The 144,179-nt window shown below is 43.2% G+C and overlaps 1 protein-coding gene across 1 annotated transcript; it reads right to left on the bottom strand.

Moving 5' to 3' along the window:
- Window positions 1-32,373: 32,373 nt before the first annotated feature.
- On the bottom strand, window positions 32,374-118,036 carry CCDC170 (coiled-coil domain containing 170). The gene is made up of 13 exons (XM_044292390.1): window positions 117,884-118,036; window positions 113,036-113,112; window positions 106,763-106,790; window positions 94,294-94,428; window positions 81,644-81,900; window positions 79,202-79,346; window positions 77,878-78,063; window positions 74,142-74,459; window positions 62,243-62,443; window positions 61,497-61,670; window positions 60,082-60,324; window positions 50,526-50,762; window positions 32,374-32,511 (listed from the first exon to the last, which is right to left on the bottom strand). Exons 1-13 carry the CDS (start codon window positions 118,034-118,036, stop codon window positions 32,374-32,376), a joined length of 2,292 nt encoding a protein of 763 aa, XP_044148325.1.
- Between the last annotated feature and the right edge of the window lie 26,143 nt (window positions 118,037-144,179).

The raw sequence follows: 144,179 nt of genomic DNA, 5'->3' as shown, positions 1-144,179 counted from the left end.
AATAGTGACCCTTGAATTCTTCTGAAGGAGGGACTTGTACTATTGCGCCCAAACTCAGAAGTTTTTGGATGTCCGCCAGAAGTTGATTCTGCAGGGAGGTCGACTGAAATATTGTGGCCTGAAAAAGATGAGGAGGGGGAAGGCGAAACTCTATCTTGAACCCTTTCTGGATGGATTCCAGGATGTATTGGTTCTTGGTTATCCGGGTCCATTCTTCCCAAAAGAACTGAAGTCTGCCCCCTACTGGTCTGGCGTCATTGTTTCTCAGGCTTGGAGTTGGGATTAAAAAGGAAACCCCGACCTTTTCCTCCTTTGGGGTAGCTCCACCTTCCTGTCTTCCCTTTACCTCTGGGAGTGCCCTGGAAGCTGCTGGTCGTCTTACGAAAGGGCAAGGGTTTCTTGCCTTTTTCCTCCGGAAACCCTTTCTTTCTGTCCGCTGTTTTCTCCAGGATCTCGTCCAGTACCGGACCAAAGAGGTGAGAACCTTTAAGAGGTAAGGCGCATAATTTATTCTTGGAGGCTATATCCCCAGACCAGGATTTTAGCCACAGGGCTCTCCTTGCCGTATTTGTTAGGGAGTCTGTTTTTGCTGCGAACCTTATGGACTCTGCCGAGGCGTCTGCTACAAAGGATGCGGCCATCTTAAAGAGAGGCAGGGATGCCAGAATTTCTTCCTTAGGGGTGTCCCGCTTGAGATGTTCCTCCAGCTGGTTCACCCATAAACACAGAGATCTGGCCACGGAGGTAGCAGCAATGTTGGTATTTATGCTGTTGGCCGACACTTCCCATGCTCTTTTGAGCAAACCGTCGATCTTCCGATCCATTGGTTCCTTTAGCTGGGCTGAGTCTTCAAAGGGGAGAGTGGTTCTCTTTACCACCTTTGCCACTTGAATGTCAACTTTAGGAACTATATCCCACAGTTTTGTGTCCTCTGAGTTGAACAATAGTCTGTTCTTAAACTCCCGTGGGATGTACAATTTTCTATCGGCATCTGCCCACTCGTCTATGACTAGGTCCTTTAAGGTCTCGTTTACCGGGAACAACTTTTTCTTCTTAGCTTTTAAGCCGCCGAACATCTCGTCCTGTATCGAGCGAGTCTGTTCTTCCTCCTCTATATCCATTGTCTGCCTTACAGCCGACAGGAGGGGATCTAGATCTTCTTGCGAGAAGAGATATCTTCTCTGGTCGTCGGCCATATAAGACGAGCCCTGATCATCATCCCCCTTTGAGGTTTCCCCTTCTGACAGATATAAACCTTCTTCCTCAGAATCTGACTCCCTAAGAACACGGGGTCTCTTGGGGGGAGGGGAGACGGCACAGGGTCTCTGTGCTATACTAGAGCTGGCCGCTTGGATCTCCTCCTTCACAATCACCCTCAGATCAGCCAAAAGGGAGGATTGTTCGTCTCTGAGGATCTTTGCCAGGCAGTCGCTACACAGGGCTTCTACATGTGCGTCCCCCAGTCTCTTTGAGCACAGAGCACATCTTCTGGGTTTCTTTTTGGGTTCTCCCAGCGTTTTAACCGTGGTGTCTTTCTCTCCCTGGTATGGAAGAGAGAGAGACCATTAGTCCAGTGCCAAGAAGAGAGAGAGGGACCGGAATACAAGCCTCACTACTTACATGACTCGGGTTAGGGATGTCTGCGCTAGAATCCATAGCTGACATCTGGACCTCCATACCACGCTTGGACAATCAAACTGACACACAATTTATGTCCTACCTGGTCCACCCGTTGCCGCGCGGCTCCGCCTCCTTAAATCCAGGTGGGGGGGGACTCATTCAAACGAAGAGTCGACCCCCCTTTGCGTGCATTCCGCCGGGCTCAGCGTTCCCTGGGCGCCGCCATCTTGCTTCCGCCCATGTGACCTCACTTCCGGTCACATGGGCCTGCACGTCAACGGGAGGAGCGCCGAGCGCAGGAGCCGCAGCCGATCCCAGAGCTCCCCAACCCGGAAGAAGCGGCTTCGGCTCCCCGATACCGCGGCTACGCACAGCGGAAAGGAAAAACAGGTATCGGGGGAAGCTAGGGGACCCCTACCCAGAGAGGTGCTAGCCCCAGGGCCCTCCAGAGCCTGAAGAGGAGAGGGAGACCCCCCCGACCAGGCTCGGCCCTGAAATAGATTCCCAGAGTCGGGAAAGATTCTCTCTGCTCCGATCCCTGTAGGGACAGGAAGAACACTGGAGAGTGGGAGGGGAGGGGGCCTTTTAATCTCTCTCGCTTCCTGTCCCTACAGAGACCAATAGGACAACCTCCATGGGTGCTGTCATGGAGGGACGTCCTGGAAAAATATATTCCCCATATGGCAAAACGGAAAAAGTGATTCACCGTTTTTGGTCTCTTCATTTTCTACATTTTTTTTTTTTTTTAAGTGATCAAAGAGTGATACACACCCCAGAATGGTATCAATGAAAAGTTCAAATCGCCCCACAAAAAATGAGCTCCATACAGCTCCATACATATAATTACAAAAAAGTTATAGGGGTCAAAATATGGCGACAAAAAAATAAAACTGATTTTTCCCCACTAATTTATTTATCACTATGAAAATGCATGAAAAAATATACATATAAGGTATCGCCGGATTCATACTGACCTGTAGAATAAAAGTAACTTGTCAGTTTTATCGCACGTCGAACGTCGTAAATAAAAAACCTGTAAAACTGTGGTGGAATTGCTTTTTTTTTGCAATTTCACCCCATTTGGAATTTTTTCCCCGCTTCCCACTACATCATATGCAATATTAAATGGTGGCGTTGGAAAGTACAACTTGTCCTGCATAAAAAAAAACCTCATATGGCTATGTGAACAGACAAATAAAAAAGTTATGGCTCTGGGAAGGCAGGGAGCGCAAAACAAAAAGGCAAAAAAACCTCTGGGCCTGAAAGGAATAAACATAATTGTTCTCAGAAAAGCAGATACATATGAACATGGGACGAATACAGGTGGCTTCAGCTGCCAAGCACACATGCAACAGGTCAGCCAGTTTTATAGGTACAAACTGATGACAGATGCCCTTTAAAAGTATATTAATTAAAGGGGGTTTTGAGAGTTTAATATTAATGGTCTATCCTCAGGATAGGTTATCAATATCTGACCAGTGAAGGTCCAACATCTGGCACTCCAGCTAGTTGGCTGTTTGAAGAGGCTGCAGTATTTAGGTGAATGCTGTGGCCTCCTGACAGCTTACTAAGCACATCGCCATACACTGTATAGTGGCTGCACTTGGTATTGCAGCCCATGACAATTCGCTTGAATGGGACTGCGCTGCGCCTAGGCTATGTAACTGATGAACATGACGTCCATGGCTTAGGAAGAGGATGCATCACTCAATGGAGAACCGTGTCCTTTTCAAAAAATTGATCAACGGAGGTGCCGTGTATCATGCCCTAACCAATCAGATATTGATAACCTATCCTGAAAATAGGCCATTAGTATTAAACTCTGGTAAAACCCCTTTAAAGCTGGTGTTTCATTTACCAGTTTTAAAGAGAATTACTGAGTTTTGGTGAACAAACTGCAGGAAGGCAGTTAAAATAATTTTAAAAAAAACTTAAACACCTTCTGAAGCACCCTCTCACCCAGCACTGCTGCTTATTCAGCCAGATTGGAAGGGGCTCCCCAGTACTATAACCTGAATAAACCCTTTAAATTGAAGTGCACTGAAATAAAATGCACCAAAATTATTTAGAGACTAACATCTTGGGCTCTCTTTAAGCCACCAAATAAAATCTACTATATTCACTTATATATCACATCCATGATTTCAATGAGTACCATGTCATTTTTCATCTCTCCTGTGATGGCACTGCATGCAAATTAAAGACTTTCCAGGTTTCTCTTAGGCTGGTTTCACACGGGCGTTGCAGGAAAAGATGCAGGTGCGTTGCGGGAACATGCACGATTTTTCCGTACGAGTGCAAAACATTGTAATGCATTTTGCACGCGCGTGAGAAAAATTGGCATGTTTGGTTTGGGGTAGGTGTTCTGTAGATTGTATTATTTTCCCTTATAGCATGGTTATAAGGGAAAATAAAAGCATTCTTAAAACAGAATGCATAGTACAATAGGGCTGGAGGGGTTAAAAAAAATATATATAATTTAACTTACCTCATCCACAGAGCGGCTTCTTTTCTGTCTTCTTTCTTCAGTACCTGGGTAAAGGACCTGTGGTGACGTCACTGCGCTCATAAAATGGTCCATCACATGATCCATCACCATGGTGATGGATCATGTGATGAGCGCAGTGACGTCACCACAGGTCCTTTTCCTCACAGATGAAGGCAGAAGAGAAGCCGGGCTGCGCGAACAAGTGGATTAAAGGGTTTCTACCACTTCGTTTTGACAAATTTAGCTGTCAGACACTAGCGATCCGCTAGTGTCTGCTCTACCAAACAATGCTATTATAATAGCTTTTCGTGCAGCCGTTCCCATAAAAAACTAACTTTTATTGATATGCTAATGAGCCTCTAGGTGCTATGCAGGCGTCTTTTCAGCACCTAGAGGCTCGGTCTACCTTCACAAAATGCCGCCCAGCGCGTCCCTCCAGCCTGCCCATCTCCTCTGGAATGCGATCCTACCTCTGAGTCAGCGGACAAATTCTCGCGCCAGCGCCATGCGCGTCTGTCTTCGGCGCAGGCGCAGTGAATGTCTGACCGCTGCCTGCACAGACATCTCGGTCATCGGCGCAGGCGCAGTGGAGATGTCTGCGCAGGGAGCGGTCAGACATTCACTGCGCCTGCGCCGATGACTGAGATGTCTGTGCAGCAGCAGTCAGACATTCACTGCACCTGCGCCGAAGACAGACGCGCACGGAGCAGGCACAAGAATTCGTCCGCTGACTCAGAGGTAGGATCGCATTCCAGAGGAGATGGGCGGGCTGGAGGGACGCGCTGGGCGGCATTTTGTGAAGGTAGACCGAGCCTCTAGGTGCTGAAAAGATGCCCCCATAGTACCTAATGGCTCATTAGCATATCAATAGTTCGTTTTTTATGGAAACGACTGCACAAAAAGCTATTATAATAGCATTGTTTGGTAGAGCAGACACTAGCGGATCGCTAGTGTCTGACAGCTAAATTTGTCAAAACGATGTGGTAGAAACCCTATAAGGCGAGTTAAATTATTTATATATTTTTTTAACCCCTCCAGCCCTATTGTACTATGCATTCTGTTTTAAGAATGCTATTATTTTCCCTTATAACCATGTTATAAGGGAAAATAATAATGATCGGGTCCCCATCCAGATCGTCTCCTAGCAACCGTGCGTGAAAATCGCACAGCATACGCACTTGCTTGCGGATGCTTGCGATTTTCACGCAGCCCCATTCACTTCTATGGGGCATGCGTTGCGTGAAAAACGCACAATATAGAACATGCTGAGATTTTCACGCAATGCACAAGTGATGCGTAAAAATCACCGCTCATGTGAACAGCCCGATAAAAATGAATGGGTCGGGATTCAGTGCGGGTGCAATGCGTTCACCTCACACATTGCACCCGCGCGGAGACCTTAGGGTCCTAGGATCAGGACACACTGTTATCAGCTTATTTTCAGGAACCATTCTATCAATATGAGGTTGCCCACAGCAAACAACGTCACTTTTAATTATAGACTTTGAATTTATGTCCTAGGTAGTGCATACAGGTGCCCATTTTACATTTTTATAAGAATATCTAATGCTTCCCTTAGGTTCCTTACAGCAGCACATGTGGAGGTGTAGCAAGCAGAATTACTTTGCGAAGGAACTCTTCTACAAATCTCAAAACAGAATGCCAAAAGAAGACTGTTCTGTAGATGTTTCACAAAGTTACAAAGTATTATACTGAGTAATGAAAACCAGTAGGAGAGTCCAAAGGGCATCTTACAAATTTCCTCCACTAACACTGGGAGAGACGAGAGAGAGCAATTCTTGTGAACAATGCTCCAATTCTTAAATACCAAAAGCAAAGAAGGGGCACACTCAAAAGTGGCACACTTGAAGGATCAATGATGTACAATTTAGTCAACCTAAAAACATATCCCCTGGTTACTTAGGAGACCGGGTAAAGCTGAGATGAAGTCACTAGTAGGCGACCGCTTCCTCAGACTTCGGACCAAGATGATTCTCCTTTCTTTTTCTTATTGCTGATTTCCATGTAACATAAGTAATTTTCCTTTCTTTTCTTGTTACAGGTTTCAATGCAACGCACATTCCTTACGCCAGACTTGTTTCGAGGTGCTATACCTCTTCCTCAGTGGCCAACTGAGTGATCGTATCCTCACTCTTTATATATGGGACACCTGCTCCCATAATTCTTCACACTCTCATGCATTTACTAATCTCCGGAGTGGACTAGGATCTTATTACTTCCTCTTATCGTACTCCCTAACCACCTAGTATAGCGATCGTCTTATACACAGAGTCACAATATATCCATAAATAAAACATATATAAAACATAAATAATCCCACATATATAAAATCATGTGCATGATTGCATATCAAACATACAATGCTAATTGCATCCATAAAAAACAGGATATGGAGAAAACCGCAAGGTCATGCAGTCACCTATCGAAAAAACGCACCAAAAACGCATAGATGTGAACTTGCGTTTCCTGTGCGATTTGTTCCTTTATCTAACGGGATGCCATGTATGAATAGATGCAGGCTTCCCCCTAAACGTGGATACCCTATAAGTAGTGTAGGCTCCTCAATATTCGACCCTCATGTCTGAATAGGGGCCCCAGAGTGGACTTTGATCCCAAGAATATGTTGTCAAATATATGTTATTTATCAGGGACCCTCTGAACATGGAGACCCCGGGTCCCCAAAAATGGGAATGTTATAAAAAAGGTGAGTGACGTATAAGGCAGAGCTGTCCGACGGGGAGGGGAGATCTGAGTGTCGATAAACGACCAGACTACGATGTCCCATCCCCACCAGGCAATCCCCCCACTCCTCACAGAAATGCAAAGACCTCCATTTCAGCATTCAAGCCCCTCGGAATAATCGTGTCATATTCAAAAATCCTTCATAAAATAGAAATAGGCCATTTGAGTAGACAGGTAAAGTTAGAGGAAAAGGAGACGGAAAAAATGAAAACAGAATAAGAGGTATCAATTCTCCCAATTATTGTACCATATAACGGTCAGGCCAATAAGATAATGGGTTGCATCAAAAGGGGCATAGATGCCTGTGATGAGAACACAGTCCTACCACTTTACAAATCACTAGTCAGACCACACATGGAGCACAATTCTGGGCTCCTGTCAACAAGGCAGACATAGCAGAGCTGGAGAGGGTTCAGATAAGGGCAACTAAAGTAATAACTGGAATAGGTGGACTACAGTACCCAGAAAGATTATCAAAATTTGGATTATTAACTTTAAAAAAGACGACTAAAGTGAAATCTAATAACTATGTATAAATATATCAGGGGTCAGTACAGAGATCTCTCCCATCATCTATTTATCCCCAGGACTGTGACGAGGGGACATCATCTGCGTCTGGAGGAAAGAAGGTTTGTACACAAACATAGAAGAGAATTCTTAACTGTAATAGCAGTGAGACTACAGATCTCTGCCTGAGGAGGTGATGATGGTGAATTCACTAAAAGAGTTCAATAGGGGTCTGGATGTAATTCTGGAGTGTAATTATATTACAGGCTATAGTTAATAGAGATGGATTGTTGATCCAGGGAGTCAGTCTGATTGCCTGATTGGATTCAGAAAGGATTTTTTTTCCCCTAAAGTGAAGAAAATTGTCTTCTACTTTACAGTATTTTTCTTTTTTTTTGTTCTTTCTCTGGATCAACTTGCACGATAACAGGCTGAACTAGACGGACAGATGTCTTTTTTAAGCCTTATAAACTATGTATATAAACTATGTTACTGTGTGTCTGAGAGGTTTCTTGCTTGAACCTGATTGATCATGTTACATGATCAGACTTAGGCTACTTTCACACTTGAGTTCAGAGCGGATCCGTCTCAGACGGATCCGCTCATACAGGGAGTGCAGAATTATTAGGCAAGTTGTATTTTTGAGGATTAATTTTATTATTGAACAACAACCATGTTCTCAATGAACCCAAAAAACTCATTAATATCAAAGCTGAATATTTTTGGAAGTAGTTTTTAGTTTGTTTTTAGTTTTAGCTATTTTAGGGGGATATCTGTGTGTGCAGGTGACTATTACTGTGCATAATTATTAGGCAACTTAACAAAAAACAAATATATACCCATTTCAATTATTTATTTTTACCAGTGAAACCAATATAACATCTCAACATTCACAAATATACATTTCTGACATTCAAAAACAAAACAAAAACAAATCAGTGACCAATATAGCCACCTTTCTTTGCAAGGACACTCAAAAGCCTGCCATCCATGGATTCTGTCAGTGTCTTGATCTGTTCACCATCAACATTGCGTGCAGCAGCAACCACAGCCTCCCAGACACTGTTCAGAGAGGTGTACTGTTTTCCCTCCTTGTAAATCTCACATTTGATGATGGACCACAGGTTCTCAATGGGGTTCAGATCAGGTGAACAAGGAGGCCATGTCATTAGATTTTCTTCTTTTATACTCTTTCTTGCCAGCCACGCTGTGGAGTACTTGGACGCGTGTGATGGAGCATTGTCCTGCATGAAAATCATGTTTTTCTTGAAGGATGCAGACTTCTTCCTGTACCACTGCTTGAAGAAGGTGTCTTCCAGAAACTGGCAGTAGGACTGGGAGTTGAGCTTGACTCCATCCTCAACCCGAAAAGGCCCCACAAGCTCATCTTTGATGATACCAGCCCAAACCAGTACTCCACCTCCACCTTGCTGGCGTCTGAGTCGGACTGGAGCTCTCTGCCCTTTACCAATCCAGCCACGGGCCCATCCATCTGGCCCATCAAGACTCACTCTCATTTCATCAGTCCATAAAACCTTTGAAAAATCAGTCTTGAGATATTTCTTGGCCCAGTCTTGACGTTTCAGCTTGTATGTCTTGTTCAGTGGTGGTCGTCTTTCAGCCTTTCTTACCTTGGCCATGTCTCTGAGTATTGCACACCTTGTGCTTTTGGGCACTCCAGTGATGTTGCAGCTCTGAAATATGGCCAAACTGGTGGCAAGTGGCATCTTGGCAGCTGCACGCTTGACTTTTCTCAGTTCATGGGCAGTTATTTTGCGCCTTGGTTTTTCCACACGCTTCTTGCGACCCTGTTGACTATTTTGAATGAAACGCTTGATTGTTCGAAGATCACGCTTCAGAAGCTTTGCAATTTTAAGAGTGCTGCATCCCTCTGCAAGATATCTCACTATTTTTGACTTTTCTGAGCCTGTCAAGTCCTTCTTTTGACCCATTTTGCCAAAGGAAAGGAAGTTGCCTAATAATTATGCACACCTTATATAGGGTGTTGATGTCATTAGACCACACCCCTTCTCATTACAGAGATGCACATCACCTAATATGCTTAATTGGTAGTAGGTTTTCGAGCCTATACAGCTTGGAGTAAGACAACATGCATAAAGAGGATGATGTGGTCAAAATACTCATTTGCCTAATAATTCTGCACTCCCTGTATAATGCAGATGGTGGCTCCGTTCAGTACGGATCCGTCTGCATTATATTGGTAAAATATTTCTAAGTGTGAAAATAGCCTCAGACGGATCCGTCCAGACTTTCCATGTAAAGTCAATGGGGGACGGATCCGTTTGAAGATTGAGCCATAGTGTGTCATCTTCAAACGGATCCGTCCCCATTGACTTACATTGTAAGTCTGGACGGATCTGCAGCGTTCAAGTGTCCGCCTGCTGAGCGGAGCGGAGGCTGAACGCTGCCAGACTGATGCATTCTGAGCGGATCCGCGTCCACTCAGAATGCATTAGTGCTGGACGGAAGCGTTCGGGTCCGCTTGTGAGCCCCTTCAAACGGAGCTCACAAGCGGACACCCGAACGCTAGTGTGAAAGTAGCCTTACCTCCTTCATCAGTGGCCACAATCTTGCACAACATCAATGGGAGACGTAACTGAAAATGTAATAAACCTCAATTCCTTGAGGTTGGAACTTGGAAGACATTGCCTCATGTTGGGTGGCTTTTTCCGCCAGGCTGAGGACCTTCTCATCTAGGCCCTTAGTAGAAGTGTGGCACTTGGTCAACTCTGTTCCATGTCAAAGGTACTATATTTAGCACCCACATCATAGCTGAACAGGTATCACAGTTGTTGGAGAGGAGCAACTGTGTTGTCCCAGACATCACTATGTACCGGCTGGTAATGTCCCAGTTGAAAAAAGAAAAACCCTGTAATCCAGCATACTGTAGTTATTAAACATCAGAGCTAAAAGGGTATCATCCACAGGAGTGCAACATTAGGACCATCCTCTGATACAATGGTCCTACCTCTGGTACAGTGATCTGAACACACAATTCTCTATGGCCACTTCCCCCCTGGGTGCAACCATAAGTGAATTCTGTTCCATGCCCAGGGTACTGTACTTAGTAGCCATCATAGTTAAACAGGTATCATCTACTTTGAAGACCATGGGTCCCATAAAGTTGCCATTTCTATTTACCCTCTATGATGTCTTTCAGTCCTCTGACTGAATTGAGTAGGCATCTGAGCCGAGAGGATGTGCTCATGTGCTCTGAAAGCCCTTGGCTGCCTAAAAGGTGGTTTCTTGGTTCACCCTCTGGGCTGTCTCCAAGTACTTTAGCTGGATTAAGCAGACATTAGAACTAAGAGGGTATCATTTACTTTGAGGGCTCTTGCTCACCTAAAGGTGGTTTCTCTGCTCATGTGCTCTGAAAGCCCTTGGCTGCCTAAAAAGTGGCTTCTTGGTTTACACTCTGGGCTGTCTCCAAGTCCGTTGTCTGGAATAAGTAGACATTACAGCTGAGAGGGCATCCATGTTTTGTGCCTGGATTAAGTTGAAATCAGGGCTGAGAGGGCATAGTCACTTTGCCGATCCTATATCATCTAAAGGTGGTGTCTCTCTTCACCCTGTGGGGTGTCTCCAAGTCCTCTGATTGGATTAAGTAGACATAAGAGGCTGAGAGGGAATTATCTATTTGAAGGCCCTTGGACCCCTAGCGGCGCTGTGTATTGGGTTCTCTGGGTTTTCTGTGTATTGGTATCTCTGGGTTCTCTGACCAGATTACTAGGAATCTGAGCTTAGTGAAAATGATCCACTGAGGAGGCCCTTGGCCCCATAGAGATGGTGTCTCTATTCTCCTTCTGGGCAGTTACCCGTTACCCAGTACTCTCACTGGATTGCCTGAACAGCTTTCATTTACTGCATTTAAGAGATTTAGCTTTGACCATTCTTTTCTAGAGTTGTTTTCTGTTGTCTTTGGTGAACAGAATGCGAGCAGAGAGGTTATGAGGTAGACAGTCACTCCAGAAGAGGGACATCCTTGCATGTTCCTTCAGTTCCTCTCCAGGTGGTTAACTTATTTGCAGTGGGGCTTAAAAGGAATGTGGCTGAGGGGGTAGAAAAAGAGGACAGGACACAGATAGGAGGTTAATTTAATCTTCCATCAGCCTGAGTTGGTGGAAGAAGTTGCAGGGGGAAGCCACTGCTATTAATTAGCAGCTCCCCTTCCACCCACACTCTTACCTGAGCACTGGCAAAACTGTAATGTCCAGCTGGATATACACATTAGATTAAACTCCACCAAACATACCACGCATGGGAGTAAACTGACCTTGACTTCGACATTCAAGATCATTCAAGATCATGCATAATATCTGCATTCTTTTTTTTTTTTTTTTTTTTTATTCAAATTTCCAAAAAGGAGCATTTTTTGTCGATTGCACACTGACTTATTTATTTCTATGGGACCATGCACACATCCATATTTTTTGCAGATCCATTTCCCAAACTATAGAACATGTCCTATTCTACTCCATATTGTGGACAAGAATAGTATTTTCTATTCATCAGATTGAGGAAAATGTGGAATGCACACAAAAGGTATCTGTATTTAGCGAATGGAAATACGGACACGGCCATGTGCAGGGGCGTAGCTATAGGGGAAGCAGGGGAATCGGCTGCTTTGGGGCCCTGACCCAGAAGGGGACCCATCCAGGAGGAGGAGGACTAAAAGATTTTGTCAGGGCCCCCTCAACAGTATTACACAATGAAATTATATACATTGACAGGAACAGCTGCCGGGTCTGAGAGAGCGATCTTTACTAGCCACATGAATGGGGGTGGCATGAGAGGAAGGGGTTTGCGAAAAAATTACTGGGGGAGGGGGGCCCCATTCAAAAATTTGCTGTGGGGCCCAGTCATTTCTAGCTATGCCAATGACCATGTGCATAGGGAAACTCGCTGCCTAGCACAATCTCTAGGTTTCAGGTGGCTTAAGTAAGTCTTTCCATTTTCTTCATACCTGATTTTTATATCTCATTCAAACATCATTGATATGGTTAGTGACTTCCATCAATGATTGAAAGCCAAAACCAGTAGTGAAGCCTACACAGACATAGTCCCCTTGAAGCGAGCGAGTTCCACGCTCCGGACTCGCTGTGTGAGTATGCAGTAGCTCCCGTCCTGACGGGGTCGTATAGCATTATATTGTTTATGATGCTATGTATTAGATAACACAGACATAATGCTGTCAGTGTTATACAACACATTCCAAAACTCTAAGGCCTCTTTCACATGGGCGTCGCGGGTGAGGGGCAGATGCGTTCAGGGTGCATTGAGGGAAACCCTCGCGAGTAGGCACGCAATTTTAGTCAGTTTTGGCTGCGATTGCGTTCTGTTGCTCAGTTTTCCGCGTGAGTGCAGTGCGTTTTGCATGCGCGTGAGAAAAAACTGAATGTGATACCCAGACCCTAACCCGTACTTCTTCACTGAAGTTTGGGTTTGGTGTTCTGTAGATTTTATTATTTTCCATTATAACATGGTTATAATGGAAAATAATAGCATTCTTTGAAAAAGAATGCAAAGTCCAATGTCAATTGAGAGTTAAAAAATAATAAAAACATTACTCACCCCATACACTTGATCGCACAGCCGGGATCCTCTTCTTTGTTCTTCTTGCAGGACCTGCAAAGGGACCTTCACTGACGTCATCGCGCTCACAATGTGACATTGGACTTTGCATTTTGTATTAAAGAATGCTATTATTTTCCATTATAACTATGTTATAATGGAAAATAATAAAGTAAATGGGGTCCCGGGTCGCTCATCCCTCGTCTCCTTAGCAACCATGCGTGAAAATTGCACCGCATCCGCACTTGCTATGCAGTTTTCACCCAGCCCCATTCATTTCTATGGGGCCTCCGTTGCGTGAAAAAAACGCAGAATATAGAATATAGAACATGCTGCGATATTCACGCAACACACAAGTGATGCGTGAAAAACATCACTCATGTACACAGCCCCATTGAAATGAATGGGTCAGGATTCAGCGTGGGTGCAATGCGTTCACCTCACGCATTTCACCCGTGCGGAATACTCGCCCGTGTGAAAGTGGCCTAAAGGTTACATAGCATCATAAATCAATATAATGCTATGCGACCCTGTCAGTGCTGGGAGGTTAGGACGAGCTGCTGCATACTCACACTGCGGGTATAGAGTGTGGAACTCACTTGTCTGAAAGTGGCCACAAGGTATAATGTTCTGTGTTTAGAGCTGCACCTGGTTTTGGCTCAAAATCATTGATGGAAATTACTGACCGAACACTGATGTGTGAATAAGGCCTCATGCACACGACCGTTGTTTTGGTCGGCTCGGATGCGGACCCATTCACTTTAATGGGGCCGCAAAAGATGCGGACAGCACTCCGTGTGCTGTCCGCATCCGTTGCTCCACAAAAAAAATATAACCTGTCCTATTCTTGTCTGTTTTGTGGACAAGAATAGGCAGTTATATCAATGGCTGTCCGTGCCGTTCCTCAATTTGCAGAACACACAAGGACGCCATCCATGTTTTGCAGATCTGCAATTTGCGGACCGCAAAACACACAATGGTCGTGGGCATGAGGCCTTAGGCATAAATTCTTCCCCCTCTCCTCTCTACTTACTAGCAGGCTGTTCATCTTATTTACATTTGGCAATAAAACCAAGTAAAATATTTGTACTAAAGCCTCTGAAGTAATAAATCTGACATGCTTGAAGAAATTATTTATCAGGTAAGGGGCTTTCAGGAGGAGTTGAATCTTTCTCATGAATAGAGGCTAGTCATGTTTAGTAATGGAAAAATTTGAGCCTGTTCAGTGTTTTGGACTCGAACTTGGTTTTGGCTCACAATCACCGATAGAAATCACTGAAATGTGAACTAGACCTAATGATGATAGCTCCAATTCTATCAAGTGAAACACACGTGATAGAATTATATGACCAGGATACATTGTTACTACTTCAGGGAACGGCAACAAACAGACTAAATCTTGAAATCACATGAAACTGTCTGAGAGAGAAAAACATTTCATTATACAAAAATGAACAACTATTTGCTGAAACCAAAGTACCCCTTAGGCTAGGTCTACACAACAACATTTGTCGCGCGACATTTTGTTGCACTAATGTCACGCGACAATTTTTATAATGGCAGTCTATGGTGTCGCACTGCAACATGCGACATGCTGCGACTGCGACACAACAGTCGCAGAAAATCCATTCGAGATGGATTTTTCTGCGACTGTTGCGTCGCAGTCGCAGCATGTTGCAGTGCGACACCATAGACTGCCATTATAAAAATTGTTGCGTGACATTGGTGCAACAAAATGTTGCACTACAAATGTTGCAGTGTAGTTGTGCACTATCTGTCGCGCGACAAATGTCGTTGTGTAGACCTAGCCTTAACTGACATTCAGCAGGTCAATAGCATTCAGCCACATTGAACATAAGGGGCATATCATAATCTAAGGTGTATTTTATATTTGGTAATAATGTGTGGACCAAGAGTGCAGCTATAGGTATATGACAGCTATAGGTATATGACTTTCTCATGCACATTGTTTGTCATTGGCATGTTGTAAACACCAGCGAGAGGTTAATTAGGGGATCCAAAGTCAACTTAAAGGGATTCTGTCACCTCCCCTAACCCAAAAAACGATTTTAAAGCAGCCATGAAGCACAGCTTACCTTGATTAGGCTGTGCTCTTTGATCTTGTAATCCGTCCAGCAGTTTCTGCAAAAAACAACTTTTATTGATATGTAAATGAGTCCTGAATGTGCCCAGAGGGGCGTTTTGTTCCTCTTAGAGAGCCCAGTACCGCCCCTCTTACAGTGCCCAGCCCGCCTTCCTTGCACTGTCTATCCGCCCCCAGCCTGCCACAGCCTCTCCTCCCCCTCCCTCACGCCGAACGAACTCTCGCACAGGTGCAGTACCCACTGAGGGCTGCGCCTGTGCGATCAGCAGGAGACTTAGGGCAGGAGCTTCATCCTCGTCACTGGGCATGCGCCGAGCCCAGTGACGTCCGATGCTCGCTCTTCCCTCAGTCAGCAGGGAAGAGCGAGCATCGGACGTCACTGGGCTCGGCGCATGCCCAGTGACGAGGATGAAGCTCCTGCCCTCAGTCTCCTGCAGATTGCACAGGCGCAGCCCTCAGTGGGTACTGCGCCTGTGCGAGAGTTCGTTCGGCGTGAGGGAGGGGGAGGAGAGGGAGGAGAGGCTGTGGCAGGCTGGGGGCGGATAGACAGTGCAAGGAAGGCGGGCTGGGCACTGTAAGAGGGGCGGTACTGGGCTCTCTAAGAAGAACAAAACGCCCCTCTGGGCACCTTCAGGACTCATTTACATATCAATCAAAGTCGTTTTTTGCAGAAACTGCTGGACGGATTACAAGATCAAAGAGCACAGCCTAATCAAGGTAAGCTGTGCTTCATGGCTGCTTTAAAATCGTTTTTTGGGTTAGGGGAGGTGACAGAATCCCTTTAAGGTGAGTTCACATCACTTCTATTATTCCTATTTGAAGTTTACAAATGAATTGCAAACAGTCTGCAATCAAGGTCCAACTGGGTGTTACTAGTAGAGTGTGTGTCTGTGCACAGACTTGACACTATCCAATCAATGCTGTCACTACCAAACTGCAGGGACACATCCCAAGCTGGTAACACCCAGGGGGACCTTTATTGCACACAGTTGACAACTCATTCATAAACTTCTAGTGCGAATAACAAAGAAATTGCAGATAATTACATCAAAAGATGCTTCAGAATAGTTTTTTTACAAAAGAAAATGCAAGTAGTTACTAAAACAGACATGTCAAGAAAGGTGACAGGTCTACTTTGAAGAAAATGGATACTTGCGTAAAACTGGTCTATTTTGCTGGCATCATAGTAACATAGTACATAAGGCCGAAAAAAGACATTTGTCCATCCAGTTCGGCCTGTCATCCTGTAAGTTGATCCAGAGGAAGGCAAACAAAAAAAACAAAAAAAAACCCTGTGAGGTAGAAGCCAATTTTCTCCACTTTAGGGGACTATAAACTTCCTTCCCGACTCCAATCAGGCCATCAGAATAACTCCCTGGATCAACGACCCCCCTCTAGTAGCTATAGCCTGTAATATTATTAAGCTCCAGAAATACATCCAGGCCCCTCTTGAATTCCTTTATTGTACTCACCATCACCACCTCCTCAGGCAGAGAGTTCCATAGTCTCACTGCTCTTACCGTAAAGAATCCTTTTCTATGTTTGTGTACAAACCTTCTTTCCTCCAGACGCAGAGGATGTCCCCTCGTCACAGTCACAGTCCTGGGGATAAATAGCTGATGGGATAGATCTCTGTACTGACCCCTGATATATTTATACATATTAATTAGATCTCACCTCAGTCGTCTTTTTTCTAAAGTGAATAACCCTAATTTTGATAATCTTTCAGGGTACTGTAGTTGCCCCATTCCAGTTATTGCTTTAGTTGCCTTCCGCTGGACCTTCTCCAGCTCTGCTATGTCTGCCTTGTTTACAGGAGCCCAGAACTGTACACAGTACTCCATGTGTGGTCTGACTAGCGATTTGTAAAGTGGTAGGACTATGTTCTTATCACGGGAATGTATGCCCCTTCTGATGCAACCCATTATCTTGTTGGCCTTGGCAGCAGCTGCCTGACACTGGTTTTTGCAGCTTAGTTTGCTGTTTATTAAAATTCCTAGATCCTTTTCCATGTCAGTGTTACCCAGTGTTTTACCATTTAGTATGTACGGGTGACTTTCATTTTTCCTTCCCATGTGCATAACTTTACATTTATCAGTGTTAAACCCCATCTGCCACTTATCTGCCCAAGCCTCCAATCTATCCAGATCCCTCTGTAGTAGTATACTGTCCTCATCAGTGTAAATTACTTTACACAGTTTAATGTCATCTGCGAAAATTGATACTTTACTATGCAAGCCTTCTACAAGATCATTAATAAATTTATTGAAGAGAATAGGGCCCAATACTGACCCCTGAGGTACCCCACTAGTGACAGTGACCCAATCTGAGTGTGTACCGTTAATAACCACCCTCTGTTTTCTATCACTGAGCCAGTTACTTACCCACATACAGATGTTTTCTCCCAGTCCGAGCATTCTCATTTTATATACTAACCTTTTATGTATCATGTTGTAAATAATCTATTTTATGTATTTATTTATCATGATTGATTTTCATTTCTCTTGCCATCTAAACCAATATTACATGGAATTCCTATATTATACCTTATGGTCTGATTTAGACAAACATAAGGGCTCCATACCCTTGTTTCAGACCGCAAGTTGTGCTCTACAATCTATGTGCACCAGCCATGTGCACTCTGTGGTGCGGATGAGGACCCACTGACTTGAATGGGTCCACAATCCGCAAGATATGGCAAAAGATAGAACATGTTCTATCTTTTGCGGTGTGGCGGCACGGATCCAAAAGCCCACGGAAGCGGATTCGTAGTGCTTCCGTGGGCTTCCGATCCATGCCTCCATTCCACAAAAGATAGGGCAGGTCCTGTCTATTTCAGTATCTTGGAGATTGCAGACCCATTCATGTCGCAATACGAGCAGGGAGCCATTACAGTCATGTGAATGGGCCCTATCTCTGTTTAGCCAGAAACTGTATATAAGGTGAGTCAGGGCCCCTTGTGTGCTTAGAAGAGGAGACTCTGCCAGACTACTTGAGTGACCAGAAGAAGATGCTGAGATGGGGGATACTCTGCCACATACCGCGGGCCTCCAGCCTTTGTCCAGGGTACCCGCCTTCTTAGAGACAGAGGGACAGCTAGCTAAGGCCTTTCCTCAACATCAAACCCATCTTCTGCCAAGGAAGGAGACTCGAGAAGCCAGCCCTATTCCTTGCCTGTATTGTATTGCACCTGAATTCCTGATGACTGCCTTATAGTGGAAATATTATGACAAATTTCTTAAAAGACAATAGAGACATTTAACGTGAACAAACCATAATGACTTATTAGTTCTGATGAATCACATATGCTGAATAGCTGGTGACAAGTCAAGCAGACCTCAGGTCATAAAGGCTAATAATAACACATATGAAACATCAATAGAAATTCGGGCAATACCTATCTTTTAGGTTTCCTCCTAAAAAACGGAAAGGGATGACTTGCCTTGATGTATTATGCTACTGACAAAATATACCCTGCTGTAAGACACTCTCCTGTTTCGCAGTCCACTGGACCCCTAGGAATTCTCATGGGGCTTGGCTTGCGGGGGACCCCATTGGAGTAGTGGGACAGGTGACGCGTTTGCCTGAGGAATCTTCGGTTCCGAATCCGTGCAGACGCGATCGCATATCCATGCTGGGCCGCTTGAGCGTCCGCGTGCACACTTCAGAGGAGGTTCGCAAAGGGTTACGCGGCCGAACGCATCTTATCCGCTGACGGGGAATATACCTGTACATTAACTCTAGTAGATTAGAGGGCAGGCATGGGTTATGTGGTCAATGACCAGCCAAGGCCGCACAAGTGTCAGGGATTAGGATAATCATATGGCCTATCAGGAATAGACACATAGCACTCTGTGATTGGCTAGCAGGTGTTTAAGAGGTGATCTCCCTGGCTGGTCAGTGCCCACTGTTGTTTGGATAACCCGGGTGTATGTTGCTGTTCACATTCTTCCAGACTACCTGTGCATGACCTCTGACTTCCTCAATTCATCTCTAGAGACTGCCTGTGGGAAACTTCAATGTGGAACAGTTTATCTCGTGTTGGACCTCGGATCGACCCTGGAAATATCTCGTCCCTAGGGCCCTAGCCTGGTCTGGCTGTCCCTTGTGCGTTTTCCTGCACAAGTTATTTGGATGAATTACCTGCATATGATTTCTGGTCTGGACTGTACTGCCGCCATTTAATAAATCCACCATTGTTTAAACTGTCTGGTTGTTTGGGGTTCTGCACAGTTATAATTGAGTAGTATCATATAATTTTATTGTAAAAATAACATCATTTTATTCATTTATATTATAAAACATCAAATTATCTTACACGAGACAAAAAATCATAAAGAAATCATTTTAATTTCTACACAAAAAAAGCAAAAAAAAACTTGTGTCACACTTAGGGGGAGATTTATGAGGAGTAGTCAGTTTTGCAGGAGCCTGTATTTTCTTGAAAGGCATCTGTCAGCAGATTTGTACCTATGAAACTGGCTGACCTGTTAAATGTGTGCTTGGAAGCTGAAGGCATCTGTGCTGTACAGTGTTCATTTTAGGACATGGTCAGATATCATTGTCAAGTATCAGAATAATGCCAGTGTGACACCTGACCCTGACACCGATATTTGACTCTGACATTTGTAGGTCAGGGTCAAGAAAATCCTATTGTTGGCTGGCTGAAGCTATAGCTCAGTGGTTTAGATGCTTTCCTTCCATGCAGTGTTCTTGAGTTCAAAACCCCTTTCAAACTTTAAAAAAAATGTACATTTTATTGAGCCATAGAAAAGAGACAAATTCAAGTGATGTGTGACCCTGATGTCTGACTTTTCTCTTCTCACTAATCAGCATCGCATTTACTTTTAGCCTAAGGGTCCATTCACACGTCCGCATCCATTCCAGTTTAGAGGAACAAGTGCGGACCCATTCATTTCCCCCCCCCCCAAAAAAATCCTATTTTTGTCTGTAATTGCAGATAAGAAAAGGTATTTTCTATGGGAGTGCCAGCGATGTGCGGTCCTCATAATGCGGAACGCACATTGCCGGTGTCCGTGTTTTGTGGATCCACAAAACACATATGGATGTGTGAATGGACCCTTATTGTACTTTTAATATTCTCCATCACATAGATAAAGAAAATGCTTCCATTTTCTGTCTGAAGGTATAGCTCAGTGGTTTAGATGCTTGCCTTGCATGCAGTGTTTTGGGGTTCAAAACCCCTATCAGTCTTTAAGGAAAATTGACATTTTATTGAGCCCTAAAAAAGAGACTTTTAGGTTTCCTGTGTATTTGTTTTTTGAATCACATAGCTAGAGAAAATCACTACCAAACAATAGGTAGACCTGTAGCTTACTGGTGGGTTGTCTGACTCTCATGCACCTACTAATAAACAAGAGAAAATAAGCTTGGATTTTATTTTATTTTTTACATAAAACAATTGACAAAGAGTACTAGAAGTAGCCTTTTATTTTATTAGAGTACATGGGCACCACTATAGTAAGGGGGGGCATTAATTTACTGTATCTTCATCTAATTATAGGTGACTGTAGGCTATTTTATTTTCTGTTGTCTTGAAAGAGTCACTGTACAATTCAATAGTGTATTTTTATTTCTTAGGAAGGGGTCTAATTATCAGATCTGTAAATCACTATTGAAATTATTTGTTGGCATCCAACCAAGCATAAGCTGCAAAGATATGACCACTAGGGAACTCACTAGTCCACTGTGGTTAGGCATGGTCCAGCTATCCTAGCAAATACAAGCAGGAGGAAGTGTGGGAGTGTTCTGGAGTAGCTGATGGGGAGACTTGCCAGATTCACTACCTCTTCACAGATCTGCAAACCAACTTATCTTACTGTAAGTCTGCTCTCCCTCCACTATCTTACATGGCTTATACATTGATGCCCTTTGTAATGCCACCATATATAGTTGCATAAATCTTGGTGGAAAGCAGGAAAATAAATGGGGTGGAATTCTATATATAATAAAAAAATAATAATACATTCCACCAGTTTTATGTTATTTTTTTTTCCTTGTGGAAAAATGTTGCTGTAAGTTTCATTTGCTAGGTCAGTACGATTATGGCGATACCACATATGTATATTTTTTCTTGCACTTTTATTCTGAAAAAAATAAACCCTGAAAAAAAAATTCTCTTAGGTTGCCATATTCTGACTCCTATAACTTTTTTGTAGTTATGTATGCATACAGAGCTGTGTGAGGGCTCATGTTTTGTGGGGGCAATCTATACTTTTCATTGATACCATTTTGTGGTGTGTACGACTTTTTGATTCATCTTTATTTGTTTGTGGTAGGCAGAGCGACCAAAAATCGTGGAAATGGCCAATTTTACTTTTTTCTGTATAACCATTTTCCATATTGGAGAAATATTTTTATTTACATGATGTGTAATTATTATTATTTTTATTACATTTTGGGAAATGGATGTTTATTATTATTTTTTTATAACATTTTGGGAAATGGATGTTTATTATTTTTTTTTATAACATTTATTTGTTTTTACACAGTTATATTTTTTTTTTATACAAAAACTCCAGTTAGATCGTATTGGATACAACTTGTTTATTAGGTATTTAAAGTCGGTTGCTGCGGCGAGGTAACGTTTTGGCAACTCTGTTCTGTAACACCCCCTGTGCTCTGCACACACACCCCTTCCCCACTGACTGACAGGGCTAGACAGCAGGCTGACGGCAGAGCTGTGTCCTGGCTTATACATCTACTGCATATATGTGTATTATACACACTATGTACTATAGCTTCACCCCACTCAGAAAGCTAATCTACATATTACTGCTTCATTCACAGCATAATATATGATTATAAAGTCACTGGTACTATGTGTTAACTTATAAGTATAGAAAAAACATATCTCCATGTGGTAATGCTATAGCTTAGAGCTTAAACTATTAGTTTTGCATGTAGAGATCCAAGATTTGACTCTCAAGAGAAACTTTGAAGTTTTTTATTTCAGATATTTTTTTTCTTCCTTCACATTTATCCCATAAGAGAAGTCTATGGGGGGAAATTATCAAGAAGTTTAATTGGAAGCCAGTTTTGATAGTCAGCGATGTTGTACTTCATGCCACATTTACCAAATGTCACAGGCTGTTTGATAAATTTGGCTTGTCCTTAAACCTAACACTTCTGTCTAGAGAAGCTCCTCCAGTTTTCCTACTCCATCGTCCTCCTGGAGTGAGATTGGGACTTTAAAAAAAGTCTGTGATAAATCTGGAGTAAAACTCATTAACATAGCTAACCACAACCACTTTTCCACCCATATTACAAAACTGGAGTGAGTGGTGTAAAAATGCAAATAGTAGCAAAATTTAGCGCTAGCGTAAAGTCACAAATTTTTGCGCAGGTGATAAATTTGGCAAAAAAGTGGCAAAAGATGTATTTTGCTACTTTTTGATGACAGAATTCTGGAGTGAAGGTATGATAAATCAGGGCCTATTTCCTCATTATATTGAGAATGTTTTTTAGAAAGCTAATATCACCAGTTTCTTTATGTTCATATTTTGTGGCTTATACATTGATGCACTTTGTAATGCCACCATATATAGTTGCATAAATCTTGGTGGAAAGCAGGAAAATAAATGGGGTGGAATTCTATATATAATTAAAAAAAAATAATACATTCCACCAGTTTTATGTTATTTTTTTTTCCTTGTGGAAAAATGTTGCTGTAAGTTTCATTTGCTAGGTCAGTACGATTATGGCGATACCACATATGTATATTTTTTCTTGCACTTTTATTCTGAAAAAAAATAAACCCTGAAAAAAAATTTATCTTAGGTTGCCATATTCTGACTCCTATAACTTTTTTGTAGTTATGTATGCATACAGAGCTGTGTGAGGGCTCATGTTTTGTGGGGGCAATCTATACTTTTCATTGATACCATTTTGTGGTGTGTACGACTTTTTGATTCATCTTTATTTGTTTGTGGTAGGCAGAGCGACCAAAAATCGTGGAAATGGCCAATTTTACTTTTTTCTGTATAACCATTTTCCATATTGGAGAAATATTTTTATTTACATGATGTGTAATTATTATTATTTTTATTACATTTTGGGAAATGGATGTTTATTATTATTTTTTTATAACATTTTGGGAAATGGATGTTTATTTTTTTTTATAACATTTATTTGTTTTTACACAGTTATATTTTTTTTTTATACAAAAACTCCAGTTAGATCGTATTGGATACAACTTGTTTATTAGGTATTTAAAGTCGGTTGCTGCGGCGAGGTAACGTTTTGGCAACTCTGTTCTGTAACACCCCCTGTGCTCTGCACACACACCCCTTCCCCACTGACTGACAGGGCTAGACAGCAGGCTGACGGCAGAGCTGTGTCCTGGCTTATACATCTACTGCATATATGTGTATTATACACACTATGTACTATAGCTTCACCCCACTCAGAAAGCTAATCTACATATTACTGCTTCATTCACAGCATAATATATGATTATAAAGTCACTGGTACTATGTGTTAACTTATAAGTATAGAAAAAACATATCTCCATGTGGTAATGCTATAGCTTAGAGCTTAAACTATTAGTTTTGCATGTAGAGATCCAAGATTTGACTCTCAAGAGAAACTTTGAAGTTTTTTATTTCAGATATTTTTTTTCTTCCTTCACATTTATCCCATAAGAAAAGTCTATGGGGGGAAATTATCAAGAAGTTTAATTGGAAGCCAGTTTTGATAGTCGGCGATGTTGTACTTCATGCCACATTTACCAAATGTCACAGGCTGTTTGATAAATTTGGCTTGTCCTTAAACCTAACACTTCTGTCTAGAGAAGCTCCTCCAGTTTTCCTACTCCATCGTCCTCCTGGAGTGAGATTGGGACTTTAAAAAAAGGTCTGTGATAAATCTGGAGTAAAACTCATTAACATAGCTAACCACAACCACTTTTCCACCCATATTACAAAACTGGAGTGAGTGGTGTAAAAATGCAAATAGTTGCAAAATTTAGTGCGAGCGTAAAGTCACAAATTTTTGCGCAGGTGATAAATTTGGCAAAAAAGTGGCAAAAGATGTATTTTGCTACTTTTTGATGACAGAATTCTGGAGTGAAGGTATGATAAATCAGGGCCTATTTCCTCATTATATTGAGAATGTTTTTTAGAAAGCTAATATCACCAGTTTCTTTATGATCATATTTTGTGTCTGCGAATAAACCAGTAATAGGTCTTAGCAAAAAAAAACCCTATTCTTAATATAATAATGCCTTATTATTAACCCCTTCAGTACCAAACCACCAAACCATTTTTGAAAATCTGTCACTTTATGTGGTAATAACTTTGGAACGATTTTACTTTGTACTTCATGACAGTCATAAATTTGAGTCAATATATTTCACCTTTATTTATGAAAAATTCCAAATTTAACACATTTTGAAAAATTAGCAATTTTCTAAATTTCTATTTCTCTGCTTTTAAAAAAGAAAGTGATACCTCATAAAATATTTATACTTAACATTTCCCATATGTCTACTTTATGTTGGCATCATTTTGTAAATGTCATTTTTTTTTATTAGGACATTAGAAGGCTTAGAATTTTAGAAAACATTTTTTTAAATTTCCAAAACCCATTTTTTTTTTTGTTGTAACAATTCAGTTGTAAAGTGATTTAGTGGGGCTTACATAATGGAAACCACCCATAAATGACCCCATTTTAGAAACTACACATTTTTTCTTGCAACACAGCAAGGGTTAACAGCAAAATAAACCTCAATATATATATATTACTCTGATTCAGCAGTTTACAGAAATATATATATATATGTGGCAGTAAACTGCTCTATGGGCAGGTGGCATCGGTCAGAAGGAACGGAGTGCCATATGGATTTTGGAGGCAGATTTTGCTAGAATGTTTTTTAGGCACCATTTTATAATTTAAGAGACCCTGACGTGCCCCTACAGTGGAAACCCCCAAAAGTGACCCCATTTTGGAAACTACAACCCTTAAAGAATATATTTACGGGGGTAATGACCACTTTGACCCGTGAAGTGTTTTATGGAATTTGAAAACACTTGGTTGTTATAATGAAAAGTTTAATTTCTTCCAATAAAATGTTGCTTTAGCCCCAAATTTTTCATTTTCACAGGGGTAGCAGGAGAAAAAGCCCCCTATAATGTGTTAGCCATTTTCTCATGAATACTGCAACACCCCATATGTGGTGGTAAACTGCTGTGGGGGCACATGGCAGGACTCAGAAGGGAAGGAGCGTCATATATATCTTTTTTAGCAGAGATTGTGATGGATTGATTTACGGGTGCCATTGGATTTCATTTTTTAAGTGAATGTCTTATGTGGGAGCTCATTTTTTGTCAGATGAGGTGAATTTTTCATTGGTACCATTTTGGAGTACATAAGACTTTTTGATTGCTTGATATTACACTTTTTATAAGACAAGGTGAAAAAAAAATCGCTGTTTTGGCATAGGTTTTTTTTTTTTTCTTTTACAGCATTCACCTGAGGGGGCATATAGTGTGATATTTTTATAGAGCAGGTTGCTACAGACGTGGCGATACCTAATATGTTGTATCAGGCCTCCTGCATACGACCGTTTTTTTTTACGGTCCATGATCGTTTTTTTGTCCGTGGGTCTTCCTTGATTTTTGGAGGATCCACGGACATGAAAAAAAAGTTGTTTTGGTGTCCGCCAGGCCGTGCGGAGCCAAACGGATCCGTCCTGAATTACAATGCAAGTCAATGGGGACGGATCCGTTTGATGTTGACACAATATGGTGCAATTGCAAACGGATCCGTCCCCCATTGACTTTCAATGTAAAGTCAGGAGTCCCTTTTATATCATCGGATCTGAGTTTTCTCCAATCCGATGGTATATTTTAACTTGAAGCGTCCCCATCACCATGGGAAAGCCTCTATGTTAGAATATACTGTCGGATATGAGTTAGATCGTGAAACTCAAATCCGACAGTATATTCTAACACAGAGGCGTTCCCATGGTGATGGGGACGCTTCATGTTAGGATATGAGTTAGATCGTGAAACTCAAATCCGACAGTATATTCTAACACAGAGGCTTTCCCATGGTGATGGGGACGCTTCATGTTAGAATATACTGTCGGATATGAGTTAGATCGTGAAACTCAAATCCGACAGTATATTCTAACACAGAGGCATTCCCATGGTGATGGGGACGCTTCAGGTTAGAATATACTAAAAGAACTGTGTACATGACTGCCCCCTGCTGCCTGGCAGGTGCTGCCAGGCAGCAGGAGGCAGACCCACCCCCCCTGTTTTTAACTCATTGGTGGCCAGTGCGGCCGCCCCCCCCTGTAGTTAACTCGTTGGTGGCCAGTGGGCCCCCCCCTCCCTCCCTCCCCTGTAGTTAACTCTTTGTTGTCCAGTGCGGCTGGCCCCCCCTCCCTCCCCTGTAGTTAACTCGTTGGTGGCAGTAGCGTCCTGGTTGCCATGGTTACCGATCGAAGCCCCAGCGATTAAACTGGGACTCCGATCGGTACTCTCCGCTGCTACCAATGATGGGGGGGGATTTTAATTAGATGGGGAGGGAGGGGAGAGGGCCCACTGGCCACCAACGAGTTAACTACAGGGGAGGGAGGGGGGGCCAGCCGCACTGGACAACAAAGTGTTAACTACAGGGGAGGGAGGGGGGCCCACTGGCCACCAACGAGTTAACTACAGGGGAGGGGGGGGGCGGCTGCACTGGCCACCAATGTGTTAACTACAGGGGGGGCCTGGCAGCAGGGGGCAGTCATGTACACAGTTATTTTAGTATATTCTAACTAGAAGCATCCCCATCACTATAGGAACGCCTCTGTGTTAGAATACACTGTGTCGGATCTGAGTTTTCACGAAGTGAAAACTCAGCTCTGAAAAAGCTTTTATGCAGACGGATCTTCGGATCCGTCTGTATAAAAGTAACCTACGGCCACGGATCACGGACAAGGATGCCAATCTTGTGTGCATCCGTGTTCTTTCACAATCCATTGACTTGAATGGGTCCGTGAACCGTTGTCCGTCAAATAAATAGGACAGGTCATATTTTTTTGACGGACAGGATACACGGATCACGGTCTCGGCTGCAAAACGGTGCATTTTCCGATTTTTCCAGGGACCCATTGAAAGTCAATGGGTCCGCGAAAAAAAACGGAAAACGACACAACGGCCACGGGTGCACACAACGGTCGTGTGCAGGAGGCCTCATTTTTATTTTTGCTAAGTTTTACACAATGAAACCCTTTTTGAACAGAATAAAATCTTGTTTTTGTGTTGCCATTTTCTGAGAGCCATATTTTTATGTTTTGGCCGATTGTCTTAAGTAGGGTCTAATTTTTTGTGTGATGAGAGGACGGTCTAATTGGTACCATTTTGGGTTTCACTTTTTGTGAGGCAAGGTGACTAGAATATGGCTTTTTGACACTGGTTTTATATTATATTTTTACGGCGTTCACCTGGTGGGGTGGATCATGAGATGGAGCCGGTCTATACAGACGCGGCGAAACCTAATATGTCTACTTTTCTCTTTTTCCCTATTTTAGGAAAAGGACGCTTTTTTTTTCTTGAAGCGTTTAATTTTTTTTGTAAAACTTTCTTTTTATTACTTTTTTAATTAAACATTTTGTCCCAATTTGGGACTTCAACTTCTGGGGGTCTGATCCCCTGTACAATGCAATGCATTCCAATACTTTTGTATTGTAATGCATTGGCTCTAAGTGTATTACCAGTGCAATACACTTACAGCTTCCTGCCTATGAGATCCAGGGGGCTGTGTCTCACAGGTTCACAGGGATGGCAGCCACAATGCCTAAATAAGGCATCGGGCCCCCATCACAGCAGCATGGGGACCAGATGGACACCCCACACCCGGCAGGATACCGCACGTGCCGTGGTCAGCGCTGACCGCAGCAGTGAAAGGGTTAATGCGCCGGCATCACTGTTTTCACCGGTGCATACAGCAGGGTTCCAACTATCAGTGACTGCCGGACCCCTGCAGCTGATCGGGAGGGAGTAGCTCCTATGGCCGCCCGATCAGAGTGCTGTAGCTGTACGGCGCTGGTATTTGTGACAGTGTTTCCAGCGACGTACATGTACAGCGCTGGTATCCTACGGGTTAATGACATATATTATTTATTATATTATTCTATTAATATGGTCTTTAATAAAAAAGACAAAAAATAATAGAAAACATATGTCTTTCTGGGGACTTCAACCTGGGATATCTACATGCAAAGCCATTAGTGCAGGGATGGCCATTTTGCAGCTCTCCAGCTGTTGCAAAACTACAACTCACAGCATGCCCAGCCTGCCTACAGCTATCAACCTACAGCAGGGCATGGTGGGAGTTGTAGTTTTACAACAGCTGGAGAGCCATAGGTTGGCCAGCCCTGCATTAGTGTAACCTCTAAGCCAGGGATGTCAAACTCGTGGCCCTCCAGCTGTTGCAAAACTACAACTCCCATCATGCCTGGGCATACTACAGCTATCAGGGAATGATGGGAGTTGTAGTTTTCCGACATCTGGAGGGCCATGAGTTTGACATCCATGCTCTAAGCTATAACATTAGCACATAGGGATGCTAGCACATGGTTTTTCTATACTTAGAAGCTATCACATAGTACTGCTATCTGTATGATCATATATTGAGTCTATGGATAAAGCAGTATGTAATATGTATATCAGCTTTCTGAGCAAATCTCAGTGTTGTGAAGCTATAGCACTCTGTGGGTATAATACACATATATACAGTAGATATGTATAATCTAGGACACAGCTCTGTATATAGTGACTAATCATCTTTTTCAGGGGTCCCAGAAAAATAGTGATTCTTACTATAATGCTGCCCATAAGATAAAAAAAGGACTACTTATAGTACTTTTTGTCATTTGTTTTATGAAAAATAAAAAAATCCAAGCTTTTTTATTCTTGTGCATGAGTCAGATAACCCACTAGTAAGCTACAGGTCTACGTATTGTTTGGTAGTGATTTTCTCTAGCTATGACAAATGCACAGTAAACGTAAAAGTCTCTTTTTTAGGGGTCAATAAAATGTAAATTCTCTTTAAAGACTGATAGGGGTTTTGAAACCAAAAACACATCATGCCAGGCAAGCATCTAAACCACTGAGCTATAGCTTCAGACAGCAAACTGAAGCATTTTCTTTATCTATGTGATGGAGAATATTAAAAGTACAATGAAGCTAAATGTGACACTGACTAGTGAGAAGAGTAAAGTCAGGCATCAGGGTCACACATCACTTGAATTTGTCTCTTTTCTAGGGCTCAATAAAATGTCAATTTTTTTTTAAAGACTGAAAGGGATTTTGAACTCAAGAACACTGCATGCAAGGCAAGTATCTAAACCACTGAGGTATAGCTTCAGACAGCAAAATGAAGGATTTTCTTCATATAACTCATTCTCACTTTGACCCTGAACTATGAAGACGCTAAGTCAAACTCAGATGTCAGAGTCAAATATCATTCAGTCAGGTGTCACACTAGCTTTAAGGTACCACTTGGAACTGAAACCGAGTTTGGTAGAAAGGCAATAACTTCGGCTCATAGGAGTCAATAAATTTTAACACTTTACGGAGCGCTTGCTCAGTACAGTGTTCTAACAAAGTTTTATGCAAATCAATTTTGGATGTTTCTGAAGTCAATTCGCTCATCCCTACAAACAAGCCGAAAAAGTCACACATTCATATTTGGCAACAAGGTTTTTTTCATTAAAAAAGTTATTTTTACAAAAACTAAAAACACTAAAAAGCTTAGAAATGCAGCATAGCATCGTTATTACCACCAAGATAAACACCACACCCAAATCGCAAAGCGAATAAACACCCAGTATTGTTGCTATCCAGACTAGCGTTTTTCTTTTCCGGCACTAAGTTTCGTCACAGGGGCTCAATACCGGAAAAGAACTGATCAGTTTTATCTCCATGCATTCTGAATGAAGAGCAATCCGTTCAGGATGCATCAGGATGTCATCAGTTCAGACACTGAACAGCGTTTTGGACAGGGAAATACCGCAGCATGCTGGAGTATTATCTCCGTCCCAAATTCCAGATCAGTTGCCGGAATGCCAGATCCGGCATTCATTTACATTGAAATGTATTCGTGCCGGATCCGCAATTAAAAATACCACAATGCTGGATCCGGTAAAAATGTGAAAAAAAATAATAATGTAACGGATCCGTTTCGCCGGATGACATCTGAAGAGACGGATCCATTCTTGCAAAGCATTTGTAACGCATTTGCAACGCATCCGGATCCATCTACAAATGCTGTCCGTTTGCATGCAGATTGCCTGATCCGGCAGACAGTTCTGGCGACGGAACTGCTTGCCGGATCACACTGCCAGAAATATGAAAGTAGCCTTAGGCCTCTTTCAGATGGGAGTTGCGGGAAAAGGTGCGGGTTCATTGCGGGAACATGCGCGATTTTTCCATGAGTGCAAAACATTGTAATGCATTGTAAGTTCGGGCTTGGGATCGGTGTTCTGTAGATTGTATTATTTTCCCTTATAACATGGTTATAAGGGAAAATAATAGCATTCTGAATACATAATGCATAGTACAATAGCGCTGGAGGGCTTAAAAAAAAATAATAATAATTTTAACTCACCTTAATCCACTTGATCGCGCAGCCGGCATCTCTGCTGGCTTCTTTCTTTGTGCAGGAACAGGACCTGTGGTGACGTCACTCCGGTCATCACATGGTCCATCACATGATCCATCACCATGGTAAAAGATCATGTGATGGATCATGTGATGACCGGAGTGACATCACCACAGGTCCTGTTCCTGCACAAAGCAAGACAGGAGAGATGCCGGCTGCGCGATCAAGTGGATTAAGGTGAGTTAAACTTTTTTTTAAAATAACCCCTCCAGCGCTATTTTACTATGCATTCTGTATGCAGAATGCTATTATTTTCCCTTATAACCATGTTATAAGGGAAAATAATAATGATCGGGTCTCCATCCCGATCGTCTCCTATCACTTGCTTGCGGATGCTTGCGATTTTCACACAACCCCATTAATTTCTATGGGGCCTGCGTTATGTGAAAAATGCACAAAATAGAGCATTCTGCGATTTTCACGCACCGGTCATGTGACAGCCCCATAGAAATGAAGGAGTCTGGATTCAGTGCGGGTGCAATGCGTTCAACTCACGCATCGCATCCGCGCGGAATACTCGCCCGTGTGAAAGGGGCTTTAGGCGTATTTCTTGAGCAGATTGCGACGCAAAGGTCCTTTGCGCTGCAATAAGTGTCTTTTCACGGCAACTCTAAAAAAGTGGTTGTAGTCTAAATATAAGACAGCTAGGAAGCAGTGGTAGATCTGCCAAAGTTATGCAGAGGCCTTCGCCAGGTCTTAATAAATGTGCCCTAAATCTACACTTGCTCATAAGTTTGCTCCACTTTTTAACCATTTGATGTCTTCAAAACTGATAATTTTGTCAGAACAATTATAGCCACAACTCCTAATGCTTAAAGGGGTTGTGCAGTGGTGATATCAATGACCTATCCTTAGGATTAGTCATCAATATCAGATCAGGGGGATCCAACTCCCAGCAGCTACGCCAATCAGTTGTTTGAAGATGTAGCGGCGCACTGTGTCCTCTTTGAAATTCCTCTGCGTCACCTCTTTTGCACTTCAATGGGACAAGCAGTTGTTATTACACTGCGTCGTCCCTACAAAGGAGACGGGTAATCTTTAAGAGGATGCAGCGCTCGCCCTTCAAACAGCTGATCAGCAGGGGTGTTGGGAGTTGGACCCCAACTGATCTATATAGGTCATCAGTATCTAAGCACTGTACAACCTCTTTATCCCCAAACACTATTCTCAACAATTTCAAAAAGTGTCAAGAAGGAGAAAAGTGACACATTTTTCAATTAGTCTTTCAATTAGTGCAGTTCTCCTTTAAATTAAGTGGATGGAATTATATTAGATTTCTGTGGTGGACGTACATAGGTAACATATCACACAAGATTATACATCTTATACATATGGGACAGTTCTGGATTATGCTAAGTCTGTTTTTTTTTATGAATCTGTCATTTAACTTACAAGCATGCAAATTAATATATGAGAATGAACTGAACAAATAAGGCACTGTGTAATATTATATTACATTATTTCTAAGCACATGGAATGATTCCGGTAATTTACCTCATCATAAAAGGTATACTCATGTAAATACATAATTTGAAAAAAAGAAATAGGTATAGCAAAAATATGGGAAGTTCCTAGTTTCAAATTTCTTATTTTGTATCATATGATGATGTTTAATCATCTTTTATGCACAGGATACTACATGGTGATGGTGGGTATGGAGGAGTCCTTCAAGTCGTTTGATTATTTCATAATCAGGCAATGCCAAGGCGTTGACGTTTAGTCCCAGCATACGTGATATCACCTCTCGAAAGTCTACCAGCTGTAAAAACATAAACACATTTTAATATGATCATTTCTGCAAAAGTTTACAATAGTATAATCATCTTGATAAGGACCTTGACTTGGGGTCACTGTAAAAATACAGTTCCTAAACCTTAGAGGCCCGCTACATTGTAGCATGTCTATCAATGCTGTCAAATGAAGGACACTTTACAAGGGGATAGTGAAACATTTAACTTGCCAAAAAACAGTTCCAACTTTTTCAAGACATGCTCTATAATACATCTCACAGGATCAAACTCAATAATAATTTCAGCTCATCCATTTAGGCCTCTATTGGCCATGTCAGTAGAGTGCGGTTCTTTCCATGCCCTTTTGCCTTACCAAGCTCTTAGTACAAATAATACAAGTATTCAACATATGTTTTTTTTTAAATCAATATATGAAAATATAGCAAAAAGTTAGCACACTATAAATAATAGATTAGATAAACAAATTTGCCATGGTCTTGACATTTTACTAGCCAAAATAGCACAGCATGATTTGTCCACGATCTTTAGCAGAATTTGAGATGGAGGCTCCTAAGAGAAACTATTAGGTATGTGGCTTTAGAAGAAACTAAGAAAAAATATATCTGCCCATGAAGATCAACTAGCCTAGCATCATCCGCAAAAATAGTCTATTTCAATAAGTAACCTTTCACAAAATAATTTCAAGTAACCATACTGAGGAGATGAATCTTCCATGTCTCTTATTATGTTATTGCAGTTGCCACCTTGAGCCAGAACTGACCGAACTCTTCTCTTTTTTTGCAGATGGGTACATTTTGTTTAACTAGTTTTTGTGCATCCTCCATGTTCTCTCAGTATTGTTCAACAGGTTCTGTGGCCCTCAAGATGAGGAAGACCTAAATAGAGTTGCCAGGACAACACAGGCTAACTGTACTGCATTTCTTCATTGCCTACCAGCCATTGATATATGATATGATATATATAACTTCATTACAATTTTGAAAATGTTTTCAGAAGTAACAGCCAGGAACACAACTTAACACAAGTAAAGCATTTGACAATCTTGTTTGAGGACAGATTTAAGGGGTCATTTATCAAAGACCGGCATTTGACACCAGGCTTTGATTCCTCCTGCACTGCTTTCTGAGCTATTATCTACCGTATTTTTCACCCTATAAGACACACTGGCCCATAAGATGCACCTAGGTTTTTGAGGAGGAAAATAAGAAAAAAATAATTTTTTAACCAAAAGGTGTGCTTTTGGTGGGTTTTGAACTAATGGTGGTCTGTGCATGACACTGTTATGGGGGGATCTGTGGGTGGCACTGTTATGGGGGGGATCTGTGGGTGGTACTGTTATGGGGGATCTGAGGGGGGCATTGTTATGGGGGATATCTGAGGGGGGCACTGTTATGGGGGGATCTGTGGATGGCACTGTTATGGGGGGATGATCTGTGGATGGCACTGTTATGGGGGGGATCTGTGGATGGCACTGTTATGGGGGGTGGATCTGTGGATGGCACTGCTATATATTTGTCACCCACAGATCCCACACCCCATAACAGTGCCATTCACAGATCTCCCCCCCATAACAGTGCCATCCACATATCCCCCGCCCCATAATAGTGGCATCCACAGATGCCCTAATATACAGGAGCTAAACCTGTGGGAGGGGCCAGTGTCATGCAAATGCGGCGGGGCCAGTGCGGTCACTGTACTCCGGCCCCACCGCTCACTCACTGCTTTATTGCTTAAAATTTTTATAATAATAGCTTTCATTGAAGCTCCGATCCCCAGCCCTATCTGTACTACTTATTAAATGTCCTGTAGCAGGCAGAGCAGGGCGAGCGGCCGGCCGTAACTCACTGACGTCACGTGCCTGTGCCATTTTCTTTATAAATGAAGTAGGCAGCGCAGGCACGTGACGTCAGTGAGTTACGGCCCACCGCCCGCCCTGCTCTGCCTGCTACAGGACATTTAGTAAGTAGTACAGATGGGGCTGGGGATCGGAAACGTCACTGAAAGCTATTATTATAAAAAATTTAAGCAATAAAGCAGTGAGTGAGCGGTGGGGCCGGAGTACAGTGACCGCACCGGCCCCGCCGCATTTGCATGACACCGGCCCCTCCTCCCTCCCCCGGCCAGCTGATACATCGCAGTCTGCGATGCTGCAGCATTGCAGACTGTGATGTAAAATGGCAGCATTCGCCCCATAAGACGCAGGGGCATTTTCTCCCACTTTTGGGGGAAAAAGTGTGTCTTATGGGGCGAAAAATACGGTATATGTTGTGTTAGGGATTATGGACAGGGTTATGTTGGGGGTTAGAGATGCCAGACTTCAGCTGATTGCAACACTGAAAAGAAATTTTCATCTTTCCCTTACTTTCCCTACAGCAGTTTTTATAATATTTGCAAAGGGTTGGTCTCTGCCTATCTGATAATGTAACACAACCGTCTGGGGTGGAAGGCATTCTACCTATGTGATATGTTGGATACAGTATATACCTAGTTAGCATAAATATGTTTTAAATGGGTTGTCCAGTTTAGAAAACCCACTGTCATACATTCTAGTAGTGAATTTTGATTTAATGGAGACATGAACCCCTCACCCTCGTCATTTCTGTTCAAGAAGAGCTGTTACAAAGATTGTCTTGCGCTCTGGTGGTCATGGCCTGCCATGCATTGCACAGATAGCCCATTGATTAAATGGGCCCTATATAATACTTACTCCCACAGTTTTTTAATGGCAGGTGTTGCAGGTCGCTGCCTAGAGAAATGCTGTAGTAGAGAGTGATTAAAGGGACACTGACAGGCCCAATAACCATAATTAGCTGTACATATCCATGCACAGGTCTTCTAATGTGCATTAAAAACATATAAGTATCCCCCCTGTCCACATTATGAATACAGTTAACTCACGTTTTATAACCTGAACTAATCGCTTTTCTTTCTGCCCAAGGGGCGGGGTTTCAGCTTCTCTTGCGTTCAGGCAGCATCAGCCCAACCGCAGTTTTTGAAGCGCCGCCCAGCTCATCAATATTCACTTAGCTGGGCGGCTTCTGCAGTCCCCGACCTTCCGAGATCCGGCGCATGCCCAATAGAAAGCTATGGGCATCAGACTCGCTTTCAGCTTCTGCGCATGCGCCCGGCACCCATAGCTTTCTATTGGGCATGCGGCGGATCTCGGAAGGTCGGGGACTGCAGAAGCCGCCCAGCTAAGTGAATATTGATGAGCTGGGCGGCGCTTCAAAAACAGCGGTTGGGCCGATGCTGGCTGGGCGCAAGAGAAGCTGAAACCCCGCCCCTTGGGCAGAAAGAACAGCGATTAGTTCCGGTTATAAAACGTAACTGTATTCATAATGTGGACAGGGGGGATACTTATATGTTTTTAATGCACATTAGAAGACCTGTGCATGGATATGTACAGCTAATTATGGTTATTGGGCCTGTCAGTGTCCATTTAAATTCTCCCAGAACATGTCTGCTCTAAGAATGAGCTCCAGTTCTTAGCACAACCTCATTCTCCATAGTGGGGATTGCAGTCAGCTCTGATCGTGGCTGTTAATCATTTGATCATGTGGTCTGTGACCACGGCACAATCAAAGGGGATTTCTACACCACCCTGAACATTGTAGGCTTAGATCAAGGCCAGGAGAGGCAGTTCTGTTAGTGTTAGGGACCCATCTGCAGAAGCCACCTTGACGCTTGGTAGATTGGTCTGAAACACATTTTAACAAAAATGTACGCAAAGGAGCTTCTATTTTTTTATTTTATTTATAGTAGGTTTAATACCACTTTAATTTAGTATAATCCCCATTTCCCACTTTTATTGTTTGTATGTGATATGTTGTGCTGCCATACCTGTTTTTGTAGCATTAGAATTAGTACATTTTCTATAGTGCGTATGGGACAACAGTATTTAATTATTTGTGTTTGCAGAGTGCTGTTGCATTGTTTGTTTTTGCTTTAGCATTTACGGTGCATTTTCTTCCACCAAACAGAAAACACACAGTAAAACTAAATGACATTAAATACAAACTAGAGTTAGGGCTCATGTACACAAAAATATATTTTGTCCGTGTCATACAGTTTATTTTCCAGCCCATATGTGGAACCATTCACTTCAATGGGGCCGCAAAAAAAGGAAATGATTCTGTGTGTTTTCCGTGTCTGTATGCCTGCATGTCCATTCAGAAAAAATAAAACACGTCCTATTATCGCCCGCATTACAGACAAGGATAGGACTATTATGAGCCAGCCATTCTCTTCCACAAAATGCGGAATGCACACAGTCGTTATCAGTGTTTTGTAGATCCACAATTTGAAGATCGCAAAACAACGGTTGTGTGCATGAGCCCTTACATTGAGGTAATTTAAAGGCGTTAGCCAACGCCTAAAATGCCTTCCCATACACCCGGGCCGCTGACAGAGGATGTACTAACCTGGCTCCCCGACAGCTGCGATGTCAAGAAGCAACACGGGTGCAGGGAGCCAGATAAGTGCAACCTCTGTGAGGGGCCCGGGCATATGGAGAGGCATAACCCCGTCAAGTCTGCTTTCTGTTTTCCTTTTGCATGGAAGAAAATACATCATAAACATGGGTAAGTTGTTTCGAAAACTACGTGGTTTTTTTGCAGCAGTGTGTGACAACACCTTAAGGACAGAAACTATCTCACCAAATTTTTTTATCCACTCCTGATTTTGGCTCCAAAAACTGCAAAAGCAAACCTGAACATAGGAACCAAGCCTAAATCAACACACCAAACTGCAGTCACAAAGCAAATAAAAAGGAAAAAAACAAATGTTTGGGTGTTTTTAATTATGTTCAATTTTACAGGTACACTGTATTACTGATAACCATACATTGCTTTGTTTGAGCAGAAAAGTTTACAAAGGCAAACTTTCCATGCTGGAATTTCAATTTTATGGTTACATATAGTTGCAAGAAAAAGTATGTGAACCCTTTGGAATGATATGTATTTCTGCACAAATTGGTCATAAAATGTGATCTGATCATCATCTAAGTCACAACAATAGACAATCACAGTCTGCTTAAACTAATAACACACAAATAGTTAAATGTTACCATGTTTTTATTGAACACACCATGTAAACATTCACAGTGCAGGTGGAAAAAGTATGTAAACCCCTAGACTAATGACATATCCAAGAGCTAATTGGAGTGAGGTGTCAGCCAACTGGAGTCCAATCAATGAGATGAGATTGGAGATGTTGGTTACAGCTGCCCTGCCCTATTAAAAACACACACCAGTTCTGGGTTTGCTTTTCACAAGAAGCACTGCCTGATGTGAATGATGCCTCGCACAAAAGAGCTCTCAGAAGACCTATGATTAAGAATTGTTGACTTGCATAAATCTGGAAAGGGTTATAAAAGTATCTCCAAAAGCCTTGCTGTTCATCAGTCCACGGTAAGACAAATTGTCTATAAATGGAGAAAGTTCAGCACTGCTGCTACTCTCCCTAGGAGTGGCCGTCCTGTAAAGATGACTGCAAGAGCACAGCGCAGACTGCTCAATGAGGTGAAGAAGAATCCTAGAGTGTCAGTAAAGACTTACAAAAGTCTCTAGCATATTCTAACATCCCTGTTAGCGAATCTATAATACGTAAAACAGTAAAGAATGGATTTCATGGGAGGATACCACAGCGGAGGCCACTGCTGTCAAAAAAAATAAAAACATTGCTGCACGTTTACAGTTTGCACAAGAGCACCTGGATGTTCCACAGCAGTACTGGCAAAATATTCTGTACACAGATGAAACCAAAGTTGAGTTGTTTGGAAGAAACCCACAACACTATGTGTGGAGAAAAAGAGGCAAAGCACACTAACATCAAAACCTCATCCCAACTGTGAAGTATGGTGGTGGGGGTATCATAGTTGGGGGCTGTTTTGCTGTGTCAGGGCCTAGACGGATTGCTATCATCGAAGGAAAAATGAATTCCCAAGTTTATCAAGCCATTTTGCAGGAAATCTTAAGGCCATCTGTCCACCAGCTGAAGCTTAACAGAAAATGGGTGTTGCAACAGGACAATGACCCAAAGCATCGAAGTAAATCAACAACAGAATGGCTTAAACAGAAGAAAAGACGCCTTCTGGAGTGGCCCAGTCAGAGTCCTGACCTCAACCTGATTGAGATGCTGTGGCATGACCTCAAGAAAGCGATGCACACCAGACATCCCAAGAATATTGCTGAACTGAAACAGTTCTGCAAAGAGGAATGGTCAAGAATTACTCCTGACCGTTGTGCACGTCTGATCTGCAACTACAGGACACTTTTGGTTGAAGTTATTGCTGCCAAAGGAGGTTCAACCAGTTATTAAATACAAGGGTTCACATACTTTTTCCACCTGCACTGTGAATGTTTACATGGTGTGTTCAATGAAAACATGGTAACATTTAATTCTTTCTGTGTTATTAGTTTAAGCAGACTGTGATTGTCTATTGTTGTGACTTAGATGAAGATCAGATCACATTTTATGACCAATTTGTGCAGAAATTCATATAATTCCAAAGGGTTCACATACTTTTTCTTGCAACTGTATTTTTAGGATCTGGGATGGATGGAATGGATGTCAACATTTAAAGTTTCCTTTCTGCTGTGGTGGGCTAAAGGAGAATAACACATTAGCAACCAGGTTCCCTTCACATGGATTCCCATGAACAGGAAACCCTGTGACCAGCTTATTTTATAGGGGAAGCTCTGTGCAAAGAGATTACAGCTTCCATTACAGACAATGGTAACGGTATAAACTCTTATGCACTGAGCTTCCCCTAGTGGTAGCTGCAGGCAGACAGCTTTGTAAACTGTGAAGTGAAGCAGGAGATTTTTCAGTGTATTTATGCGAGTTTTCAGGTGTAAAAACATTGAACATCATATTTTTGAATCAACAATTCCACTTTTTCCAACATAGAAGATAGTGAGAGATACAGAGTACAACATTTTCATTAAAATTCTTTAAAATTTAAATTTCTTCTGCTTAATGAAAAAGATCGTAAATTCTGCAGAAATCTGGGGCCTTTCACTTTTTCGTTCTGCATTGTCTGGGAGTGTTTGACACACATACAGTCAGGTCCATAAATATTGGGACATTGAAAAAAAATCTATTTTTTTTGCCTCTATACACCACCACAATGCATTTGAAATGAAACGAACAAGATGTGCTTTAACTGCAGACTGTCAGCTTTAATTTGTGGGTATTTACATCCAACGGTGAATGGTGTCGGGATTACAACAGTTTGCATATGTGCCTCCTACTTGTTAAGGAACCAAAAGTAATGGGACAGAATAATTTGGTTGCTTTTGCAGTATGCTTTGGGTCATTGTCCATCTGCACTGTGAAGCGCTGTCCAATGAGTTCTGAAGCATTTGGCTGATTATGAGCAGATAATATTGCCCGAAACACTTCAGAATACATCCTGCTGCTTTTGTCAGCAGTCACATCATCAATAAATACAAGAGGGGGCTTCCGGTTCCGGACCACGCTACCCGAACCCATAGGAGTCGCCGACAATCTAGGGGAAAATAACCCCCACAGATGTACCTGCTAAGCCCTCTAGAGCTCTATGGAGTAATTCCTGCAATAAAGGCGGCTCCCGGCAGACGACATCGCCGCTCCAGCAAGAAACGCCGAGACAGAGCAGCAAGATGGCGGCGGCAGCAGCAGGTAAACAGCAGAGGCAGACGAGATCAGCCTCCTAGCCCCCACAGCCCAGAATCTACAGAGGCGCAGACTAATGGGGGAGAAGCACAAACGAGTCAGAGCCCGGACTTTACAGCCTCATGCCAGGAAATGGCTGTTGCAGTGGCAAAACTGCTGGCCCCAGATATAAAATCCACATTGGAGGCTACTGTTTCCATGACACTGCTGTAGATTCAGCAGGTGGTCTCCCAGCACACGATTCAAATAACAGAGCTGGGACATAGAATCTTACTAGTGGAGGAAGAGCTGGAGAAAACCCAGATGCAAACTAAAGAAGTACTCCGCAGCAACCAAGCTCTGAAAGAAAAGCTGGACGACTTGGAAAACCGCTCTAGGCGAAATAATTTGCGGATTGTAGAGCTCCCAGAGTCAATCCCTCCGAATCAATTGATACAGATCTGCACGACTGAAATTCCACAAACCCTGGGCTTGCAAGGAGCGTTCACGGTAGAGAGGGCCCACAGGTTAGGCCCAAAAAGACCTCAAGGCCAGGAGTTGGGCACAGATAGGCCCAGAAACACCATCGTTAAATATTTGAACTACGCTGCAAAAGATTCGATACTTACCAGTTATCGGCGGAATCCGCAGAGCCTCATTGTACGGGGTAATAAGCTTTTACTCTTCAGCGACTATTCGGCAGAGGTGGTGAGACGAAGGAGAGCCTTCTCGGACATATGTTCAGCCCTGGTGCGGGAAAAACTGAAGTTTGCCCTTCAATACCCAGCAACGCTGAGGGTGTTCCAAACGGATGGATCTGTATCCACCTTTTTTATGCCGAAGGAAGCGCGAGATAGCCTAGGAGTGGACTCTCCCATTCCTCACAGCGACTCACCTCCGAGGAATGGGTTCCCTGGCAGAGGAAGAAGAGGGCACCGATATCAAGGCCCAAGATTCCGCAAAGAATCGACGGAAACTGAAGGTCACCAGACGGTGTTTTCTTCAAGCCAAGAGTCCGTGTGGGGATGAAGAAGACGCAGAGAGACTCATGTGAGATAGATGTTTTTTTCTTTTTTTTTTGTTGGTTCTACAGTTCCAAGAGCTTACTGATGCCTCCTTGGATTTGCCCAAGTGCCTGGAGACATTTGAGACATTTGGTATAAAATTGATTATCTTTCCTGTTTGCTTAAAAAAGGGTTAGCGGTAGGGAAGCTAGCAGTTATAGAGTTAGGGCGAGAGAGTGATGGATAGCTACAACGGCTATACGTTACCATGCGCAAAAAAAGTGAAGTCAAAATGTTGGATGATAACGTTGTTGTGTGGGGAAATTTTCAGGGTAGGGAATGTTGGGGAAAGGGTGGGGGGGTAAGGTGATTCTGTCATGCAGGGAAACAAATGGTAATGAGCCTAGGTCTGATGTAAAGATAACACGAGATGTACTGGGGGGTCCGGATAGGGTTCGCCCAGGTGTGCCTCTTGAGCTCTACCTCATGATATATACACTATGCGTCTGGTGACTTGGAATGTGAAAGGCCTAAGATCACAAATCAAGCATACAGCTGTTTTGAGGCATCTTAAAAAATTAGATGTAGATGTTGCTTTGCTACAGGAGACACACCTGGGGGATTCGGACTTTTGGAGACTCCGGAAAATGTGGGTGGACCAGGTTGTGGGTTCCCCATCCCTGGGGGGAAAAGCAGGAGTTATTATTCTGCTTCATAAGCGATTACAATATACTGTCAAGATGGTCAAGTCAATAGTAGAGGGGAGAATCAAGAAAATGGTTCTGGAGTCCCTGGCTGGCTCGATCACTATATATAACATATATGCGCCAAATTCTTCCCAGCAGCCTTTCTATAGGACACTGGAAATAAATATTTTACGAGAGGGGGTAGGTCACCTGGTAGTTGCGGGCGACTTTAATAGAGTACATGACAATGAAGAAGACAGACACCTCAGCAGCAACGCACAAATGAGATCCAAGATAAGTAAAACAGGCACTCTCTCTCCATTGTTGTAAGCCACGGGTCTGGTGGATGTGTGGAGACATTGGCACCCTATGGAAAGAGTACACACATTTTTCCCACTCGCATATGTCATGGTCGTGGCTAGACCTTTTTTGTTGTCCCCGCAATTGCTGGGAAGAACAAAATTAGCAAAAATCTCAGACATGGTCTTGTCGGATCATTCTCCAGTGACGCTGCAGTTGCTGGATGATGTTCCACATGGGTCGGATTTCATCTGGAGGTTTCCCCACCACCTCCTGATAGACGAAGATTTCATACGGTAGATAGACTCAGAGGTGGTGGTGGGAGTTCTCCCAGGATAATAAGGAACATAGCTCTAATCACGCCCTATTTTGGGATACGGCAAAGGTGGTATTACGGGGACAGGTCATGGTGTATACGGCGGGGGAAAAAAGGGAGTCTAGAAAAAAATTCGATGAGGCCACTAAAAAACTTAGATCTATGTACACTGCTTTTCTAAATTGCCCGACGGAATCCAATAAACTGCAGTGGGTAACAGCCAAACATGCATATGATTATGAACTAGAACGGACAACAAAGTGGTTTGGAGATCGTAAAAAAGCTGACCTTTTTCGACATGGCAACAAGGCTCGGAGGCTACTCTCCAACCTCACTAAGCCTTATGCTGCACGACCGCCTACTCATCCCCTAAAAGATGAGAGTGGCGGCCTCTTTACCAGGCCAGAAGACATAGTTAAAATAATGGGAAGGTATTACCAATCCCTTTACACCCGGGACCCCTTTGTGAGAGACAGGGCAGATGAGCTTTTTAATAAGGTATCCTTATCATTGGTGTCAGAAGAAACCAGAGCGGCTCTGAATTCAGAAATAACTAAAGAAGAGCTGAAAACAACAATTAAATCTCTCGCGAATGGTAAGGCCCCAAGACCTGGCGGCTTTCCAGCCGAGTTTTACAAAGCTCTGGTTGGAGAGATAGCCCCCAGACTAACCTCATTATACAATGATATTCTGAAAGGCAATGGGTTGCCGCCATCGGGGCATCTGGCGTACATAACATTACCAGACATCATAGGTGATCACCAAGTAAGTTTTATGAAGGGGAGGTCGGGGATATCTAATATTCATAAAGGTCCTTACGGTACAAGACTAATATTTGCAGATCAAGATTGGACGTTCTGCAACAGCTCTATACAAACTATACAAACTAAATTACCCTCCCCTCTTTCAGAAAATATTCCATGACCTAAATAAGTGGAAAGATTTGCCACTTTCTTTAAGTGGAAGGGCACACCTGATTAAGATGGCAACTGGGGGCGTTATTACACACCAAGCTCAGAGATGTCCCTTCTCACATTGACCAAGATGTGGTGATGCGAGATACTATAATGTCTTGGAAAGCCATTAGAAAAATATATAGATTGCCGATTTATATATTGCTCCAGTTGCCATTGTGGTCTCTGCCTTCCTTTTCTCAGGGAAGAGAAAACAAGATGTTTCAGACATGGAGAGAGAAAGGTATTAAAAGGTTACACCACTTGTTGGACGGTCCTGGCCAGGCGCTCCTGACATGGGAAGAGCTTAGAGGCAAATACCAACTCACAGAGGCACACTTCCTTCCCTACCAACAAGTGAAAGCCTATTGCAAGGGGCAAGCAGAGAGAATGGGAGAGGCTGAGAGATTGGTGTGGTTTGATGCTCTTTTAGGCACAGGAACTTCATTTAGCTCTCTTTCTGAACTATATCGCAGGATTCATAGCACTCAAACGCTAGGCCTAGTGAATGGCACTTTCAAATCAAGGAAAGGGGAATTGGAAGATCTAGATGTACCCACAAAAATGAGAGAAGGTTTTGAAGCCATTATAGTCACGAACGGTACAATATATACATGAGGTATGGGAGATAAAAGTGAAACTTAACCCGATGCAATGTATTTTTCCACTATATCCCAAACGATCAATCAGACCCACAAGGTCGGGCAGTAGCAGAAAGTGGGATACATGTGTTACTCATGTATGTCAAAAATCAATTTTGAGGAAATGGTTACAACCGTCGATACCAGAATGGGAGGAAGTCATGGGAACAATGAAGCACGTACTATATTTGGAGCGACTGGAGATTGAAAGACACAAAGAAAAGACCATAGGCAAGTTTATTAAAAAATGGGGAAAATGTATTTCAGACGTCTTTTCTGACGATGAAATCCAAGAATTAATTAAGCCGTTCAGACAGACAAAATGGTATTTAATGTCTCAGCTGAAGGGAACCCTGGGAAGGTTGGGGTTATGATGTCTACATAAAGAGAGATGGATGAGGACGTCTCATAGGACCTAGTGACACAGGAAGGATGTGATTAAATCCGCTTTTAAGCAGACAGAATCACCACTAAGTTAATAAAGTTACAGGGAATTTGCAATTTGGGGATGTTCTCTAGGGGGGGGGGAGGAGGGAATTGCTCGAAGTTCTAGTTTCAAACCTGAATAAACCTGAATAAAAAAATAAAAAAAGATCAGGATATCATAATATATAGCTGTAATGCATGATGTGATGTATCACTTCCCTGCATAATGTCGTTAGTCATACCATGTCGGCAATTGAAGTGACTATCTTTTTGTAACATGCATCCTGATGAATAAAAAATACAAGAGAACCAGTTCCATTAGCAGCCATACATGCCCACGCCATGACACTACCACCACCATGCTTCACTGATAAGGTGGTATGCTTAGGATCATGAGCAGTTCCTTTCCTTCTCCATACTCTTCTCTTCCAATCACTCTGGTACAAGTTGATCTTGGTCTCATCTGTCCATAGGATGTTGTTCCAGAACTGTTAAGGCTTTTAAGATGTTGTTTGGCAAACTCTAATCTGGCCTTCCTGTTTTTGAGGCTCACGAATGGTTTACATCTTGTGGTGAACCCCCTGTATTCACTCTGGTGAAGTCTTCTCTTGAATGTTGACTTTGACACACATATACCTACCTCCTGGAGAGTGTTCTTTATCTGGCCAACTGTTGTGAAGGGTATTTTCTTCACTAGGGAAATAATTCTTTGGTCATCCACCACAGTTGTTTTCTGTGGTCTTCCTGGTCTTTTGGTGTTGCTGAACTCACCAGTGCATTCCTTCTTGTTAAGAATGCTCCAAACAGTTGTTTTGGCCACACCTAATGTTTTTGCTATCTCTCTGATGGGTTTGTTTTGGTTTTTCAGCCTAATGATAGCTTGCTTCACTGATAGTGACAGCGCTTTGGATGTCATCTTGAGAGGTGACAGCAACAGATTCCAAATGCAAATAGAACACTTGAAATTAACTCTGGACCTTTTATCTGCTCATTGTAATTGGGATAATGAGGGAATAACACACACCTGGCCATGGAACAGCTGAGAAGCCAATTGTCCCATTACTTTGGGACCCTTTACAAGTGGGAGGCACATATGCAAACTGTTGTAATTCCTACACCGTTCCCCTGATTTGGATGTAAATACCCTCAAATTAAAGCTGACAGGCTGCAGTTAAAGCACATCTTATTTGTTTAATTTCAAATACATTGTCGTGGTATATAGAGCCACAAATGTTACAATTGTGTCGATGTCCCAATATTTATGGACCTGACTGTATACTAGTAAATTGATGGTGCAGGGGGACACATACTAAGCTTTGCTTATGCCCAGAGTGGGGCCCTTTGAGATCTGTGTATGCACCTGTATTAACCATACAGATCAGAATTCTTAGTGCGTTTTTGGGAAGTATAATGAACCCCCCAAAAATGCAGGTGTACTTTTGTCTGCTTATTTCCTGTAGGGGGGTGGCACATTTAGTCTAGGAAGGGTAAAGTGGGGGCAGATTTCAACTTTCTGCTCCTAGTGACACAGATCATATAACTTAAAAAGTAAAGTACATTGCTTGAATTTATTCAAATATATGATTAGAAATGAGCAAATTTTAAAAAAAATTCGATTCGCCGGTTCGCCAAATTTTTCGGGAAAAAATGGTTTCGCTCCGAAAATATTCACAGTGAATTACGTTAAAAAAAACTGCTATTTCCTGGCTGCTGAGAGCCTTTATAGTGGTGTAGAACACAGTGCCTTGTAGAAACACGCATAGGGAGTCTGCTTTGGTAGTGAAATAATACTGTGAGTCTGTATGACATGCAGATGACAGTCGTCGCTCTTAGAATCACTGCACACTTCCCTTATTAGGGCAGTCACAGGACCAAATAACTCAAGTATGAACTTAGCCTTACAGGTCGATGTTAGCGCCAAGAAGAAGCGCACTCTTTTTACACAGTTGTCAGCTGATTCCACATAGATGTCTACAGCACCTGTTCTATTAAACGCTCATACAAATAGAGCCCCCCGACAGAGTGGAGAGGGTGTCAGCAGTAAGTTTGTGTTGACCTCACTGATTACTTTGCCCTTCCTCTGATCCGTCAGAACAATAACCCCCAAAAATGGATCCTGTCTGTTAAGCATCTGCCTTCACTCAGTCAGCATTTGGTCAGTAATCCATCAGTATTGCTAATGCGAAAAAAAACTGGAGTGGATCCAAAACAGAGATGACACGTGAATGGAATATTTGCATCTCTTCAGTGTTTTGTACCCACTCCTGCTTTTGGCTAACAAATCATAAGCTAATTCTGATGGGACCATACAGGTCTTACAGCTGCTACACAGGCAGGATCTATTGAGCGTCTCATTTTTCCTTCCTTCTGACAGATCAGAAGAAAGGTCAAATAAATGATGATGTCAGCCAGGTCAAAAGGCAAAATAGTGGCCCAGTCATGAAGTGAGGAGGGTGGTAACAGCTTGAGAAGTCCACAGAGTGGACCTATGACATAGTGGTGAGGTGGAAGCAGCATGAGGAGACCATAGAGTGGCCCAATGACAGAGTCTGGAGGTGGTGGCAGCATCAGAGTGACACGACGACGAAAGATTGTGGAGGTGGCAGCAGCATGAGGAGGCCACAGAGTAGCATGACGATGAGAGATTGTAGAGGTGGTGGCAGCATCAGGAGGCCACAGAGTGGCCCACTGACAGAGTCTGGAGTTGGCAGCAGTATGGGGAGGCCACCGAGTGGTACAATGACCAAGTCTGGAATTAGCAGCAGTATGAGGAGGCTACTGAGTGGCACAATGACAGAGTCTGGAGTTGGCAGCAGCATGAGGAGACCACAGAATGGCCCAATGACAGAGTCTGGAATTGGCATAAGCAACAGCATCAGGAGGAGGCCACTGAGTGGCGCAATGATCGAGTCTGGAGGTGGCAGTAGTATGAGGAGGCCACCAAGTGGAACAATGACCGAGTCTGGAGGTGGCGGCAGCATCAGATGGCCACACAGTATCACGATGATGAGAGATTGTGGAGGTGGCAGTAGCATGAGGAGGCCACAGAGTGGCACGAAGACAAAGTGTGGAGGTGTCAGCAGCGGTAAAATGACCGTGTCTGAAGGTGGCACACTGACAGAGTCTGGAGTTGGCAGCATTATGAGGAGGCCACTGAGTGGTACAATGACCAAGTCTGGACTTGGCAGCAGAATGAGGAGGTTACTGAGCGGCACAATGACAGAGTCTGGAGTTGTCACCAGCATTATCAGACCACAGAGTGGCCCAATGGCAGAGTCTGGAGGTGGCGGGAGCAGCAGCATCAGGAGGAGGCCACCGAGTGGCACAATGATCGAGTCTGGAGGTGGCAGCAGTATGAGGAGGCCACCGAGTGGAACAATGACCGAGTCTGGAGCTGGCGGAAGCATCAGGAGGCCACACAGTAGCACGACAATAAGAGATTGTGGAGTTGGCAGCAGTATGAGGAGGCCTCTGAATGGCACAATGACCAAGTCTGGAGTTGGCAGCATTATGAGGAGGCCACCAAGTGGTACAATGACCAAGTCTGGAGTTGGCAGCAGTATGAAGAGGCTACTGATTGGCACAATGACAGAGTCTGAAGTTGGCAGCAGCATGAGGAGACCACAAAGTGGCCCAATGACAGAGTCTGGAGGTGGTGGCAGCAGCATCAGGAGGAGGCCACCCAGTGGCACAATGACTCAGTCTGGAGGTGGCATTGTGCCACTCGGTATGAGGAGGCCACAGAGTGGCACGAATAAAAAGTGTGGAGGTGTCAGCAGCATGAGGAGGCCAGAGTAGCATGATGACGAGATATTGTGGAGGTGGCAGCAGCATGAAGAGGCCACAAAGTGGCACCATGACAAAGTGTGGTGGTTTCAACAGTATGAGGAGGCACACTGATAAAGTCTGGAGTTGGCAGCAGTATGAGGAGGCCACAGAGTGGCCCAACAACAGGGCATGGAGGTGGTGGCAGCAGCAGCATCAAGAGGAGACCACAGAGTGGCACAATGACTGAGTCTGGAGGTGGCGACAGCAGCAGCATCAGGAGGATACCACAGAGTGGCAAGGTGACATAGTGTGGAGATGGCAGTAGCAGAAGCAGCATCAGGACACCACAGAGTGGCAAGGTGTCATAGTGTGGAGATGGTAGTAGCAGCTGCAAGATACCACATATGCTGCATATGTTGACGCAGGGTTGTGGTGCCAACATTGGCACCCTGCCCACGCTTCACCTTCTGCCTACATATGGCCATGTTAACCTCCTCCGGCGGCTTAACAAAAAACTGCCACACCGCTGAGTAGGTGATTTTCCCCCCAACAGTCCGCACTGACTGACTGCTACCGCCGCTGCTTCCGTGAACCCCTGCACCACTACTTCCTGGGAAGGTAGGCTGCTGCAAAGCAGGTGGTCTACCCAGGCACGTTTGGCTCCCGACCTCCAACTGCTGCCACCCTGCTGACTCCCAGCCATGCTTTTAACACATATAACCTCCAACGTGAACTGAGAATATATTTTTCTTTTTGCAGTGAAAAAAGCCACTAAACACTTTCAACACACATAACCGCCGACATGAACTGAGAATATATTTTTCTTTTTGTAATAAAATAGGCCACTAAACGCTTTAAACACATATAACCGCCAAAGTGAGCTGAGAATATATTTTTCTTTCTGTACTGAAATAGGCCACTAAAGTATTTCACCACAAATAAATGCAACAGTGAAGTGCATATATTTTTTCCTTTGGCTAATAAAATAGGACACTGAACGCTTTCACCACATATAACTGCAGAAGTGAAATGTGTATATATTTTTCATTTTGTACAGAAATAGGCCACTAAAATCTCACCACAAATAAATGCAACAGTGAAGTGCGTATATATTTTTTATTTTTTGTACTGAAATAAGACACTGAACGCTTTCACCATATATAACTGCAGAAGTGAAATGAGTATATATTATTCCTTTTTGTACTGAAATATGCCACTAAAGTCTTTCAGCATAAATAAATGCAACAGTGAAGTGCGTATATTTTTTTCCTTTTTTGTACTGAAATAAGACACTGAACGCTTTCACCACATATAACTGCAGAAGTGAAATGCGTATATATTTTTCCTTTTTGTACTGAAATAGGCCACTAAAGTCTTTCACCACAAATAAATGCAACAATGAAGTGCGTATAATTTTTTCCTTTTTGTACTGAAATAGGACAATGAACGCTTTCACCACATATCACTGCAAAAGTGATATGCGTATATATTTTTTCCTTTTTGTACTGAAATAGGCCACTAAACTCTTTCAACACAAATAACTGCAGAAGTGAAATGTGTATATATTTTTCTTTTTCCACACATATAAGCCACTAAAGGGTTTTCAACAAAGCACTTGCACCTCAATAACAAGAACAAATTGCTGGAATGCCAGATCTGTATAATGGCTTTGGATGCCCAAATAATGTTTCCCTGCACTTGTAAATCGCTTTTTTTTTTTTTACAATGATTTTTTTTTTTAGCACTGTCCCTAGCAACTTCAGACATCTCTCCCTGCACTAAGATGCTGTGAAATGATTCTTCCCTATCCTTTCTCTACACTTGTAAATCTCTTTTCTGGCACTGTCTCTAGCGCCTTCTGACGTCTCTCCCTGCACTAAGATGCTGTGAAATGATTCCTCCGTATCCTTTCCCTGCACTTATAAATATTTTTTTCCATTTTTTTTTTTCACAATGAGGTTTTTCCTATTGCTGTCTCTAGTGCCTTCTCACGTCTTTCCCTGCAGTGAGAACACTGGAAAATGTCTGACTATAAGATGGCCGCCGTATTTATAGGTCTGTGACATTACAGGGCTGGATGGCTGCATATTGGCTGCATGCATAGCATTATGGGTCAGCCCGCCTTCCCAGAGTTCCTTGCCCCATGTTCTAACAAGTGTAGCTGCCATTGTAGCCGCCATTTTAGGAAAAATTCGATACCATGAAGCGCAAGGAAATTCGGATCGAATTCTTCTGATTCGATTCGCTCATCTCTATATATGATACACATAAGAACACATATACTGTATATCACCTGTTTTTCCCTTTTAGAAACCTCTTCTAAGGTTGTTTTAAGAGTTCTCAGTTCGCTGGTAATCACTTCAATGTAATTGGTTGCTTTCTCTTTCTCCTCTTTTGCTTCCCGTTCTGTATAGTCTAATTCTGATTTAATAGAAATTAGTTTCTTATGAGTTTTGCTTTTAACCAGGTCCAGGTCATTCAGAGATTTGCTCAGTTGTTCAATAGTTTTCTGCTGTTCCAGTGTCCTGATCTGAAAATATAGACTACATATAAATAACGCCACATAAAAAGGTAAATTACTTTAAAACAGATACTGTTGTCAGAATCATTTCTTTTTTCTTAAAGGAATGTTTATTCAAAGAAACAAAATATGGAAGATATACAGTAGAAAAGATATCCAGTGTCAATAGACAGTTACAAAGAGCATGCTAGAATAAACATAACTATTGTTTCTTCAACTTTTTTCTTTAGCTCAAACATGAAAAAAATAACCAAGCAATCCGTATGCGGGCATCAAAGCAGTGTCCGGTATATAAGGTTACTTACATATAATCTGCATCAACAGACCGACCACTATCAAAAGTCATACAAAAATAAAACCTAAACAATTAAAAATATAATAATAATAGGAAAACAAGAAAGGAAAGAAATTAGAGTGGGGGGAGTACAACATTCTATAAGAGAATTTATCAAGGAGTCATAGGTCCCAGGACAGTGGGGGAGGACCATAACCAAGGTCTCCAAACTTTATCAAATTTATCTGGGCAACCTCTGGATAAGTAGGTAAGTTTATACAGTTGAAAAACCACATTCACCTTCTTAAGCCAGGCATTTCTGGTTGGTCTCTTTGGATGTTTCCAATTATACAGAGTAACTTTTTTAGCATAATACAGTAGTAACTTAAAAAAGCGTGCAGTGCCACAGTAATGGGAAGATCAAGGCAAAATTTAGGGTCTAATATGTTTGGCATATTCAAATAAGTCTCCATATACTGCAAAACATCTCTCCAATACACCTCCAAAACTCTACAGTCCCAGAACATGTGCAATATCGTACCCTGTGCTAGACGACATCTGGGGCAATCAGCTGAGGGCAATGTACCCATAATATAAAGCCTATGGGGGGTAAAGTAGAGCCTATGTGTGAACTTAACTTGTACTAGCTTATCCCTAGCACTAATCAGTGGGAGGCTTGAGACGGTCAGAAGCGTTTTAAGGTCAGAAGAGCTTTACAATCATCCTCATCTAATGGTTCCTTTACTCGGGACGACAATCTACCAGTTGTCCAGACGGAAGCATTCCTTGCAAACAATCTGCAGATCGCTAGCGTAGGAGACCGATGCATTTACATGTACCAATCTCATTCCAGCTCGTTCAGAGTATGGGGATCACTAATGCTATACCTCTTCCCTATACTGTCTTGATTGTGTACGATCTGCCACTGGGAAACGATGATCTTTTGCGGTGCACAAAAGATACAATTACACGAACTAGCGTTTTGCTCGTTCATTGGATAATCAGCAGTGCATTTACGCCTCCACATCATCACTAACGATCGTTACTAGTAATGCTGGTTAGTGATGAGCTGCTCAATTGTCGGCCCGTGTAAAGGGCCCTTTATTTCAGGGATATCTCTTTTCCAATTCTGTATATCCATCAAAAGCAGATAGAGACTTCCATAAGTCTTATTATGTATCATGCCCTCTATGAGTGGAGCCGTGAGAAAGAGGACAAGACCTCCAAATTGCACTCAGAAAACATGTTTCAATTGATTCCAAATATACAAGCATACAATTATTGTGAAGAGCTCACTGGAATACAGCACAGCCTGCTATAACCACCTAGCTATAAATACTATAATGTTCAATCAATGGCCGGCTCTATATATCATGCATACCATTTTATTTTTTTAAATAATTCACATAAAAATACCAATTGTACAATCTAAAAAAGGAAATAAAAAAATACCATATTTTTCGCCCCATAAGACTATACAGGCCCATAAGACGCACCTAGGTTTTAAAGGAGAATAATAAGAAAAAAAATGTTTTTCATTATACCTCAGGTCAGACCAGCAGTCAGAATCCCAATGTTAGGCCTCTTTCACACTACAGTATGTTGAATTCAGTGTTTTGCGTTCCGTTTTTCACGGATCCGTTGTTCCGTTTTTTGCTTCCGTTGTGGTTCCGTTTCCGTTCCGTTGTTCCGTTCCGTTTTTCCGTATGGCAAATACAATATACAGTAATTTCATATAAAAAATTGGGCTGGGCATAACATTTTCAATAGATGGTTCCGCAAAAAACGGAACGGAAACGGAAGACATACGGATGCATTTCCGTATGTGTTCCGTTTTTTTTGCGGACCCATTGACTTGAATGGAGCCACGAACTGTGATTTGCGGCCAAATATAGGACATGTTCTATCTTTTCAACGGAACGGAAAAACGGAAATACGGAAACGGAATGCATACGGAACACATTCCGTTTTTTTGCGGAACCATTGAAATGAATGGTTCCGTATACGGACCGTATACGGAACGCAAAAAACGGACCGTATACGGAACGCAAAATACTGTAGTGTGAAAGAGGCCTTAATCAGACCTCAGCTCACAGCCCCTATCAGACCCCCAATGTTAATAAGACCTCAGATCAGACCCCAATAAGACCTCAGATAAGAGCCCCATGCCTCTCATCAGCACCCATTGCCTCATATCAGACCCAATATGCCTCTTATCAGCCCCCATATGCCTCATATCAGCCCCCATATGCCTCATATCAGCCCCCATATGCCTCATATCAGCCCCCATTGCCTGTCATCAGCCCCCATTGCCTGTCATCAGCCCCCATATGTGCCTGTCATCAGCCCCCATATGTGCCTGTCATCAGCACCCATATGTGCCTGTCATCAGCCCCCGTATGTGCCTGTCATCAGCCCCCGTATGTGCCTGTCATCAGCCCCCGTATGTGCCTGTCATCAGCCCCCGTATGTGCCTGTCATCAGCCCCCGTATGTGCCTGTCATCAGCCCCCGTATGTGCCCGTCATCAGCCCCCATATGTCCCCGTCATCAGCCCCCATATGTCCCCGTCATCAGCCCCCATATATCCCCGTCATCAGCCCTCATATGTGCCCGTCATCAGCCCCCATATTGTGCCCGTCATCAGCCCCCATATATGCCCCCATTGCCTGATAGCATCCCCCATGCCACAGAAAACTTAAAATAAAATAAACACTTACCTCTCCTGCTCCTGGACGCCGCCACTCCTCACCGCCCGCACTCGGTCTTCCTCCTCCTCCGTCTGCTGTGCTGTGAACTGGCGCGCACAGCGTGAGGTCACAGCGCGCCAGTTCACACTATGCGCAGCCTTCACAGCCGACAGCTGAGGACCAGGAAGCGGTGAGTACAGAGCCTTCACCGCTTCCCGGGCCTCCGGTGCTCATTAGTATTCACCCTATAAGAAGCAGGGGCAAAGTGCGTCTTATGGGGCGAAAAATATGGCACATAAACAATATATATCTCTTAACAGTGTGTAAATTATCAATTGTAATCACGGTCTCTCTTTTGGTTCCTATTGAGGAGCTCACGCTACTTTTGGAACCTTTGTTAATATGTAGCGGTCTTATAAAGATAAATTGTCACCAAGTATCATATTCCTCTATCATGTATCGTTTTGTATTGATGCAATATAATCTTGTTGCCACTTTGTTTTACTTTTCCATATGTAGCATACTTCCTACACACTTGGGCCAGATACAATATTTATCTTGCTTAGGCTACTTTCACACCTGCGTTTAGGTGCGGATCCGTCTGGTATCTGCACAGACGGATCCGCACCTATAATGCAAACGCTTGTATCTGTTCAGAACGGATCCGTTTTGTTAGTTTTTTGCTCATGATAATGCAAACGGATCCGTTTTGACTTACATTGAAAGTCAATGGGAGGCGGATCCGTTTTCAATTGCACATATTGTGTCAGTAAAAACGGATCTGTCCCCATTGACTTACATTGTAAGTAAGGACGGATCCGTTTGGCTCAGTTTCCTCAGACGGACATCAAAACTCTGCAAAGATGGAAATTATAAGTGGTCCGCAGGTACTGAAAGGAACATAAGGACCCACTGTCTAGAATAGGTGCTAAAGCATTTACCGGTGTCACTGATGACATGCAAGCTGGCTGCATGCTCTTTGTGTACTGGCTGTGGGTGTTCCCATGTATGCTGGTTCTGCAATGCGTGATGGCTGCGGCCTTGTGTGTGAACATGGCCTGAGTATGGATGCATTTGTGTTGATATCACTGTTCAGTTCTGTCACTCCTTGTTTTTGTGTAGGCTGCCTGCCTGTAACTTCGTACTGACTACAGTTATCCTGTGTATGCTGGTTGTCGTTTGGGGCGTGCTGGCAGCAGCATTCTGTGACTGTTGTGAACTGACACTTGTGATTGTATGTTTTATGCTTCTTGTTACTCCTGGTTCTGGTGGGGTTAACTTTCCCTGGTTTGGGCCTGGGTTTGGCTTATCAGGTGATCTTAATTGCAGCTATTTTTATCTGTGAACTTTGGGGCTTGTGGTCAGTCTGTCTTGTGCCTTGCTGGGTGTAGCCCCTTGCTGCTGTCCCAGGGGGTTTAGCCATCTGCCTTTCTGTGTGGTGTTGTCTGGTAAAGCATTGTTGTTGCTGTATCCTTGTCTATGCCTTGCCTGATCTTCTGTACCTATTCTGTGTCTTGATCCTGTCTGTTTCATGTATTGCCTGTGTGGGGACTGGCTCTGGTAGACAGGATTAGCGGACGCAGTATAGAGCCAACAAAAAGTTCTTTGGATCAAACAGTTCAGTGTTTTATTCACACTTTAGGCAAGTGACAAAACAAGCAGTCATATTCAAACAAAAAGTCACATTCCGGTGTTGGTGGTTATTCACACCATGCGGCAATTCTGCCTCAAAGAATCCTTGCTGATAGCAGCACCAACCTGTTTTCACGCCAAACAGGTAGCAAGCCTTCATCTAGACACAAGGCTCCCAGATCCCAACACAGAGACATGGCTTCTGAGCCCAGCTGCCTATTTAACCTCATAAGGACAAAGGGCGTACAGGTATGCCCTTATGTCCTGGTACTTAAGGACACAGGGCATACCTGTACGCCCTGTGTATTTCCGATCACAGACACGCAGTAGGCGGTGACCGGAAGAAGGTGCTTGCTGACCCCTCTGTATCGGCAATCACAGCGTATTAACTCCTTATTTGCCGCTACCGCGGCATAGAAGGGGTTTGTGTTTGAGGGAGCGCATCAAGTCCCCACGCTGCTGTGGCGGGGACTCGATGTCTCAGAAGGCAGCTCAATGCCGTGCAGAGGCTGCCCACTGCCTTGCACGGCATCGGGACCTGCTTTTTATGGGAGCCGAGGAGATCCAGCCTCAGGCTGGGTCTCCTAGGCAACCTGTTGGTGTACTACTCACTGTAGTACACGAACAGGCAATGCATTACAATAGAAATGTATTGTAATGCATTGCAGAGGGGATCAGACCCCCAAAAGTGAACATCAGTAATAAAATGATAGAAAAAAAGTTAAAAAATTTTTTTTTTTAAATAAAATTTATAAAGTAATAAAATTTATAAAGTAAAAAAAGAAATAAAAAGCGCCCCTTTCCCCGTATTTTATAATAAAAAACTAAAAAACAAACAAAAAAAACACACATATTAGGTATCGCCACGTCCTTAATGACCGGCTCTATAAATATATCACATGATCCACCCTGTCCGATAAATACCATTAAAAAATAAAAACGGTGTAAAAAAAAGCAATTTTTGTGACCTTACATTTATAATGTAAAAACGCAGTGGCAGTATTGCTATTTTCCCCCATCTCCCTCCCAGAAAGAGTTAATAAAAGTTAATCAGAAAGTTATGTGTACCCCAAAATGCTGCCATTAAAAACTACAACTTGTCCCGTAAAAAACAAGCCCTCATAAAGCTATATAGACGAAAAAATAAAAAAGTTATAGCTCTTATAACGAGACCATGAAAAAAGGAAGAAAAACGCTTGGTCATAAAGGCCCAAACAGGCTTGGTCACTAAGGGGTTAAAGTTATTCACACGTAAAGTGACACTGGTCAGATTAGCAAAAAATTGCCTGGTCCTTAAGGTGAAATATGGCCGTGTCCTTAAGGGGTTAAAGATAGCCAAGTGCTGCCAAAACCTGGACCGGCACTTAAACTCCAGTCCGGTATTAGACCTCAACAGGCTGTATATCAGCCCAGCAGCACATGCTGGGAGGAAAATACCTGTTTTCCTAGACGAAACCTCTCACTGTGTCACACCTGGCAGTGCTCCACTGCTACTGATCCTGCATGTTTCATGTACAGTCAGGTCCATAAATATTGGGACATCGACGCAATCCTCACATTTTTGGCTCTATACATCACCACAATGGATTTGAAATGAAATGAACTAGATGTTCTTTAACTGCAGACTGACAGCTTTAATTTGAGGGTACGTACATCCAAATCAGGTGAACGGTGTAGGAATTACAACAGTTTGCATATGTGCCTCCCGCTTGTTAAGGGATCAAAAGTAATGGGACATAATAATAATAATAGATCAAACTTTCAATTTTTAATACTTGGTTGCAAATCCTTTGCAGTCAATTACAGCCTGAAGTCTGTAACGCATAGACATCACCAGACGCTGGGTTTCATCCCTGGTGATGCTCTGCCAGGCCTCTACTGCAACTGTCTTCAGTTCCTGCTTGTTCTTGGGGTATTTTCCCTTCAGTTTTGTCTTCAGCAAGTGAAATGCATGCTCAATCGGATTCAGGCCAGGTGATTGACTTGGCCATTGCATAACATTTCACTTCTTTCCCTTAAAAAACTCTTTGGTTGCTTTTGCAGTATGTTTTGGGTCATTGTCCATCTGCACTGGGAAGCGCCGTCCAATGAGTTCTGAAGCATTTGGCTGAATATGAGCAGATAATATTGCCCGAAACACTTCAGAATTCATCCTGCTGCTTTTGTCAGCAGTCACATCATCAATAAATACAAGAGAACCAGTTCCATTAGCAGCCATACATGTCCACGCCACAACACTACCACCACCATGCTTCACTGATGAGGTGGTATGCTTAGGATCATGAGCAGTTTCTTTCCTTCTCCATACTCTTCTCTTCCCATCACTCTGGTACAAGTTGATCCTGGTCTCACCTGTCCATAGGATATTGTTCCAGAACTGTGAAGGCTTTTTTTAGATGTCATTTGGCAAACTCTTATCTGGCCTTCCTGTTTTTGAGGGTCACCAATGCTTTACATCTTGTGGTGAACCCTCTATATTCACTCTGGTGAAGTCTTCTCTTGATTGTTGACTTTGACACACATACACCTACCTCCTGGTAGATTCTTGATCTGGCCAACTGCTGTGAATGGTGTTTTCTTCACCAGGGAAAGAATTCTTCAGTCATCCACCACAGTTGTTTTCCGTGGTCTTCCGGGTCTTTTGGTGTTGCTGAGCTCACCGGTGCATTCCTTCTTTTAAAAAATGTTCCAAACAGTTGTTTTGTCCACGCCTAATATTTTTGCTATCTCTCTGATGGGTATGTTGTGTTTTTTCAGCCTAATGATGGCTTGCTTCACTGATAGTGACAGCTCTTTGGATCTCATCTTGATAGTTGACAGCAACAGATTCCAAATGCAAATAGCACACTTGAAATGAACTCTGGACCTTTTATCTGCTCATTGTAATTGGGATAATGACGGAATAACACACACCTGGCCATGGAACACCTGAGAAGCCAATTGTCCCATTACTTTTGGCCCCTCAACAAGTGGGAGGCACATATGCAAACTGTTGTAATTCCTACACCGTTCACCTGATTTGGATGTACATACCCTCAAATTAAAGCTGACAGTCTGCAGTTAAAGCACATCGTGTTCATTTAATTTCAAATCCATTGTGGTGGTGTACAGAGCCAAAAATGTTAGAATTTTGTCGATGTCCCAATATTTATGGACCTGACTGTATAGTCTGGCAGTGCTCAACTGCTTCTGATCCTGTTTGTTTCATGTATAGTCTGGCAGTGCTCAACTGCTTCTGTTCCTGTCTGTTTCATGTATAGTCTGGCAGTGCTCCATTGCTTCTGATCCTGTCTGTTTCATGTACAGCCTGGCAGTGCTCAACTGCTTCTGAGCCGGTCTGCTTCATGTATAGCCTGGCAGTGCTCCACTGCTTCTGGTCCTGTCTGTTTCATGTATAGCTCGGCAGTGCTCCACTGCTTCTGATCCTGTCTGTTTCATGTATAGCCTGGCTGTGCTTTCTGCTTCTGTTCCTGTCCTGTGCTTGTCCTGCCTTCACGAGAGGGCTCCTGGATTCTCTAGAGGAAGTACATCTAATCTGTGTGCAGCTCTGCCTGTGACCGCCATGCTTCCATTCTGCATGGGGTCCAGGCATCTGCTTGTGTGCTGGTTGCCATTTGTCTTATCTGATCCATATCCCAAGTTTGTTTAGGTTCCAGTCCTTCTTTTATTTGTGTGTACCGCTGGTGATTTTACCAGTGTGGTTCTTTTCTGGTAGCAGCCAAGTGTTTCTGAAGGTGCGACCAGTGAGCCCTCGCCAAGTTCATCCCTACCACTAGGGGCTCTGTGAAAAACGGGTCTCACTGGCTCTTTGCATCTTCGTTTGCTTCTAGTCTACCGGTGTACTTGGTTCAGTGGTAGTGCTACCACTATTGCTTAACTTGCTTGTCCTGCACTACTGTTGTGTTCCTATATTACATGTGTAATAAAGTATTCCGTAGGCTTCCTGGTCTGTAACCTGCATGTGCCATGTTTGTGAGGCGTTCCTGTGGTCTGCCTAGTCCTCTGGAACTTGACAAACTGTTACAGTATGTAATGTGATATTTCAGGTTTTGTTTGCAGCACTATTTTTTCATACTTGTGTGAATTACAACTCACAAATTGGGGAGACTAATAAAAATGCACAGAATTCTATTTTTGACACTTTTTTGACTTGTCCAACAAAGGGTGTGGTTTCCTAGGAAAGGCATCTGGCTTAAGATAACAATATGTTAAAATAATTAGACACAATTTTGGCGCAAAATTCTAGTGTAACTAAGTAATCTAATTGGTAGTTTATACTTACACTAGATAGTCTAAAGGTGTACTATCTATGTTTGCTCTGTCTACAAGTTAATACAAACAGAAAGGCATGTTGTACAAAACAGGAAGCATTATCTTACTGTGTGCCCCAGTGGCCAGATGGACAAAGTTTAGAATTTATGAGGATGGCAGACTTCTATGACAGATTCCCTTAAAGGGCTACTTTTGATATGTCATAGACACATATGAAAAGTTTTAATAGATGGAGGTCTGATTGCTGATACATAGAACGAGGCGAGAGAAGCGCTCACACAGTGTGCTCTCTCTCTCTGAGCTGCAGGAGATAGAAGCGAGGAGAGAGAGCACATTATGAGATTGATTCTCTCTCCTCATTCTAGTGAAATATCAATAAACCCTTAAAATCTATGCTATTTAAAAAAAAAATGAGGAAGAGCCCTGGTTTGAATAATTTCTAAATGGTATGTTACACTTGCCTTAAACTCATTGGCATCTGAAAGTCTGGATTTCAGCTCTGTGACAGATTCTTGAGCTGCACTTAGTTCCTTCTGCAGTCTCTCCACCTTCTTCTGCAGCCTCCTCACAGTCAGGTTAGCCTCATCTCTCTCCACTGCCAGAGCTGTGCGCACTTGTTTTTCCTCTTCAAGCTGGGCGATTTTTTTCCTCAAAAGCTCCATATGTAGCTCTTTGCTATCAAACTTTTCTTTTTGTGCTTTTAACTATATTCAAATATAATAAAACTTATTTATTATCTACAAGAAAAAAAATTATGATTCCCAAAAAGAGTGCTTCATGCTACATTTATAAATACACAAATAAACCTGTCAACAGTTCTATTCTCATAAGACTGTCTTGCAAAGTGGAGAACAGAAGAAACTTTCAAGTATAAATGGAATGTTCATTGTTTAGGTGAGCTTAAAGGGGTTATCCAAGAATAACAGACCTTCCACAGTGGAGATCATATTTACCTGGTCCCCGCCGCCAGGTTCGGTGTTTGACGCTCTCGTGTTTGATGCCCGGGGGGCGACCACCAAACCACGCCATCTATGATGGGTTGGCTACTATGGGAGGACTGTCTTACTCTAGGATAACCCCTTTAAACATTCCATTTGGGAATCTGATGTTGGGAGCTTCAGTAGGGAGGTGAGTTTGGTTTGGGAAGATATAAAATTTCCAGTAGTGTTACAGAACTTGAACCCACCCACCTAGTCGTATTTGAAATGTGAAACCATTCTTCCATTTTTAGTTGAGTTTACCCGTTCAGTGGGTATATGGTTACACATTCTAACCATAGTAAATAGTGTCTGTATGCCAGCAAATAAAGGGGTTGTCTCACAATCGCTATTTATTTTCAAAATTTTCAAAGTGGACAAATCAACATATAATACAAATTTACAACACTTGAATGAGTTTTCTTTTTTGAAGAATTACTCACTCTGACCTATTTGCTTCCAAATTCCCAGGACTTAGTCCAACTGAGCATCTCTGAGGTGTGCTAGGAAAATAAGTCCAATCTATAAAGGTCCCAACTTGCAAATTACAGGGGTTTTCTGAGGCCAACATACTGATGACCTATCCATAGTATAGGTCGTCAATATGAGATCAGTGTGGTCCGACACCCAGAACCCCCACTGACCAGCTGTTAGCGGCATCCACAGGTTATGGAAGTAAACAGTATATAGAGCTGAAGCACCACTGCTTCATACACTGAGTAGTGGTCATTCTCAAGTACTGCATCTGAAGCGCCTATTCAAATAAATAGGTGCTGAAAACATTCCTAATAGGTGTGTGTCACCGATAAATCTATCAATCTATAATGTACTGATATAATTAACCTAAGTACATCATTCACATAATACTCCCTTGTAAAGAAAACTATGCTGAATTGTACCTTTCTTTGCAAACTGTGTGCAAGAGTCTTATTCCCAATGACAGCTTCGGATTCTAATTTGACCAACTGATCTGCCCGGGCAAGTATGGCATCTAGACGCATGTCAAAGCCTACATCAGCAGTTATTCTTTCCAACTTCATCTTATCAGACAGCTGTTCCAGGAACTTCATGTACTGCAGGAGGTAGAAAAGTGAAAAATGTCAAAATGATCTAGTGATAACTTATTTTATGAATATGAAAACCAGTAGACGGCCATCATATTATACACCATTGATTCAAATATATTTGATGAAAGAAATTGTCAGCACATGATATAATAATAAAGGAAAGATATTACATAATCTACACCAATGGCAATCTAACAACTCAAGTAAAATGTGACACACAACGGTCTTCGTGTAGCCCTGGGCCTTGGAGCCTCTAACTCTTCCCACAATACCCCTGCAAAAAAGATAGGTACATGGCACCACTGACTGCAGCCTCTGTTAGTGGGTCTGTAGTTTTTTGGGGGTTTATATGACTTACAATATTTGGGAACCACTGGTAAACAGTATGGCAAATGATATTGTTTAGGCTCACTCATATGATCCTGTGATATGATTTTCCACCAACCTCTCTGTGAAAGACTGGCTACACTTTGTTGATGGATCCAGGCAAAGCTGTGGGTTATTTGTTATGTCTGAGGCTGCCCTTTGTTAGCTTCCAATTCTTTTTTTTAACAGTGTCAATTTTAATATCATCTTACCTTCTGTTTCTCATAACTTAGATTGTCCCGCATGACATCTCCAGAAACGAGTTCCCCTTCAGCAAATTTCAGCCGAGCCCACAGGTCTTCAAGTTGCTGCTCAGCTTTCCTAGCTCTAAGCAGTGCTTCCTGGTGCAGATCTGACTGGTTCTGTAGCTGCTCATTCAGTTGGCACACTTTTTTTTCCAGTTGAGTTACCATCTACAAGATAAATGGAAAAAATGCCAACCATTAATACACGTTACACCGTTTATGCACAGTGTAAAACTAGTAGAAGATGTCAATGCTGAGGGGGGCAAAAGCTTTGAGCACCCATCATAAATACTACTAAATATCCCTAATAGCACCTGAGTTTGGCTAGTAAATAAATCAGGAACTTGGAATTAGGCACATTAGCCACATTAGCCCAGATTTACTAATCCTAAAGATGGCATAAGCTTAATGCCCTAATAGAACGTATTATTTCTGAGCCAATTATCGGGAACGAGGGGGTCATATGAATTGGCCTGTATAATCAAGCAGCCGATGATTGAGCACTTCTTTGTTGGCTGGTGGCCATCTTTCATCTGGATGCATTCAGTTTTATTGTCCAGTGTAATCAGGCCTGTCAAACGAGTACTGATGGATGTGTTATTATTCATTGGCACTCGGACTGCTAAACATCGGGCAGTGTAATAGGGCCCTTAGACAGGCTGCCTACATCAAATTTATCACAGTGGCCTAGGCTGGATGATAAATCTGGTGCAGGGATAGACACTTTTCTCTGATTCTGTACCAACTATTGGTTGGCTTACTTTAAGACAGATTTTTAAGCCAGAATTGTGTTGCCCCTTACCCAAGAAGCTCCACCCACATTCCACTAAATGTGCCCCCTTATTGAGCATATCAGAAAAAGCACAGAAACCCTAGATGCACCAAATTGCGCGACTACAACAGAGTTTTGGTGCAGAAATATTAGTAAATCTGGCCCAATATACTTGTTGCCAACATTGCCAATTTGCTGGATCTCTCATAATCTCTCGTTATAAACAACTACTATATTCGAATGTGGCTTCCAAGCATAAACAGGCTGGAGACCTCTGCCTTGTCAACAAGACCTATACCATACACACATATGCTGCTGTAGAGTTGACTGGGTGAGGCGACATTAGCAAATTAAATCCCCAGTTTTAAGGCTCTATTCACATCTCATTTGTGCCTAGCATACATCATATTTCTCAATGCAGATCTCCAACAGAAGGTTTAAAGCAACTCGATGCACTGCGCAATCATATACAGTGAGAAAAAAGATGCCGTCTAATACTGACCTGGTGTACACCAAAGGGACACTCAATTGAATCCTATCAATGTGTTTGACACATGCACCGCATGCTTTCCTAGCACAAGTAGTGTTAGAACTACAAGTAGTGTTCCAACTCAATGCCAATGCTCCCTGACGGTCACTTCCTATGATGTTTTATGACCATGTAGTTACTTACCTGCCTCCAGTACTGTTAGAGCATTCTTATGATCCAGTACTACAGCTATGATCCTACTTTGCCAATGTTGCATAAATAATTTAATCTCACCTTCGAACGACCAGGCTTGTTTTGGCCTTAAACCTTTCATGGCTTGTTTTGGGCCTTCATGACCAGAGCAGAATGTCACCTTTTGGAATGATTACGGTAATTCTATAGTTGATTTTGTTTCTTTGTTTTTTAACTGCCGGACACACTGGGCTTTCTTAGTATATAAAACTGGAGTAGAACTTATTTAATTTAGATATTATTCAGGAACTAATAGTTTTATGCTATTTTTTAACATAAGTTGTTCTATAAATAATATTTACCCAAACACCGATCCTATAATTCTCTCATGCATAATACAAGTCAAATATTTGTATTTAGTGTAGCTTCTGTACATGGACGATAATCATCTATGTACAGAAATGTTTTGTAAAAGGGACATACGTCGCACTTGTGTTTTGTTTGTTTTTGGGGGGGTGCTTTTTTATTTTTACTTTTATTTTTTTCACATCTCTTTTTTTTATCATTTTATGACATTTTACTGTATTAAGTAATTAATGATAATTTTTTTATACTATAAGGGCCACCAGTGATCTGTATACATATACATGCAGGAAAGACACAGATCGCGTGTTCACTACATGCCTCCAAACCCCTTCTGAAAAGGGAATCCCTGTGATGGCATCAAAGAGTTAGGCCTCCTGCACACAACCTATGTGTTTTGCAGTCTGCAAATCCGCAAAATATTGATTCGGCCTGTGTGCACCCCATAATTGGGACCCACTGTAAAAAAGCCTATTCCTGGGACAGCCTGATGTTTCCGATCTGCATGTGGGAACACACGGTAGTGCCATTAAACACATATTGGGACATTTATCAAAACTGGTGCTAAGGAAAGTTGTCTTGGCTACCCATAGTAAATAATCAGATTAATGCTTTCATTTTCATTTTCAAATGAAGCCCTGAAAAATGAAAGGTGAACTATGATTGGTTGCTATGGGCAACTAAGCCAGTTTACCTCAGTACTGGTTTTAATAAATGTCTCCCATTATGTAAATGACCAAACTGCCAACAAAGGGACCATACAAATAGTCATTTTGAGGTACATACTTTTTATTTATTTTTTATTTTTATTTCATTTTGTGGGAATTGAGGTAGGTGGCAAAAATTGCAATTCTGTCCTCCGCAGCACTAGAGGACTAGAAGTTGCAACAGAACAATCTGATCGCTGGCACTATGCAATGCAATAGTTACACTGACAACTCACCTATCAAATTCTAATAGGCTTCTGAATGCAACAGACCCGGAGGCTTTTGACAGGGTTCTGGCTGCCATGGCAACCATGGGGACCCTGCAACTGTGTCATGGGGGGCCCGAAGGAGAAGAGAGGGAGCTCGCTATAGACTGCAGCATCTAAGGGGTAAAACTGCTGGGATTAGGGGCTAGCTCCAATCTTGGCCATTGCAGCAGGTGTCAGCTGTATGTTATACTGTAGCTGACAATCGCTGCTGATGGCAGCAGCTCAATTCCTGAGCTGGCACCCTTTTTATGCCAAAAATGTACAGAATAGTGTGGAACCAAGCCACTTGCCATGCCATACATTTACCACACGGTGTGGGAAGGGATTAATGGAAAATAAAAGGGTTTGTGTTTTTTTTACTTATAAACATTTAATTTAACGTCTATACTGCTGTGTATTATGTCAGTCATTGTGAAATGGACAGGAACCCCAGTGGATCCTGCCCTCAGAGCTATTTTTATGCCTTAGATGCAGTGGCAACCCATTGCAACCCCTCAATCGTACTGCTGGAGGCCAATGGGATGACAGAGGGAGCCCTCTCCTTTGTTTAACCACTCAGGCGATGTTCACATGACAGTTTAGTTTTCCATTCCTCTGATCCATCAGAAGAACAGTATATTAAAAAAAAAAGATGCTTTATTTTGAGCATTTCTTGTGCTCATTTTGCATGTGTTTTTGTCAGTTCCATTATAGATCCGTTATGTTAGACAGGAGAAAAAGTTCTGTGTGAGGAATGTCAAAATAAAGGATCCATTTCTTTTTTGTTCTTCTAACGAAGAAGAAAGGAGAACTAAAAGGTGATATGAAAATGGCCTTAGATGCTGTGATAGTTATTGACCATGGCAGTTAAATGGCCAGTAGTAGTAGTAGAGGAAGCCTGTATGTCAGACACAGCTGGGTTCTCTTGATGTTGATACAGACATAGCTGTTCTGCATGCACTAACCCACATGATATATATATGACACTCCTTTACATTAAAGGTTTAACTAAAATAGTGATATTGTTTAACCACCTCCGGACCGCCTAACGCACATGTGCGTTCCGGAGGTGGCAGGCTGGCGCACAGTCACGCATATATGCGTCATCTCGCGAGACGCGAGATTTCCTGTGAACGTGCGCACACAGGCGCGCGCGCTCACAGGAACGGAAGGTAAGCGAGTGGATCTCCAGCATGCCAGCGGCGATCGTTCGCTGGCAGGCTGGAGATCCGAATTTTTTAACACCTAACAGGTATATTAGACGCTGTTTTCATAACAGCGTCTAATATACCTCCTACCTGGTCCTCTGGTGGTCCCTTTTGTTAGGATCGACCACCAGAGGACTCAGGTAGGTCAGTACAGTCGCACCAAACACCACACTAAACTACACTACACCCCCCCCCCCGTCACTTATTAACCCCTTATAAACCCCTGATCACCCATGATCACCCCATATAAACTCCCTGATCACCCCCCTGTCATTGATCACCGCCCGTTCATTGATCACCCACCTGTCAGGCTCCGTTCAGACGTCCGTATGATTTTTACGGATCCACGGATACATGGATCGGATCCGCAAAAAGCATACGGACGTCTGAATGGAGCCTTACAGGGGGGTGATCAATGACAGGCGGGTGATCACCCATATACACTCCCTGATCACCCCCTGTCATTGATCACCCCCCTGTCATTGATTACTCCCCTGTCATTGATCACTCCCCTGTAAGGCTCCATTCAGACGTCCGCATGATTTTTACGGATCCATGGATACATGGATCGGATCCGCAAAACACATGCGGACGTCTGAATGGAGCCTTACAGGGGGGGTGATCAGTGACAGGGGGGTGATCACCCTGATTACCCTGATCACCCCCTGTCATTGATAACCCCCCTGTAAGGCTCCATTCAGACGTCCGCATGCGTTCTGTGGATCAGATACATGTATCCATGGATCCGTAAAAAATCATGCGGATATCTGAATGGAGCCTTACAGGGGGGGTGATCAGTGACAGGGGGTGATCAGGGTAATCAGGGTGATCACCCCCCTGTCATTGATAACCCCCCCTGTAAGGCTCCATTCAGACGTCCGCATGTGTTTTGCGGATCCGATCCATGTATCCGTGGATCCGTAAAAATCATGCGGACGTCTGAATGGAGCCTTACAGGGGGGGTGATCAGTGACAGGGGGGTGATCACCCTGATTACCCTGATCACCCCCTGTCATTGATAACCCCCCTGTAAGGCTCCATTCAGACGTCCGCATGCGTTCTGTGGATCCGATACATGTATCCATGGATCCGTAAAAAATCATGCGGATGTCTGAATGGAGCCTTACAGGGGGGGTGATCAGTGACAGGGGGGTGATCACCCTGATTACCCTGATCACCCCCTGTCATTGATAACCCCCCTGTAAGGCTCCATTCAGACGTCCGCATGCGTTCTGTGGATCCGATACATGTATCCATGGATCCGTAAAAAATCATGCGGATGTCTGAATGGAGCCTTACAGGGAAGGTGATCAGTGACAGGGGGGTGATCACCCTGATTACCCTGATCACCCCCTGTCATTGATAACCCCCCTGTAAGGCTCCATTCAGACGTCCGCATGCGTTCTGTGGATCCGATACATGTATCCATGGATCCGTAAAAAATCATGCGGATGTCTGAATGGAGCCTTACAGGGGGGGTGATCAGTGACAGGGGGGTGATCACCCTGATTACCCTGATCACCCCCTGTCATTGATAACCCCCCTGTAAGGCTCCATTCAGACGTCCGCATGCGTTCTGTGGATCCGATCCATGTATCCATGGATCCGTAAAAAATCATGCGGATGTCTGAATGGAGCCTTACAGGGGGGGTGATCAGTGACAGGGGGGTGATCACCCTGATTACCCTGATCACCCCCTGTCATTGATAACCCCCCTGTAAGGCTCCATTCAGACGTCCGCATGCGTTCTGTGGATCCGATACATGTATCCATGGATCCGTAAAAAATCATGCGGATGTCTGAATGGAGCCTTACAGGGGCGGTGATCAGTGACAGGGGGGTGATCACCCTGATTACCCTGATCACCCCCTGTCATTGATAACCCCCCTGTAAAGCTCCATTCAGACGTCCGCATGCGTTCTGTGGATCCGATACATGTATCCATGGATCCGTAAAAAATCATGCGGATGTCTGAATGGAGCCTTACAGGGGGGGTGATCAATGACAGGGGGTGATCAGGGAGTCTATATGGGTGATCACCCCCCTGTCATTGATAACCCCCCTGTCATTGATCACCCCCCCCCCCCCCCCGGTAAGGCTCCATTCAGACATTTTTTTGGGCACAAGTTAGCGGAAATTTTTTGTTTGTTTTTGTTTTTGTTTTTTCTTACTAAGTCTCATATTCCACTAACTTGTGTCAAAAAATAAAATCTCACATGGACGCACCATACCCCTCACGGAATCCAAATGCGTAAACATTTTTAGACATTTATATTCCAGACTTCTTCTCACGCTTTAGGGCCCCTAAAAAGCCAGGGCAGTATAAATACCCCACGTGTGACCCCATTTCGGAAAGAAGACACCCCAAGGTATTCCGTGAGGGGCATATTGAGTCCATGAAAGATTGAAATTTTTGTCCTAAGTTAGCGGAAAGTGAGACTTTGTGAGAAAAAAACAAAAAAAAAAATCAATATCCGCTAACTTATGCAAAAAAAAAAAAATTCGAGGAACTCGCCATGCCCCTCATTGAATACCTTGGGGTGTCTTCTTTCCAAAGTGGGGTCACATGTGGGGTATTTATACTGCCCTGGCTTTTTAGGGGCCCGAAAGTGTGAGAAGAAGTCTGGGATCCAAATGTCTAAAAATGCCCTCCTAGAAGGAATTTGGGCCCCTTTGCGCATCTAGGCAGCAAAAAAGTGTGACACATCTGGTATCGCCGTACTCAGGAGAAGTTGGGGAATGTGTTTTGGGGTGTCATTTTACATATACCCATGCTGGGTGAGAAAAATATCTTGGTCAAATGCCAACTTTGTATAAAAAAATGGGAAAAGTTGTCTTTTGCCAAGATATTTCTCTCACCCAGCATGGGTATATGTAAAATGACACCCCAAAACACATTCCCCAACTTCTCCTGAGTACGGCGATACCAGATGTGTGAAACTTTTTTGATGCCAAGGTGGGCAAAGGGGCACATATTCCAAAGTGCACCTTTCGGATTTCACCGGTCATTTTTTTACAGATTTTGATTGCAAAGTACTTCTCACACATTTGGGCCCCTAAATTGCCAGGGCAGTATAACTACGCCACAAGTGACCCCATTTTGGAAAGAAGACACCCCAAGGTATTCCGTGAGGGGCATGGCGAGTTCCTAGAATTTTTTATTTTTTGTCGCAAGTTAGTGGAATATGAGACTTTGTAAGGAAAAAAGAGAAAAAAAAAAAAATCATCATTTTCCGCTAACTTGTGACAAAAAATAAAAAATTCTAGGAACTCGCCATGCCCCTCACGGAATACCTTGGGGTGTCTTCTTTCCAAAATGGGGTCACTTGTGGCGTAGTTATACTGCCCTGGCAATTTAGGGGCCCAAATGTGTGAGAAGTACCTTGCAATCAAAATGTGTAAAAAATGGCCTGCAAAATCTGAAAGGTGCACTTTGGAATATGTGCCCCTTTGCCCACCTTGGCTGCAAAAAAGTGTGACACATCTGGTATCGCCGTACTCAGGAGAAGTTGGGGAATGTGTTTTGGGGTGCCATTTTACATATAACCATGCTGGATGAGAGAAATATCTTGGCAAAAGACAACTTTTCCCATTTTTTTATACAAAGTTGGCATTTGACCAAGATATTTTTCTCACCCAGCATGGGTATATGTAAAATGACACCCCAAAACACATTCCCCAACTTCTCCTGAGTACGGCGATACCAGATGTGTCACACTTTTTTGCTGCCAAGGTGGGCAAAGGGGCACATATTCCAAAGTGCACCTTTTGGATTTCACCGGTCATTTTTTACACATTTTGATTGCAAAGTTCTTCTCACACATTTGGGCCCCTAAATTGCCAGGGCAGTATAACTACGCCACAAGTGACCCCATTTTGGAAAGAAGACACCCCAAGGTATTCCGTGAGTGGCATGGCAAGTTCCTAGAATTTTTTATTTTTTGTCGCAAGTTAGTGGAATATGAGACTTTGTAAGAAAAAATAAATAAATAAAAATCATCATCATTTTCCGCTAAGTTGTGACAAAAAATAAAAAGTTCTATGAACTCACTATGCCCATCAGCGAATACCTTAGGGTGTCTACTTTCCGAAATGGGGTCATTTGTGGGGGTTTTCTACTGTTTGGGCATTGTAGAACCTCAGGAATCATGACAGGTGCTCAGAAAGTCAGAGCTGTTTCAAAAAGCGGAAATTCACATTTTTGTACCATAGTTTGTAAATGCTATAACTTTTACCCAAACCATTTTTTTTCTGCCCAAACATTTTTTTTTTATCAAAGACATGTAGAACAATAAATTTGGCGAAAAATTTATATATAGATGTCGTTTTTTTTGCAAAATTTTACAGCTGAAAGTGAAAAATGTCATTTTTTTGCAAAAAAATCGTTACATTTTGATAACAAAATAAGTAAAAATGCCAGCAGCAATGAAATACCACCAAATGAAAGCTCTATTAGTGAGAAGAAAAGGAGGTAAAATTCATTTGTATGGTAAGTTGCATGACCGAGCGATAAACGGTGAAAGTAGTGTAGTGCCGAAGTGTAAAAAGTGCTCTGGTCATGAAGGGGGTTTCACCTAGCGGGGCTGAAGTGGTTAAACAGAGACACATGATGTGTTTTGTATAGATTATATATATATATATATATATATATACTGAGTATATATATATATATATATATATATATATATATATATATACTGTATGTATATATCTGAGCTGCTAAGAGGGACACAGATAAAGATGGAGGGAAAAAGATGTGTACTTTGTGTGTCCATGTACCGCTGTAAGCATGGATGCTGTCATAAGCATGGCATCAGCTATCCCATGAATCGATTAAACAATGTACATGACATAAAAGAAGAAAGAGACTTTTAGACTTTACAGAAATGCGCTGTAGCTTATTATGCTACATTATGCAATAAAAGCAGCTTCTCCAACTTTATATACTACATTGCCACCTACTGGATTCTAGACAAATGTATTTCAAACCTAGTTTTACCAACAGTGTAAAGTAAGTTCTGATTACATTTTTTTACTCTATACCCCTAAACTAAAACATAAACTATGACATTAAAAAGAGTTGCATCGGACCCCAACAGTACCCAACAGACTCGACAGACCGCAATTTATGTTGTTTCGATGTCAAGAATAGAGATGCATGCTGGGCAATTTTTGCCATCAAGGGTAATGGAAGTCTCGAATGAGGCTCAAAACACAACCCATAGAGAGGTTATTGTAAGACAAGTCTACAGGCATCTAATTTTGTATTTGTCCCATCCACTCAAGTGATAGAATACAAAAGCACTATGGGATGTGTGCACATTTAAAGGGATTATCCTGGAAAAGATAATGATGACTTATTATCAGCGGGGGTCCAATCAGGGGCGTAGCTATAGGGGGTGCAGAGGTAGCAGTCGTTACCGGGCCCAGGAGCCTGAGGGGGCCCAAAGACCCTTGTGCCACATAAGAAGAAACTGGTATATTAGAAGGTGGGAGGGCTCAGTTATAGATTTTGCACTGGGGCCCCAGAATCTTCAATCAAGTTATATCTCTGGCTGGAGGGAAGGGGTTAGGTCAAGAATTTGGAATGGGGGGGGGGGGGGGAGGTTTCAATTTTTGCCTCAGGCTGCAGGAGGGCTATGTGCTTCCCGGCCCCTGGCCACAAAGCACTGAGGAAAGGGGGGCTCAAGCTGAACCCTTGCACCAGGGCCCATGAGCCTTTAGCTACACCCCTGGGTCCAATCCCGGCATCCCCATCAGCTGTTTCAGGGAGCCGCCATGCCCACTGGCGCTCTGGTAAAAGCATTTTGGGGGAAGCAACTATAAATGGAGAAGGTTAAATGACCCTAATAGCCACACCTGGGGAAAGAAGGTGTGGCAAGCACCAGAAGCAACATAGACGTCATATGATCCAAACAAATCACGTGTTGCCAGTCTCGACCTGTCGCTGGACCGTCCGTGACAGTGGCTGAGCTGCAACTAGGCCATGTGGCCAATGCACAGTGATGTCACTGGCTGTGGCGCTCAAGGTCTCTTCTAACAGCTGATCGACGGGAACCCCGGGTGTCGCAGATCTGCTACTAATGACCTATCCTATCCTGAGGATGTCATAAAAATCTTTTCCTGGATAGCCTCTTTAAATCTCATTTTCTAAGATGCTATCTGCACTCTTCATTATGATCTAATTTTCATCATCCCCACATTTTCTTGGCAACACTAATGGTCTTATTTATTTTTTCTGTTGACAAGTACTACACTATCAGATGTGTCCTACCTCTTCCCATTCCATTTTTCGATGAAGCTCAAGCTTTTTTATGTTATAACTAGCTGAAGCAACCAGCTTTGCTTGGGTATACTGTATTTAATCTATTTAATTTATTGTTTGTGTGCGTCGTTAAAAGATATCAACACTATCCACTATAACAGTGACAGTGACCTCTACAGCACCCGCCCCCAAAACATTGACCTCCACAGCCCCCACCCCTTAACACTGACCCCCCCACAGAGCCCCGTCCCTTAAAATTGGACTTCCACAGCAGCCCACCCCCTTAACTTTGACCTTTACAGCAGTCTTCTCCTTTAACAGTGACTTTCACAGCATACCAACTCCTTGAGAGTTATCTCCACAGGGGCCTGCCCCCTTAACAGTGGCCTTTAGTGGATGGGGGGCTTGTCCTTTTGAACAGCTCGCTCTAAGACAGCAGCACTGTACTGTCTGATCTGCAGGGAGAAAGTCACCCTCTCTCCCACCTCTGCAGCTGACAGAAGTTGATTTTTACCTTAATTGTTTAAATCCCTGTCGGCTGAGGAGTGGAGGGGATGTGGCCTAACCAGATTGGGGTGTGGCTTAGCGCGACCTAGAAGTTAAAGTTGATTTTTAACTTCATTTTTTCAATCTCAGTTGGCTGAGGAGTGGTAGGGGGCGTAGCCTAACCGGATCGGGGGCGGGTCCTTTTGAACAGCTCACTCTAAGACAGCAGCACTGTACTGTCTGAGTGAGAGCTGCAGGGAGAAAGTCACCCTCTCTCCCACCCCTGCAGCTTACAGAAGTAGATTTTTACCTTAATTTTTTCAATCCCTGTTGGCTCAGGAGTTGGAGGGGGTGTGGCCTAACCAGATCTGGGTGTGGCTTAATGGGACCTAGAAGTTGATTTTTATCTTAATTTTTTTCAATCCCCATTGGCTCAGGAGTATGACGATGCGTGGCCTAACCAGATAAGGGTGTGGCTTAACAGGACCTGGGGGCATGGTTTTAAGTCTTTTGAGGGTGGACACATTGTGGCAGGGGCGTGTCTGGACTCCTTCCTGCAAGAGTGACGCCCCTCTGGGCACCTTACTGGCTCATTTGCATACCAAATAAACAGGATTTTCAGAGGATAAAAACATCTATTGCTGCAACAAAGGCACATTTTGAAATAAGGTACTAAGTGCTATTAGGCCATGGCTTTACTTCAATAGCAATTATCCTTATGACAGATTTCCTTTAAATCTCTCCTACAGCAGTGAAGAAAAATGGCTGGGTTGTTATGGAAACCTGGAGTAAAACTGGGTATATGGAAACTGGAGGACCTTCTATTGGCTGATAAGGGTCATGTGACCAAGCTCCTATTGGCTAATGCATTTTTTGGGAATATCTCATAAACGGTCCTAGAGAGCTGAGACCTGGTCTAAAACCTTCCCGGACACCTGATGTACCTGTGTGCCAAATTTCGTGATTGTAAATGCGATGGTGTGGATTCCTTTAGCGGACATACACACACTCAGCTTTATATATTAGATTGTCCCAGAAATTGTACTGTTTCAGAGGTATTAACAGTAATATGAAAATATACACTGTATAAAAATAGATGTATAGAAAACAAAAAACAAGGAAATGCAAAATAACTGTCACCAAAACAAAAACTTACAATTTGTTTGTTTTCTGTCTTGTTGCACAAGTCGCGTATCTTCTCCAAGATGGCCTCTTCTTTGGGTTTCACCATTACAGTGTCTCGACTCAGAGAGGCTGCAAGTTCTTCTTTGAAAGATTCATGAATGCTTTTCACCGCTTTGGCCTCCCCCAAACTGCTCTTCAATGTCACATCTAGTTCGGTAGTGTTCTTCTTCACCTGGTTTAGCTCTTGTTTGCTGACCTCCCAGGCTCGATGTGATGCATTTAACCTATCTGTGAGGATTTTAATCTCTTTTTCAAGAACCTGCTTGGCATCAGAAACACTTTCTAAATTCTGAAATACAGAACATATGGACACAAATGATATGATTTCTGACCGACAGTTAGGTATTCTTAAGACAGGAGGTATTTAGATTTTCTCTTCCATCACATATCTACACAAACGGGAAATGGATCCTCATTCTGGGTGAAAAATACAAATTGTTATTTATGTCGCTTGTGGCTACTAGGTAGTGGCATGTTGGTTCCCATGCAGCAAAGTCCAGATCCATGTACAGGGGTTGAAGAGTGAAAACCAGGGAATGTCAGTATAATGCCCTTAGGAGTAGCCCAAAGTCAAATCTGTTCGTTTCACACGGTGGTTCCACCACACTCACTGTCTAACAAAAATGTGTAGCTGGGTGCTACCCAGGCTCGAACTGGCCCAAAGGGGTACAGGTGAATCTCCCGGTGGGCCCCTAGTCTCCAACCCCCTGCACAAGTGGCACATAACACAGTAGACTTACTGCACTACATACATATATCCAATGCACAGCAGCCTATGTTCATAGAAAAACTTGATAGATTATTAAAGAAACTCCCCAGTTTATTATTATAGACACGATCAGAGCTGAGATGACTTCTAGGTATGAGGAAAGCTACCAGTATCCTCTTTTCCCCAGGACCTACCTTCTCAAAGTTGCTGCAGGGACCCCCATATTTAATCATCTGGTAGCATCTTGCTGCTGTGAAAGCAGGTAATATTTAAATGTACCGTATGGTGGGACCCCAAAATAAATTTTACTGCTGCCCCGCTGACACTGTGCCACCAATCTGATATTCATCAGGATATCTTAAGGATAGGTAATATTTAAATCCTGGGAAAACTCCTTCAACAGAACTATGATAAGGATAACATGAAAACATTGACAACATCAATTTCCCTACACTTGCATTCTGTTCCATCAACAGAATGCAAGCTGCAATATGATACAGGGAACCATATAACAGCCTTTGTCCGCTGTAAATCTGGAATCAATTCATGGAATTTGGTTGCTCCCTTGACTGCATTCTCTGTCAACTGGATTGGTCTGGTTTATAGATTAAAGGGGCTGTCTCGCTTCAGCAAATGGCATTTATAATGTAGAGAAAGTTAATACAAGATACTTACTAATGTATTGTAATTGCCCATATTGCCTCCTTTGCTGGCTGGATTCATTTTTCTATTCCATTATACTCTGCTTGTTTCCATGGTTACAATCACCCTGCACTCTAGCAACAGTGGCTGTGTTCGCACAATATGGGAAAAGGCGCCAGCCTCTCTGGTGCTGGGACTGCGGGTGTGCACATAGTCCAGCACTTTTTTCTATAGCGCTGCATTGCAGGGCGGTCATGACCATTGAAACGAGCAATGTATAATGTGATGAAATAATTAACCCCTTAGTGACCACCCATACGCCTTTTTACGGCGGTCACTAAGGGGCCTTAGGCTGGGCCGACACGTTTTTACGGCGGCCCACTCTAAGTGCTGCACGGCTCCCCCGTGCAGCGGGGAGCGCGGACCTGGCTCTCACATGAGAGCCGGGGCCCTGCTCTAACAGCCCTGACCGGCAGAAGTGCCGATCTAGGCTGTTTAACTCTTTACATGCCAGGCGCAATGGCGCCAGCTGCATGTAAAGTGGTGACAGAGGGAGCGGACTCCCTCTGTCTCCCATCAGCACCCCGAAAATGCGATCGTGGGGTGCTGATGTGTTGTGAAGCTTACCTCGCTTCAGATCATGGCCCTGAGCCTATCTGCAGTTCTCTCCAGCATGCTGTGCCTCTCTGGTGCAGCCTGCTGGTCAATTTTTGAATAGCATTGCTATTGAAATGTAATGCATTATAGAGATAATGCATTACATTTTAAAAGCAATCAAAATACTGTATATTGTAGTCCCCTTGTGGGACTTAAATAGTAAAAAGAAAAAGGAAAAAAATACATTTATTAAATAAAACAAATTCCATAAAAAAAAAATGCTTTTTTTCATTGAAAATACGCTTTTCAATGAAAAAAAATTCTAAAAGAAAATATCCCCCACATGTTTGGTATTGCTGCATCCGTAACGACCTGGACTACATAAATATTACATAAATTATCCCCTGTGGTGAACGCCATAAAAAATAAATAAAAAAAATTACAGAATTTCTAATTTATTCTTAGTTTCCACCGAAAAAAGTAATAACAAGCGATCAAAAAGTGGCATTTACTCCAAAATGATACCAATGAAAAATACAAGTTGTCCTTCAAAAATAAAGCCCTTGCACAACTCCATAGAAAAAAAAAAAAGTTATGGGTCTTGTGAAGTGGCAATGCAAAATAATTTTTGGGTTAATAAAAGGGGTTTTATTGGAAAAAAAAATTGTAAAACTTAAAAAAAATGATAAGTATTTAGTATCACTGTAATCGTACTGACCCAGAGAATAAAGATATTATGTTATTTGTACCATCAAATGAACGCTGTAAAATTTATAATGTAAAAACGCAGTGACAGTATTGCTATTTTTCCCCATCTCCCTCCCAGAAAGAGTTAATAAAAGTTAATCAGAAAGTTATGTGTACCCCAAAATGGTGCCATTAAAAACTACACCTTGTCCCGTAAAAAACAAGCCCTCATAAAGCTATATAAACAAAAAAATAAAAAAGTTATAGCTCTTGGAACATGACCATGAAAAAAGGAAGAAAAACGCTTGGTCATAAAGGCCCAAACAGGCTTGGTCAATAAGGGGTTAATCTAGCAAGCATAGGAAGCAATATAGACAATCACAATACATTAGTAAGTGCCTTGTATTAACTTTGTCTATATGATAAATGCCTTTTGCTGAAGTGAGACAACCCCTTTAATAACACAGCGCAACAATGATTTTGCTACTGAGAGAAAAACATGTGAGTTATATTAAAATGAGCGCACCGATTCCAAATATGAACACGGAATTTGCCTGACACGTCTAGATTTTAACCCCTTAAGGACCCTGGGATTATAATCCTTATAATCCTTCCCATATTGATGGGCAGCAACAGTTGCTTCTCTAAGATCATTGCTGATGTCTTTCTTTGGCATTGTATTAACACGCAGCTGAATGGTGTCAAAACTTCTGATTTTTAGAGGTGGTCACACTTGCTGATTGATGATCAATTAATTAGGGGCCTTTGATAAGCAGCACCTGGCTGCTACTTACCCTCTTAATTCCTATGGATGCAGTAAGGTTGTACTTCATTTTTCACACACAGCTTCTGCATTTTGGCATAGTTTGCCATGTGTTGTTGTTCATCTGAGGCTGCATTTAACTAATTTTAAGACCTTTTAAGGACCAGATTCTTTTTATTATGTCCTGATACGTAAACCTATAGAATTCAAAAAAGGTGTACCTTGTTTTTCTTATAACTTTAAATTCAGTGTTGTCTCTTACTCTTTTTCCCTTAATCGATAACTGTTGTAGAAATGTTATATACAAACCTTATGGAGGGTCTCTATTTGCTGGATAAATGAAGTATTCTTTTTTTTCTCTCTATTTACTTCAGAGACAAGCTTCATAATGGTTTCTCGGCTGGCTTTAGATTCTGTCTCGTGGACATTAATAGTTTCCTCTAGTGTTGATATATGACCTTTTAATGTAAAATTCTCTTTGTAGAGTTCACTAGCCTAAAACGAGATAAGTAGCAAGCTTGTAGTTGTGCTCATATGCAGGTATTACACATCTCTACATAAAAATTCATTGGAGGAATGGAAAAGGTGACCAATGTAAGTGCTGTGAATCAAAATCCCATTCATAAGCGGAGAAATAAATCTTTGAAGATTTTAGTGGAAGAAGCTGTAATCATTGCAGAGTTCATTCTAATATTTTCTGGACCATTTCAATTGAATAGGTAAATCTGCATCTGAATCTACATGTAAATCTACATGAAAAATAGATAGCAGAGGTGTACAACAACCTGAATTACAGTTCTGAGTGCTATACAGTACAAAAGGCTCCTTGCAGTAGCCAAATCGACCTGGATGATGTTTAGACCACAGGCAAGGTAGACAACAGAGCCCAGCTTTTGCCTTCAGCTTTTGCAAGGGGTGACCTCTTCTCCTTGATCTGATGGCCTTTGAAGTTAGCAAATAGGTTGAGTGCCTTTTCACCATTCGCTAGTTCATCGGGTGGTCGGCGCATCATTTACATGGCCAGACTGACAGGAACAACGGTCGTTCCCGATAATCTGGGTGATTATTGGGTCATGTAAATGCAGCCTAAAAAACACTAACTCATTTCAGATAAGCCCTATAAATAATAAAATAATCACATAGTACAAAATAATTAACTAAATAAGTAATAAACAATACAAACAAATGAAGCACCCTTACTTGAAAAAAGAAAAAAGAAATGCATTCAAGAATTAAGACTGAAAAGATGAAAAAATATGTAATAATGTCACCTAAATATAGCAAATCAAAAATGAAGATACGAGAATCCCACAAGCTCGCACTGTAAACCTCCCCATGCATACTGTCACAACTTATAGCTTCCTCTGCTACTAGTTTTTTCTTCTCTTTTTTTCTTTTTCTGATTTCCCATACTTGGGGCCATATTATTGTATATTATTATACATTTTTATTGTTTTTATACCTTTTTGCACAGGCCATTGAGGGCATTTTGCAAATCATGAATTTTTTCAGAATGCCCCATATTTGGACAAAACATCATCCAGAAAATAAGTCTAAGCTTGGAAAGTCTGACTGAAAAAAATAATATGCTTTCCACAATCAGACATCAATATACAGTTTTCATAATCAGTACCTTGGAAAGTATCATTACTTCAGGATCTTCTTTTCCCATAACATCTATACCGAAACTTGACGAAAGTTTAGCCACAAATTGACCATGACTCCTGCTATTTCTAGAAGCCTGGGATTTGCTATCTTCCAACTGACCCATGTGGATTCTAGATAAGGAGAGCCGTGAATTATTTTTCCGATAACAATACAGAACAAAGCATTGACATCTGTAAAGTATAAATCACCTATAACCTCAATAGGTAGTGAATGCAAGAGTAACCTACCAATTTTACCACACAGTGTCACAAAACTCCTTCATGTGGGTTATATAAATTATTGCTTATTTGCTTGTATGCTTGAGTTCAAAAAATTTGCACATGTTGAACTTTTTTTTTATCAATCAAATGAACAATGGCAAATGTTTGATGCACCATGTGCAGTAGGCAAAATGGCCACAAATCCTTCCTCCTAGGATACCCCCTTGAGCTCTAATTTCAGCAATTAGGATCAATACATGTACCAGGTATTGTTCAGTGTGACCCCCTCCTCCTAGGCCCCATTACAATTTACCTCTGCTGAAAATTACCACGTTATGACAGCTTTCACACATAGATTTTGGTGGAGTTTTTTGTATGTGAATTTTTACCTGCAGTAAAAACACCTACTTCAAATGTTAGCTAAAGGTTTATGGAAAATATGACACGCAGGACTATGTTACTGCAGTAGGGATGGAACCACTGTGTTAACCAACAGATTTGGCTTTGGGCTGCCACCAGGCTGCTAATTCTTGGAGTAGTATCTTTGTGGTTGAGAGCTGACCCAGGGGTGTCAGAGACACTAGGGCAGGGCACCAAGAGAAAATCATAGTGAGGGATAGCCTTAAGGCAGGGCTGGCAAAGTATGTTCTATACAGTATCAGGTCCGAGGCCAGAGAAGGCAGCTTAGGAACAATACAGGTAACGGATACAGGTCAGGCAGCAAAGGGTCATATTGTAGCTTTGGGTGGTTTTTCAGGCATTTTGACATCGTCTCTATAGGGAAAACACGATGAAGAAAAGGCTAGTGGGCAAACACACTATTTGCAAAAAAAACAGCACAAATTTCCTGGGAGGCCGATTAAAAATGTCCTAGCATATTCCAATCTCCTACTTTCATTTTTCAGAATACTGTGAATTTATGTTTTTAAAACTATTGCATGTACCTTAACACGCTAGCTTTTACATGTGCATTCATGATAATGCTATCCAGGCAATTCATAGCAGCAGCATGAATAGCAGACCCCAGGCACTTCCCTTAACTTGTTCTTCTGATCTCCCTCCTTGTGCAGTCTTTATGAGTTGTCCCTTGCTGTCACCTGCCTCCTTTGTCCTCTTTTTCAAATTAAGTTCAGTTCTAAAGAGTGTAGGACAGCCGGGATGCCTCCAGGGCTACTGCGCATACACAGGAGCTGTCCTATTCACTTTCATGCAGACTACAGGGGGATGACTGGGAGCTGAATAAGACAGATCTGCAGCTCCTGCAGATGCCTGGGAGCACCATATTCACTTCAGTGAAGAAGCAGATATGGGCCAGCTGGGAGCTACTGCACAGGGTCTACAAATGCATGCCTTTGAGAACATGGCCAGGAATAGTGGGATAATTGCAGCCGTACCACTACTAGACCACCGCAGTGGCCATAACCTATGGGAGCAGATAAATACAAAGAAAAGGACCTGGATGGTCAACTGGGGATATCAAAGAAAAAGTGCAAAATTGAAATGCAAGGTATTGAAATAAATAATTGACATTAGGATTTGTTTTAACATTCATCCTAACCTTCCAGAATCAGCACTTGTGGAAGGTGAGGTTGAGCGAGGCCATTCACCTCCTTGACCCAAAAGCAGTGGCTAGGACTTTAGAACGCTTTCTAGCTCATGAACATATATGAGTTTACTACTGGAAACTTACAACTTAAGGCTATATACACCTTCGGTATAGGTAAATGTTTTGGTCATTTGGGGCTGATAATGGTCTTTATTAAAAATGTTGAGCTGTTCAGTCACAAAGGGTTAACTGTTTTTATAGCTGTGTGCATTCTATTGCACTTTGTGCTGGTCATCTATCTGTAAATTACTAAGAGGTCATAAACACTTACTTATGCTGCATTCTTATCAGCAAGATAAGGATTGAGCTTTAATGAGCGTTTATAAGGTCTCAGAGCAGAGATAAGGAGCCTGTCGGCTCCATGTCTGATGAAATTGAGAGAAAATTCAGATCCTGCTAATAGAGCATCTCAGCTATGTACAGAGAAAAGGACTCCATATTTTTAATAAAGACCAAATGAAAAAAATGTTTTTAGCTCATTATGAGTACAATGCACTAACTAAAAAATGTATAAAGGTGTACATAGCATTTAAATATCTTTACAAGAAAACTATTAATTTGTATCCTCATATTAATGTAGATATACGAAGTGACTGCTTACTTTAACTTGGATTCAACTTCTTGTAGCCTCTCTTTTAGTCCTTGGTTTTCCTGAATGATTCCCTGCATTGCCAATTTTGCTCTACTTTTAGAATTTGCCAGTAAACCTGACTCTTCTTCTGTCTCCTGTAACCTTGCTCGTAGAGAGGTGATCAGAGAAGACTGCCGTGCATTGTTTTCCCTGTAGTTTTCCACTTCAGCCTTTAGCTCTTGCAGACATACCTCCTTTGAGGAAAGTTTAGACCGAAGCTCCAGCAGCTAAATAAATTAATACAAATATTTAGAAAGACATTACATTGCTAAGGACACTACAGTTGAAAAGGGTTGTCCCGTCTGGACACTTATGGCGTATCGACAGGCTATGACATAAATGTTCGATAGATGCAGGTCCCACTATCTCAAGAACGGCACCATTGCTTGCCACCAGAAATGTATAGGACGCTGTGCATTCATAGCTTTCTCCAGTGCATATGCTATAAATGTCCTAATGGGAATAACCCTTTAATATAACAATGGCCAAAGATACAAAAAGGTCAGGTTACATGTAGCAGTAATGTCGAAGGATCGGGAAGAATTTTTAACTGGAGAGGATTTGTAACAATATTTACTTTGTGTAAATACACAAACCAATCAATGATAAATAATAAAAACATCATTAGTAAAAATACATTACCAAGATCATTTATGTGAAACCACTGAATTCACATGTAATACATGTAAATACTTGTGCTCCAACCTGTCTTAGAGTACTCCATGTACGGATGCAATGAAAATGTTAAGCTGTACTATAGTTGTAATGATGTAAACAATTATGGTTGTGACAAATATTGGGAGGGTTATCACTGACTGTTGGTGTAAGAAAACTGTAACATGTATGTGAACCTGGGGAGGGAGTTGGCATAGCCTCTTAAGGGAAATCTGTTCCTAGTTTTATCTTGGGCAGCATAAATCGGTGACACTGAGCAAAACAATTGGTCACCCTTCTAAATCCCAGTAATTTTAATAAAATCTGTACGGAGCACCTCCAATGTTGGCCAAGCCCCAGTGTCCGCTCCATACAGTGCACACACTCCAGAGTCCTCCTTTTCATGAGCTCCTGGCTTTTCCTGCATTCCTGGCAGGGGTCCTGGTTGGGTCAGAGAAGCTCAATACAGATTTTAAGTAAAAGACTGGGTCAATTCAAGAAAGTGCGGCAGCATTTTGTTGAGGGTATCTGTCACCAGTTTGTGCAGCCCACTGATAAAACAGTACAAAACTGGTAACTTATCCCCTTTAATATTTCAAATGGTGGCGCAAGATAACACTTGCAGATAGGGGTTCTGGGTTTGAATCTGAAGAGGGAGCAACACCTGCATGGAGTTTGTATGTTCTCCCTGTGTTTGCAAGGGTTTCCTCCAGGTCTCCTTTTTCCTCCCACACTCCAACATGCTGCAAGGTTAATTTGACAGGGTTATCAGGGTTAGATTAAAGAGTGCATTTTTACATCTCATCCAAGAACATTTCAATTTAGCTGCTTAGTTGTCCTTCAGAGAGAACAAATTCACAGATGTAAACAGTCTCTGGCCTACAAGTTGCAGATTTGTCATCATTTTTAAAGTATAAAAGAATAGAGATTCTAACAAACCTCCCACTCAGTCCATTACAAGCTGAGAACTGAAAGTCCTAGACAAAATTGTAATACCTAACTCCATGGATTCCCAATTTTTAGCATCTATTTGTGCCATTAAAGAAGACCTGTTACATAACATGTCTGTTTTAGTAACTACAGTACTTGTATCCCCCATGTAATAACAATTCTGGAGCTTCTATTCTTATGATTCAAAGTTGTGTTATCCTTTATTTATCCTGCTAGAAGTTATAAATGAATTACTAGCAGTTTACAATGAAGGTCCAGATAGGTGTTACCAGTTGGGGTAACCACAGGTAGAACTGATTTTACACCCACTAATTGGTAAAACCATCTGGACATTCATTGCAAACTGCTAGTAATTCATTCATAAATTCTAGAAAGAATAATAAAGGAATAACACAACATAGAGTCATAAGAATAGATGCTCCAGAATAGTTATTAAATGGGGATGCAAGCAGTTGCTAAAACAGACATGGCAGGAGGGTCTTCAGGTTCTCTTTAACCTCCTCAGGACCGCCGTACGCAGGATTGCATCCTGCCGGCGGTCCTGCTCTTCTGGGTGGACGCATATACGCGTCCTCCCGCGAGAGCTGAGATTTCCTGTGAACGCGCGCACACAGGCGCGCGCGCTCACAGGAACGGAAGGTAAGCGAGTGGATCTCCAGCCTGCCAGCGGCGATCGCTCGCTGGCAGGCTCGAGATCCGAATTTTTTAACCCCTAACAGGTATCTTAGACGCTGTTTTCATAACAGCGTCTAATATACCTCCTACCTGGTCCTCTGGTGGTCCCTTTTGTTAGGATCGACCACCAGAGGACTCAGGTAGGTCAGTACAGTCGCACCAAACACCACACTACACTACACCCCCCCCCCCCCGTCACTTATTAACCCCTTATAAACCCCTGATCACCCCATATAAACTCCCTTATCACCCCCCTGTCATTGATCACCGCCCTGTCATTGATCACCCCCCTGTCAGGCTCCGTTCAGACGTCCGTATGATTTTTACGGATCCACGGATACATGGATCGGATCCGCAAAAAGCATACAGACGTCTGAATGGAGCCTTACAGGGGGGTGATCAATGACAGGCGGGTGATCACCCATATACACTCCCTGATCACCCCCTGTCATTGATCACCCCCCTGTCATTGATCACCCCCCTGTAAGGCTCCATTCAGACGTCCGCATGATTTTTACGGATCCATGGATACATGGATCGGATCCACAAAACACATGCGGACGTCTGAATGGAGCCTTACAGGGGGTGATCAATGACAGGCGGGTGATCACCCATATACACTCCCTGATCACCCCCCTGTAATTGATAACCCCCCTGTAAGGCTCCATTCAGACGTCCGCATGTGTTTTGTGGATCCGATCCATGTATCCATGGATCCGTAAAAATCATGCGGACGTCTGAATGGAGCCTTACAGGGGGGTGATCAATGACAGGCGGGTGATCACCCATATACACTCCCTGATCACCCCCTGTCATTGATCACCCTCCTGTCATTGATCACCCCCCTGTAAGGCTCCATTCAGACGTCCGCATGATTTTTACGGATCCATGGATCGGATCCGCAAAACACATGCGGACGTCTGAATGGAGCCTTACAGGGGGGGTGATCATTGACAGGGGGGTGATCACCCTGATCACCCCCTGTCATTGATAACCCCCCTGTAAGGCTCCATTCAGACGTCCGCATGTGTTTTGTGGATCCGATCCATGTATCCATGGATCCGTAAAAAATCATGCGGATGTCTGAATGGAGCCTTACAGGGGGGGTGATCATTGACAGGGGGGTGATCACCCTGATCACCCCCTGTCATTGATAACCCCCCTGTAAGGCTCCATTCAGACGTCCGCATGTGTTTTGTGGATCCGATCCATGTATCCATGGATCCATAAAAAATCATGCGGATGTCTGAATGGAGCCTTACAGGGGGGGTGATCATTGACAGGGGGGTGATCACCCTGATCACCCCCTGTCATTGATAACCCCCCTGTAAGGCTCCATTCAGACGTCCGCATGTGTTTTGTGGATCCGATCCATGTATCCATGGATCCGTAAAAAATCATGCGGATGTCTGAATGGAGCCTTACAGAGGGGGTGATCAGTGACAGGGGGGTGATCACCCTGATCACCCCCTGTCATTGATAACCCCCCTGTAAGGCTCCATTCAGACGTCCGCATGTGTTTTGTGGATCCGATCCATGTATCCATGGATCCGTAAAAAATCATGCGGATGTCTGAATGGAGCCTTACAGGGGGGGTGATCAGTGACAGGGGGGTGATCACCCTGATCACCCCCTGTCATTGATAACCCCCCTGTAAGGCTCCATTCAGACGTCCGCATGTGTTTTGTGGATCCGATCCATGTATCCATGGATCCGTAAAAAATCATGCGGATGTCTGAATGGAGCCTTACAGGGGGGGTGATCAGTGACAGGGGGGTGATCACCCTGATCACCCCCTGTCATTGATAACCCCCCTGTAAGGCTCCATTCAGACGTCCGCATGTGTTTTGTGGATCCGATCCATGTATCCATGGATCCGTAAAAAATCATGCGGATGTCTGAATGGAGCCTTACAGGGGGGGTGATCAGTGACAGGGGGGTGATCACCCTGATCACCCCCTGTCATTGATAACCCCCCTGTAAGGCTCCATTCAGACGTCCGCATGTGTTTTGTGGATCCGATCCATGTATCCATGGATCCGTAAAAAATCATGCGGATGTCTGAATGGAGCCTTACAGGGGGGGTGATCAGTGACAGGGGGGTGATCACCCTGATCACCCCCTGTCATTGATAACCCCCCTGTAAGGCTCCATTCAGACGTCCGCATGTGTTTTGTGGATCCGATCCATGTATCCATGGATCCGTAAAAAATCATGCGGATGTCTGAATGGAGCCTTACAGGGGGGGTGATCAGTGACAGGGGGGTGATCACCCTGATCACCCCCTGTCATTGATAACCCCCCTGTAAGGCTCCATTCAGACGTCCGCATGTGTTTTGTGGATCCGATCCATGTATCCATGGATCCGTAAAAAATCATGCGGATGTCTGAATGGAGCCTTACAGGGGGGGTGATCAGTGACAGGGGGGTGATCACCCTGATCACCCCCTGTCATTGATAACCCCCCTGTAAGGCTCCATTCAGACGTCCGCATGTGTTTTGTGGATCCGATCCATGTATCCATGGATCCGTAAAAAATCATGCGGATGTCTGAATGGAGCCTTACAGGGGGGGTGATCAGTGACAGGGGGGTGATCACCCTGATCACCCCCTGTCATTGATAACCCCCCTGTAAGGCTCCATTCAGACGTCCGCATGTGTTTTGTGGATCCGATCCATGTATCCATGGATCCGTAAAAAATCATGCGGATGTCTGAATGGAGCCTTACAGGGGGGGTGATCAGTGACAGGGGGGTGATCACCCTGATCACCCCCTGTCATTGATAACCCCCCTGTAAGGCTCCATTCAGACGTCCGCATGTGTTTTGCGGATCCGATCCATGGATCCGTAAAAATTATACGGACGTCTGAATGGAGCATTACAGGGGGGTGATCAATGACAGGGGGGTGATCAGGGAGTCTATATGGGTGATCACCCCCCTGTCATTGATCACCCCCCCTGTCATTGATCACCCCCCCTGTCATTGATCCCCCCCCTGTCATTGATCACCCCCCTGTCATTGATCACCCCCCCTGGTAAGGCTCCATTCAGACATTTTTGTTGGGCACAAGTTAGCGGAAATTTTTTGTTTGTTTTTGTTTTTTCTTACAAAGTCTCATATTCTACTAACTTGTGTCAAAAAATAAAATCTCACATGGACGCACCATACCCCTCACGGAATCCAAATGCGTAAACATTTTTAGACATTTATATTCCAGACTTCTTCTCACGCTTTAGGGCCCCTAAAAAGCCAGGGCAGTATAAATACCCCACATGTGACCCCATTTCGGAAAGAAGACACCCCAAGGTATTCCGTGAGGGGCATATTGAGTCCATGAAAGATTGAAATTTTTGTCCTAAGTTAGCGGAAAGTGAGACTTTGTGAGAAAAAAAAAAAAAAAAAAATCAATATCCGCTAACTTATGCAAAAAAAAAAAAAATAAATTCTAGGAACTCGCCATGCCCCTCATTGAATACCTTGGGGTGTCTTCTTTCCAAAGTGGGGTCACATGTGGGGTATTTATACTGCCCTGGCTTTTTAGGGGCCCGAAAGTGTGAGAAGAAGTCTGGGATCCAAATGTCAAAAAATGCCCTCCTAAAAGGAATTTGGGCCCCTTTGCGCATCTAGGCTTCAAAAAAGTGTCACACATGTGGTATCGCCGTACTCAGGAGAAGTTGGGGAATGTGTTTTGGGGTGTCATTTTACATATATCCATGCTGGGTGAGAAAAATATCTTGGTCAAATGCCAACTTTGTAAAAAAAAATATGGGAAAAGTTGTCTTTTGCCAAGATATTTCTCTCACCCAGCATGGGTATATGTAAAATGACCCCCCAAAACACATTGCCCAACTTCTCCTGAGTACGGCGATACCACATGTGTGACACTTTTTTGCAGCCAAGGTGGGCAAAGGGGCACATATTCCAAAGTGCACCTTTCGGATTTCGCAGGCCATTTTTTACACATTTTGATTGCAAGGTACTTCTTACACATTTGGGCCCCTAAATTGCCAGAGCACTATAACTACGCCACAAGTGACCCCATTTTGGAAAGAAGACACCCCAAGGTATTCCGTGAGGGGCACGGCGAGTTCCTAGAATTTTTTATTTTTTGTCACAAGTTAGCGGAAAATGATGATTTTTCTTTTTTTTTCTTTTTTCCTTACAAAGTCTCATATTCCACTAACTTGCGACAAAAAATAAAAAATTCTAGGAACTCGCCATGCCCCTCACGGAATACCTTGGGGTGTCTTCTTTCCAAAATGGGGTCACTTGTGGCGTAGTTATACTGTCCTGGCAATTTAGGGGCCCAAATGTGTGAGAAGAACTTTGCAATCAAAATGTGTAAAAAATGCCCTGCAAAATCCGAAAGGTGCACTTTGGAATATGTGCCCCTTTGCCCACCTTGGCAGCAAAAAAATGTGACACATCTGGTATCGCCGTACTCAGGAGAAGTTGGGCAATGTGTTTTGGGGTGTCATTTTACATATACCCATGCTGGGTGAGAAAAATATCTTGGTCAAATGCCAACTTTGTATAAAAAAGTTGTCTTTTGCCAAGATATTTCTCTCACCCAGCATGGCTATATGTAAAATGACACCCCAAAACACATTCCCCAACTTCTCCTGAGTACGGCGATACCAGATGTGTCACACTTTTTTGCTGCCAAGGTGGGCAAAGGGGCACATATTCCAAAGTGCACCTTTCGGATTTCACCGGTCATTTTTTACAGATTTTGATTGCAAAGTACTTCTCACACATATGGGCCCCTAAATTGCCAGGGCAGTATAACTACGCCACAAGTGACCCCATTTTGGAAAGAAGACACCCCAAGGTATTCCGTGAGGGGCATGGTGAGTTCCTAGAATTTTTTATTTTTTGTCGCAAGTTAGTGGAATATGAGACTTTGTAAGAAAAAATAAAAAAAATAAAATCATCATCATTTTCCGCTAACTTGTGACAAAAAATAAAAAGTTCTATGAACTCACTATGCCCATCAGCGAATACCTTAGGGTGTCTACTTTCCGAAATGGGGTCATTTGTGGGGGTTTTCTACTGTTTGGGCATTGTAGAACCTCAGGAATCATGACAGGTGCTCAGAAAATCAGAGTTGCTTCAAAAAGCGGAAATTCACATTTTTGTACCATAGTTTGTAAATGCTATAACTTTTACCCAAACCATTTTTTTTTTTTTTGCCCAAACATTTTTTTTTTTATCAAAGACATGTAGAACAATAAATTTGGCGAAAAATTTATATATGGATGTCGTTTTTTTTGCAAAATTTTACAGCTGAAAGTGAAAAATGTCATTTTTTTTGCAAAAAAATCGTTACATTTTGATTAATAACAAAAAAAGTAAAAATGTCAGCAGCAATGAAATACCACCAAATGAAAGCTCCATTAGTGAGAAGAAAAGAAGGTAAAATTCATTTGGGTGGTAAGTTGCATGACCGAGCGATAAACGGTGAAAGTAGTGTAGTGCCGAAGTGTAAAAAGTGCTCTGGTCATGAAGGGGGTTTCACCTAGGGGGGCTGAAGTGGTTAAGGTCTACACATAAAGCTAAGGACTGGCTTGATAAAATATCAAGAAAATGAATGTTCAGTAGACAGTATGCTAGTATCTCATTAGGAAAGTAAAAGAACACTTCATATTTCCAGGTCAAAGACTCTGTTTAATTTCATACATAAATTTACTGTATTGTGAAAATTGTTTAAAGATGTAGATTACAATAAAGGCAATTAACTGTGATCTACTTTTTAGCATGCAGTATACATATATATGTATACCCTGAAGATTTGGCAGTTTGAATGCTTAGAAAAAAAAAAGGAGACGATGCAATGTTGTAGCCAACGCTGGGCAATAAATACCTTTTTGCAGTCTGACCCCTGTCCCTCCCCAATTACAGATAAACTGCCTGGGGCCCATTACCAAATTGTTGAGATGTTTGTTAATCACTAGCACTGAAGGAATTTCCTCCGCTTAAAAAACAGGAGAAAAAGGCTTTCGCTATATGTAGATGACTGAATATAATTCTGCTGCTAATCGGTTTTTTAACCCTAGTTGATCTGTTTGTGTGGACATAAAACTTTTTTTTTTAATCAAGCTTTTTATCTATATTTTATGCAGTGGATCAATGAAAGATGGACATAACGCAAATGCCTCTGTGTTCTGTTCTTGGTTTTCACTGACTCCTATACACAGAATTGTTAGCCTAATGAAAAGTATGTACAGTATATGCACTCAATAATTGGTCAGGGCTTCTTTTGCATGAATTACTGCATCAATGCGGCGTGGCAGGAAGGCAATCAGCCTGTGGCACTGCTGAGGTGTTATGGAATCCCAGGTTGCTTTGATAGCAGCCTTAAAGGGAACCTGTCACCAGGATTTTGGGTATAGAGCTGAGGACATGGGTTGCTAGATGGCCGCTAGCACATCTGCAATACCCAGTCCCCATAGCTCTGTGTGCTTTTATTGTGTATAAAAACCGATTTGATACATATGCAAATTAACATGAGATGAGTCCTGTCCCTGACTCATCTCACGTACAGGACTCATCTCAGGTTAATTTGCATATGTATCAAATCGGGTTTTTTTACACAATATAAGCACACAGATCTATGGGGACTGGATATTGCGGATGTGCTAGCAGCCATCTAGCAACCCACATCCTTAGCTCTATACACAAAATCCAGGTGACAGGTTCCCTTTAAGCTCATCTGCATTGTTGGGTCTGGTGTCTCTGTTATCTTCCTCTTGACAATAAGGCCTCATGAACATGAACGTGTGCCGGCCATTCCGTGCATTGGGGACCACACTCCGCAGTGCTTCCGTGCCTCCATTCCGCACCACTTATTCTGTATTGCAGACCCATTCAAGTGAATGGGTCTGCATCCATGATACGGTGCCCACACGGCCGGTGCCCGTAAATTGCAGACCCGCTGTTTGCGGGCCACAATACGGGCACAGCCGGGCAACGGCCGAGTGCATGAGGCCATGTACATAAATTCTCTATGGGGTTTATTTCAGGCGAGTTTGCTGGCCAGACAAGCAAAGTGATATTGTGGTTATTAAACCAGGTATTGCTACTTTGCGCAGCGTGAGCAAAATGCCAAGTCCTGCGGGAAAATGAAATCAGCATCTCCATAAAGCTTTTCAGCAGCGGGATGCATGAAGTGCTCTAAAATTTCCTGGTGGACTGCTTTTTTGACTTTGGACTTGATATAACACAGGGGGCCAACACCAGCAGATGACATGTCTCCCCAAAATATCACTGACACTGAAAACTTCACACTGGACCTCAAGCAACTTAGATTTTGTGCCTCTCCACTCTTTCAGACTCTGGGGCCTTTATTTCCAAATAAAATGCAAAATTTACTTTTTATCTGAAATCAGGACTTTGGACCACTGAGCAACAGTCCAGTCCATTTTCCCCTTAGCCCCAGTTCTGATGTTGTCTCTGGATCATGAGAGGCTTGACACAAGGAATGCGACAGTTGTAACACATGTCCTGGATACGTATGTGTGGTGGCTTCTGAACCACTGACGCTGACCACGGTCCACTCCTTGTGAATATGCTCAAAATTCATGAACCTTTTTCTACCTCACGTTTTCCTTCAACTGAACCTCCATTAATATGCTTGGATACAGCACTCTGTAAACAGCCAGCTTCTTTAGCAGTGACCTTTTGTGGCTTACCCTCCTTGTGGAGGATGTCAATGACTGTCTTCTGGACAACTGTCAAGTTAGCAGTCTCCCCCATGATTGTAAACCAGATTACTAACCTACTGAACCAGACTGAGGGGTCATTTAATGTTTTTTTTGTGTTGATTAACTGATTTTAGTGTGATATATGGAGTCTACAATATTGAACTTTTTCACAATATTCTGATTTTCCAAGATACTATTTAGCATACTATTACTACCAAATACTTTTGGGTTTCCATTAGCTGTAAGCCATAATCATTAACATTAAAATAAATAAATGCTTGAAATAGATCACTCTGTATGTAACGATTCTATATAAAAATTTAATTTCACTCTTTGAAATGAATTACTGAAATAAATTAACTTTTTGATGATATTCAGTGAATCATCACATTTTCTTCTTATTTTTTCTTTAATGTCGACACTAATGGGGTTGGGGGGAAGGTTGGGAATTAGAACTAGTCACAACTGGGGTAATAATATATGTATGAGGCACAACTGGGAGCTAATATCTGTACTGGGGCACAACTTAAAAGCTATTATAACTACTGGGAGGCACTAAGGGGGCCATTATCTATACTGGGGGCAATTATAACTACAGGGGCACCAAGGGGTACATAATTTATACTGGGAGCACTACGGGGCACATAATATACAGTGCTGCCCATAATTATTCATACCCCTGGCAAGTTTTGACTTTTGAATTTTGAAGTTACTTTTATTCAACCAGCAAGTAATTTTTGGATGGGAAATGACATAGGTGTCTCCCGAAAGATAATAAGACAATGTACAAAAGGCATTATTGTGTAAAAAAAAAAAAAAATCACAGCTTTTATTTACATCTGAGCAAAAAATAAAAGATGTTCCGCATTGTGGAAAATCTCAGAGGACGTAGTCGGAAGCCAAAAGTGACACCGGTGCTGGCCAGGAGGATAGTTAGAGAGGTGAAAAAGAATCCAAGGATCACCACCAAGGCCATCCTGGTGAATCTGGGCTCTACTGGTGGCAAGGTCTCAAGGCAGACAATCCAACGAACACTGCACAATGCAGCCCAAGGAGGACGTCACTTCTCCAGATAAGGCACACAAAAGCCCGCTTGGCCTTGCAAAAGCTCATCTGGACAAAGACGACTTCTGGTCTTCTGTGTTATGGTCAGATGAAACAAAAATTTAATTGTTTGGTCACAATGATATTTCCTTCATTTAACGTAAAAAAGGAGAAGCCTTCAACCCAAAGAACACCATCTCCACTGTCAAATATGGTGGTGGGAACCTAATGCTTTGGGGGTGTTTTTCAGCCAATGGACCAGCGAATCTAATCACAGTAAACGGCACCATGAAAAAAGAGCAATACATGAGGATTCTCAACGACAACATCAGGCAGTCTGCAGAGAAACTTGGCCTTGGGCACCAGTGGACATTTCAGCATGACAATGACCCAAAACACACAGCAAAAGTGGTGCAAAAGTGGTGAAGAAATGGTTAGCAGACAACAACATTAACGTTTTGGAGTGGCCCAGCCAGAGTCCAGACTGGAATCCAATTGAGAATCTGTGGAGGGAGCTAAAGATCAGGGTGATGGCAAAAAGACCCTCCAACCTGAAAGACTTGGAGCTCATTGCTAAAGATGAATGGGCCAAAATACCTGTAGAGACATGCAAAAAGCTGGTCTGCAATTATAGGAAGCGTTTGATTGCTGTAACAGCCAATAAAGGCTTTTCTATTGATTATTGAGAAGGGTATGAATAATTTTGGACTGGACACTTTTTGCTCAAATGTAAATAAAAGCTGAGAAATGTTTTTTTTTTTACACAATAATGCCTCTTGTACATCGTTTAATTATCTTTTGGGAGACACCTATGTCATTTCCGTCAAAAAATTACTTGCTGGTTGAATGAAAGTAACTTTAAGTCAAAATTTGCCAGGGGTATGAATAATTATGGGCAGCACTGTATATACTGAGGGTACTGAAGGAGTTGGGTGTCTACCTGAATGAAAATCATCAGTTTTTGATGGCTGTTTTTCACAGCTGTAAAAAAAAAGCATACAAAACAGCCCTTAAAAATGGACAGACGGTCAAAAAATTGATGAACGAATGGTTGAAAAATGGACATGAAAAACCGACAGTGTTGTCCTTTTTAACTGCAGTTTTTTTTCCACTGTCATGTGAATGCAGCCTTTCAATTTGCATGACTGCTGCACAGGCTACTATGTAAAGTCCACACAGTGAGACCCTCTGTTGATGTATAGAACATTTGAATAGGAAATAGGGAGAAAGATGATATTTAGTTTAATCTGCTCAAAACATATCTTCTCACATAAAAGGTGTCCAAATTTGTGCATAAGACTGGGAAGGGGGGGGGGGGGGTTGTCGTCATTTATCAAACTGGTATAAAGTAGAACTGGCTTAGTTGTCCATAGCAACCAATCAGATTCCACCTTTTATTTTTGACAGCTCCATTGGAAAATGAAAGATGGAATCTGATTGGTTGCTATGGACAACTAAGCCAGTGTAAAATTCTGAAATCAGAGTACTGCCTAAGGAAGGACTTAAGATTTTTGTTATTTTCTTCCTATACCCCCTTTAATAAATGCAGTTTACAATAAAATATACAGTAATTTAGCATGGAAACATTTACCTCTGATTGCGCAGTTTCATATTTTACATGAAGAGCCGCCAGTTCACTGTGAGAATTTTCCGCAACCATTCTATAATGATTCATTTGCTCCCGTGTGATAGGTACATCAATAAATTGTGGATCAGAGTAGGAAGACTGGCAAAGAAAAAATACCAGTTAATGTCGTTTACTTGTGCAGCACATTTTTATTTTGCAACAATACTGAATCACAGTAAATTTATTTGCACCTTTTTGCGTTTTCCTTGCTGTTTTTGAGCAGGTTTTTAATATAAAGCAGCTTTTGGTGTGAAAGAGTGAATGAAGTATGCCAAGTCACTATCAGCTATTGAAGTGAATGGGGGCAGCGCTGCAGTAACTAGCTCCGTCCACTACCCACAATGGACAAAAGCTGTAGTTTCTGCCCCAAAATACGGTGCCGGAGCTATGGCAGAACAGCTGGTCGGCAGATGTGCGGAGTGTCAGCAAAGGTATCTGTGCATGGAAGAGATCTGTTAAAGAGGTGTCTCTTCTTGCCATTTCCACAATGAGCTGGGAACAAGTGATGGCCCCAGGTGACTGCGAGCCAGTGTTGAAACTAGTTCTAGTGTTGCAGCACTTTAAAACATAAGTATCATGAGACCTGAAAAACTATCGTTAAGACATTCCTGTGTACCTTTAGCTTTAGGGTGACTCAGTGGTTAGCACTGTGCCTTGCAGCGCTGGGGTCCTTGGTTCGAATCCGACCACGGACAACATCTGCATGGAGTTTGTGTGGGTTTCCTCCCACACTCCAAAGACATACTGATAGGAACCTTAGATTGTGAGCCCCATTGGGGACAGCTGGATGTTAATGTCTGTAAAGTGCTGCGGAATATAGTAGCGCTATATAAGTGCATGAAATAAATAATATTAGAGACTGTTAGGCCTCTTTCACACAGGCGAGATTTCCGCGCAGGTGCAATACGTGAGGTGAACGCATTGCACCCGCACTGAATCCGGACCCATTCATTTCTATGGGGCTGTGCACATGAGCAGTGATTTTCACGCATCACTTGTGAATTGCGTGAAAATCGCAGCATGCTCTATTTTGTGCATTTTTCACACAACGCAGGCCCCATAGAAGTGAACGGGGCTGCGTGAAAATCATCTTGATCGCGTAGTTGCCTATCTCTTCTTACTTCTTTAATCATGAGCTGACGGCTAAAGGACCTGTGGTGACGTCACATCACATGGTCCAATCACATGGTCCATCACCATGGTGATAGACCATGTGATTGGACCATGTGATAAGCTCAGTGACGTCACTTCAGGTCCTAAAGAAAGAGCAGAGACTGGCAGCTATGGAGGAGGTGAGTTAATTATTATTATTTTTTTAACCCTCAATTGACCTTCTACTTAGCAGTCTGTATTAAAGAATGCTATTATTTTCCCTTATAACTATGTTATAAGGGAAAATAATAAAATCCACACTACAACTAACCCAAACCCGAACTACATTTTAGAAGTTCGGGTCTGGGTACCACATTCATTTTTTTCTCACGCGTGTGCATAACTGAACCACGCAACGCAATCGCAGTCAAAACTGACTGAACTTGTGTGCTCACTCGCACGATTTCCCCGCCGCACACATGCATCCTATCTAGCCCCAATCCGTAACGCCCAGGTGAAAGAGGCCTTAAGCCTCATTCACACGTCCGTATTTCATGGACGTGTGCAGTACGTTTTCTCCACGGAAAGCACACGTCCCCATTCATTTTAATGTGTGTATTCACACATCAGTGTTTTAGCACGGTCGTGGGTCAGTTTTTTTTAGCACAGATGCATGCTCTATTTTGTCCGTCCGTCACGGATCCATCACGTCCATTATAGTCAACGAGTCCATGAAAATTACGGATGCAACACGGATGCCATGCGTGTTGCATCCGTGTTTCAAGGATTAACCACCTCAGCCCCCCTAGCTTAAACACCCTTAATGACCAGACCACTTTTTACAATTCTGCACTACACTACTTTCACCGTTTATTGCTCGGTCATGCAACTTACCACCCAAATGAATTTTACCTCCTTTTCTTCTCACTAATAGAGCTTTCATTTGGTGGTATTTCATTGCTGCTGACATTTTTTGTTATTAATCTAAATTTACCGAATTTATTTTAAAAAAATGAGATTTTTCACTTTCAGTTGTAAAATCTTTAAAATAAAACTAAATTTCTATATATATTTTTCTCTAAATTTATTGTTCTACATGTCTTCGATGAAAAAAAAATGTTTCGGAAAAAAAAAATGGTTTGGGTAAAAGTTATAGCGTTTACAAACTATGGTACAAAAATGTGAATTTCCGCTTTTTGAAGCAGCTCTGACTTTCTGAGCACCTGTCATTTTTCCTGAGGTTCTACAATGCCCAGACAGTAGAAAAACCCCACAAATGACCCCATTTCAGAAAGTAGACACCCTAAGGTATTCGCTGATGGGCATATTGAGTTCATAGAACTTTTTATTTTTTGTCACAAGTTAGCGGAAAATGATGATTTTTTATTTTATTTTTTTCCTTACAAAGTCTCATATTCCACTAACTTGTGACAAAAAATAAAAACTTCCATGAACTCACTATGCCCATCATGAAATACATTGGGGTGTCTTCTTTCCAAAATGGGGTCACTTGTGGGGTAGTTATACTGCCCTGGCATTTTAGGGGCCCTAATGCGTGAGAAGTAGTTTGAAATCAAAATGTGTAAAAAATGCCCTGTGAAATCCTAAAGGTGCTCTTTGGAATGTGGTCTCCTTTGCCCACCTAGGCTGCAAAAAAGTGTCACAAATGTGGTATCGCCGTACACAGGAGAAGTCGGGCAATGTGTTTTGGGGTGTCTTTTTACACATGCCCATGCTGGGTGAGATAAATATCTCTGTCAAATGACAACTTTGTATAAAAAAATTGGAAAAGTTGTCTTTTAGAGAGATATTTCTCTCACCCAGCATGGGTATATGCAAAAAGACACCCCAAAACACATTGTCCAACTTCTCCTGAGTACGGCGATACCACATGTGTGACACTTTTTTGCAGCCTAGGTGGGCACAGGGGCCCACATTCTTTCACAGGGCATTTTTTACAGATTTTGATTTCAAACTACTTCTCACGCATTTGGGCCCCTAAAATGCCAGGGCAGTATAACTACCCCACAAGTGACCCTATTTTTGAAAGAAGACACCCCAAGGTATTTCGTGATGGGCATAGTGAGTTCATGGAAGTTTTTATTTTTTGTCACAAGTTAGTGGAATATGAGACTTTGTAAGAAAAAAAAAAAGAAATCATCTTTTTCCGCTAACTTGTGACAAAAAAAAAATTCTAGGAACTCGCCATGCCCCTCACGGAATACCTTGGGGTGTCTTCTTTCCAAAATGGGGTCACTTGTGGGGTAGTTATGCTGCCCTGGCATTTTAGGGGCCCTAATGTTTGAGAAGTAGTTTGAAATCCAAATGTGTTAAAAATGCCCTGTGAAATCCTAAAGGTGCTCTTTAGAATTTGGGCCCCTTTGCCCACCTAGGCTGCAAAAAAGTGTCACACATGTGGTATCGCCGTACTCGGAAGAAGTAAATCAATGTGTTGTGCAGTGTATTTTTACATATACCCATGCTGGGTGAGAGAAATATCTCTCTAAAAGTCAACTTTTCCCATTTTTTTATACAAAGTTGTCATTATAGAGAGATATTTATCTCACCCAATATGGGTATATGTAAAAAGACACCCCAAAACACATTGCCCAACCTCTCCTGAGTACGGCGATACCACATGTGTGACACTTTTTTGCAGCCTAGATGCGCAAAGGGGCCCAAATTCCTTTTAGGAGGGCATTTTTAGACATTTGGATCCCAGACTTCTTCTCACGCTTTAGGGCCCCTAAAATGCCAGGGCAGTATAAATACCCCACATGTGACCCCATTTTGGAAAGAAGACACCCCAAGGTATTCAATGAGGGGCATGGCGAGTTCATAGAAGATATTTTTTTTTGGGCACAAGTTAGCGGAAATTATTATTATTTTTTTCTCACAAAGTCTCCCTTTCCGCTAACTTGGGACAAAAAGTTCACATGTGAGGTATTTATACTGGCTTGGCATTTTAGGGGCCCTAAAGAGGAATATAAATGTCAAAAAAAAAATACGCATTTGGATTCCGTGATGGGTATGGTGAGTTCATGTGAGATTTTATTTTTTGTCACGTTAGTGGAAAATGAGACTTTGTAAGAAAAAACAAACAAAAAAAAATCAATTTCCGCTAACTTGTGTGGAAATTGAATGGAGCCTTACAGGGGGGTGATCAATGACAGGGGGGTGATCAAGGAGTCTATATGGGGTGATCACCACCCTGTCATGGATCCGTGGATCCGCAAAACACATATGGACCTCTGAATGGAGCCTTACAGGGGGGTGATCAGGGAGTCTATATGGGGTGATCACCCCCCTGTCATTGATCACCCCCCTGTAAGGCTCCATTCAGACGTCTGTATGTGTTTTATGGATCCGATCCATGGATCCATGGGGATGATCAGGGAGTCTATATGGGGTGATCAGGGGGTTAATAAGGGGTTAACAAGATGACGCCCCGGCGCGTCCAGGAGGAATAACAGGGCCGCCGCAAAGACGCAAACCTGCATGCGGCGGTCCTGTAGTGGTTAAGAAGAGATTCTTTGAAAATTATTTTTCAGCTGTTGAGTGTCAGTGAAACACTGATGGCTCACGGACAGCAAAAAACTGACCCACGGACCCAACACAGATCTGTCACAGGAGAAAACACAGATTGAACACGGTCCGTGTTACCACTGATCCAAAACTGACACGGACGTCTGCATGTAGCCTTAGAGTGCTAGAGAATTCTTCATCTTCTAAGTACTGTAGCAGTTCTTCTTCACACTCCAGCAGGTTTTTCCTGAATGTCTTCTCTGGATTCAGTTTACCACCTGTATTCAAAAGCCTTCCAGAATCTGTATACAGTGCTTTGACCCCTTTTGCACTTGCCTACTTTCAGCATTAAGGAGGACCTGTCACCACTAATGACATGTCTTATATAGTTACGATTAGTGTTCCACATTAAAGGGAATGTGTCATCAGAAAATGAACTGCTGTTTAAATCACTTTTTTATGTTTAACATATTTTTTTTATCATTTTTGATTATGTTATTTTAAATTTTCCATGTCATTATGTAAACTGAAAAAAAAAATCTTGCAGTTTTTGCACTGGCCACTATGTCTAATAATTGGCGCCACTTCTTGGTTTGTACAGATTACTTTACGGGAGTTAACGCAAATCCTGCCTGTAATGATATCACCTTGTGTATAGATAAGACAGAATCCAACATTCACAATAGGTGATTGTAAGAACTTATCTATTCTTTCCTTGTACAAGGACCTCTGCACAGGTCACAGAGCATGTCTAGAATACTCTCCCATATAAGACAATAAGTCCATTGTGTCTATGGCCCATGGGGCTGCCATAAAGCAATGTTTTTAATGCAACTCAGCCAAGAGGGCCACCCCCATAATTATGTTCAGGACATAAAATTCAAAAAATTAAAAATCTACAGAGCACGGGTAAGATAAAATAACATGGAGCGCTGACTCACGGAAACCGTGCGTGCGCCGTCAGGGGTAAGGAAATCTGACGGTCTTTTCTCCTTATCCTCACACAGCGCACGCACAGGATTTTGCTCCTAGCCATCCGGGGAGTGGGTGGTGGGTGCAGCATATTGGGGGGGCATAACCCTAAACCTAACCCTAAACCCTAGCCCTAACCCTAAACCCTAACCCTTGTGAGGGTAAGGAGATTTCACAATCCGCGCGTGCGCAGTGTGAGGGTAAGGAGAAAAGAACATTAGATCTCCTTACCTCTGACGGTGCACGCGCGGTGTCACTGAGTCAGCGACATGTAATTTTATCTTACCGTGTCGTGGTAGTGCGCTTGCGCTGAGGCGCACACCCCCGGAAGTCACGAGGGGTAAGGTATTTTCACAAAGTAAGGATTTTTGTTAGAACACCGGCTTGCCACTGTTTCCGTAACTTCAATTGTAATTACGCATACAGCACAGCGGAGCAAGCTACGCTGCTTCCATAAGTCCTGGAGGGAAGGAGATATGGGAGATGCCTGAGAGGACACATTGTACATCATATAAATGGTAAATATGTTTTACATTTATTTATAAAAAAAAAGAAAAAAGTTAATGACACATAGTGATACCTCATAATATACTTATTAATTAACATTCACCATATGTCTACTTTATGTTGGCATCATTTTAGTAATGTACCGTAATTTTAGTTTTTTTAAAAGTTAAAAGATTTTGAATTTTAGAAGCATTTTTTTTACATTTAAAAAAAAATTCAAAAATCAATTATTTAAGGACCAGTTCAGTTCTCAAGTCATTTTGAGGAGCTCACAAAATATAAACTACTTAGAAATGACGCCATTTTAGAAACTACACTCCTCAAACATTTCAAAACTGGTTTAAGAAATCCTTTAAGTTCTCCACAGGAATTAAAGCAAAATAGGCGACATTTCCAAATTATTATTTTTTATTTTTGCAGATTTTCAATTTTTTTCTAAACAAAACAAACTTCAATATTTATTACCCAGACCCTGCAGTTTGCAGAAACACCCCATGTGGCAGGGCTCAGAAAGCGCCATATGATTTTTGGAGGACAGATTTTGCTGGAATGGTCTTTGGGCGTCATGTTGCATTTGAACAAACCCTGAGGTACCCCCACAAAGAAAACTCCCCAAAAAGTGATCACAGTTTGTAAATTACACCACCCAAGGAATTTTTAAGGGGTTTAGTGAGCACTTGACCCAACACGCGTTTCATAGAATTTATAATACTTGGCTGTGGAAATGAAAAAGTATATTTTTTTTTACAAGAAAATAGTGCTTTAGGCCCAAATTTCTTTTTCACAAAAGATAATAGGAGAATATCGCCCCAAAATTTGCTACCCATTTTCTCCTGAATACAGTAACACCCCAATTGTAAACTGTTATTTAGGGATATGCCAGGGCTCAGAAGGGATGGAGCAGCATCTGGATTTTCTAACATGGAATTTTCTGTCATGGTTTTTAAGAGCTATAACTTTTTTATTTTTTTGTTTACTGAGCTGTGTAAGAGCTTCTTTTTGTGGGACAAAATGTAGTTTTTATTGGCACAATTATGGGGTACATTTGACTTTCTGGTCGCTTTTTATCTTATTTTTTGGTAGGTGAACTCACAAAAAAAAAGCGGTTTGGTGTCATTTTTCTATATATTTTTTTACACCATTCACTTGATAGGGTAGATCATGTGATATTTTTATAGATCTGGCCATTGTGAATACAACAATACCAAATATGTCCATTTTTTTAACTTTTTTTTACGTTTTACACAAAAAGAACTTTTAGAAAAAAAAATCATGTTTTTGTGTTGCCATTTTCTTACAGCCATATTTTTTTAATTTTTCTGACAATGGTGTTGTGTAAGGGGATGTTTTTTATGGGATGAGGTGACATTTTTATTGCTACCATTTTGGGTTTTACATACGACTTTTTGTTTGATTAATATTATGTTTTTGGGAGGGGAGATGACAAAAAAAAAAAGCAGTTTTGGCTTAATTTTTTTTTTACCCCGTCCACTTCATAGGGTAGATAATGTGATACTTTTGTAAAGCCAGTTGTTACAGATGCAGCAATACCAAATATGTCTATTTTATTTTTATTTTTTTACGTTTTACACAATAAGAGCATTTTAGAAAAAATGTTTTTGTGTTTAAATTTTCTTAGAGACATATTTTTATAAATTTTCTGGCTATGGTCTTGTGTGGGGGCTCATTTTTTGCGGGATGAGGTAATGTTTTGATTGCTACCATTTTGGGGTACATACAACTTTTTTTTGTCGATTAACATTATTTTTTAGGAGGTGAGGTAACTAAAAAAGCTGTTTTGGGCATAATGTTTATTTTTTATGGTGTTCACCTGTACGGGTAGATCATGGGATATTTTTGTAGAGCCAGTCATTACTGACACAGTGATACCAAATATGTCTATTTTATTGTTTTCTATTTTTAACATTTTTTTATTTACTTCATTGGTGAATTTTTTATTTTTTTTATAAAACACTTTATAATTTTTTTTATTTGTTATTTTTATTTTACACTTTATGTCCCCCATAAGGCCGTACAACACCTCTGGGGGACATTTAATTTCACTTTTTTTTCCCACTATTGATTTCTCCTGTAACTGGGGCTGACATAGTAACTCCAGTTACAGGGGAAAAACACCCCCCAGAGAGGCTGTACATCAGTATACTATAATGTACAGTCTGTGGAAGACCCGTTAGCTCCTACAGTCTGCCGGCCCTGACGGTCACATGACCACCGGGTCAGGAAAGGAAGCTGAACATCACTTCCTTGCAGTATACACAGCGCTCGTTCAGCTACAGGATCTAGATCATCGCTAACAAGCGTTCACAGTACCACTTGTTAGTGATTATCTGATCATGTAAATGTACCGCTGAAATTCTTGTTCATTGGGTAAATGGATCGTTTGTGCGAACACAAAAATCTTTGTTTCTGGACAGCAGATCATGCTGTGTAAACACAATCTGTTGTTGGCAAACAATGAGAATGGGGAAGGGCAATGGCATTAGTGATCGCTCCTCCCCATCTCTCATGTAAATGCAGTGGTCTCCTCCACCAGCTTGCAGCAGATTTTCGGGAGGAAACGCTTCTAGCCCGACAATCTGCTGTAATATTGTCCCACGTAAAGAGACTTGTGCTCACATCTTACTATCTGATATAGTCTTTGCATTGTTATTTTTCACACAATGCCCGAAAAAAATGTACCCGTGTAAAATTTCATATCTAAACTTATCAGTGCTTAAATTTCTGGCTGGAGTATCCACAGGATAGGGGATAACTATTAGATCAGTGAGGATCCTGCCGCTGAGACCCCCACCAATCACGAGAATGGGGACCGCCCTATCCCCTGCAGCCCCCCCTGAAATGAACGGAGCAGCAACTTCATATGCCCTATGAAAACTTTTAAACAAATTTCTAAATAGTTTCATGTCTACCAGTATGCAATTACCAGATCCAAATACTTAACCCTAGTGCACAGTCGTGTCCAGTCGTTTATTTCCTCAAGAGCTGGGAGTTTTCATCTGACTGTGTGGACCTCTAGTAATTACACTCCTTCTCATTCTGCTCTAGTCACCATTCATTCTGTTTACAAAGCATCAGCAATAGTCTCCAAGGGAGCTTCTTTATGTTCACAACAAAACTACCCACCAAGATAAAGGGAGTAGTTTCAATATGGCAACAGTAACAATAATAGTGACATCACACTGATAGACGTACACAGACACTTCTCTAGGGTTCAGGCTGTGAGCACAAGAGGAATTTAGAGTATATTCATCCAAGGCAGATACACTGTAAATTTTTCATTCAGATTTGGTGGGCAGAAAATTCACACCACATTACAGCAACAACAACAGGATGTGTACAGACCAAAAGTTTGGACACACCTTCTCATTCAAAGAGTTTTCTTTATTTTTATGACTATGAAAATTGTAGATTCACACTGAAGGCATCAAAACTATGAATTAACACATGTGGAATTTTATACATAACAAAAAAGTGTGAAACAACTGAAAATATGTCATATTCTAGGTTCTTCAAAGTAGCCACCTTTTGCTTTGATTACTGCTTTTCACACTCTTGGCATTCTCTTGATGATGGTCCCGGCCGCTAGAGTAGCGCTGTAACGTTCATCCGCTGGCTGAGGCCTGGTTCTTGTCGGCCATGCCTCTCACTGCATGTAGGGCAGGCATGTGCCTGCTCTCTCCAACTCTTAGGCCTCTTTCACACGGGCGTCATGTTTTTTGCTCGGATAAGAGGCGAGTGCGTTGCGGGAAAATGCGCGATTGTTCTGCGTTTTGCACGCGCGTGAGAAAAATCGGCATGTTTGGTACCCAAACCCAAACTTCTTCACAGAAGTTCGGGCTTGGGATCGTGGTTGTGTAGATTGTATTATTTTCCCTTATAACATGGTTATAAGGGAAAATAATAGCATTCTGAATACAGAATGCTTAGTACAATAGCGCTGGAGGGGTTAAAAAAAAATACAAAATAATTTAACTCACCTTAATCCACTTGCTCGTGCAGCCCGGCATCTCTTCTGTCTGTCTTCTGTGCTATGTGCAGGAAAAGGACCTGTGGTGACGTCACTCCAGTCATCACATGGTCCATCACATGATCTTTTACCATGGTGATGGATCATGTGATGATCGGAGTGATGTCACCACAGGTCCTTTTCTTGCACACAGCACAGAAGACAGACAGAAGCGATGCCGGCTGCGCGAGCAAGTGGATTAAGGTGAGTTAAATTCTTTTTTTTAACCCCTCCAGCGCTATTGTACTATGCATTCTGTATTCAGAATGCTATTATTTTTCCTTATAACCATGTTATAAGGGAAAATAATAATGATCGGGTCTCCACCCCGATAGTCTCCTAGCAACCGTGCGTGAAAATCGCACCGCATCCGCACTTGCTTGCGGATGCGTGCGATTTTCACGCAGCCCCATTCACTTCTATGGGGCCTGCGTTGCGTAGAAAACGCACAATATAGAGCATGCTGCGATTTTCATGCAACGCACAAGTGATGCGTAAAAATCACCGCTCATGTGCACAGTCCCATAGAAATGAATGGGTCCGGATTCATTGCGGGTGCAATGCGTTCACTTCGCGCATTGCACCCACGTGGAAATCTCGCCCGTGTGAAAGGGGCCTTGAAGAGCCAGGATGTAAGCCCTCTTTTCCCCAGCCTATATTTGAAGGGTGTTCAAACAAGATCTCCATCCTCATGAATGTTTGCCTGCACACCTTGTACTTTATTGTGCCTGTGCAGTGCAATTATAGTTTCCCATTCTAATCAAGTGAATTGGACAAAAATCCTTAATTACTCTGCACCACATTACAATATAGATGGTGTGCAGTTAAACACTGAAGAGGATGCTGCACTTGCAAAAGCAGAGTGGGCCCCTTCAAACAGCTGATGGACAGGGGTGCCGGAAGTCTGATCCCCACCAATCTGATATTGATGACCTATGGTCATCAATATCATGAAACTGGCAACTCCTTTGAGGCCCAAATTAGGCTGCGTCCTTAAGGGGTGAAGGACTTCACACATATTATGTGTTCAGTAATGTCTAAATCCACCCCTACTTACCTGGTATTACTTTCTTTTTTTATGAATAACACACAATTTTTTATTTTACTTTTTAATATGATAGTTATTATAGTTTAGGGAAAACATCCAATTCTCTACTGCTATTAAATGACTACTCTACAGTAAAAACATAGTAGCCAAGTAACACATAGTTCTATACATTCAAGCTAACAATACAAAAAATATGCGAAAAAGTATTGTTTACCTATGATAACATTGAGCCATCAAATGTTTTATGTCAGTAATTTTCTACTAAGAAAATAAATAATGTGTAATAACTTGAATGGGTCCATGATCCGTCCACACTTAAAAAAAATAGTTCTATTTTTTTGCGGTGCGGAGGCAAGGACAGAAACACCACGGAAGCACTCAGTAGTGCTTCTGTGGGGTTCCGATACCTGCTTCTGCTCCGCATCTCCATGATTGCGGACCCATTCAACTAGAAGTTGCGTTCTGTGGTGTGGAACGGAGACACGGAACCCCACAGAAGTGTTCCATGGTGTTTCTGTCTGTGCCTCCGCACAGCAAAAAAAATAGAACATTTTTTGTGGTGCGGATGAATCACGGACACATTCAAGTTGAATGGGCCTCAATCGATCCCAGCCGCCGCATGGACGTTGCCCGTGCATTGGGGACCGCAAATTGCAGTCCCCAATGCACAGCTCGGCCGCTCAACGGCCGTGTGCATGAGGCCTAATTATGTGAAATCATCGCCCCTTTATTTCATATTTACAATTAAATACTGGCACACTTTACTTTGCTTTGCTTCAACCACTTCACTCCCTTTCATTGACAGATTTGAAACATTAAAGATAAAGGGAAGGTAGAGAAAAAGCAAGATGGCCTTTACAGCCTTTTACTGAGGTTATGTAAGAAAGAATTCTCTTTCCATCCAGTGTTCCATACTAGGCAACTGTAGACTTCACTGTATAGATCAAATTGTGGCTGCTCATTTTTAGGGCTCATGCACATGTTTTTTTTCATTCACTTCAATGGAGCTGCAAAAGATGTGGACAACATCCATATGTCCTTTAGGCGACACCCGCAAAAAAATACAGAACATGTCCTATACTTGTCCATTTTACAGACAAGGATAGGACTGTTCTATAGATGGTAGGACCTTCTGTTCTGCAAAATGCAGAACATACATGGGTGGTATCTGTGTTTTGTGGACCCCAAAAGTGGCTACAACTGTGTGCGTGAGCCCTTGAGCAGAATGGGTCTCAGTAAATATAAGGAGGACATTGGCTTACCTTCACGCGTTCTCTTCTGTTTTTATTTCTGTAACACAACAAAAAATGCCTGTAAGTTAAATACATAATCTCAATGTGAACTTCTTCATAGTTATGGATATTGCATGCCATCACTCCCTGTGGGTAAGTATCTTAAAGTTCTGAGCGGTGCTTTGGTGGCACATTAAATAAGGGGATCTACAAGATGCTCTTAAAGTGTTAAAACACTATTAAAACTGGTTTGAGGGTGCTTAATGGTGTTCCTGCAATGTTTTTGAAAAAAGATGTGTGGATGGCCTTCGGTTATTGGTTTTGCTCCTGCAGTAAAAGCAAATGTGTAAAGGGACGTTAAAAATAAAAACAACAACATTTTTTATTGGGGCAATAAAAATAAAACAGCAATGAAGAGGTGTGTGACCTAAAACGTTATAAGTAAGTGGGCTATCGTGGGTCAGATACCTCAATAGAGGGGTCCACTTGGACTATGTCCGTCCAATGCAATTATCGCGCTATATGTCAATGGAATATTCATACCCAGTTAACAGAGATCCAAACCACATATGGTCGGTAAATTACTGTATATCTGACCAATATAGCTAAAAAAACCCAACAGGGGCTAAAAACGGTGGTTGGACCACTGAACTAGAGTATGATGCCCTACCAGTATATGTGGTACATATGTGGAAAGTGGCAATGCTGTGTATACACTGCCACAAATCACCCAAGGCTACAGGTAGGGTACACCATTTTGGCTAAAGCAGAATACCCAGCACAGGCTAAAAACGCCATAGAACAGTAAAGCTGGATATATAATGGTCTGTCAGGGGATGGCTGTGCACATTGCCATCCACTGCAGACACTCACAGTGGTGCTGCGCTCAGGCCGGTGGAAGGAACAGCTGATGTGGCTCATACATAGCCAACCATCAGCAACACCGGCCGGAGGTAAAAAAATACTAAGGCTCGACGCGTTTCTGTGCATAATACTGTGCACTTCATCAGGAGCTGAACACACTTGGCACCAAAAACCTGCCTAAACCGTGCACCTCTAGTCTGAGGGACGGCGTATTGGTATGACAGAAATAATGCGTCTTATTAATAATGTGTTTTATTAACATAAAAAATATAATAATGATAGGAACAGCAGTAAAAGGCCTCATGCACACGGCAGTTGCCTGGCTGTGGCCGTATTGCGGCCAGCAAACAGACATTCACCATTCACTTGAATGCTTCCGTGGTGTTTCTGTCAGTGTCTCCGCACCGCAAAAAAATAGCACATGCTCTATTTTTTTGGGGTGCGGATGGATCACGGACCCATTCAAGTTCAATGGGTCTCGATCCGTCCCGGGCCCCTCACGGATGTTGCCTGTGCGGTCCCCAATGCACGGAACGGCCACACAACAGCCGTGTGCATGAGACCAAACACTAGAGAACTGCAGCCATTCAGGCCATTATTCATATATTATTTTAAATAGTGACTTCCTCTACATTTTTCTTTCTGTGCAGGAATAAAACTTTTATATATTTTAAAACTATACCAGAATATATCAATTATCCAATGACAATTCCTTCATTAACACTGTAAATGCCTGTCACTGTCTAGAATGCCAATTTCTCTTTACTAATCAATTATGATTAGGGCCTCTTGACCTCAATTAAATCTTGCCAGTGTTGTTGCTCTCCAAAGCGTCAGTCAGTTTTCAGTATTATCTCCCATTAAGAGAATCACTGAAATGTAACGTTTACAGCTATTCCAGCAAAATGACATTCACCTCGTCTTATTCTCTTCACAGGGGACAAGGGCTGTGATAATATATGGTTAGTGATCTATGATAAACATTTCCGTGAATGTTGGAAGCCTTTGTGTGGTATCCTATGCTACAGATGAAGTTTGTTCTGTTTTATCCTTATTGCATGGCCACACATTAGGCCTGATTCACACTTCAGTTATTCGGTCAGTTATTTTCCTCAGTGACTGTGAGCCAAAACCAGTAGTAAGGCCTACTCAGACATAAGGTATAATGGAAAGATTTGTGCGTGTTCTGTTTTTCTGAGTCACACCAGATTTTGGCTCACAATCACTGGTGCGAATCATTGACCATACACTGAGGCCTCGTTCACATTTCCATGTCGGTGTCACGTCCGTGAAAAAAGCGTACGTGTTTAATCCGTGAAGGATCCGTGGTTGGTCTGTGTGTCCATTTTTACAATCCGTGTGACATCCATAATTCACGGAAGTTGCTCTGCTGAAAATTAATTTCCAAATAATCTCCTATCAGTCTTCAGTGAAAAAAGGACGCAACACGGATGCCATCCGTGTTGTGTCAGTTATTTTCACGGACCCATAGACTTCAATGGGCGTGCTTGGTCCGCATCACGGATCAAAGTAGTGCATGTCCCCATGTTTTTTTTTTTACTGACTCTCGGTCAGTAAAAAAAAATACTGAAATGTGAACAGACACATTTAGATCAAGATTTGGTCAGTGATTTCCGTCAGTGATTGTGCAGTACAAAACTAGGTGCAGGTCAAAAACAAAATAGAGGTTGTCTCACTATATCAAATGGCATTTATCATGTAGAAAATGTTAATATAGGGCACTTACTAATGTATTGTTATTATCCATATTGCTTCCTTTGCTAGCTTGATTCACATTATACACTGATAATTTCCAGGGGTTATGGTCCCTGCGCAGATATGAGGTGGCCAGAAAGGGGAGTTGTTGCGCATGCATGGCTATGCGCATTCCTGCGGTCCCGTCCTCTATAGAGGCCAGTGCTTTTTCATAAAGTGTGCATACACGGCCACTACTTCTGCATTAGGCCTCATGCACACAACAGTATTTTTTCACGGTCCGCAAAACGGGGTTCCGTTGGTCCGTGATCCGTGACCGTTTTTTCGTCCGTGGGTCTTCCTTGATTTTTGGAGGATCCACGGACATGAAAAATGAAAAAAAAATCTAAGTCAAGTTTGCCATTGAAATGATAGGAAAAAACGGACACGGATCACGGACACGGATCACGGACGCGGATGACAATCTTGTGTGCATCCGTGTTTTTTCACGGACCCATTGACTTGAATGGGTCCGTGAACCGTTGGCCGTGAAAAAAATATGACAGGTCATATTTTTTTCACGGCCAGGAAAAACGGACCACGGATGCGGCTGCCAAACGGTGCATTTTCCGATTTTTCCACGGACCCATTGAAAGTCAATGGGTCCGCGAAAAAAAACGGAAAACGGCCCAACGGCCACGGATGCACACAACGGTCGTGTGCATGAGGCCTTACTTGGTGGGTCATAACCAGTGATGGCCAGTTCGCCGCGTTTGCCAGCGAACACATGCAGGCTGCCATCTTAAATCACAAGTCCGGCGATGCACAGGTAAGCCCTTACCTGTGCCTGTGCGCAAGCGCGAGCCGGTCTGAAACAAATGCGGTCACCGGGAGCAGGCAGTTCTGAGAACAGCCGCCGGGGGCCTTCATCGGGCTGTTCTCAGAACTGCCTGCTCCCGGTGACCGCATTTGTTTCAGACCGGCTTGCGGTGCAGGCAAGGACTTACCTGTGCATCACCGGACTTGTGATTTAAGATGGCAGCCCTCATGTGTTCGCGGGCGAACACGGCGAACTGGCCATCACTGGTCATAACCCCTTGATAGGAGAAGTGAATGATGTGATGGAAAAAGGAATCAAGCCAGCAAAGGAGGCAATATGGGCAATCATAATACATTAGTAAGTGGCTTGTATTAACTTTCTCTACATGATATATGCCATTTGATGGAGTGAGACAACCTCTTTAAACCATATTTCTTTGGGGATGCCATTCCTGGTTTTGCCACTTAATCACTGATGGAAATCACTGACCAAATAGTGATGTGTGAAAGAGGCCAAGAAATAAATTCTTATTCTAGTCTGATGCCTTAGGTTTTAGGCTACATGCACACGACCATTGTTTTGGTCCTCATCCGAGCTGCAGTATCTGCGGCTTGGATGTGGACCCATTCACTTCAATGGGGCCGCAAAAGATGCGGACAGCACTCGGTGTGCTGTTCGCATCCGTTGCTCCGTTCCGTGGTCCGCAAAAAAAAAAACCTGTCCTATTCTTGTCCATTTTGCGGACAAGAATAGGCAGTTATTTTAATGGCCGTCTGTGACATCTGTGTTTTGTGGATCCGCAATTTGCAGACCGCAAAACACACAACAGTCGTGTGCATGTAGCCTTATTCATAGGTCTGTGTTTGATCAGTGATTTCCATCAATGTTAGGGCTCGTTCACATGAACGTTTTTTGCGTTCCGTATACATTCTTTTTTTTGCGTTCCGTATACGGAACCATTCATTTCAATGGTTCCGCAAAAATTTTTTATGTACTCCGTATGCATTTCTTTTCCATATTCCGGTTTTTCTGTTCCATTTAAAGATAGATCATGTCCTATTATTGCCCGCAAATCACGTTCCGTGGCTCCATTCAAGTCAATGGGTCCGCAAAAAAAAGGAACACATACAGAATGTACTCCGTATGTCTTCCATATCCGTTCAGTTTTTTGCTGAACCATCTATTGAAAATGTTATGCCCAGCCCAATTTTTTCTATGTAATTACTGTATACTGTATATGCCATACGGAAAAACGGAACAGAACCGGAAACACTACTGAAAAAACCCGGAAAAACTGATCCGGAAAAACAGCCCGCAAAACACTGAAAAAGACATACGGTCATGTGAACGAGCCCTTAGCCAAAAGCAGGAGTGGAGCCTATACAGAAATAAGGTAAAATGGTGTTTTTGACCGGCACCTGAACCACTGAACCACTATAATGCCCACTAGTGATGAGCGAAGTTTAAAAAAAATTTGATTCTGCTCCTTCGCCGAATTTTACAAAATATTTGCTTTGTGATTAATTACTTCATCACAAAGCGCATTTCTTTGTAAGTAGTGGGTGCAATGACAGGGAGTGGCGATTGCGATCCCCATCATTATACCCCTCAGATGCTGCGTTCATAGCTGATCACGGCATCTGGAGAGAAATAACAGAATGTAAAATAAAAAAATAAAAAAAAAAGAATTCATACTTACCTCATCGATTTGCTCGCGACAAACCAGATGCCGCCACCTCAATTGAAGATCTGGTGTGAAATCTTGTGTGGCCTGTGATGACGTCACCGAGCACGGGATTTCGTGTGAGATCTTTAAGCAAGATGGCGGCGGCCGGCCGGTCGCTAGTAAATGGTCGAGGTAAGTATGATTTTTTTATTTTCATTTTTTTACACTAATTCAGGTTTAATCAATTCGCAAGCATGAGGAAATTTGGCTTTGCCGCTAATCGAATTTATCCCGAGATTCAGGTTGAAGTCGCTCAACACTATTGCGCACCACTGACCCATTGTACATGCTAATGATGTGTAAAGGGACATCTGAACCCAGGCCCTCAGAGAAGAGTGTGCATACCGGTGCTGCACCAGAAATTCACAGTTTGCTCTGTTTCTATCAATGTTGAACAAGAGAATAGATGTCTTCTGGTTATCAGTGTATTTTTTAGCATGTAATATATTGTTAAATACGTACAGCTTTTCTTTGGATAAGAAATGGCTTGTAATTCCTACGCGCTGTAAAACGCTCAACAGGCAAGAACCAATGATTCCCTATGGGAATGGTTCTCACGCCCGACGCCCCAAGAAGTACATGAGCTTCTTTGGGGCGTCTTGTCGCGCGTTCCCGTACATAGACTTTAGCGGGAAGGCACGACAATGGGCGTTCGCTTGTCTCTGTATGCGCGATTGCAAACTCCCGTACAATCGCGCATACAGAGTGCTCCATCCCGAACGCTCAGGTCTGAACCCAGCGTTAGGCCTCTTTCACACGAACGATACAGATTGGCTCCAGATGCGTTCAGGGTGCGTTTAGTGAAACTCAAACCATTTTGCAAGCAAGTTCAGTCAGTTTTGTCTGCGATTGCGTTCAGTTTTTTCCGCGTGGGTGCAATGTGTTATAATGCGTTTTTTACGCGCGTGATAAAAAATTTAAGGTTTACAAACAGCATCTCTTAGCAACCATCAGTGAAAAACACACTGCATCTGCATTTGCTTCCGGATGCAATGCGTTTTTTGCTGAAGCCCCATTCACTTCACACAGAATTGATGCGTGAAAAAAAAAACGATCATGTACACAGACCGATTGAAATGAATGGGTCAGGATTCAGTGGGGGTGCTATACGTTCACGTCACTCATTGCACCCGCGAGGAAAACTTGCTTGTGTGGAATGGGCCTTAGAAACTGCTTTGTTGATTTACATCATCCTTACCTTTTAACACTCCTAGCCTCTATGGACTCATCCAAGAGGTCAGCACTTCTTCTAGGAGGCCTATAGTAATCTTGTCCCTAAGAAAACAATGAAATTAGCATCCATGTTAGGCAGTAGGTCCTGTGATTAAAAAATGCATTCTAACATTCCTGTACATATACAGGTCTTTTATTAAATTGGACATAAACATAAAACTTCAGGCTCTGATTTATCAAGACCAGTTTCTGGCGTAAATAATGATGAATGTGCCAGGGTCCATCCGCACGTCTCCTTTTCAGAAACTGACGAGGGCGGCATTAAAATGCTAGTTACGACTAGAAAAGTCACAATGGCAATTATAAAGTCGCAAACCCAGGGTTTATCAAAACTGGAACAAAGAAAAAATGTCTTAGTTGCCCACAAAAACCAATCAGATTGATCCTTTCATTTTCCAAAGGAGCTCTGAAGAATGAAAGATGGAATCTGATTGGTTGTTATGGGCAACTAAGCCATTTTTTTTCTACACAAGTTTTGATAAATTTCCCCCAATAAGTTTGTGAAAAAAAAAACACCATCCATGTGCAGGTAATTTTTCATGGATGATTTGCTAGAAACCAATGGATGGGCATTCTTCCTTTGACAGACGTTAAAAAACGAATGACATATTGATGTCATACAGATGGAACAAACTGAAGAATGAAACATGGTGGAGGACAAAACTAATTTTTTACATGGATGGAAAATCATCAGTTTTTTACTTCGCTTGGTGGATGTCGGGTGACAATGGGATCGGCTCCAGGAAGATGTGCGCCTTGGCCTACAGATTTGCAATAGGCCCTGCCCTGCCTATTGCACGACGTCTGCAGGTGTTCTATTATGTGTCAATTTAGCTATGTATCCAGCAACTAATTGGATTATTACATACATATATATATAAAATAAATATAGGGAATCATTGGTTTCTCCTTGTTGAGCGTTTTACAGCGCGTAGGAACGCGCTGTAAAACGCTCAGGTCTGAACTTAGGGTTAGGCTGGTTTCACACGGGCGTTGCAGATTGAGGCCGGATGCGTTCAGGGTGCGTTCAGTGAAACTCGCACTATTTTGCAAGCAAGTTCAGTCCGTTTTGTCTGCGATTGCGTTTAGTTGTTCAGTTTTTTCCGCGTGGGTGCAATGCGTTTTGATGCGTTTTTCACGCGCGTGATAAAAAACTGAAGGTTTACAAACAACATCTCTTAGCAACCATCAGTGAAAAACGCATCGCACCCGCACTTGCTTGCGGATGCAATGCGTTTTTCACGCAGCCCCATTCACTTCTATGGGGCCAGGGCTGCGTGAAAAACGCAGACTATAGAACATGCTGCGATTTTCACGCAACGCAGAACTGATGCGTGAAAAACAACACTCATGTACACAGACCCATTGAAATGAATGGGTCAGGATTCGGTGCGGGTGCTATGCGTTCACGTCACGCATTGCACCCGCACGGAAAACTCGCTCATGTGAAAGGGGCCTAAATCTATGTGCCTCCGTTTTCGCTATACAGTATATTGCACAAAGTTAATCCAGATCATCATGTGTCCCAAGACTGCATTTTTTTTAAACTCCCAAAAAAGAAACACTTTGTATATTGTGAGTTTGTACCGTAGACTTTAAAATAACATGGCGGCTATAAACAAACAAAAAATTATGTTAAAAACCCTGCCAAAAAACAGCGTTTTAAAATGCATAAAAAATGTAAAACAATCTACATGGTCCACTTTTTTGTACGTAACAAGCAATTTTCTATGGGTTTTAATATGCATATTCTGTTAAAAATGCCATGAAAACAACCATATGGCATTTTTCATATCGTTTTTTTTCTAGGCCAAAAACACTGTGGCCAGATGTTACATTAAAGTCTATAGTGAAATATATATAACACACTACATACAATGGGGGCAATTTATTTATTTAAATTTGAAGGAAAAAAAGCAAGTACAAAATTACGCCAAATAAAAAAATTACATTAATATTTTAAAAACCGCTAGCATTTCAGAGTATTTTAAAACTCCACAAAATAAGACTGTGCCAAGGAGACCTAAAAAGACTGCTGACAAATTAAAAAAAAGGCCCATTTTACCCCTAGCTTAAAAAAAAAAAATGTAAGAAAAAAGAAATCCACATATAGAGAGCTTTTAGGTGTCACCTGGTAGTCGCAGAGTCTGTCTATACAACAGCCTAAGCTTAGTCAGACGACTGCTTAGCTAAGAGAGGACGCAAAAAAAATCTATAATAAACTGCACAATTGTTATTTTTGGTATTTTTAAAAAATATTTACTGCAATCCTGGCTCAGGATCAGTGATGGTCAGTTCGCAGTGTTCGCCAGTGAACACATGCAGGCTGCCATCTTTAGGCTACTTTCACACTAGCGTTCGGGTTTCCGCTCGTGAGCTCCGTTTGAAGGGGCTCACGAGCGGACCCGAACGCAGCCGTCCAGCCCTGATGCAGTCTGAATGGAGGCGGATCCGCTCAGACTGCATCAGTCTGGCGGCGTTCAGCCTCCGCTCCGCTTGCCCCCGCACGGCCAGGCGTCCAGCTGACCGCTGCTTGCAGCGTTCGGGTGTCCGCCTGGCCGTGCGGAGGCGTGCGGATCCGTGCGGATCCGTCCAGACTTTCAATGTAAGTCAATGGGGACGGATCCGTTTGAAGATGCCACAATGTGGCTCAATCTTCAAGCGGATCCGTCCCCCATTGACTTTACATTGAAAGTCTGGACGGATCCGTACTAGGCTATTTTCACACTTAGCTGTTCTATGCTAAAAATAATGCAGACGGATCCGTTCTGAACGGAGCCTCCGTCTGCATTATTATGAGCGGATCCGTTCAGAACGGATCCGCCCGAACGCTAGTGTGAAAGTAGCCTAAGTAAGGTAGATTCACCCGTCCGGCGATACACAGGTAAGCCCTTACCTGTGCCTGTGTCGGGAGCCGGTCTGAAATCAAATGCAGTCACCGGGAGCAGGCAGCTCCGAGAACAGCCCGATGAAGGCCCCCGACGGCTGTTCTAGGAACTGCCTGCTCCCGGTGACTGCATTTGATTTAAGACCAGCTCCCGTCACAGGCACAGGTAAGGGCTTACCTGTGCATCGCCGGACGGGTGAGTCTACCTTACTAATGATGGCAGCCCGCATGTGTTCGCTGGCCTTTACTGCTCAAGATGTTCTGTTAAGAGCAAAATTCCAGCCACCATGTCCACTCATACACAAACACACATAGATATCAGACGTATTTATATTGTGTCTGTAATAAAAATGTATGATATACTGTGTAATAGACTTTGGGTCTGTTCACAAGATACTTGATCCTTATACCATTCATTTACTCCAACAGATGTCACTATATAGGCATCCATTGTCTATAGGATCGTATGTTAAAAAGAATCGTACTTTTAATCACGGTATTTTTTTTTTTTTTTTTTTTTTTTGTGGGGTGCCCCTGAGCAGAATAGCGTAATATATTACTCTAAATTAAACAGCAAAGATGTTTACCTGATGTATACAAGCTTGATGAATACCAAAACCATATTTCCCAGCATATACACTGCACATGATGTACAGCATATAAAGCCTAAGAGGTTTTGACATTTCTACATTTCTACAATTTATACAATTATTTAAATTTATGTGCAAACTATTTAGATATTTCAGATCTGATGACTGGGCTTAAGTGGAGAAATAAAGCCCTATAGTTGATATCGCTGTCCAAATGAATATTACATTTGTGTCTGTACGTTCATCAGATGAAATTGTTGATTTTATTTGAAAAAATGCTAACTTTGTTGCAGCTCATGGGAAATATATTGAATGAAAAAAATATGTACATTTTGCTAAGTGTGAGTCAAGGACCTATTGAGAAACTATAATAATGTGTGGGGTGGAGAAGCTCCGTCCCTGCAGGTCTCTTTATAAGGCCTCATGAACACGACTGTTCTTTTTTTCCCTTTACGGGCCTTTTTTTGCGTTCTGTATATGGTTCGTATATGGTCCGTATACGGAACCATTCATTTCAATGGGTCCGCAAAAAAAACCGAATGTACTCTGTATGCATTCCGTTTCCGTTTTTCCGTTCCGTTGAAAGATAGAACATGTCTTATTATTGCCCGCAAATCATGTTCCGTGGCTCCAGTCAAGTCAATGGGTCTGCAAAAAAAAAACAGAACACATACGGAAATGCATCCGTATGTCTTCAGTATCCGTTCCGTTTTTGCTGAACTATCTATTGAAAATGTTATGCCCGGCCCAATTTTTTCTATCTAATTAGTGTATACTGTATATGCCATATGGAAAAACGGAATGGAAAAACAGAAACACAATGGAAACAAAAAACAGAACAACGGATCCGTGAAAAACGGACCGCAAAACACTGAAAAAGCCAAACTGTCGTGTGCAATAAGCCTAAGGGTCCATTCACATGTCCGTAGATGTTTTGCAGATCTCCAAATTGTGGATCCGCAAAACACGGACACCGGCAATGTGCGTTCCGCATGTCGCGGACCGCACATCGCCGGCACTATAATAGATAATGCCTTTTCTTGTTTGCAGTTGCGAACAAGAATAGCACATTTAAAAAAATAATAATCGTGAACGGAATTGCGGATCTGGAAGTGCGGATGTGGACAGCACATAGCATCCGTTCCGGTCCCATTGAAAATGAATGGGTCCGCAAAATCCGGAACGGGTCCGGAAAACAATTGCGGACGTGTGAATGGACAGTAAATCATTAAAGATGGATCATATAAATGAATGGGTCCAATCATTAAAGACGGAGTTTGAAAAGAATATTGTTGAGTGCAATGTAGATACAAAAGATATATATGTTTAGAAGTACCTCAGTATCACCTCGAGACAGATTAGGAGACAGCGAGCGGAAAGCTGCATTGCTATTCACATCAATACGTTGGCTTCCATAGGCTGCTTCAGCTCTTGGGATGCTGGATGGAGAAGCGAGATCACTGTCATTGCTCAGACTGCTGTTACTCATCCTGGAAGTTTCAGGGAAACAGGGAAAGAATATGCCCTGGATGTCTGTCGGCAGGTCAGAAGCAGAACTCTGCTGCCAGCTACACCATTAGAGTACAAATGTTACCAGGAGACATGGCTGCATAGCAACCTGTATACACACAGGGCAGGGCTGTGCTTCTGAAAAGGAGGGGGTGTCACAAAATGGGAGGGAGTGCAAGTCAGTACAACAATGAAACACAGACGTACAGCACAAGCGTAACAGAAAACATCCAGAGTTTATGGCAAATGGTTATTTTGAGTGTTGCCTGTGTGCCATATATCAGGCGTGTAAGATTTATTTTAGTTTAAAAAAAATTGGGGAGGTCAAGGTTTATTCATATATACAGTTAGGTCCGTATATATTTGGACAGAGAGAACATTTTTCTAATTTTTGTTCTGTACATTACCACAATGGATTTTGAACAAAACTATTCAGATGCAGTTGAAGTTCAGACTTTCAGCTTTAACTCAGTGGGTTGAACAAAATGATTGCATAAAAATATAAGGAACTAAAGCATTTTTTTAAAACTCAATCCCTTCATTTCAGGGGCTTAAAAGTAATTGGACAAATTAAATAATTGTAAATAAAATGTTACTTTCTAATACTTGGTTGAAAACTCTTTGTTGGCAATGACTGCCTGAAGTCTTGAACGCTGTTTTTCCTCCTTTTTAATGCTCTGCCAGGCCTTAACTGCAGCGGTTTTCAGTTGCTGTTTGTGGGCCTTTCTGTCTGAAGTTTAGGCCCCTTTCACACGGGTGAGAATTCTGCGTGGGTCCAATGAGTGAGATGAACGCATTGCACCCGCACCGGCACTGAATCCGGACCCATTCACTTCAATGAGGCTGTGCAGATGAGCGGTGATTTTCACGCATCACTTGTGCGTTGCTTGAAAATCACAGCATGCTATATATTCTGCGTTTTTCACGCAACGCAGGCCCCATAGAAATGAATGGGGATGCGTGAAAATCGCAAGCAAGTGCGGATGCAATGCGATTTTCACGCATGGTTGCTAGGAGATGTTAGTAAATTGATGAAAGTCAATTTACTGTATTATTTTCCCTTATAACATTGTTATAAAGGAAAATAAAAGCATTCCGTTTTTTCTCACGCGCGTACTAAACGCATTGCACTTGCGCAGAAGAAACTGAACATCGGAATGCAATCGCAGTCAAAACTGACTGCAATTGCGTGCCTACTCGCGCAGTTTTCCCGCAATGCACACGCAAAGTATCCGGAGCAAATCCGGGATGCCCGTATGAAAGAGGCCTTAATCTCACAACACTAGCCCAAGCCAATGAGAAAAGAAATCAGCAGAGCGGACCTACCTGTTACCATTAAAGGATCAGAGCCACACAAAAGTCCCTGTCAGACTCCTCCAGACAAATGGCTTTAATTATCTTAACTATACCATCCAACAGATAGGCCTATTTCACACGGGTGTTGCGGGTGACGTGCGGGAAAAGATGCGGGTGCGTTGCGGGAAAATGCACGATTTTTCTCTGCGAGTGCAAAGCGTTATAATGCACGTGCGTGAGAAAAATCTGCATGTTTGATACCCAGACCCGAACTTCTTCACAGAAGTTTGGGTTTGGGATTAGTGTCGTGTAAATTTTATTATTTTCCCTTATAACATGATTATAAGGGAAAATAATAGCATTCTTAATACAGAGTACTTAGTAAATTAGGGATGGAGTGGTTAAAAAAAATAATAAAAAAATAATTAAACTCCCCTCATCCACTTGTTCAAGCAGCCCGACTCGTCTTCTTTCTTCGGACCTGAGAGGAAAAGGACCTTTGGTGATGTCACTGCGCTCATCACATGGTCCATCACATTGTCCATCACCATGATGATGGACCACAATGTGAGGAGCGCAGTGACGTCATCAAAGGTCCTTTTCTCCCAGGTCCTCAAAGAAGAAAGAAGACAAGCCGGGCTGCGTGAACAAGTGGATGAGGTGAGTTTAATTTTTTATATTTTTTTTAACCCCTAATTTACTTTGCATTCTGTATTAAGAATGCTATTGTTTTCTCTTATAACCATGTTATAAGGGAAAATAATAAAGATCGGGTCCCTATCCCGATCATCACCTAGCAACCATGCATGAAAATTGCACCGTATCTGCACTTGCTTGCGATTTTCACGCAGCCCCATTCACTTCTATGGGGCCTGCGTTGCGTGAAAAACGCACAATATAGAGCATGCTGCAATTTTCACGCAACGCACAAGTGATGTGTGAAAATCACCGCTCATGTGCACAGCCTCATATAAATGAATGGGTCCGGATTCAGTGCGGGTGCAATGCGTTCGCATCACGCATTGCACCCGCGCGGAAAACTCGCCCCGTGAAAGGGGCCATAAAGTGTTGTGGTGGCATTCTGTTCCTCAGAAGACGAGGATCTAACCTTATATATCACTCTAAAATGGCTGTCCTCCCAACCATCCAGCAGTGTTGTATCACAATGACCATAAGAATAAATCAGACTCCTAAATGTTCTCTTTCCCTGGCCAGATTGCTTATGAAAGCAGTCAGATTCAGAAGACATGGCGCCTGATAGCACCAAAAAAATTTATATAGTGGACTGAAAGGAAAAAGTAGCTGGGGCAAATTGTGCCCAAACAATAACATCATATTTCAAATAACTCTTTACTTAGAGCTCCTATACTGGCGTCCCCTACAAGGTCCTCCTATACAACCCTTGCAAGTAGGGCTGAATACTTCACTATAAGGCCTCTTTCACACTACAGTTTTTTGCGTTCCGTATACGGTCCGTTTTTTGCGTTCCGTATACGGTCCGTATACGGAACCATTCATTTCAATGGTTCCGCAAAAAAACGGAATGTGTTCCGTATGCATTCCGTTTCCGTATTTCCGTTTTTCCGTTCCGTTGAAAAGATAGAACATGTCCTATATTTGGCTGAGAATCACAGTCCGTGGCTCCATTCAAGTCAATGGGGCCGCAAAAAAAACGGAACACATACGGAAATGCATCCGTATGTCTTCCGTATCCGTTCCGTTTTTTGCGGAACCATCAATTGAAAATGTTATGCCCAGCCCAATTTTTAATATGAAATTACTGTATACTGTATTTGCCATACGGAAAAACGGAACGGAACAACGGAACGGAAACGGAACCACAACGGAAGCAAAAAACGGAACAACGGATCCGTGAAAAACGGAACGCAAAACACTGAATGCAACATACTGTAGTGTGAAAGAGGCCTAAGGTTGTGGTAGAAGAGAAGAGAGATTGGTAAAAAAAAATATGCAATTCTTAAATTTGTGGTATTCCCTATAAGGTAAAACTGACTGGTTACTTTCATTCTCCAGGTCAGTATAATTACGGCGATACCATATATGCATTGTTTTTCTTGCATTCTAATACTGAACAAAAAATAAAAACCTGGAAAAAAATGTTTAATCTTTTCATCGCCATATTATGACTGATAATTTTTTAGTAGTTATGTGTATGGAGATAAGTAAGGGCTTATTTTTTATCTGTAGTTTTCATTGATACCATTTTGGGGTGTGTATAACTTTTTGATCCCTTTGAAAAAAAATTGTGAGATGTGAAGTGTCCAAAAAACGGCGAATCAGCCGTATGGGATAAATATTTGTATGGGCGTTTTTGCATACAGTGATATCCATAATGTGTATTGTTTTTATTATTGTTTATGTATTTTTATATTTATTATGGGGAAAAGGGGGTGATTTGAATTTTTATAGTTTTTACATATTTTTAAAAACATTTATTTTTTTACACTTTTTTTTTTATAGTTCCCATAGGAACTATAAAAAGCAATCATCAGATTCCAATGCATTAGCATGTATGAGAAATACAATGCATTCCTAAGGAGCCCCGCCACTTGCAGGGGCTCCATAGGAACTAATGTGCGGCAGCTTCTGCTCATTCAGGAGGACAGAGACTGCCACACACTTCATCCGGCTCCCCCAATCCTCATTTTTGCCAGGTCAGATGTCCAGATGTCTTTTGACCACAGCCTTTGAAGGATTAAGGCCCCTTCCACACGGGCGAGTATTCTGCGCAGATGCGATGCGTGAGTTGAACGCATTGCACCCGTACTGAATACCGACCCATTCATTGAGCGGTGATTTTCACGCATCACTTATGCGTTGAAATGCATTTTCCACGTAACGCAGGCCCCTTAGAAATGAATGGGGTTCGTGAAAATCGCAAGCATCCGCAAGCAAGTGCGGATGCGGTGCGATTTTCACGCACGGTTGCTAGGAGACGATCTGGATGGAGACCCGATCTTTATTATTTTCCCTTATAATATAACAGTAAAATAGCACTGGAAGGGTTAAAAAAATAATAATTTAACTCACCTTAGTCTACTCGCTCTACCCGGCATCTCTTCTGTCTCCTTTGCTGAACAGGACCTGTGGTGACGTCACTCCGGTCATCACATGTTCCATCACATGACCTTTTACCATGGTGATGGATCATGTGATGACCGGAGTGACGTCACCACAGGTCCTGTTCCTGAAATGAATGCTCACCACAGGTCCTGTTTAGCAAAGGAGACAGAAGAGATGCCGGGCTATGCGATCAAGTGGATTAAGGTGAGTTAAATTATTATTATTTTTTAACCCCTCCAGCGCTATTTTACTATGCATTCTGTATTCAGAATGCTATTATTTTCCCTTATAACCATGTTATAAGGGAAAATAATACAATCTACAGAACACTGATCCCAGAAGTTCGGGTTTGGGTACCAAACATGCGCGATTTTTCTCACGCGAGTGCAAAACGCATTACAATGTTTTGCACTCGCGCGGAAAAATTGTGCGTGTTCCCCCAATGCACTCGCACATTTTTCCTCAACGCCCGTGTAAAAGAGGCCTAAAAGTCCGCCATCAGCATTACTGCTGTTAGCGGACATTAGGCCTGGGTGTTTTCTGTATGAAACAGCAAGCGCCCAGGAGAGGATGTTATCTTAAAAGATCTGACATGTGATGTACTAGTACATCACATGTCAGGAAGGGTTAAAGGTTTCCCCACGTGTGCTTTGCTCAAGTTATCTGTTACGGTGCAACCTTGTACTAAAATAACAAAATCATGTTTCCCTCTATCACTCAATACTCCATAATAAGAAAGGGAAAACAGAATTATAGAAATTTTTGTAAATTCATTAAAAAGGAAAAACAAAAGTTTTGCATAAACAGAAGTATTCAGACTCTTCTATGACACTTGAAATTTAGCTCTGGTGGCCTCTTTCTCTTGATCATCTTTGAGATGTTTCTACACCTTGATGTCTTGGAGTCCACCTGTGGTAGTGAACATGATCTGGAAAGATACAGCTCAGATACCGCTGGAAATGCATATCGGAGCAAAAAGTAAGCCATAGGCCTCTTTCATACGGTTAGTATTTTTGCCTCAGTATTTGTAAGCCAAAACCAGGAGTGGGTCCAGAACACAGGAGATTTTAGCGAGTAAGAAAACTATACACAACTGACGTCAGGGGGCGAGGCTAGGTCGTCGTCGAGCCGAGCCCCACTACTTATCCAATCAGCAACGTAGCATACCACGCCCCCAAGTAAACGCATAGGATACACGTCATTAACCTAGGTCATAAAAGCCCCAAACGAGGCGAACACGCTCACACTCTGCCCGAACCCCTGAGGACGCCGTGCATACGGCGAAACATGTCGGGGGGCAGCGTGAGGCTCTAATTTTAAAACAGGAATCACTGGTGCATACGTATATGAATTCACTCTAGACACAGTGCCGTGAATAAAGACAGGCAAACGCAGAGCCTGTAATGGCAATATTGTGTCTAGCTAATAAGTAAAAAACGAAGGCCAGTGTCACTGGAAATTTTAAAACACAAGTGTTATGTCGGTGCACTACCAAACATTTTAAATGGAATAAAATTAAAAGTTATGTCTTAGGCAATTGGTAGGTGCAGGGAAAAATAGGTGTAAGAATAAGTCCTAAAGGACATCAGTATTAATTTGTTGTTAGCCCAACACACCTTATCCCAGCACCTAAAGGGAAAACATAGATGTTGATGTACAGAACACAGGAGAGGCACAAATATTTCTATTATACCTTTTCTCTGTAGGTTTCACTTCTGGTTTTGGCTTACAAATACTAACCAAATAATGAATGTGTGAAAGAGGCCAGAGACACGATTGTGTGGAGGCACAGGTCTGGAGAAGGGTACAAAAAAATTCTGCTGCACTGAAGTTCCAAACAGCACAGTGGCCTTCATAATTCTTAAACAGAATAAATTTGGAACAACTAGGACTCTTCCTAGAGCTGGCCGCCCTACTAAACTAAGTAATCAATGGAGAAAGGTTTTGGTAAGAAACGTGACCCAAGAACCCAAAGGTCACTCTGGCTAACTGAAGAAACTTCCAGAAGGTATACCATCACTGCAGCACTGTACCATTCTGAGCTTTATGACAGAGTGGTCAGAAAGAAGCTTCTCCTCAGTTAAAAAAAAAAAAAAAAAAAACACATGAAAGTCCACCTGGAGTTTGCAAAAAAAACACATAGCAGACTTTCAGATTGTGAGAAACAAGAGTCTCTGGTTTGATGAAACAAAGATTGAACTCCATTTTATACATCATATCTAGAGGAAACCAGGCACTACTCATTTCCTGCCCAATACCATCCCTACAGTGAAGCATGGTGGTGGGAGCATCATGCTGTGGGGGTGTTTTTCAGCGGCAGAGGAGCAATGTGCTATGCTGAGCTCCTGCCCTATGTCAGCTCGCTTCACAATGCTAGAACCTTTACTATGCAAGGCTTTAGCAGAGTGGAACGAGGGGGCACAGTGCAGGAGCTCAGCACAGCACATCGCTCCTCTGCTTTAGGACAGGCGTGCTGGTACAGACAGGACCAGCGATGTGCTATGGAGCTCCTTCCTGTACAGCGCTCTGTGCAACCACAGTGAATCTGTACTCCCAAACACACTAGTGCAGGGGAGTACAGATTGCAAAGCGCTATAGGCACCTGAACTTCAGGTGTCTTTATACCATGGAAAACAAAAAAATAAAGTATATTAGAAAAAATGATCATTTTAGTCCATTTACAGTAGGTTATAATAAACGTTGGGGCCCATTTATTAAGACCAGAGTTATTTTAGACGCTGGTCTTAATGAAGTCCCTGTGCTGGCGGAGGATCCATCGACGTTATGAAGAGGCTCCAGCCTCTCAATAACTTTGGCGCAACTAGCACCAGTTCTAAATGTAAGACCGCTTCTGAGCTGTCTTACAGTTAGGCTACATGCACACGACCGTGCCGTTTTTTGCGTTCCGTGGATCGCCAAAAAACGGAAGCCGCCCGTGTGCCTTCCGCAATTTGCAGAACGGAACGGGTGGCCATTAATATAACTGCCTATTCTTGTCCGTTTTGTGGACAAGAATAGGACATGTAATATTTTTTTGCGGGGCCACGGAACGGAGCACGGAGTGCTGTCCGCATCTTTTGCGGCCCAATTGAAGTGAATGGGTCCGCATCCGAACCGCCAAAACGGTGGCTTGGATGCGGACCAAAACAACGGCCGTGTGCATGAGGCCTTAGACCATTTTCTTCTTTTAAAACAGACGTAGTAAATGATCAGTGAGACGGGCCCGCGGGCTCGGCCACGTCACGCACACAACTTTAGACCTGGTACAGGTTTAGGTTTAGGTACATTTTAAGTTTTACCCTCCAACAAGACAAACAGTCCCTAAGCAAACTGCCAGACAACAGAGGAGTGGTTTAGGGACAACTCAGTGAATGTCCTTTAATTGCCTGTGAAAGTCCTGACTGGAACCCAACTGAGAGAACTGAAAATTTCTCCATTCAACCTGACAAACCTGGAGAGGATTTGCAGTGAAAACTGGCAGAAAATCTGCAAATCCAGGTGTGCAAACCTTGCGACATCATGTCCAAGAAGACTAGAGGATGTAATCACTGCCAAAGGGGCTTCAACTAAGTCCTGAGTAAAGGTTTTGAATACTTATGTCAAAGCAAGAGTTTCGTTTTTGTCTTTTCAATAAACTGCCAAATATTTCAAAGACATGCTTGTTTTAATAGCCACATGCATTCCCCATGTAATAACAATTCTGGAGCATCTATTCTTATGGCTCCATGTTGTGCCATTCCTGTATTATTTCTAATAGAAGTTATGAATGAATTGTTAGCAGTCTGCAGTAATGGTACAAAGGGGTGATAACAAGTACCTGCACAGTCTGAAAATGGCAGCAGTGACTGGATAGAGTGAGTCTGTGCAGGTAAACACCCCAAACTGGTTACCTCCCCTCTGTACCCTTACTGCAGACTGCTAGAAATTCAGTCATAACTTCTAGTTGAAATAATAGAGGAATGGCACAACATAGAGGCATAAGAACAGATGTTCCAGAATTGCTATTACATGGGGAATGCATGAAGCTATTAAAACCGGCATGTTAAGAGTGGGGAAAGATCTTCTTTAGGCCCCTTTCAGATGAGCGAGTTTTCCGCGCGGGTGCAATGCGTGACGTGAATGCATAGCACCCGCACTGGATCCTGACCCATTCATTTCAATGGGTCTGTGTAAATTAGTGTTTTATTTCACTCATTAGTTCTGTGTTGCGTGAAAACCGCAGTATGTTCTATATTCTGTGTTTTTCACGCAGCCCCATAGAAGTGAATGGGTCTTCAGTGAAAAATGCATTGCATCCGCAAGCAAGTGCGGATGCAGTGCGTTTTTCACCGATGGTTGCTAAGAGATGCTGTTTGTAAACCTTCAGTTTTTTATCACGCGCGTGAAAAAAGAATCAAAGCGCATTTCACCCAAGCTGAAAGAACTGAACAACTGAACACAATAGCACCCTGAACGCATCCGGAGCCAATCCGTCACGCTTGTGTGAAAGAGGCCTTAAAGTTTGATTGCTCTTTTTCTTATTTTAGCACAGGGCTGCAAAATAACAAAATGTGACAAAAGTGAAAGGGTCTGAAAAAGACTATCCGAATACATGGCAGCAGAACAGTGTCCACAATGTGTGTTTTTATTGCAAGTGTAGTATTGTGGCGATACTCTGGAAATACTGTGATACTAATATAGGCATTATCACTGTGTGGGCATGGTGACTGGCTTTGTTACGTAGATAATTTCTAAAGTGTCAGCAGCACACAGACTTCAGTTTGAAGATGCAAGAAACTCTACTGTTGTATTTACCACGACATGTGAACATGCAACGCTTTGGTTCAAGAACAGCCAAAATGTCATGTAGAATGTACCTGGCTTGAAGATCTGGGAGTTATCCACTGTATTGCCGCCCTTATTTTTTGCATAATTCATTTATTCATATTTTTTTGCATAATGCATTTTCCCCACTGTATTTTCTGCAGTGAAAAATCCTGCATCCAGCATTAAAAGGCATTTTATGATAATTTTATTTATTTTTTTGTCCCTTGTCGGTATTCCAATCACACCACAATAAAGCCTCATGCACACGACCACACCGTGTTTTGCGGTCCGCAAATTGTGAATCCGCAAAACATGGATGCCACCCATATGCTTTTCGTAATTTTCGGAACAGAACAGGCCTTGTCCATGCATAACAGACAAGAAAAGGGCATCTTCTATTTTTTTTTGGCGGTTTGCAGGGCCACGGAACGGAGCAATGGATTCAACCCATTGAAGAGAAAATGCGGCTCGGATGCAGACCCAAACAATGTTTGTGTGAATGCGGCATTAGTCTTTTCAGGCATTTCCCCATAGACTTCTCTACAAGAAAAAGTTAAACGTCTAAAAAAAAAAAAAAACGTTAAAAACTTTGTGTAAATAAAAAAACGTCACCCACAATGAATGCTTCTACAAATTGCATGATTTTTTAGTGAAAAACCATAGTGCAGCAGCACTCTTAACTAGAGTTGAGCGGACACCTGGATGTTCGGGTTCGAGAAGTTCAGGCCGAACTTCCCGAAAATGTTCGGGTTCGGGATCCGAACCCGATCCGAACTTCGTCCCGAACCCGAACCCCATTGAAGTCAATGGGGACCCAAACTTTTCGGCACTAAAAAGGCTGTAAAACAGCCCAGGAAAGGGCTAGAGGGCTGCAAAAGGCAGCAACATGTAGGTAAATCCCCTGCAAACAAATGTGGATAGGGAAATGAATAAAAATAAAAATTAAATAAATAAAAATTAACCAAAATCAATTGGAGAGAGGTCCCATAGCAGAGAATCTGGCTTCACGTCACCCACCACTGGAACAGTCCATTCTCAGATATTTAGGCCCAGCACCCAGGCAGAGGAGAGAGGTCCCGTAACAGACAATCTGGCTTCATGTCATAGCAGAGAATCAGGCTTCACGTCAGCCACCAATGCAACAGTCCATTGTCAGATATTTAGGCCCAGCACCCAGGCAGAGGAGAGAGGTCCCGTAACAGACAATCTGACTTCATGTCAGCAGAGAATCAGGCTTCACGTCACCCACCACTGCAACAGTCCATTTTTATAAATTTAGGCCCAGCACCCAGGCAGAGGAGAGAGGTCCCGTAACAGACAATCTGGCTTCATGTCAGCAGAGAATCAGTCTTCATATCATAGCAGAGAATCAGGCTTCACGTCAGCCACCAATGCAACAGTCCATTGTCAGATATTTAGGCCCAGCACCCAGGCAGAGGAGAGAGGTCCCGTAACAGACAATCTGGCTTCATGTCAGCAGAGAATCAGTCTTCATATCATAGCAGAGAATCAGGCTTCACGTCACCCACCACTGCAACAGTCCATTGTCAGATATTTAGGCCCAGCACCCAGGCAGAGGAGAGAGGTCCCGTAACAGACAATCTGGCTTCATGTCAGCAGAGAATCAGTCTTCATATCATAGCAGAGAATCAGGCTTCACGTATGCCACCAATGCAACAGTCCATTGTCAGATATTTAGGCCCAGCACCCAGGCAGAGGAGAGAGGTCCCGTAACAGACAATCTGGCTTCATGTCAGCAGAGAATCAGTCTTCATATCATAGCAGAGAATCAGGCTTCACGTCACCAACCACTGCAACAGTCCATTTTCATAAATTTAGGCCCAGCACCCAGGCAGAGGAGAGAGGTCCCGTAACAGACAATCTGGCTTCATGTCAGCAGAGAATCAGTCTTCATATCATAGCAGAGAATCAGGCTTCACGTCAGCCACCAATGCAACAGTCCATTGTCAGATATTTAGGCCCAGCACCCAGGCAGAGGAGAGAGGTCCCGTAACAGACAATCTGGCTTCATATCATAGCAGAGAATCAGGCTTCACGTCACCCACCACTGCAACAGTCCATTGTCAGATATTTAGGCCCAGCACCCAGGCAGAGGAGAGAGGTCCCGTAACAGACAATCTGGCTTCATGTCAGCAGAGAATCAGTCTTCATATCATAGCAGAGAATCAGGCTTCACGTCAGCCACCAATGCAACAGTCCATTGTCAGATATTTAGGCCCAGCACCCAGGCAGAGGAGAGAGGTCCCGTAACAGACAATCTGGCTTCATGTCAGCAGAGAATCAGGCTTCACGTCACCCACCACTGCAACAGTCCATTTTCATAAATTTAGGCCCAGCACCCAGGCAGAGGAGAGAGGTCCCGTAACAGACAATCTGGCTTCATGTCAGCAGAGAATCAGTCTTCATATCATAGCAGAGAATCAGGCTTCACGTCAGCCACCAATGCAACAGTCCATTGTCAGATATTTAGGCCCAGCACCCAGGCAGAGGAGAGAGGTCCCGTAACAGACAATCTGGCTTCATGTCAGCAGAGAATCAGTCTTCATATCATAGCAGAGAATCAGGCTTCACGTCACCCACCACTGTAACAGTCCATTTTCATAAATTTAGGCCCAGCACCCAGGCAGAGGAGAGAGGTCCCGTAACAGACAATCTGGCTTCATGTCAGCAGAGAATCAGTCTTCATATCATAGCAGAGAATCAGGCTTCACGTCACCCACCACTGCAACAGTCCATTGTCAGATATTTAGGCCCAGCACCCAGGCAGAGGAGAGAGGTCCTGTAACAGACAATCTGGCTTCATGTCATAGCAGAGAATCAGGCTTCACGTCAGCCACCAATGCAACAGTCCATTGTCAGATATTTAGGCCCAGCACCCAGGCAGAGGAGAGAGGTCCCGTAACAGACAATCTGGCTTCATGTCAGCAGAGAATCAGTCTTCACGTCACCCACCACTGCAACAGTCCATTTTCATAAATTTAGGCCCAGCACCCAGGCAGAGGAGAGAGGTCCCGTAACAGACAATCTGGCTTCATGTCAGCAGAGAATCAGTTTTCATATCATAGCAGAGAATCAGGCTTCACGTCAGCCACCAATGCAACAGTCCATTGTCAGATATTTAGGCCCAGCACCCAGGCAGAGGAGAGAGGTCCCGTAACAGACAATCTGGCTTCATATCAGCAGAGAATCAGTCTTCATATCATAGCAGAGAATCAGGCTTCACGTCAGCCACCAATGCAACAGTCCATTGTCAGATATTTAGGCCCAGCACCCAGGCAGAGGAGAGAGGTCCCGTAACAGACAATCTGGCTTCATGTCAGCAGAGAATCAGTCTTCATATCATAGCAGAGAATCAGGCTTCACGTCAGCCACCAATGCAACAGTCCATTGTCAGATATTTAGGCCCAGCACCCAGGCAGAGGAGAGAGGTCCCGTAACAGACAATCTGGCTTCATGTCAGCAGAGAATCAGTCTTCATATCATAGCAGAGAATCAGGCTTCACGTCAGCCACCAATGCAACAGTCCATTGTCAGATATTTAGGCCCAGCACCCAGGCAGAGGAGAGAGGTCCCGTAACAGACAATCTGGCTTCATATCATAGCAGAGAATCAGGCTTCACGTCACCCACCACTGCAACAGTCCATTGTCAGATATTTAGGCCCAGCACCCAGGCAGAGGAGAGAGGTCCCGTAACAGACAATCTGGCTTCATGTCAGCAGAGAATCAGTCTTCATATCATAGCAGAGAATCAGGCTTCACGTCAGCCACCAATGCAACAGTCCATTGTCAGATATTTAGGCCCAGAACCCAGGCAGAGGAGAGAGGTCCCGTAACAGACAATCTGGCTTCATGTCAGCAGAGAATCAGTCTTCATATCATAGCAGAGAATCAGGCTTCACGTCAGCCACCAATGCAACAGTCCATTGTCAGATATTTAGGCCCAGCACCCAGGCAGAGGAGAGAGGTCCCGTAACAGACAATCTGGCTTCATGTCAGCAGAGAATCAGTCTTCATATCATAGCAGAGAATCAAGCTTCACGTCAGCCACCAATGCAACAGTCCATTGTCAGATATTTAGGCCCAGCACCCAGGCAGAGGAGAGAGGTCCCGTAACAGACAATCTGGCTTCATGTCAGTAGAGAATCAGTCTTCATATCATAGCAGAGAATCAGGCTTCACGTCACCCACCACTGCAACAGTCCATTGTCAGATATTTAGGCCCAGCACCCAGGCAGAGGAGAGAGGTCCCGTAACAGACAATCTGGCTTCATGTCAGCAGAGAATCAGGCTTCACGTCAGCCACCAATGCAACAGTCCATTGTCAGATATTTAGGCCCAGCACCCAGGCAGAGGAGAGAGGTCCCGTAACAGACAATCTGGCTTCATGTCAGCAGAGAATCAGTCTTCATATCATAGCAGAGAATCAGGCTTCACGTCAGCCACCAATGCAACAGTCCATTGTCAGATATTTAGGCCCAGAACCCAGGCAGAGGAGAGAGGTCCCGTAACAGACAATCTGGCTTCATGTCAGCAGAGAATCAGTCTTCATATCATAGCAGAGAATCAGGCTTCACGTCAGCCACCAATGCAACAGTCCATTGTCAGATATTTAGGCCCAGCACCCAGGCAGAGGAGAGAGGTCCCGTAACAGACAATCTGGCTTCATGTCAGCAGAGAATCAGTCTTCATATCATAGCAGAGAATCAAGCTTCACATCAGCCACCAATGCAACAGTCCATTGTCAGATATTTAGGCCCAGCACCCAGGCAGAGGAGAGAGGTCCCGTAACAGACAATCTGGCTTCATGTCAGCAGAGAATCAGTCTTCATATCATAGCAGAGAATCAGGCTTCACGTCACCCACCACTGCAACAGTCCATTGTCAGATATTTAGGCCCAGCACCCAGGCAGAGGAGAGAGGTCCCGTAACAGACAATCTGGCTTCATGTCAGCAGAGAATCAGTCTTCATATCATAGCAGAGAATCAGGCTTCACGTCAGCCACCAATGCAACAGTCCATTGTCAGATATTTAGGCCCAGCACCCAGGCAGAGGAGAGAGGTCCCGTAACAGACAATCTGGCTTCATGTCAGCAGAGAATCAGTCTTCATATTATAGCAGAGAATCAGGCTTCACGTCAGCCACCAATGCAACAGTCCATTGTCAGATATTTAGGCCCAGCACCCAGGCAGAGGAGAGAGGTCCCGTAACAGACAATCTGGCTTCATATCATAGCAGAGAATCAGGCTTCACGTCACCCACCACTGCAACAGTCCATTGTCAGATATTTAGGCCCAGCACCCAGGCAGAGGAGAGAGGTCCCGTAACAGACAATCTGGCTTCATGTCAGCAGAGAATCAGTCTTCATATCATAGCAGAGAATCAGGCTTCACGTCAGCCACCAATGCAACAGTCCATTGTCAGATATTTAGGCCCAGCACCCACGCAGAGGAGAGAGGTCCCGTAACAGACAATCAGGCTTCACGTCAGCCACCAATGCAACAGTCCATTTTCATAAATTTAGGCCCAGCACCCAGGCAGAGGAGAGAGGTCCCGTAACAGACAATCTGGCTTCATGTCAGCAGAGAATCAGTTTTCATATCATAGCAGAGAATCAGGCTTCACGTCAGCCACCAATGCAACAGTCCATTGTCAGATATTTAGGCCCAGCACCCAGGCAGAGGAGAGAGGTCCCGTAACAGACAATCTGGCTTCATATCAGCAGAGAATCAGTCTTCATATCATAGCAGAGAATCAGGCTTCACGTCAGCCACCAATGCAACAGTCCATTGAGAGATATTTAGGCCCAGCACCCAGGCAGAGGAGAGAGGTCCCGTAACAGACAATCTGGCTTCATGTCAGCAGAGAATCAGTCTTCATATCATAGCACAGAATCAGGCTTCACGTCAGCCACCAATGCAACAGTCCATTGTCAGATATTTAGGCCCAGCACCCAGGCAGAGGAGAGAGGTCCCGTAACAGACAATCTGGCTTCATGTCAGCAGAGAATCAGTCTTCATATCATAGCAGAGAATCAGGCTTCACGTCAGCCACCAATGCAACAGTCCATTGTCAGATATTTAGGCCCAGCACCCAGGCAGAGGAGAGAGGTCCCGTAACAGACAATCTGGCTTCATATCATAGCAGAGAATCAGGCTTCACGTCACCCACCACTGCAACAGTCCATTGTCAGATATTTAGGCCCAGCACCCAGGCAGAGGAGAGAGGTCCCGTAACAGACAATCTGGCTTCATGTCAGCAGAGAATCAGTCTTCATATCATAGCAGAGAATCAGGCTTCACGTCAGCCACCAATGCAACAGTCCATTGTCAGATATTTAGGCCCAGCACCCAGGCAGAGGAGAGAGGTCCCGTAACAGACAATCTGGCTTCATGTCAGCAGAGAATCAGTCTTCATATCATAGCAGAGAATCAAGCTTCACGTCAGCCACCAATGCAACAGTCCATTGTCAGATATTTAGGCCCAGCACCCAGGCAGAGGAGAGAGGTCCCGTAACAGACAATCTGGCTTCATGTCAGTAGAGAATCAGTCTTCATATCATAGCAGAGAATCAGGCTTCACGTCACCCACCACTGCAACAGTCCATTGTCAGATATTTAGGCCCAGCACCCAGGCAGAGGAGAGAGGTCCCGTAACAGACAATCTGGCTTCATGTCAGCAGAGAATCAGTCTTCATATCATAGCAGAGAATCAGGCTTCACGTCAGCCACCAATGCAACAGTCCATTGTCAGATATTTAGGCCCAGAACCCAGGCAGAGGAGAGAGGTCCCGTAACAGACAATCTGGCTTCATGTCAGCAGAGAATCAGTCTTCATATCATAGCAGAGAATCAGGCTTCACGTCAGCCACCAATGCAACAGTCCATTGTCAGATATTTAGGCCCAGCACCCAGGCAGAGGAGAGAGGTCCCGTAACAGACAATCTGGCTTCATGTCAGCAGAGAATCAGTCTTCATATCATAGCAGAGAATCAGGCTTCACGTCACCCACCACTGCAACAGTCCATTGTCAGATATTTAGGCCCAGCACCCAGGCAGAGGAGAGAGGTCCCGTAACAGACAATCTGGCTTCATGTCAGCAGAGAATCAGTCTTCATATCATAGCAGAGAATCAGGCTTCACGTCAGCCACCAATGCAACAGTCCATTGTCAGATATTTAGGCCCAGCACCCAGGCAGAGGAGAGAGGTCCCGTAACAGACAATCTGGCTTCATGTCAGCAGAGAATCAGTCTTCATATCATAGCAGAGAATCAGGCTTCACGTCAGCCACCAATGCAACAGTCCATTGTCAGATATTTAGGCCCAGCACCCACGCAGAGGAGAGAGGTCCCGTAACAGACAATCAGGCTTCACGTCAGCCACCAATGCAACAGTCCATTGTCAGATATTTAGGCCCAGCACCCAGCCAGAGGAGATAGGTCCCGTAACAGACAATCTGGCTTCATGTCAGCAGAGAATCAGTCTTCATATCATAGCAGAGAATCAGGCTTCACGTCACCCACCACTGCAACAGTCCATTTTCATAAATTTAGGCCCAGCACCCAGGCAGAGGAGAGAGGTCCCGTAACAGACAATCTGGCTTCATGTCAGCAGAGAATCAGTTTTCATATCATAGCAGAGAATCAGGCTTCACGTCACCCACCACTGCAACAGTCCATTTTCATAAATTTAGGCCCAGCACCCAGGCAGAGGAGAGAGGTCCCGTAACAGACAATCTGGCTTCATGTCAGCAGAGAATCAGTCTTCATATCATAGCAGAGAATCAGGCTTCACGTCAGCCACCAATGCAACAGTCCATTGTCAGATATTTAGGCCCAGCACCCAGGCAGAGGAGAGAGGTCCCGTAACAGACAATCTGGCTTCATGTCAGCAGAGAATCAGTCTTCATATCATAGCAGAGAATCAGGCTTCACGTCAGCCACCAATGCAACAGTCCATTGTCAGATATTTAGGCCCAGCACCCACGCAGAGGAGAGAGGTCCCGTAACAGACAATCAGGCTTCACGTCAGCCACCAATGCAACAGTCCATTGTCAGATATTTAGGCCCAGCACCCAGCCAGAGGAGATAGGTCCCGTAACAGACAATCTGGCTTCATGTCAGCAGAGAATCAGTCTTCATATCATAGCAGAGAATCAGGCTTCACGTCACCCACCACTGCAACAGTCCATTTTCATAAATTTAGGCCCAGCACCCAGGCAGAGGAGAGAGGTCCCGTAACAGACAATCTGGCTTCATGTCAGCAGAGAATCAGTTTTCATATCATAGCAGAGAATCAGGCTTCACGTCACCCACCACTGCAACAGTCCATTTTCATAAATTTAGGCCCAGCACCCAGGCAGAGGAGAGAGGTCCCGTAACAGACAATCTGGCTTCATGTCAGCAGAGAATCAGTCTTCATATCATAGCAGAGAATCAGGCTTCACGTCAGCCACCAATGCAACAGTCCATTGTCAGATATTTAGGCCCAGCACCCAGGCAGAGGAGAGAGGTCCCGTAACAGACAATCTGGCTTCATGTCAGCAGAGAATCAGTCTTCATATCATAGCAGAGAATCAGGCTTCACGTCAGCCACCAATGCAACAGTCCATTGTCAGATATTTAGGCCCAGCACCCAGGCAGAGGAGAGAGGTCCCGTAACAGACAATCTGGCTTCATGTCAGCAGAGAATCAGTCTTCATATCATAGCAGAGAATCAGGCTTCACGTCACCCACCACTGCAACAATCCATTTTCATAAATTTAGGCCCAGCACCCAGGCAGAGGAGAGAGGTCCCGTAACAGACAATCTGGCTTCATGTCAGCAGAGAATTAGTCTGCATGTCATAGCAGAAAATCAGGCTTCACGTCAGCCACCACTGCAACAGTCCATTGTCAGATATTTAGGCCCAGCACCCAGGCAGAGGAGAGAGGTCCCGTAACAGAGGATCTGGCTTCATGTCAGCAGAGAATTAGTCTGCATGTCATAGCAGAAAATCAGGCTTCACGTCAGCCACCACTGCAACAGTCCATTGTCAGATATTTAGGCCCAGCACCCAGGCAGAGGAGAGAGGTCCCGTAACAGAGGATCTGGCTTCATGTCAGCAGAGAATTAGTCTGCATGTCATAGCAGAAAATCAGGCTTCACGTCAGCCACCACTGCAACAGTCCATTTTCAGATATTTAGGCCCAGCACCCAGGCAGAGGAGAGAGGTCCCGTAACAGAGAATCTGGCTTCATGTCAGCAGAGAATTAGTCTGCATGTCATAGCAGAGAATCAGGCTTCACGTCAGCTACCAGTGCAACAGTCCATTGGCATATATTTAGGCCCAGCACCCAGGCAGAGGAGAGAGGTCCCGTAACAGAGGATCTGGCTTCATGTCAGCAGAGAATTAGTCTGCTTGTCATAGCAGAAAATCAGGCTTCACGTCAGCCACCACTGCAACAGTCCATTGTCAGATATTTAGGCCCAGCACCCAGGCAGAGGAGAGAGGTCCCGTAACAGACAATCTGGCTTCATGTCAGCAGAAAATCAGTCTTCATATCATAGCAGAGAATCAGGCTTCACGTCAGCCACCAATGCAACAGTCCATAGTCAGATATTTAGGCCCAGCACCCAGGCAGAGGAGAGAGGTCCCGTAACAGACAATCTGGCTTCATGTCAGCAGAGAATCAGTCTTAATATCATAGCAGAGAATCAGGCTTCACGTCACCCACCACTGCAACAGTCCATTTTCATAAATTTAGGCCCAGCACCCAGGCAGAGGAGAGAGGTCCCGTAACAGACAATCTGGCTTCATGTCAGCAGAGAATCAGTCTTCATTTCATAGCAGAGAATCAGGCTTCACGTCAGCCACCAATGCAACAGTCAATTGTCAGATATTTAGGCCCAGCACCCAGGCAGAGGAGAGAGGTCCCGTAACAGAGGATCTGGCTTCATGTCAGCAGAGAATTAGTCTGCATGTCATAGCAGAAAATCAGGCTTCACGTCAGCCACCACTGCAACAGTCCATTGTCAGATATTTAGGCCCAGCACCCAGGCAGAGGAGAGAGGTCCCGTAACAGAGAATCTGGCTTCATGTCAGCAGAGAATTAGTCTGCATGTCATAGCAGAGAATCAGGCTTCACGTCACCCAACATTGGAACAGTCCATTGGCATATATTTAGGCCCCGGCACCCAGACAGAGGAGAGTTTCATTCAACTTTGGGTAGCCTCGCAATATAATGGTAAAATGAAAATAAAAATAGGATTGAATGAGGAAGTGCCCTGGAGTACAATAAAATATGGTTAAGGGGAGGTAGTTAATGTCTAATCTGGACAAGGGACGGACAGGTCCTGTGGGATCCATGCCTGGTTCATTTTTATGAACGTCAGCTTGTCCACATTGGCTGTAGACAGGACGGCTGCGTTTGTCTGTAATGACGCCCCCTGCCGTGCTGAATACACGTTCAGACAAAACGCTGGCCGCCGGGCAGGTCAGCACCTCCAAGGCATAAAAGGCTAGCTCTGGCCACGTGGACAATTTAGAGACCCAGAAGTTGAATGGGGCCGAACCATCAGTCAGTACGTGGAGGGGTGTGCACACGTACTGTTCCACCATGTTAGTGAAATGTTGCCTCCTGCTAACACGTTGCGTATCAGGTGGTGGTGCAGTTAGCTGTGGCGTGTTGACAAAACTTTTCCACATCTCTGCCATGCTAACCCTGCCCTCAGAGGAGCTGGCCGTGACACAGCTGCCTTGGCGACCTCTTGCTCCTCCTCTGCCTTGGCCTTGGGCTTCCACTTGTTCCCCTGTGACATTTGGGAATGCTCTAAGTAGCGCGTCTACCAACGTGCGCTTGTACTCGCGCATCTTCCTATCACGCTCCAGTGCAGGAAGTAAGGTGGGCACATTGTCTTTGTACCGTGGATCCAGCAGGGTGGCAACCCAGTAGTCCGCACACGTTAAAATGTGGGCAACTCTGCTGTCGTTGCGCAGGCACTGCAGCATGTAGTCGCTCATGTGTGCCAGGCTGCCCAGGGGTAAGGACAAGCTGTCCTCTGTGGGAGGCGTATCGTCATCGTCCTGCCTTTCCCCCCAGCCACGCACCAGTGATGGGCCCGAGCTGCGTTGGGTGCCACCCCGCTGTGACCATGCTTCATCCTCATCCTCCTCCACCTCCTCCTCATCCTCGTCCTCCTCGTCCTCCAGTAGTGGGCCCTGGCTGGCCACATTTGTACCTGGCCTCTGCTGTTGCAAAAAACCTCCCTCTGAGTCACTTCGAAGAGACTGGCCTGAAAGTGCTAAAAATGACCCCTCTTCCTCCTCCTCCTCCTCCTCCTGGGCCACCTCCTCTTCCATCATCGCCCTAAGTGTTTTCTCAAGGAGACATAGAAGTGGTATTGTAACGCTGATAACTGGCGTCATCGCCACTGGCCATGTTGGTGGAGTACTCGAAACAGCGCAACAGGGCACACAGGTCTCGCATGGAGGCCCAGTCATTGGTGGTGAAGTGGTGCTGTTCCGCAGTGCGACTGACCCGTGCGTGCTGCAGCTGAAACTCCACTATGGCCTGCTGCTGCTCGCACAGTCTGTCCAGCATGTGCAAGGTGGAGTTCCACCTGGTGGGCACGTCGCATATGAGGCGGTGAGCGGGAAGGCCGAATTTACGCTGTAGCACAGACAGGCGAGCAGCGGCAGGATGTGAACGCCGGAAGCGCGAACAGACGGCCCGCACTTTATGCAGCAGCTCTGACATGTCGGGGTAGTTGTGAATGAACTTCTGCACCACCAAATTCAGCACATGCGCCAGGCAAGGGATGTGCGTCAAATTGGCTAGTCCCAGAGCTGCAACGAGATTTCGCCCATTTTCGCACACTACCAGGCCGGGCTTGAGGCTCACCGGCAGCAACCACTCGTCGGTCTGTTGTTCTATACCCCGCCACAACTCCTGTGCGGTGTGGGGCCTGTCCCCCAAACATATGAGTTTCAGAATGGCCTGCTGACGTTTACCCCGGGCTGTGCTGAAGTTGGTGGTGAAGGTGTGTGGCTGACTGGATGAGCAGGTGGAAGAAGAGGAGGAGGAAGCCGAGAAGGAGGAGGTGGCAACAGGAGGCAAAGAATGTTGCCCTGCGATCCTTGGCGGCGGAAGGACGTGCGCCAAACAGCTCTCCGCCTGGGGCCCAGCTGCCACTACATTTACCCAGTGTGCAGTTAGGGAGATATAGCGTCCCTGGCCGTGCTTACTGGTCCACGTATCTGTGGTTAGGTGGACCTTGCTACAGATGGCGTTGCGCAGTGAACACTTGATTTTATCGGATACTTGGTTGTGCAGGGAAGGCACGGCTCTCTTGGAGAAGTAGTGGCGGCTGGGAACAACATACTGTGGGACAGCAAGCTGAGCTGTTTGAAGCTGTCTGTGTCCACCAGCCTAAATGACAGCATTTCATAGGCCAGTAGTTTAGAAATGCTGGCATTCAGGGCCAGGGATCGAGGGTGGCTAGGTGGGAATTTACGCTTTCTCTCAAATGTTTGTGAGATGGAGAGCTGAACGCTGCCGTGTGACATGGTTGAGACGCTTGGTGACGGAGGTGGTGGTGGTGTTGGTGGTACATCCCCTGTTTGCTGGGCGGCAGGTGCCAACGTTCCTCCAGAGGCGGAGGAAGAGGCCGAGGCGGCAGCAGCAGAAGAGGCCGAGGCGGCAGCAGCAGAAGAGGTAGCAGGGGGAGCCTGAGCGACTTCCTTGTTTTTAAGGTGTTTACTCCACTGCAGTTCATGCTTTGCATGCAGGTGCCTGGTCATGCAGGTTGTGCTAAGGTTCAGAACGTTAATGCCTCGCTTCAGGCTCTGATGGCACAGCGTGCAAACCACTCGGGTCTTGTCGTCAGCACATTGTTTGAAGAAGTGCCATGCCAGGGAACTCCTTGACGCTGCCTTTGGGGTGCTCGGTCCAAGACGGCGGCGGTCAGTAGCAGGCGGAGTCTCTTGGCGGCGGGCGTTCTGCTTTTGCCCACTGCTCCCTCTTTTGCTACGCTGTTGGCTCGGTCTCACCACTGCCTCTTCCTCCGAACTGTGAAAGTCAGTGGCACGACCTTCATTCCATGTGGGGTCTAGGACCTCATCGTCCCCTGCATCGTCTTCCACCCAGTCTTGATCCCTGACCTCCTGTTCAGTCTGCACACTGCAGAAAGACGCAGCAGTTGGCACCTGTGTTTCGTCATCATCAGAGACTTGCTAAGGTGGTATTCCCATGTCCTCATCATCAGGAAACATAAGTGGTTGTGCGTCAGTGCATTCTATCTCTTCCACCGCTGGGGAAGGGCTAGGTGGATGCCCTTGGGAAACCCTGCCAGCAGAGTCTTCAAACAGCATAAGAGACTGCTGCATAACTTGAGGCTCAGACAGTTTCCCTGATATGCATGGGGGTGATGTGACAGACTGATGGGGTTGGTTTTCAGGCGCCATCTGTGCGCTTTCTGCAGAAGACTGGGTGGGAGATAATGTGAACGTGCTGGATCCACTGTCGGCCGCCCAATTGACTAATGCCTGTACCTGCTCAGGCCTTACCATCCTTAGAACGGCATTGGGCCCCACCATATATCGCTGTAAATTCTGGCGGCTACTGGGACCTGAGGTAGTTGGTACACTAGGAAGTGTGGATGTGGCAGAACGGCCACGTCCTCTCCCAGCACCAGAGGGTCCACTAACACCACCACGACCATGTCCACGTCCGCGTCCCTTACTAGATGTTTTCCTCATTGTTATCGTTCACCACAACAACAAAAATATTATTTGGCCCAATGTATTGTATTCAAATTTAGCTGAATATAAATTTGAGGCCTAGTATTTAGGCGCTGGGTGACAGGTATGGGTTTACTGACAGAATTAGACTTGGAAATGCACAGTAGCGTGTGTGTGAAGTTATTCAGAATGACCCTATGTGCACCTTGAATATTATATACCCTTTTAGGGATAGATTTCAAATAGCTCTGATACAGCAGAAACCACTAAATTAGGAAATTGCTAAATTGGGAATTGTATTTCAACCCAGAACAAAAAATGTGCTTTGACGGACACTAAATAACTTGCCCAGCCACAACAGTACAGCAGTAACGACAGATTTAGCGGGATATAAATTTGAGGCCTAGTATTTAGGCGCTGGGTGACAGGTATAGATTTACTGACAGAATTAGACTTGGAAATGCACAGTAGCGTGTGTGTGAAGTTATTCTGAATGACCCTATGTGCACCTTGAATATTATATACCCTTTTAGGGATAGATTTCAAATAGCTCTGATACAGCAGAAACCACTAAATTAGGAAATTGCTAAATTGGGAATTGTATTTCAACCCAGAACAAAAAATGTGCTTTGACGGACACTAAATAACTTGCCCAGCCACAACAGTACAGCAGTAACGACAGATTTAGCGGGATATAAATTTGAGGCCTAGTATTTAGGCGCTGGGTGACAGGTATAGATTTTCTGACAGAATTAGACTTGGAAATGCACAGTAGCGTGTGTGTGAAGTTATTCTGAATGATCCTATCAGCACCTTGATTCTGCTATACCCTTTTAGGGATGTATTTAAAGTAGGCCTGATACAGCAGAAACCACTAAATTAGGAAATTGCTGAATTGGGAATTGTATTTCAACCCAGAACAAAAAATGTGCTTTGACGGACACTAAATAACTTGCCCAGCCACAACAGTACAGCAGATTTAGCTGGATATAAATTTGAGGCCTAGTATTTAGGCGCTGGGTGACAGGTATACGTTTACTGACAGAATTAGACTGGGATATGGCCAAAAAATAACCACACTATTGCTGGTTAAATGCACTTGGTGTGAGAGCTTGACCAACCACACTACTGAGGGTTAAATGCACTTGGTGACAGGCGCAGCCTGCCCCTGATGTAGTATATGGCCAAAAAATAAACAGACTATTGCTGGTTAAATGCACTTGGTGTGACAGCTTGACCAACCACACTACTGAGGGTTAAATGCACTTGGTGACAGGCGCAGCTTGCCCCTGATGTAGTATATGGCCAAAAAATAAACAGACTATAGCTGGTTAAATGCACTTGGTGTGACAGCTTCACCGTGATGTAGGCTTTAGCCAAAAGACAACCACACCATTGAGGGTTAAATGCACTTGGTGACAGGCGCAGCTTGCCCCTGATGTAGTATATGGCCAAAAAATAAACAGACTATTGCTGGTTAAATGCACTTGGTGTGACAGCTTCACCCTGATGTAGGCTTTAGCCAAAAAACAACCACACCATTGAGGGTTAAATGCACTTGGTGACAGGCGCAGCTTGCCCCTGATGTAGTATATGGCCAAAAATAAACAGACTATTGCTGGTTAAATGCACTTGGTGTGACAGCTTCACCCTGATGTAGGCTTTAGCCAAAAAACAACCACACCATTGAAGGTTAAATGCACTTGGTGACAGGCGCAGCTTGCCCCTGATGTAGTATATGGCCAAAAAATAAACAGACTATTGCTGGTTAAATGCACTTGGTGTGACAGCTTCACCCTGATGTAGGCTTTAGCCAAAAAACAACCACACCATTGAGGGTTAAATGCACTTGGTCGCAGCAAGGGCTGGCGCACCACAAGACACAAAATGGCCGCCGATCACCCCAGAAAAAAGTGACTGACAAACGGTCTGGGCAGCCTAAAAACAGTGAGCAATTGAGTATCAGCAGCTCAATGATCCACAGCTGCAGATCGATCACTGGATGGAGTCTTTTGGAGGAGTTAATCAGCCTAATCTCGCCCTACTGTCGCAGCTGCAACCTCTCCCTACGCTAATCAGAGCAGAGTGACGGGCGGCGCTATGTGACTCCAGCTTAAATAGAGGCTGGGTCACATGGTGCTCTCGCCAATCACAGCCATGCAAATAGTAGGCATGGCTGTGACGGCCTCTTGGGGCAAGTAGTATGACGCTTGTTGATTGGCTGCTCTGCAGCCTTTCAAAAAGCGCCAAGAAAGCGACGAACACCGAACCCGGACTTTTACGAAAATGTCCGGGTTCGGGTCCGTGTCACGGACACCCCAAAATTCGGTACGAACCCGAACTATACAGTTCGGGTTCGCTCATCCCTACTCTTAACCTCTTAAGGACACGGCCATATTTCACCTTAAGGACCAGGTCATTTTCTGCAAATCTGACCAGTGTCACTTTATGTGTGAATAACTTTAAAATGCTTTTACTTATCCAGGCCATTCTGAGACTGTTTTTTCATCACATATTGTACTTCATGACACTGGTAAAATGGAGTAAAAAAATTCATTTTTATTTATAAAAAAATACCAAATTTACCAAATTTTTCTAAAAATTAGCAAATTTCAATTCAAGTTTCAATTTCTCTACTTCTATAATACATAGTAATACCTCCAAAAATAGTTATTAATTTACATTCCCCATATGTCTACTTTATGTTTGGATCATTTTGGGAATGCCATTTTATTTTTTGGGGACATTACAAGGCTTAGAAGTTTAGAAGCAAATCTTGAAATTTTTCAGAAAATTTCTAAAACCCATTTTTTCAGGACCAGTTCAGGTCTGAAGTCACTTTGTGAGGCTTACATAATAGAAACACAAAAAAATGACCCCATTTTACAATTTACACCCCTCAAGGTATTCAAAACTGATTTTACAAACTTTGTTAACCCTTTAGGTGTCCCACAAGAATTAATTGAAAATAGAGATAACATTTCCAAATTTCACTTTTTTGGCAGATTTTCCATTTGAATCCATTTTTTCCAGTTACAAAGCAAGGGTTAACAGCCAAATAAAACTCAATATTTATGGCTCTTATTCTGTAGTTTACAGAAACACCCCATATGAGGTCGTAAACTGCTGTACAGGCACACGGCAGGGAGCAGAAGAAAAGGAATGCCATACGGTTTTTGGGAGGCAGATTTTGCTGGA

Source organism: Bufo gargarizans, chromosome 4 (assembly GCF_014858855.1).
Source record: "Bufo gargarizans isolate SCDJY-AF-19 chromosome 4, ASM1485885v1, whole genome shotgun sequence".
In the NCBI taxonomy this organism is placed as follows: Eukaryota; Metazoa; Chordata; class Amphibia; order Anura; family Bufonidae; genus Bufo; species Bufo gargarizans.
Note: the sequence above shows the minus strand (reverse complement) of the source record. Positions and strands in the feature narration are given on the sequence as shown.

What these genes read in the sequence shown, in the direction of transcription:
- CCDC170 (XM_044292390.1), bottom strand. Translation starts at nt 118,036, where the DNA reads ATGAGTAACAGCAGTCTGAGCAATGACAGTGATCTCGCTTCTCCATCC. An exon ending in AAGTAATGATACTTTCCAAG is followed by an intron (nt 78,064 to 79,201) that starts GTACTGATTATG and finishes ATCTCGTTTTAG; the next exon opens with GCTAGTGAACTCTACAAAGA. An exon ending in CAGATGCCAATGAGTTTAAG is followed by an intron (nt 50,763 to 60,081) that starts GCAAGTGTAACA and finishes CTATATTTTCAG; the next exon opens with ATCAGGACACTGGAACAGCA.